Consider the following 144179-nt stretch of genomic DNA (forward strand, 5'->3'; position numbering starts at 1 on the left):
ACAAAATAACGTGTCCCTCTGACCCAGGCGTCCCAACCGCGCCAGCCCGCGCGACACACGGGGCAGGCGAAGACTTCACCCCCTTCAAAACGAGGTGCGGGCAAGACCAAAATGCGTTTCACAGGTGCCCACCGTTCGCTCTTCGCCCGAGCGAGATTCACACGACAGGAAGCCCCTTCCCCCCCACCCGCCCCCCCCCCCCCCGAGATCCTGACCCAAAAACCCTGACCCTGAACCAGACCCGAACCCAGCCGCAGACCTCCCTGGCCCCGGTCAGGGTTGGGGTATTCCCGGATTCACAAACTCCGAGGGAAAACATCGTGGCCGCGTGGAGGTGTGTGCACGGCAGCACGTCGGAGCGTGTTCAGTTTACACTGGGGGCGAACTGACGGATGTTTTCAGGCTCTCCTGAGAATTGACGGTGGCAGCGCCGCGATGTGTGCTGAACTTCTTTCGCACTGTACGTAGCCAGCCGTGCTGATCGGAGGTGCGATTATTTGAGACGGCCCGGTGCAGTAGTGCTGCGAATCGGGCTTGGAGCCGGGAATTGTTCATGAATAGCTCGGTGCTTAACGAAGATGGCCTCTGTGCCTAAGGAGTTGGCTGCTGTGGCAAGAAGCTTGGCATCTACGCATAAAAAAAATTGGTGTTCATGCACAATAGTTGGCCTCTGTGTGTAACTCGGTACTTTGATGCACGACGCGTAAAAGGCCTGCCTTCCGCGTATTTCCATTTTGCACACCGTTTGAAACCCAGTCGTGTCGCAACATTAAAGTCACGTGAATGAAAAATTATTCCAAAAAATGTCTTGGCTGGAGGATAGAATGAAACATTTATTTAAATACTGCGCAAGTTTATGCGATATATAAACACGCATAAACACAAAACTATAAATAACGAAAACAAAACTTGGCCAGAGAATGATCTCCAAGAGGTTCAAATGCGTTTAGAGTATTTGGCTGCGATAAATTTCCACGCGATAAGCCACTTTCGTTGAGTTATCATTTGTGGCCAGGTCGCTTCTGAAAAAGAGCTATGGAGCTCAGTGAGCCCTACCTGGTAAAATGAAAAAAAACAGTTTAGTTTTATAGCTTGGCATTCAATCACCGTGTGCGCGAGGCTTCCGACGGACTTCCACTTGCGTTGAGCACAAAGAGGACCGGCGGACGTGCGAATGAGGAGTGCTGCGGGGGGTGAGAGGCCTGGAGTGCAGGGAGCCCCCTGCGTTAAGGTGGCTGAAGTTGAGAGGGAGTGTGCGTGCGAAGGCGACGGCTGTGCCGTCACAGAGCAGCCGTTCCCCAAACTCCAGCCACACTCCGCCTCTCATTCTTCCCCATCGCCGAGAGCGTCCACCAATCATTGTGCACTTGTGCGACCGTGTGCCATTGCGACTGGATTCGATTGGGAAACGCAAAGCGATGGGGGAGGGGGCGGTGGGGGGGGGGCGGGGGGAGGTTGTTGGCACCGTGGTTTGTGAAGCCCTGCTGTAGGGGATAGATAGCGACGGAGGAGCTGAGTGGGAGGAGATGGCTGGATGCGAATGACTTCGAAGTAGACGCCACCACCGTCACCGCCAATAACACCACCACCACCACCAATAAACCACATTCGTCGAGGCCTGCATGTAAGAAAACGAGATCGGATTCCACGCACGAGGCTCAATACAAAATCTGATTTCACGTGGCCAGAAGTAACTTCCTCTTGGGCTCCGTGGCGTCGCCAAGCTTCACGGTCAAACGCTGCGCTCCACCGCGACACACTGGCCTCATCATCTCGCGGATCGCTGGCGCTCAGCGGCGCACACAGGAGTCAGGATGACAGCGGTGACGGGGGCTGCCCGGGGTCCGGACTGGCGGGGTGGTGGCAGGGGTCTCCCCGCGTGTTCTTCTGTCGGCTCCGACCACCACCCCAGCCCCGACCGCGACCGCGACTCATCCCCTCCGATAGCTGCCGAAACCGAACACCGCCGTCTCCTAGGTCTCTCCGCCGCGTCAGGGCCGCACGTACAGCTGCTGCGACCACGCGGCCTCGGCCGAGTCCCCACGCCCGCCCTTCACCATGATGTCCGCTCCCTCCGTCTCGTAGTAGCTGGATTCCCGCGAGCGGTGGAGTCGCGCCTGCTGACCCGAACCGCCACCGCTAACGGCGCCGCCGCCGCCGCCGCCTCCCGTCCCTCCCGCACCGCCGCTCCTCTGGCGGTTGCGCTCGTTGTGATCCAGCTCTCGCGCGCGCTCCCGCTCCCAGGATCCTCGCGCTCCGGGGCCTCCGCCCTGATCCTGCTCGTGGTGCTGCTGCTGCTGCTGGTGCTGGTGGTGGTGTTGGTGCATCCGGATATCGTTGCCCACCGTGCCGGGTGAAGCGCAGCCATCCTGCGGCGGAGACGCGTCACCGGGGTAACCACGTTCCCTGCTCCTCCGTCGCTGCTGCTGCTGCTCAGGGTATTCGTCATCCGCCTGCTCCTCCGTGTAGGCCGAGTCTCGGCTCTCCTGCGTCTCCGAGTCGAAGGTGTCTTGCCGGGCGAGTCCTCCCGAGCGACCGCCGCTCCACCGGCGGACGAGCGGCTGGCGCGACGAGGACGACGACGGCGTCGTCGGGGAGTGCCTCTGCTGCTGCTGCTGTTGCTGCAGGTGCTGCTGCTGCTGTTGCTGCTGTTGCTGCTGCTGCTGTTGATGCTGCTGCTGTTGGTTGTTGTATGAGCGGCGGGATGGGTCCATGCCGGGCGGGGGGGTTCCTAGTTCGCTGTGGTGTTGGAGGTGAGTGGTGCTCCCTCCCTGGTGTTGTGTGCGCGCGTTTGTGTGTGTTTGAACGTGTGTGCATTTTTTGGTTTACCACGTGGGTGTATATACGTTGGACACACGCGTGTGTTATACGTGCGACGTACGTGTGCGTGGGTATATGTCCGTACGTGTGTACATACGTGTGTTTGCGTGCGTGCAAGTGTATGTGCGCGTGTTACATGTGCGTATCCGTGTGTACAGTCGTGCGCGCGTGTGTGCGTATTAGCATGCATATGTGTGTGCGTGCGTGGGATGGAAGGGAAGGCAGCCATGCACAGCAACAAGACCACGTGACAGCACGCACGAAACCCACACACCAAAGCGGGAGGGAACGATCAAGAAGCAGCCAAAGCAAAACGACGAAGACAAATGACGTCGAGAAAATCACACGAACGGACACTTACACACACACACGTGAGTTAGCAGGAGTGTGAGATTGAGCAGGGAGGAAGCGGGGTGTGAGACACAGCGTGCGCGCACACACACACACACAGTGCAACGCACGCACACGCACACACGGTTAGTACGGAGCAATTGGAGGCGCCCTCACGCTTGTCGTTAAAACAAAACACACGCCGCGATCGTCGTTAGGAACCGCATCACAACCGAGAGGTATGTAACATGCTGACGTTTCGGGCAGTGGTCCTTCTTCAGGATAAGAGACAGACCAGACAGATTTGACTGGATTATAGTTCTCTCTGCTGAATTTATGTGAAAGGCAATGCCAATTATTTAGTTTGTGAAGCCTCAGGGCTCTCCTGCCTCAGGATGCTAGGCCAATTGTACGAGTTTGGCTTCACGCACGAGGATACTGCAGCGCCCGGAGAAAACCACACCACACACGCACGGAGGGAGGCACCACTCAGAACTCGTATCTCCTGTTCAACCCTCGCAGCCCCACGCCAACAACACCTGGCAAGCCCTGGTGGCAGCCACCCACCCCAGCACTTAACTAGGCTCAAGCCCACTTGGCTTCAGAGATTGGGTGCATCTGGCATGAATTGGCCAAAGGCATCTTGCTGCGGTGGCAAGATGTTAACTACCTCACCTGGTATGCAGGAGGTCGTGGGTTCAATCCCGACACTGATGCCAGTTGTTATTTGGAGTTTGCGTGTTCTCCCCGTGGTCACGTGAATTTTTCTCCGTATCCTCTGGTTTTTCCCTCCACATTTTGAAACATGCTTTTTAATTATTTGGCTGCTGTAAGACATTTCCACGTGATAAGCCACTTCGTTGAACTAACATTTGTGGCCAGATCGGTAAAAAAAGAGCTATACAGCTCAATGGGCCTTACCTGGTAAAAATACAAATTGTTTAAAATAGTTTATAGTCTCTACTCTGAAGTTGGGCCACTACCCACAACGTTAACCTGTTGCGTATTTTTTTACGAGGCACACGCAGTCGGAGTTAATGACAAATGCAGTTGGTTAAAACACACGATGTTAGGTGGCCCACGGGACGAGAGTGATAGTCGACCTGAGAACACGGCACCACAACATCTGGGAATCTTTAGATAAGTTGGGTTGTTTTGTTGGTCGCTAAACTATAGTGTTTAATCAGTGTTGTATTTCTTTTATGGCCAGCCGGAATCCTAAGACTAAAGATAACCATAGCACCAAGCATAATGACAACGCTACCATTAGTCCGTACCCTAACCACAACCACAAACCTAATCCTTACCATAACTATTGACGTATATTTGTATGTCATTGTTTGTCTATCGTGCGTATCCGATGCTCTGTATGAAAGTCACGTGTAAAAGCATTCACTAGATAAAATCATCACCACAACCAGATGCCTAACCCTAACCCTAGCCACAACTCTGCAACTAATGCTAACCCGGTTGATAATTCACAACCATGTCAATCAACACCACCCTGAACACAGCCCTAACCACTTCGCCAATGCTAACCACTAATCCTCAACACAACTCTTTAATGAATCCCTAATTCGAATCACGATTCTATCCCTAAACCCTAACCAACGATGATTAGCCTCAAACCTAACACGGTGTTGGTCACTTACATACATTAAAACAATTCCTCTTTTCGGTTATCGTTCAGTTATGGTCAGCGGTAGGACTAAGGTTCAGACAGGGTGAGATCTTTGGCTTTTGTGATAGTTAAGGGTTGGGTTAGGGCTCAGATTGCAGTAAAGGAACCACACATGATTCGACAATAAATGCCCGCTTAAAAAACAACTAAGAGTCGTAATTCACTCGGGGGTGCTGTGAGGAATTCTCAGGTTTGACATTTGTCTGTTCGTGAGCGCGAGCACAGAGATCGAGGCCACGTCTCCGGCTCTCAGGTGACGTCGCTTACACCGCCAATCAGAAGCTACACTGCGGCACGTGGCACTTCACACGCACAGAATTGGTGCCCAGTTACAGCACTTGCCCCAAAAGTCTGTTACAGGCTATACCGGGGATCTTTGTCTTTTTTCCGTTGTGCTGCTATGAAAATGCTACGGGTTACATTAAAAGTAAAAAAAAAATTATTCTGTCGCCAACAAGAAAACATGTGTCTAGGATATAGGTGAGCCCTCTGGGTGACAGAATAGAAATGGAATTTAATGTCCTTCACTTCGCCAGTGCATTTATTGTGGGAAACGACTGAAGCGCGAACAACGTCATTCACTAACACGCCGATGCGTGACACCTGTAACTGCAGCTGCCGTAAGAGACGTGAGAAAGCCCAACGTAGAACGCTTCGCAATGCTGTCGTGAGAACACATTCGTCTCCGTGGAGGGGGCACGGGCAATAGGCATCAGTGAAAAAGAGCTTCATAGCTCATCGGATTTCTGCGACGAAATATCAGGAATGCTGTATGATTAGCATTAGCATGCTAATCATACAGCATATAACTACAAAACAAAATAGATTTAGCCTGAACAGACTGTTGGGGCAAGTGCTGTAAGCGAACAGCTATGAAGGCCATCACGACACACCAGGAGGTGGGTGGCCAACACCATGTCCGGCTGCCTTTGTCTCCCTCGTGGTAAAGTTTACATATTGCACCAGGTACTAATTTGAAAATGTTGAGTCGACCTAGAGAAGGAGGCCCTGGACTATTTCAGATATATACGTCACTATTGGCTGTGAGTGGGAATCGAACTTGGGTCGCCAGGTTTGTAGTGCGGTGCACGAGCCACTACACTACTGCACTCAAAGACAAATGATTCCCCTATAGCCTTTAACAGACTATAATGGCAAGCGCTGTTTGCGAGTAACACCTATGAAGGCCGGCACAGCACACAAGGGGGTGGGTGGCCAACACCACGCCCAGCCACCTTTGTCTCCCAAGTGGCGATGTTGACTACACACTGCACCAGGTACTCATTTGAGGCTAAGTCGACCTGCACGTGGGTCACAACACCTTAATCGCCTCACTCACACAACACTTCCCTCACCTCCTTGCGAGCCTGCTCACACTTGCCTCATTGCCACAAAGTTTTTTGGAGTGGACCACCACGGGGTTATTTCCACATGCCACAGCGGGTTCGCAGAGCCAGAGCAAAGCAAACCTCTCCGAGACCCAGGCCGGGCTGCGATTTTACGTTTTGAGGAGTAGTCTCGGCCATAGTTTATATCTAGACTGGCATTAAACTTAGCACAAAAACATGAGGCATGTTTGTAGCGCCGTACAACGCACGGGTTACGGAGCAGACCGGGACATCCGGGGTCTCGTGTCTAAATGCTGACGTCACAGGGCACATCATAGCTGGGCCTGTTTCAGGATCTAGAACGTGGCAAGACGACGACAAAAATACAACTCTGAGAAGAGAATTGTGGGAAGGAGGCCAACGGAGGCTGTTAGCGAACACTGCGGGTTACACGTCGGTGACCGTGATTTGTGCGTCGGTGTTTGGTCGATCTGGCTCGGGGGGGGGGGGGGGGTGTTGTGGTCACACGTGCAGCAGCCGGTCGCTCGAGTGAGGCGGCCACAGAGGGCGGTTCACGGAGAGTACGGGCGGGCTTGCACCGAAACAAAAGTCACCACCGTCGGTGGCTGAGGGACTCGCCGTCACCGCAGTGTCAATGTAGCGCACAGCCAGATGACGCATTCACCAATTCCTGACTCAGGTCCTTATGGGCACTGCGGTGGCATCAGCAGTAGCTTCACGATCATCATCATAATTCCCAATTTGTAAAAAAATCATTAATTGCCATCATTAACAGCAGCAGCAGCAGGCTGTGATTGTGGCAGCCGGAGGCCGGAGGAACCACCGCTCCGCCCCCTCATCTCACAAGCAGTGGCTCGCCAACTCCCCGTGACCGCCCCACGGGAGGTCGGCGCGTGTCGGGTTTGACGTGACGGTGGGTGCCGTGGGGTGCCACGTGTACTGTCTGCGAGCCCTATACCCCCCCTGGGCCACCGCCCCCCACCCAACTCCGGACCCTCCGGCAGGCGCGGACGCACGAGTCGCTTGGTTTGGCAGTCGACGGCAGTCAGCGGAAAAAAAAGAAACGGCCCAACCGCTCAGCGAGGGGACGGTGAGAGAGAGAGAGGGGGGGCCACGGACGGCCGCTCTCAGTAAACGACCTCCTGCAGCTCCTGCTGCTCCATCTCGGCCTCATTGGCGAGGCAGGCCCTCTCGCGGTCGTCCTGCCGCCTGTAGGCCCAGGTGGAGCCCCTGCGATCCACGGCGCCGGCGCCGGACGACGAGGGCCCCGAGCCGCCGCCTCCTCCGGCGCGCATGCTCAGGTTCCGCTTGAGCGAGGTGAGCACCTGTACCTGCAGGTTGGAGATGGGCGACGGGTTGGGCAGCGCCGTGTTGCCGATGGTCCTCTCGAGCAGCGGGTTGGGTGGGTTGGCGCTGGGCGGGTGCGTGGCGCGCCAGTACGCCTCCAGGTACTCGGAGAGGTGCTCGCACGCGTCCTCCAGCTGGTTCTCGTCCAGGATCACGTCGAACAGCTCCTGCGGGCGGTGAGCGGAGAGCCGTGAGCGGGGAGCGAAGTTCCGCCGTTATTCCCGATTCAGGGCGCCTTTCCGCGTGGAGTCTAGACTGTACGTTGTCCCCCTGTTCTACGTGTTTTTCCTCGGGTTCTAGAAATTAACTACAAATTATTCACACAGCGACCATTGCACACCCCTTATGACAGACTAATGCGCAGGTGCCGAGTCACCATCTGTCACACAGGGGCAGCTGCGAATAGAGGGCTCAGCGAATGCGAGACGAACTCGGTTCACTGCCATCGGCGACGCATTTACCGTGACCGACTATGGCAACTTGGTGCGCCAATGGCCCCGACGAGGGGTCGGCAACCTGTCCTTTCAGCACTGCTTCGTCACATCATTCACATTGCATTGCAGCTCTTGAAATATTGAGGACTTTTATGTTTTTACCGAATTCGAAACAACGTGCATTTAGAGTGTTTGGTTGCTATACGTTTTCACTCAATAAGCCACTTTATTGAGCTATCATTTGTGATAGCCAGCTCGCTTCTGAAAAAGAGCGTGAAAACTGACCGGGCCTTACCTGGTAACGTAACGTAAAAAGTTTAGTTTAAATAGGTTAGTTTTAAACGACATTCAAGTGCTCCAACTGAGCTGGGTGGGAGGGGCAGGGGGAGGGGCAGGGGGAGGGGGGGCAGGGGGAGGAGGGTTAGGGGGGGGCTCATAATGGCCGTGACGAAGAACTCCGTGGGTGAGCAGAGGTGTCCGTACAGGAGGACACTGCAGGAGCTTGTCGGCTGCCACCATCTGCACGTTGAGGTGTTTGCTCTGAGACTTCCCGCGAGACTTGATGAGCCGTTGCAGCACCTGGAGTCACACACACACCCAAAACACAAGGTACCCCCGTAAAGCCTTTAATAGTCTGTTGGGGCAAGTGTTGTTATAGAGCACCACCTGCCGAGGCCAGCACGGCCAGAACCACGTACGGCCCCCTTTGTCTCTCCAGTGCCGATGTTCACACACCACACCAGGTACGCATTTAAGGCTGAATCGACCTAGGGGAGGCCCACGAGCGGTTCGTAGCGCAGTGTGTAAACCACCATAAGACCGCTCCCCACTACTCTATGAACACACACACACGCATTCTGTCTCTCTTTCTCACAACAGTGACGGAATGGGACAGTGGCTCAAAATTTCCGTGCGATCTGATTGGTCCATTCGGGCTGGTCCAAAAAACAAATGGGCCAGTGAGGAAGAATCTTTGGGGCTGCTGAATATGGGGCTTAATGCCAACTGAGAGCTTAAATAAGCAATCAAGTGAACACATTAGAGGTAATAATTTTTTTTTAAATGTATCCCACACAGACAGGCCCACCGGCCCTCAGAATGGACCGGCCTATCGGGCATTTACCTGGGGGCCGCTGCCCTATGGCCAGTCCGGGCCTGCCCTATGGACACGCGCACACTCACGGTGTCTCTCTGTGCACGTCCACCATGTGCGATTCCCCTGGCTGTGTGTCCCATCTGACACTAGAGGTCATGACCTGGGATTTATTTCTCGCTGGATATTTTCCGGGTCGCTGGTGGACTGGAGTAGATGGCACGTGACCAGTGGTAGCCAAAGGCATACCGAGAAGTATACTAGTTGTGGTGCGGTACAAACATATTTTCCGGGTCACTGACCCAGAGAGACGCGGCTGACATTAAGCCCTGGGGGCCTGAGTACAGAAATGGCGTAAGCTAAAACTTGTCGTAACTTGGATTCCATACTGGAGTAAAGACAATAAAGCATCGTAAAGTTAGGAGAGAAAGTATGGGTGGTTGGGACCACTTAGTTACTCATGTCGATGCGTCAAAGTAAAACTAAAGCAACCGCTAAGAATAAAACACAATAATGTGAATAACATTAATGGTATTACTAAAAGTAATGTCTAATACAAACATTTACCTCAGCCACAGGCCGGCCGAAGCACAAGGAACGATGGGCATCACGGCGGCCATGTTGCGGGTGTGACCTCATGGCAGCCATTTTGCACGGAGTCGTCAGCTGATTGGCAGAAGCAGTGGGCGTGGCTGTGTCACACCTGGCAACCACCGCCACGTTCACTGCACCCGAATTGCCTCAGAATTGTTCTACTTTTTCTTCCTCTTAATGTGCATCGGGCATCTTATTACGATCGCAGCCTGCCAGGATTTTACGAGTATTTTCTTTACTCGGGGTCCTGCTAGCGATCCTCCATGTGGTGCCGGCATGATGGACGAACTGCCGAGCTCACCTTGGGCGAGGCAACCTTCACGTAGACGATGATGGGGGCGAGCGAGGTTTTGCCGAGCTGCGTCGGGTGGTTGATGGTGTCGGCATCGAGCACCACGAGCTGCAGCGTCCGTGCCAGCTCAAAGATTCGCTCGATCTCGCTCTGCACCTCCGCTGGAACCGCCGGTGCGCCGGGGGGCACGCGAGCAGAGGCACGGGCGGGCAGGCGGGCGGGCGGGCGGACGGCCGCACACGCACGCGGGGCACAGATACGTACGGACGCAGGGGGGGCACGCGTCCGGGCACAGGGACACGCGCGCACACAAGCACGGGCACACACGTACAGACGTAGGCACACGTACAAAGGCGCACGCATACATAGGACAGCACACGCGTAAACACAGACACCAAGATGTGGGCACACACGTACAGACGCAAATTTACATGGGTACAGACACGGGCACAGATAAAGGCACGCACATATGGACACAGGCACACAGATGCAGACACAAGTAGACATAGACGCAGACACAGGCACACACAGACGCAGACACGCACACACATACAGACACAAGCCCACACAGATACACACACAGGAATGTTGGCACACGCATACATGCACAAGGACACACGTAGAGACACAGCCATACAGACATACACACACAGGTACACACAAGCGAACAGGCAGATTCTCAAACACACACAGAGGAACACACACGGACACACACAGACGGCAGTGTACACATGCAGCTGCGGTTAGAACTGAGGACTGAGGAGACCCCAGATGCGTGCACGTGATCGCGGTGAGACATGCAGGTATGGCGGGGGCGGGGGGGGGGCGATGGTCAGACTGTGTCAGAAGTGAGACACCAAACGTGAGAAACCCTCACACGCATGTGACACGCATGTAACACGCACACTGCAAATTCCCATAAACACGACACAGCGTGGGTCCGTTGTATTGCTGGGCCTCTGTTATTGAGAAGTAGGAGACATAACTTAATTGAAAAAGATGTTTCTTTACAATATTATTTTTAATTTAAGTACCTTACGATTTTCTAAAATGGATTTATTTGCTCCTTTAACGGGCACTACCGGCACCGTGAGCTGTGACTTACCGGCCGATTTCACAGCAACGTCCCGATTGTGCCCGACTGTAAGGGTCTACAATAGCATGGCATCCCACTGCATGGAGGGCTTAAAGCTGCCACCCTAAATGCACTTGACAGTCAAGTCACTGCCAATTGGTTCCGAATGCTGTGTGTGTCGGTAATGGCGGTTGACCATACATCACCGTGATAGTCAGTGCTGCTTCGTGAAGGGGGGGGGGGGTGTCCATAACCGGTTTAGATATCACTCTTCACTGGTCTTAGCCACAGCCACGAATAAAACTCACTACTACTGGGTTCGTAGTGCAATGAGGAACCGACCACTATGCCACTCCCCCCACCCCATTGAAATTTGTATTCTGTTTGCAAGTGGGCTACATTTATTTTCAACGGGTATATATATACATGCATATATATTTAAACCTATTGATTTTTCCCAACAGCATCTAATCGAATTGCGTGAAAGATGATTCAAACAAAAAGGGTGAACTTCAAACCCAGTATTTTATTGTTATTGTATCTGTGTGAACAATGGGAAGGCATCTCTGACGCTTGGCAGACGAGGCCCTGGCGCAGAGCGTTCCAGCTTCATCGTTGTCTAATTTAGCCAGCAGAGAGCCCATTGAGATTTACTGTGTATTGATTGGCATGCCTTATTTAGCCGCGTGAGAACCCATCGCGATTCATTGTCTATTGCTATCGACGCACTTTATTTGACCAGGTAAGAGGCTCAGTGGGATTCATCAACATGTTCGTTAGCATAATTTACTTAATCAGGTGTGAGCCCATTGACATTTGTGAACTCTCGATTAACATACTATATTTAACAACGCGATCGCTCATGGAAATGCATTGGCCTGTAAGTGGCGTCCTTTATTTAATCATGTAAGACCTCGTTAACATTAATTGTCATTATGATTGATAATCCTTTATTTAACCAGAGGAAAGCCATATTCGATTCATGGTCTGTTGATAGGCACTGTTTATCTAACCGGTTGAAAGAAACCTGCTGAGATCCACGCGAGGTTTCACATGCAAATCAGTTCCATTCCGGGAGTTGGACCAAGGCCGCAGTCTTAAGAATGATTCGTCATATTATTCCACAGGGTCTTTAAGCCCCCACTTTAGAGCAGACGGTGTTGGGCTGTGGTGATTCCTCCGCAGTAATCACCAGAAGGCTGCGATTTGGGAATTGAAGCGTGGACTCTGTGGAAGCTGCACGTGCGTGCAAGCGCAGCGGGCCGAGATTAAGGGTACTTTAACAAACAGATCAATTTAACATCACCGATTGAAATGGAGACGAGAGTGAGACACAGCGAGAGATACAGAGTGAGAGATAGTGGGAGTGCAGGACATGGTTGGGAAGGCTCCTTGCAGAGACAGCAGGGGGTGCTGAAAGGACAGCTCCCACAGAGACACCAGACACATACACACAGACACAAACTGACCAGTGGCGATTCTATCGGTAGGTCTGGGGATCCTCTGTGTCCACCCCCATGCCCCCCCCCCCCATGAACAAGAATGCCTCTCTGCCTCCTCGTGTGGCCTATGGTGTACATCCCATCGTTTCTGTACGGTATCTACAAATACCGTTGCATTTAGACGCTGCTATCATCATGGTCAACGGCCACGGGCATTCTTCTGCTGGATAAAGGGCCCCTCCGGCCCCCTCACCAAATGTGTCGCCATCTCTAACGTTCTCTCGCGATGCAACATTACATCCAGGTCCTGTACACGAACTAATTTAATTGCTCCATCTCCGTGGTCGATATACTCTCTATCAAGCGTGCTCCCTGCTTTGGCTGCCAAACTCCGCTATGAATCAGCAACTGCTTCCAGAACATGCCCACTGGAGAGATGGCGAGGAAGGGAGATTCACGCTCATACTAAAGCAGTGTCCAGGGTCTACCAATGCCGTTGATACCACTATACACTGAGTCATCACTTCCTTCCTCGTGTCCACTGTAGTAGTTGTGCAGCCGACACCTTGTGACCTCACGGTTCTGCTCCTACAGTCCCAACGCACTCGCGGAGTTTTGCAATAATGATAAAACAATAATAATATTTGATCATTATTATTATTCCCTCGTGAAAAATGTTCAGGTGGGTCCTGCCATGTGTTCTCAGTAGGGTGCCCCACCTCCTCGGGTGCCCCACCTCCCATTGTTCCCCAGCTTTTCTGCACCCTTAGAATCGCTACTGACACGCACGAAGGTCGGAGACGACGCACGTACGCACGCACTCGGACACGAGGTTGGGGAAACGCACATCCACGCGTACATGCAAGAACAAATGTCCCCCGTGTAGCCCACGCAGGCTGTGGGGGGAAGTGCTGTTAGCGCAGCACTCGTTAAGGTCGGCACGGCGCGCAAGAGGGTGGGTGATATGGCCAGCGCCAAGCCCAAAGGCGTCACCGGCGCTGATGTTTACACAGAATCAGGTACTCATTTAAGGCTGAGTCGACTCAAGGGAGGCCTAAGTATCGAGTCGGATATATGACCTTTCGTTAATCCACTGCTGGATGAAAGGCTTCCAGGTTTCTTGAAGGGAGAAAGGGTTCAGATGATCCCTCGTCACTGATGTAAACCATGGCCGGGAATCGAACTCGGTTCGTTGTGTTTTGTAGCTCATTGCGTTAACCAATGCACCACTTCCCCAGTAAACATGTAACGTTGGGCCAACGTCGGCCTTACGGTTCCGACCAGATTGGCTCAAGGTTGGAGTGCTTACTAGGGTCCATCACCACACCAGGGATGGGCAGACCGTGAGTGCACAGACAGCACAAGTCAAAAAGAGTTAGACGCGAGACGATAAATTAGTCACCACAACTGAAATTGCTGACGTGCAATGTAGCCACACGGGTTATTGAACACGTGACTAGACTGTGACGGTTACACTCGGCTTTGTGACGTACTACTCGGCACGTGACCGTGCCACCGATTCCCAAAATCGATTCTTATGCATCGAATCGTGCGCGCATAAGAAAAGATTCGCCTGCAATTGGTGCGTTATTCGCTCACGTCGCATGCGATTAGTTCACGTAAAACACCCTGCAACCACTAGAGGCGCTATCCTCTTCTTGCGAATGGCAGCAATACGGCTGGGAGCTGAATGCCAATGTCGTGGTCTGCCAGCGACGACGAAGAGGGCATAAGGAGAGAGTTTGTGTGGCTTTGCTGTTCCTCCTCCTTCGTCGAAGAAGCGCGGACTACAGTGCTTTACTGCAGGTGCTAAAAAGAAAACTCAATTCTTGAGAACTGATTTTTGTGTTTAGTTTGTTGTCCTTCCCCAGCACCTCCGATTCGCACGGTTGGCTACGTACGGTGTGAAAGAAGTTCAGCGACAGCAGTTACTCGAATTTGGGGGTGGAACACAGTAAACACGCAACGTTGGGCAGACACTGGGCCAACGATGACTTCAACGTTTCATGTTTACTGGGGGGGTGTGGGGGTGTCGGCAGAATCAAACTACGGCGGCTGTCTGTTCGGTTCATCCATGAGTGTTTCGCTGGTGACGTGAGCAATATACGAGTTTGGTGAATCTGGGGCTTGGAGCGTGCGGTCGTTCAGGAGTTCCGAGCGAGGTGTTTGGTGACGCGGTGGGTGGTGGTGGTGGTGGTGGTGGGGATGCATCGCGTGGTCCCCCCGCGGCGCGCACTCACGGACGCTCACGCGCGCGCCGTGAAAGCAGCACGGAGAAACCCGTGAAGTCCACCCCGAAGGAGAATGTTTGAATGAAAGCGACGTACGGAACTCCCAGGACACAACACGGCCTCTGTCTCATCGTCATCGGGCTGGCTTCAACCTCCACCTCTGGAAAGTGATCGCTTTGTCGAGCGACCGATCTCGTCAAGGACGGAGCGTGTGGGGAAAGTGCTCCCCCCTCCTGTGTACAATTTATGAAGTGGGCCACAATTAGTTTTAGTTTTTGGGTTAGATCGTGAGCCTATCAACCAAAATGGAGGAATGTTGAAAGGCGAGCAACATTTTGTTGAAAACTTTTATGCAACGTTTGGCTGGAGATTACGACCAGGCTGTCAACAATTGGCATAATCCAAACCTAAGAATAAACTAAGTACGAGTTGTGACATGGGTCGCGACGACAACGCGGCCACCCGAAGGATGTTTTTGGGCGACGTCTTTCAGCGGCCGTTCTCTTGACGCACGGTTTCCCAACGGGTTCAGGGCTCGTAGGGAGCAAAGCCAAAACTCTGGCGAATTACTTGGACATTCGACGAAGAAGCTCCGTGCGGCTTTCATTTGCGTCCTAAGTGTTCCACTAGCCCCCCCGGTTCTCACGCCCCCCCCCCCCCCCCATCGAGCCGCCTTCCTGCCCGCCGCACCTCCCCTCTCTCTGTCTCCAAGCTTTACCGATCGTTTTACATTCCGTGCAGCACCATGGTTTAAGGGATTTAGCGTGAGTGGGGGGGGAGGTCAAAGGGAACATTTTTCCACGGCTGAAAACTCCCGAATAGGGGGCCCACGAAATTAGTTTAACTTGTTTTGTCATTAGGAAATGCAGGAGTGTTAATGCATGCTATCGTTTTAATTTGAACAAGTTTTAAACAATGCTTTTTTGTTTCCAGTTTTCCTGCACCCGACTTATTTTCCCTCCCGTATCGCGCGAATTTGTGTGCGCGCGTGTGCATGTGTCTGTATCACAGTGGCGAATATTTGAACTGGTCCTGAGGCCTCCCCTGGCTGTACTCAGCCTTGAGTACCTGGTGCGGTGTGTTAAACATCAGCATTGGGAGTGGGGGGCAGTCAAAGGCGGCCGGGCGCGGTGCTAATAGCCACACCATCCCATCTTGCGCAGTACTGGCCTTCATTGGTGCTCGCTAACAGCATTTGCCCCAATACTCTGTTACAGGCTGTGGGTGGCTCCTTTGTCTGAGCGCGCGGATGCGGAGGAGAGTGGCGGTGGGGGGAGAGAGGGGCTCTACATGTACTCTGGTATTCTGCCCAGGGGGGGCACACACTGCACAAATGCGAGCGTGACGATGGTCGTCGGTGGGGGAGACGCGAGAACTTGAATTTCAGAAGCCTCGCAATGCGAGCACGCTCACCCCAATCACAAAGACGCGCCCGTGCGTGTGCGCGTCTCTGCGGGGACTCTTTAAAAGGGTTATGTGCAGAAGGTCGGTAATGACCGATTAAACGCAAACTCGCGATTACATGCTTCGGCTTCAAATATCAGCCGCGTGCGCACGCGCGGGCATTTCAAAAGAACGCCACTCGGATACGATGCCAGAGAGGGTTAGTATGAGGGTGATGTCTACACTCCAGAGGGTTGCAGTCAAGTTCAATGCGGTGAAGTCAGCCTGCGGCGAGCGGTGGACCTTGGGCCGACGAAGTCAACAAATGAACAAAACTCCCTCCCAAACGCAAAAGCGAAAGAAATAAACCCACCTCATTAACACGCAATAGGTCGACAATGGCAGTAAGGCCCTCATGTGGTGTAGGCCATCCCTTTTAGGCCCTCCATTTCCATGTTGAAGTTAACAGCTAAGCGGCGGTAGCACTGCCAGAGTAAATTTACCTCGAGTTGAATAAATGTGAAAATTTGATACGGGCAAAATAAATAATTATCCTTGATTTTTTTTTATCTGTAATACATACTTAGGCCCTTCACTCCGATTAGACTTAGGCCCCTCATAGCCTTGATCCGGACACGTCGATGACCACTGCAGCCATTGGTGCGAAGGCGCCTTCGTGGAGCAAAATGGAGAATCAAAGTGGGGAATTCCAACTGCGCAGCGGTGGCTCGTGGCTCCGGTTCGGTGAGGCGACAAACTCCGCACCGGGTTTTTAATTTTTTTATTCTTTCCAAGCCTCACGTGATGAGCTGTGCTCAGACAGCTTCACTTGTAACTGGGATACGCGCTGGCAGTAGCTTCGTCGCCAGCGCCGTCGTCACCAAACGGGGCGCGCATGATCACAGGCGGCTTCCCGGCAGCGTGCATCTGGCGCGGCACAAACCGCTTCTGCATTTTCGATCGTCACGAGCATCCTCAAGCCCCCGAAGCCACGAGCTGCCATCAACACCCGCAGAATTTGACTCACCAGGCTCACTTTTTTTCTGGCTGACCCAGCCCAGCTGATGGCTCTGCGAGGACACCTGCCTGGGGTTCATGGCGACGGGTGCATCCCTACTCGGCGGTTAACCCTGCCTGCCAGAAGCTCTGCGCTAGCGCATCCGGTGGGTGGAAGACGCTAAGGGCAAGGCCGTAGGCCTCCTGGCTCCTGCAGATTGATTCACAGTGACTGTTGAGAGCGAGTAATGGATGGGGTGGGGTGGGGGCAGGGGAAGAGTCCTTAGAGTTGCCATCAGAAGGCAGACTTTGAAAGGAAGACTGAGCTACCAGATTAGGGTTATAGCTAGCAGATTATGGGTGGCTGGCTCATTGTCAGATGGGAGATCATTCTCGAGAGTAGGCGTGCATTTTAAATCATAGTCCTGACTTTAACCCAATTGCAACAGCCGATACATGGAATTATTGAACAATGCCAAGGTGCCGCCCTTGTGCAGCAGTACCTTCGAATAGAGGCAGCTCAAGGATAAACGGAGCTGCAGTACCGGCGTGGCTGTACGTGCCTGAGTACCACTGGTCCTGAATTGGGAGGCTGGTATAGATAGGGACGCTCGAATGTGCTTCCAGTCCTGGTAACGTGGTACTGGATACGATACCTGCAGGTACCCACTGACTCTACCAGGCTGGGCGGGTCGATGTGAACTCTGCCCCCCACCGCCCACCGCCGACGTTGGCAAGGCTGTCGTGGGCACTGCGCCGCCACCAGCAACGGTTGCTCAGAGGCTGCACGCAGCGAGGTGACGGTCCGCCGAGTCAACAAAAAAATGGTATCCGGCGCCGCACAATACCAAATTAAATTGTAATGTATTATTGTATATATCCAGTTTCTGAGCTTTCGGCGTTAAACACTCGCGTGCTGTACGTGAAAAAAAAAGATCCAGTTCTTGTTTGTGAAATCATAAACGACGAACAACGAATAAATAAATGCGAGCCGAGGTCCACAGCCGCTGGTTGGTAAAGCACTGACGCACGCGGTGAAATCGTTGTGTGCCATGCGGGGAAGGGGCTCAGCTGGCATGGGGTCAGAGGGCAGCACACGGCGAGAGGTGGGGTTGAGGGGTCAGGGGTCATGAGCAAGGTCCAGGGGCAAATACATACCCAGAACGTCTGCAGGGAGGCACGGACAGTGAGAGACAGCGGACAGAGATGGCGAAACACAATCGGTTAGCGGGTAAAAGAAACGAATGCAGGAAGAAGAAAAAAAAACGGAGCTTTTTTTTTTTAAACGTACGCACACAGCCGGGCCTTGAACCAAGGGGACAGGGGGCAGCGAATCCAAGGTAGGTGGGGGGAGGCGGTGGGGGAGGGGGGAGAAAGCGCTCGCCCATTCACGATGCACGCTCAAGGGGGAACAGCGGAGTCCGAGAAACAGCGGTGTCACTCAGCTCTGAGAAATTATGGGGGGGGGGGGGGGGGGCTGGTGAGTAGCGACCGGTCGTCGTTCCTTCGTGAAGCGTGACCACAGGCACAGAAGTGCCAGGGGGGGTCGTCGTACGCCACGGTATAATTGAATCAATCGAGCGCCTTAATTTAGCGCCGACCGCTAACTTGTACATAGTTGAGGGCCCACGGACGTGGACTGAGAAGGCTTAATGATAATTCGAAGCCTTCTTGATCAATCGAAGCCTTCAGTACTCAATGAAGAGACTGAAGTGTTAACGGATACGCTTTCAGCAGGGGCTAGAATCATTAGCACAGAATGGGCCCTCAAGTATCAAAGAGAGGCCTTGAAAATGTAATGGAGGTCTTGAAGATTTGGAGACCTTCATTGTTGAGTATGGCCTTGAGTTTTGGCTAGAGGCCTCAATCACAGACTGAAAGCCTTAAATGTGAGGCCTTTTCACTGTATGGCCTTCCTGCAAAGCCAAGGGCCTTCATTATAGCATGTGGCCTTCGTTATGACCCGGGCTGGGGAGCAGCCTCTGAGAGGGAGTGCTTTTTGACTCCCGAATGTCGCGAGTGACACCGCTGTGTGCAGACAGCAGTGGGCAGTGTTGAGGGTTCTATAGGCTGCTGGGGGGCCATGATGGGTCTCTCATCTCTCATGGCCCCGTTTGCATGAACCCTGCGGACACGGGGTCACTGGGGTCAAAGGGTCAGGGGATCAGGGGGCACGGGCACCAGAAATGGATCTCACTGCCAAGGTTGGTTTACTATCACTTATTATAATACCGTACTGGAATAATAACAATACAATACACTTAATGTATCGATGATTCCATGGGGGAGGGAATAGAAAATTCATAATAGGAGTGTTGCAGCAAATTATTACGAACGTACTTCAATGATGAGGATCATACAATACGAAATAATATTGCAATTTGTATATAAGGTACAATAGTAATATTCCAACCATGAAATGCATTATATAATCTGGATGTACCATTGTCATTTGTCCGGTTTTGATATGTGCAGTTGGGAAATTTACATCTGTGTTTGGGTGGAAGGAATTTGATTTGTGGTATCAAGTTATTGCACTGAACTTTATTGTTGGGCACTGACACAGATTTGATAATAAACCTACGCAGACTTTTGAAATATGTCCGGGTTTGGTCCGGAAAAAAGGTCGCCACCCTCTCTGTATGGCAATAATACCAAACCAAAATCAATATTGACGATGCGCTGGCTCTTTCACGGCCAAGTCTCACCGAGTCTCAAAACTGGCTTTCAGGATGCTCCTATGTTGAAAGGTTGGGCCCAATACCATAATTGAGTGCTTTTTTATATTAACCTCATCGCTCTAAACCATTCATATACTCTCGATAAGCTATTTTTGCTTAGACTTTAACAAAGAAAATAATAACTTGCAAATGCGAGCAATTGGCCACTGTAAGTACAGATACGTTGGAACCAGTGATGGTTCGCGACTCCAGCTTGAGGAGTGTACCAAAGTCCTCCCCGGGTTTTCTAGTTGTCAGCCGATCACGTGTGCAGGCGGATTCATTAAGTGGAACGCGATGGCACCGATTTCATCATGAGCGCAAGAGACCCGTGGCCTTGCACGGAGACCCATATATTTGCAGAGAGAACCATAGACTCACACAGAGACCTCACGTGGAGAACCATGAACTGGAACGCACTGACAGTGGCTTCGTCATCAATGCAATCTCCACCAGAGGGCACGCATGCAGCCCATGCAACTTCTGGTCTGGTGACAGCACTAAACTGCTATTCCGTTCATAAATTATCAATGGCTTTTCATACGAGGTGGCTGGGTGGTTCATGGGCTGGAGGACTGAGCCGACAAAACTGAGATCTTGGGTTCAAATCCAGGTTTTCCACCACCCGTAATTAAATTGAGTTCTCAAGTGCGGTGAACCTCCTGGGTAGCAATGGGTTTCTGTTTGTCATGTCATTTGGCCAAATCACGAGAATGAGAAATACCAGATATTTCTCACAGCAGGACATGCACAAATGTGGTGCCTCCTAAGTGTTGTGGATAAGAGGAGAGTGATGTCACCCTTCGTGGGCTGTTCTCTAGCACGGGGCACTGCTCGGAGAGCATTCCGAATGGATTCTTTATCTCACCACACGACGCCGATAATATCACAAATCGGAATAACAATTTTTATTTTTACTCTGATCGTCCAACCATTCACCCGTGTACTTTACCCGACCACGGAAAACCCAAGGCATGAGACTTTGTATCCTTCTGAACCTGGAGCCACGATCCATCACCATTACTGGCCACTCATTCCTACGTTTTCTCCGCAAGATCTGCAAATCAGTGGAAAATAAACAAACGCTTTGTAGATCTGTCCATTTCTGTGAGTGCCGGGAGCGGGCGTTGGTGTTAATGCAGTCAGAATTAATGAGTTCTGATCTTGGGCCTTGTTGGTGATTACCCGTCGAGCGTCGATCGAGGCTTAGGCTCTGTCGTTCTCCAAGTCTCGTCAACTGAATTGAGTCGCACGTCGAATCCACTCCCCCTCACACCTCTCACCCACCCAATAAACTCAGACAATTAGTAAACCGAGTAAAACGGACCCTGTACACACACACACACACGTAATCAACTACAATGTTTGTTCTTCCTCGGCGCACTGCCGCCTCCCGTTACGTCACTAAACCGTCGCGGTTCTGCGTCTTCACCCGGGCTCGGCGTTCGCTCCTTGGGTGGGCAAGCAGCCACGGTCATTGTCGCCATGTTTCGATTTAAAGCTTTCGTGACTGCAGGGATTCATCTTCTTGGTTCTTTCGGTAAAGTCACGTAGAAGGGAAATAATAAAATAAAAAATAATAATAATAATTTATTTTATTATTTTCCTTCTACGTGACTTTACCGAAAGAACCAAGAAGATTGTCGCCACGCTCGATGATTCTCGTCCACTTCGCCGTTCGACCAAAAGTCAATCGTCGAAACCAAACGCCAGGGGTGGGGGGAGGCGCGGCGCAAGCCACTGCGGGGAACCTGGCGGAGAGCGGCAGCGGTAGCAGCGGTGGCTCACGGCTTGGCGGAGCCCCGCGTCCATGCCGACCGCCGCGGGCGTTATCGCAAAGCTCAGGGGGACGATTGGTAAGCTTATAAACGACAAGAATAATTAGAATCGTTCAACTGATTACAGTTGGGTAAATGCTTCGCGATCGTTTAAAATTGTCCCGCTCGTCGAAAATAGGCGATCGCATGAGTGACCCTGCATTCAGACGAGCATTGGACGAAGCTCATCTTCTGTTAGCGGCCCTAAGCCAATGGTTGAATTCCAGATTCCTATGGCAGGAGCCAGTGTCTCCATAGGAAAGTTGTTGATGTAATAATAACAACACTGTAATAATAATGATCCATACGCAGCTACGGTGAATGTAAAGGTGCCCAATACATGTGTATCCAATTCACTTTGTGGGTGACTTGGCTTTAGAAAGGCCCGTCCGCCGAGAATGTGAACTTTTTATTTCTTTCTCCGGAAAATAATTTTTTGCTATTATTATCATCAACATCATCATGTCGCGCATATTTTCATTTGTTCCAAACCACGAATGAGCACAGTAGCTGCAGACGTTGCTGTTATTTTTCCACGCAAGTACTGCGATGCACCGCACCTTTTCGCTCGCCGAATTTTCCACGAATCCCTGCAAATTCCTCCGATCAAAAAAAACGGCGGAGCAGATGAAAATAAATAAATAAACAACCACCCTGCCGCCACTCTGCAACGTCCAAACGCGTCGGTGGGGGCGGATGTCATCCTGCATTTTTAGTTTTCCCTTTCCCCCCCCAAGCGCTGCTAAACATCACCGCGACGAACAGAGACAGACATCTCAAACATTCCAAATGTGCAAGAGGCGTTTTCGAACGACACGAAGAATCGTTGCCTCCCGCTGGACAGTCGGCCGCTGGTTGCACCGTGAGTCAGGAGGAGGCTCTTGCCTAGCGGATGCGTCCATCGGCTGTGTGTCCCGCGACTCTAAGCGGAGTTGATTTATATGTATACAATAAAAAGACTTGGAAGTGAGTTTTTGGAGTGCGGTCACACTCCACTCGAGCGAGTCAATGGGGCATGGCTGTGCCACGTTGAAGGGCACCACGGTGGCTAGGAGATGTGAACTACCTCGCCTGGTAGGCAGGAGGTCGTGGGTTAGATTCCGAGCCTGGACGCCTGCTGTGTGTTTGGAGTTTGAGGTCTCTCTCTCTCTCTCCTTGTGGTCGAGTGGATTTTTCTCCGGGTCCTCCGGTTTCCTCCCTCCACATTTAGAGTGTTTGGCTGCTGTAAATGTCCACGAGCTGTCATTTGTGGCCAGGTTGCTTCTATCTCAGTGGGCTTCACCTGGTAAAATAAAAAAGAATTGTTTACTTTTATAGTTTAGTGGCGCTGGGACTCTGGGTGCCGTCTGTCGCCCGATTACACAGGCACCGGTCGCTGAGTCTGCGTGTTCTACCCATGGTCGCGTGGATATTTCTCCGGGTCCTCCGGTTTTTCCCTCCACATTTAGAAATGTGCGTTTAGAGTATTTGGCTGCTATACATTTCCACGTGACAAGCCACGTCGTTGAGCTATCATTTTCGATAGCCAGATCTCTTCTGAAAAAGAGCTCTATAATAGCTCAGTGGGCCTTACCTGGTAAAACAAAAAATAGTTTAATCCGATGTGGTGACACGGACGGTAGCGTATGGTGGTCGTCCGATACGATCGATCCTCACGCTCATGACACATGCATCGAACCGTGCTCGTGCGAATCGGTTGTTTGCGATCGGTCTCAAAGGAATGGAGAGTGTCCCGCGGTGAACGCTCCCACCACGGATGACGGAGCGACGAAATCGGCTCGTGCGCGCGACTGATCCCGCTCGTGCGAGCGAGACGACACATCTCAAGTTGTAGAAAGCGGTGAAGGCGCGGCGTTGCCATTGCTGTGCTGACGCCACTACTGGCGGAAGGGCCTCTGCTAGCGCGAGCTCCAGTGTTGAACCTCTTTCGCACCGTACGTAGCCAACCGTGCGAATCACTCCAAGTCAGCACATTTACAAACGCTCAACTCTTCTAGCCTTGGGGTAATCGCGACCGCGCGTACAATGTTTCACGCATCGGTTTTTGCCCTCCTCTTTCACGCTGGCCGGACGTCCTGGAGGAGCCACACTTTTAGCCCACCCCGGCGCGCGACTTGCCAGTCAACTTGCGGCGGTTCGGCCGTTTACTCTGCCGGGTGGACGACAGAGAACGAGGAGGAGCGACGGAGGCCGGGGTGGATTCAAGAACCTCGCCCGATCGTTTCGGCCGCGCTGGGAAACCGAAGCAAACGGGCGACCCGCGGATCGCAAGCGCCGTGCACTCTCGCCCTTTACACCAAGGCAGCATCCCCTACCCCTCTCGCGGATCTCATCAGGGGGTTTGGCGGGGGTGCGGGACAGGACGGAGACCATCGCCTCGGGCAGTGGGCGGCTGCTCCCTCGCTGTGGCCGACGTTCTGACCCTGTACCCCGACCGGACATCTGTGAAAAAGAGCTCTGTAGCTCGGTGGATTCCTCCGGTCTAAATAAACATTCCGATTCTTAACTGGGCACGGGAGGTCGAGGGCACGGGAGATGTTACGGAGGGAGAGGGGTGAAGAAGTAAGCGACACCTGCAAGCTGGGCCGTCGTGCCTGACGGAGCGGCGTGTTTACATCACGCCGGCCGTAGCCCCCCACTCCAGTGCACGGTGTAAACATGACAAACGAGCCGGGCCCGATTACTCCCTAGTCAATTATGCAACGCGCCCCATCGCGTCGGACCGCACCGCCGCTGTGCGCGCACGCGCGCGTGTCCACGGTCGTGCACGCCGCTGTGCGCAGTGCGGTCAAGTATACCGTCATGTATCCACTGCTGGATGGTGGTCGCCCAATGCCGTGGGAGCCGCAAGGGTTGTTTGACCCCATACTTGAACCATTCTGGTCAGGGCGGGCTGGTGAAGGCGAGCGAGCGTCGCGGTTAACGTGCATTATTATCACCGGCGCGGTTCCATCAACGCTGCCTCCACGTCGCTGGATTACAGGAACGGATCGTCGTCGTCACCATCATCATCATCATCACGGTGCCGGGAAAGTTGAAGCCAAAGTTGAAGTGGTTTATGGACGATCCAAGTCCCGCATTCCTATAGCAGGCAACGAGTGTATCTGGCCGTTCGGACGACAGCTGCTCATTTCAGGGATGAAAACACAAGTCGCTCTTTTAGCAGGGGGGTGGGAGGGGGTGGGGAGGGATGGGGAGGGGAGGGGGTGTCAGGGGAAGGGGTCAGGGGAAAGTAAAGACGTCGGGGTGGGCGGGGGGAGAGAAAGAAGGGGTGACAGGGAGACGAGTATGGGGAGGAGAAAGGAATGGTGAGGGGGTGGGGGTCTCCAGGGGACCCACCGATGCTGGAGCGAGTGTTGGAGCGCTCGATGATCGGTCTCCGGTTGGGGTTGTTGAGGACGGAGCGCTTGGCCAAGGAGATGTCGGCCGTCACGCGCGTGATGGAGATGCTGCAAACGCGCACGCACGCTCATTTCAACATTACTTACTTACAATGCTGTTCCAAAACTGCAAACGAAATATCGTTTGTTCGGTAGCTCAAACTAATTTGGTGATTCACGCGATCAGCGTCGTTGCAAGAGACGAAGCATCCACTGGGGAGTCTCGCACTGCGGTGCACATTCCCCACCGTGTGCGTGTGGAGAATGGTCCGCTGAGCCAGACACCACAGAACTACCTCTGAGATCCGTTGGAGCGACGTTTTTATTAAATCCACTTTCACTCGCGCCTAGCTCCAGACAGAAATGTTCATGACCGTCAATACAATATAAATGTTTTAATGATCAGAGTTGTAGTTTAGCCAATTCAGTGCAAACAATATCACGGAGTTTTTGGGGTGCAGTCTTTGGTGATCGCCAGGCCGCTTCTGAAAAGGAGCTATATAGATCAGTGGGCCTTCACTGGTAACATATAAATAATTAACGAGTTAATAGTTACACCAGGGGCAGCTGGAACCCAGAATCTCAGCACTGCAGCCTCAGTGTCTCCGAATCTCTGATGCAGCCGGTCACCCCTCTCACACACACACACACACCTTCTAAAGAGACCCTGGATCACGTGGTGGTGGTGGTGGTGGTGCACGCGATTCGGCGGTTTAAAAATGTTTAACACAATGAGCACTGCCCACACATTTGCACGGGATACGCGGCCGACTCGACGCTGTTGGGATGCGGGTTAAAGTCATCGTCCTGATGTTGGCGCGGTGACGTTACCATTGCTCGCCGCGTGCCTGCTCCGGTCCACCAGCGATGTATGTGGATTAGCGAGTGAGAAATGAAGCCCCCAGAAAGGCCCCATTTTGTAGCTGCTCACCTCGAGCTCTAAATGCCCTGACAGTGGCATTGTCTTTGTGCTGTTCCCCTTCTTCCATTGTTCACTGGTCTGGTGAGACGAGGCCCTAAAGATGGCCGCCTCTGGTGTAGGCCAATCAGTTTCAAAGACAATGCATCAAACATGAATGATCAGGGCACGTTTGTTTGCATGTTCACCACAAGTACGTGTGGTTCATGCAGACTTTGATTCCTGGCAAAAGGTTTCTCTTTGGTGTTGGAACATCTTAACACCTCCTGGTTTATTGCCAGAAAGGGTTAACACCCTATTATTATTTTTTTTAAAACAATGAAGGCCTCTGCTTACCGCCCCTCGAATCTGTGCTTCAGGAAGTCAAAGAGGGCCTTCTGCATCATGTCAGTGACCTGGGGGGGGGGGGGGGGGGGCGAGATTCACACACGCACGCACGCATCTTCATGTTTGTTACAGCCCCTTAGCGGTATGTCGGTGTATACCTTGTACATTTTGTATGGGTTTGTTTAGTGGGTATGGCTGAACTAATGTTTCTGGGTACACTTTGTAAATCCACTCGTAGCTGTGGCTTTGTTAAAGACAGGCGATGGTTAAAAGTCAGAGGTCATGACGTCGGGCGCTGTCGATGCCACCACACCTTGCCATCTCTTCCTTCCTCGTGCCATATCCCGCTGCTGCTGCTGTTGGTGGTGTTGGTGGTGTTGGTGTAGTTGGTGTTGGTGTAGTTGGTGGTGTTGTTGGTGTAGTTGTTGGTGTAGTTGTTGTTGTAGTTGGTGTTGGTGTAGTTGGTAGTGTTGTTGTTGGTGGTGTTGTTGGTGTAGTTGTTGTTGTTTGTGTAGTTGGTGGCGTTAATTGTTGTTGTTGGTGTAGTTAGTATAGTTGTTGTAGTTGTTGTTGGTGTAGTTGGTGTAGTTTGTATAGTTGTTGTATTTGTTGGTGTAGTTGATGGTGTAGTTGTTGGTGTTGTTGGTGTTGTTGTTGGTGTAGTTGGTGTTGGTGTAGTTGATGTTGGTCTAGTTGGTGGTATTGTTGTTGGTGTAGTTGGTGTGTTTGTTGTTGGTGTAGTTGGTGGTGTTGTTGTTGGTGTAGTTGGTGTTGGTGTAGTTGGTGGTGTTGTTGGTTTAGTTGGTGTTGTTGTAGTTGGTGTTGGTGTAGTTGGTGGTGTTGTTGGTTTAGTTGGTGTTGTTGTTGTTGTAGTTGGTGTTGGTGTAGTTGGTGGTGTTGTTGGTATAGTTGGTGTTGTAGTTGGTGTAGTTGTTGGTGTAGTTGGTGTTGGTGTAGTTGGTGGTGTAGTTGTTGTTGGTGTTGGTGTAGTTGTTGGTGTAGTTGTTGTAGTTGGTGGTGTTGTTGCGCCGCACCTCGTATCCCTTGAGCGAAGGTCCCACCAGCACCACGGGCCTCATGGACGGCACCACGTCGTACGGAGGAACATTCTCCGTCTGGCGGTGACGGAAGGAGACGGGGAGGGCGAGGATGGAGGGGAGGTGTGGAGAGGGTACACGGTGGCGAGATGTTAACTACCTCGCCTGGTATACAGGAGGTCGTGGGTTTCATCCTCACCCTGATACCTGCTGTATATTTGGAGTTTGCGGTGTCTCTCTCCCCGTGGTCGCGTGGATTTTTCTCCAGGTCCTCCGGTTTTCCCTCCACATTTAGAATCAACATCACGCGTTTAGAGTATTTGCCTGCTATACATTTCTACACGATGATAAGCCACATCGTTGGCCTAACATTTGTGATAGCCAGGTCGATTCTGAAAAATAGTTGTATAGCTCAGTGGGCCTTACCTGGTCAAATAAAACAAAACATAGTTTAGTTTTAGTTTAGTTTACATGGTGACCGCTCTCAGAGTAGCATCTGTGGCCAGGTTCAGTAAATTTGACGACGCGGCCCAAACGCTGCCGTCATCCCGCCGGAGACAACGGCGACACGGCGTTTATTTGCGAAACTCCGGACGGCGAGGGACATCATCGCATACCACCACGTGAATCGGGGCCTTTTAGTGTTTTGTTTTTTTACTTTTCTGCGACGTTAATCAACGTCATACCGCGTTGCTTCCACTGCTCATTTGCTTGTTGTCCTTCCCCCGCACCTCCCGATTAGTTGCTAATTCGGTGAGGAATCACTGCTCTTGATTGCTCACCGAATATTTTCCATTTCAATGGTAAATCGGAGTGGGCCTAGTCGTGTCAGTCTTGCAAATGAGACTTGTCCTTGCCTCTCGACTTCTCACCTGGGTAAACAAAGTAAGCCCGCCACCTCTGAGGTGTAAAATAAATAAAAAAAAACCGGGACAGATCAAGGGAGTAAGATTGTCTCACAAAGAGCGAGAGGGGAGGAGAATCGCTTGCTGCTGACAAAAACTGGGACTTCTAACGTTCAATATTTCGGGAAACACTACGCAGATTTCCCATCACGAGAGATCGGTGCGTCGAGACCCTTGGATGACACGCGCCTTGCAAATGTAAATTTTTATATTATTATTATCAAGGCTACCTCAAAAAGAGGACGACGATGCACAAACCCAGGACAAGTGGCAACTCTCGCCGAGAGAAAGGGCCCTAGAGGGAGGGCAAGGGTCAAGGTCCCGCGGTGCGCGCTGGGCACAGAAACATTTATGACACGGACGACCGAAATTATTCCCCGACGGGTGTTTGCCATACGTCGTTAAGTCCGGCAGGTGAACGCCGAAACCGAGGCTCTCCGAGAGAAGCGGACGAGGGAGGAGGAGGGAGGAGGAGGAGTGTCGTGCGAGCCATGGGTTTACCGGCACGCGACGTTTCTGTTACATATTTCTAATCGCTGACGAGCACTTAGAGCACGAGACCGGACCACAGCCGTCTCACGCCGAACACCGCCAGGGGAACTTATCGATCACCAAGTTCGGTCGACTGAGAGGGCTTAAATTACAGCGGCGCATTACAGCCTCGTCGTACATCACGGACAGACGCCGTCATCATCATCAAAGTCATCGTACAAAGCCATCATCAGCCCTATCAGCTGCGAATACTCGATGACGATGATGATGATGGTGACAACGACAGTGATGACGACGACGATGATGAAGACGACAACGATGATGAAGACGACGATGACGGCGATGACGATGATGATAATGATGATGACGCACAAATGGAAAACTAACAAGTCGTCGGCAGAGTGCGGCAACTGTGGTCACCACCCGGAACAGAACCGCGGAGCGTACGACGCCTCGGCGCCCGATTGACAAACACGGAGGGAGCGTCGCATTCGCAGCGATGATGCACACCGCTCCGCTGCTGCCGACACAATGATCCAGCTCGGCCACCTCAACTTTAAATCGTAGCTGTTTGCTCTACGATGGCAACATTGGCAGCAGTAGAGAGATGAATCAACCCTCCGCCTGATGAAAGCGTCTTCCTGCTGTGACTGGTGGCGAGCGATGCAATCCAATTCTGTCGTACCAACTCCATCTCCACATTGGTTGAGACTTATAGTCTTGCGGTGCAGTGATTCCGAGTGAGCAGAATGAGGTTGAAGAGGGTCACGTGATTCTCGCCTGAATTTTTTGCAATATATATTTTTTTGCAATGTATTTCGCATTCGTGAATGTAAATGATTGAAATGCTTTGAATAGCAGACACCGACTGCAGATTACGACTGCCATGTGAGGACTTCATGTGCATAGATATCTTACAATCAGCGGACGTTAGCAAAGTTTGCTGGGAGAGTAGCAGTGTAGTGGTTATACCACTCTGTGCTGTTGAAGCCCCGTGACCAGAGTTGAGTTCCTGCTCACGGCTAACATCAGTGGTTCGTGAATGTCAAGTCCTATCCTGTTGCCCTTCTTCTGGACCAATGTTACAAAAGATTTTCGTTTTTATGCAGGCAAACCGTTCACCGGGTCTCATCGGCAGAGTCGAGGCTTTGTCAACCAACTATGTTACGCACCGGAGTGATTTGTTTCTGCTACGGGACGCCATCAACACAAAACATATATTATTTATATATATAAAAATCTATTTATAATTATGCCAATTTTTAATTCTATCGACCTTACTTCTGCACATATTTACACGGCGTTAATATAGGTTCTGTTCCCGAATTTGTATACCGTGATCTCCCTTGGAAGAGAGACGGGGGCTCTCGCCCAGTTATGGATAAATAAAACCCACCCAACCGCCCCAATATCACCCGGGCCTAGAGAAAGAAGAAGCTCGTGCCAGCAAGGGCCGTGAAACTTAAGGTCAAGAATCCGGGTCATTTAAAAATCACAAACCAAGGTCATTTCAAGCGATGGACCCGGGGTCACTCAAGGTCACGGCCCCAGCAGGTTGGGGCGTACGTTCTCGCGCGGGGGGGGGGGCGGGGGTGCGGACGGTTATGAGATGATTCTCTTACCGACTTCTGCTTCTGCTTGGCTGCTGCCAGGCGTGTTAGCAATGGGTGATAGAGGAGGGGGCGGTTGAGGGAGGGGGGGATAAGGGAGGTGATAATAGAAGGGGACGATGTTGGGAAGGGGGGGGGAGAGGGGCCAGGGGTGGGAGAGGGGGCAAGGCAAGTGGTGGAGGTGGGGCAGGGAGGAGCGTTAGTAGGCACACAGACGCGGCACGGCACGTTGCTCTCTGAGCGAGTGCTCCTGCGTGGCTCAAGACGGAGAGCGTGAAGCACACACGCACACAAGCACACACGCACACAAGCACACACGCACACAAGCACACACGCACACAAGCACACAAGCACACACGCACACAAGCACACACGCACACAAGCACACACGCACACAAGCACACGCACAAGCACGCATACACACGCACGCATACAACAACAACGACCGCCATTCGCCACTAAGGTGGCGTTGACATCACCAGGGCGCTTGTGCCAGGCTAAGTGCATCTTAAGGCCTTAATGTGCACGCACACACGCACACACGCACGCATCCACGTCCCGTGGGGTTATTTCGACCGGGGAGTAGTTTTGATGACATCAGCACATGCGTGGGGCGTGTCACGTGAACCGCGTTCACGCGAGCATGAGCACACAGACACGCACACGTGTGTGCGCGCATGAGCACACACACACGCACACGTGTGTGCGCGCAAACACCACCCACCCCGTGTAGCCCCTTCGAGGCGCTGTCAGCGAGCACCGATTAAGGCCAGCACTTCCAGCAATTCCAGCAGCACAAAATCAGGGTGGGTGGGGGGGAACAACTTTTGTCGACCGCGAGTGCCGATTGTTGGGGAAGAGCAGCATCAGCAGCAAGTCCCGTGTCTAGGCTTGCGTCAGCCTAGAGGAGGCAGCAGTCACGCCACGATCCCAATGCTCGCTGCTGCTGCTGACGTTAATGGCTACGGAATGAACCTGGACCTCCCCCCCCCCCCGAGCGCTGAGTCAGGCAGTCAAGACTCATGGGGGGGGGGGGGGGGTGTTGGGGGGGGGGGCTACAGGGGGGGAGCTACCCCCGTTAACCGACACCACCACCACCATCGGTTCGAACGAGACCGACTGCTGACGAGACGCTGCATGTCAAAGCCGGTCCAGAGTTTGCTTGTGTTGGAACCGAACGCTGCTGGGGTTTCAGGCTGACGCAAGCCTCAACTCATGACTTGCTGCTCATGATGCTGCTCTTTTCCCCAACAATAAGCACTCTCGTTAAGGCCACGTGGTTGACGGGAGGAGTACAACTTGCATTCAGGTTTTTTTTATGTGTGGATGGGACAGATTGAGACGCATTATCTGATTGGTTATCTTGTAACTTACGAGATCGGCGTGATCAAAAGTCGACATACGGGCCTTTCGAAATTTAATGTGATTCCTCTTTATCCACGCCGATGTTAGCGGGGAATGGGAGCGATGTTGGTCGATCAGTACATTTGCGTATGTGAAGAAATCTCAGTTATTTCCCAAAACGTGTAAAAAAGATATATGAAATCCTCTTATCCGTGAAAAATTAGCTTCAGATAAAAAGCAGAGATTAGGATGGCTTTCCCACACCACGTGGATAACAGACACCGTTTCTGTTGATCGTATATCATGACCACGGATTATGGGATTTGTGATGAATAGGGTAGCGGATAACTGGATTCTCAATTTATGTTCAACTGTTATTCGCAAATATTGCTATATATAACTATATATAACTGCCTCACACCAACAACAGAGTGAATCATCTACACACACAACAAATCTCGTTGTGACCTCACTCCGGCTCTATGGGCTTACATATTCGCTCTCCTACTCCCTCTGCTCCAGAAAGCAACTGCCTCTCCCTTCTCCTCACCTCTCTCTCTCCCTCTCTCCCTCCCTCCCTCTCTTCTCTCTCTGCACCTTCATCGCCCAATGCTCCATTCATCAATCCCCGCTGGACTGGACGTCCTTCCCTCCCTCTCCTCTGCTACCTCCGCCACAGTCCGCCCGGGCACGGGCCGAGCAGTGTGTTCACTGCGGGTGGAGCGACCGTGCCGATTCCACAGCGGACGTTAAAGATCCCGTGACGTACTTCGCAAGAGCAGGCCACTGCGTTGTTGGCGTGGGAGTCAAACATTTGCCAAATTCGAAAACGTACAAAACTTGGGATTTTACACACGGCAGTAATCATTGCGACGAGACTCATCCTGCCTTTTTGAGTTCCCGGCTGGTTAAACAAAATCAACTTGACATGACGTGCTTCTCTCTCTCTTCGGCAGCACTTAAAAGATTGATTAAAGGCCCGTTCGCGACATGAACGATCCGTTCACTCCACCTGCCCAACTGATTTAAAATACACAAATGTGAACGTGCACACACTGCGCACACACGTGTGTGCACGTTCACATGCACGAGCATGAAGTTGATGTTGACACAGGAGGTGCTGTGCATGTGGCACCATACGCGACACTGCGAAATCTCACCAGGCGTGGCTCACGACACTACACCGTGCATGACTCACTAGTGGCTCACTAGTGGCTCACTACACCGCGTGTGACTCACTACAGCGACGCACGAGGTGGTAGCACCGTACTTGGCACACCCCACACCCTCTCCCTACCCCCCCCACCCCACTACATGCGCCACAGTGGTGAGATGTTAGCTACCTCGCCTGTTGTACAGGAGACCGTGGGTTGATGTTTGGAGTTTGCGTGTCTCTCCCTGTGGTCGCTTGTATTTTTCTCTGGGTCCTCCGCTTTTTTCCCCTCCACATTTAAAGTGAACATCACTCGTTTGAGAGTATTTGGCTGCTGTAAATTTCCACACGACGATAAGCCTCTTCGTCGAGCTTCCATTCGCGATAGCCAGGTGGTCGCTTCTGACAAAATAGCTGCTGTGTAGCTCAGTGGGCCTTACCTGGTTCACAGTCAAAATTGTTGGAATAGTTAAGAGTAGTATCGGAACAGTACCTTCCTAAAGAAGGGCTTGCGCTTGGCATTGGCCTGTGCGGAGCCAGCGCTTCCTGCGCTGCCCTTAGGGTAGCGAGAGTTTCCTTGCAGGTCAGTCTCCTCCGCTTCCAGACCCATTGCGTCTAAGTCGTACGCTGCCCGGATGGGCCGGGGTCGGGCGTCAGGTCAAGAGGTCGCAAAGGTCAGCAGAGGGGGGGGGGGGGCAACGCGAGTCCGTCGAGGGTCGGAGGTCGTGGGTAAACGGGAGTTGGAAGTCGGACGGTCGTGGGTTGGAGGGTTGCGAATCGCAGGGACGGAGTTGGAGAGGGTCATAGGTCGGAAGGTTTCATGGGTTCGGAAGTCAGAGGTGCAAGGGTCACAGTGTTGGAGGGGGGGCATTGGTGGCATTCGTTGAGGCATTTGTTTCACAATCCGGTTGTTGAGTTTTGTTGTTAGATTGTTAGTTCGATGGTTGGGTTGGTGAGATGTGTTGTTAGAATGTTAGTTCGATGATTGGGTTGGAAGTTATTGAGTTTTGTTGTTAGATTGTTAGGTCGATGGGTGGGTCGGAGGTTCAGTTAAATATTGGGCGATGGATGGCAACGGGGTTTTACGACGTTTGGTTTGGTGTTTTACGGGGTGATTGCAATTAGCGGTGAGGTGGAGGGTTTGAAGGCCGGGTTGTAGAAGGTTTGTTCGTTTTGATACAAAACATTTTTAGGAAATGTTTGTTTGGATGATTCGAGCAGAGAGAAGCAAAAATCAGTTGTGACATTTCCAGGAGGTTGAATCAAAAGGATGAAGATGAATGAATACCAAGAAGCATGCGTGCGTGTGTGCGTGAGTGTGCGCATGTGCGTGAGTGCGTGCGTATGAGTGCGTGCGTGCGCGTGAGTGCGTGTGCATGAGTGCGTGTGTGCGAGAGTGCGTGTGTATATGTGTGCGTGTACATGAGTGCATGCGTGCGAGTGCGTGCACATGCGTGCGAGTGAGTGCATACGTGAGCGCGTGCGTATGAGTGCGTGTGCATGAGTGCGTGTGTATGAGTGCGTGTGTATGAGTGCGTGTGCATGAGTGCGTGTGCATGAGTGCGTGTGCATGAGTGCGTGTGCATGAGTGCGTGTGTATGAGTGCGTGTGTATGAGTGCGTGTGTATGAGTGCGTGTGCATGAGTGCGTGTGCATGAGTGCGTGTGCATGAGTGCGTGTGCATGAGTGCGTGTGTATGAGTGCGTGTGTATGAGTGCGTGTGCATGAGTGCGTGTGCATGAGTGCGTGTGTATGAGTGCGTGTGTATGAGTGCGTGTGTATGATTGCGTGTGTGCGAGAGTGCGTGTGTATATGTGTGCGTGTACATGAGTGCATGCGTGCGAGTGCGTGCACATGCGTGCGAGTGAGTGCATACGTGAGCGCGTGCGTATGAGTGTGTGCATGCGTGCAAGTGCGTGCGTGCGTGCGCGTGCGTGCGGGATGTGCAGAGTCGATCGCACGGCAGACGGGGACAGAAACACAAAACAAAGAAACAAAAATATTGACAACAACACCAACACGAAAAAACGACCAATGAAGCAAAGGAAATACAGCGAAGAAGCAAAAAACGCGAGCACACATCGAGTCCACAACCGCGCGTGTATTCAAAGCAAACGAGAGAGAAATGAGGCCACGAGCGAGAGAGCGAGCGAGCGTGTCGAATCTAGGTTAGCGAAATAAAACGGCGAGCGGCTGAGGAGGCGTTGGGTGCCAAGGGACGGGAAGAGGAGTGGGGTGGGGGTGGAGGGGAGTGGGGGGGAGTGATGCAGGAAAAGGGGTCAGCGTGACTGGTGGGTGGTGAGAGAACAGCAAGCGCAGACTGACAATGGGCAACACCAAGGCAGACATAATCGCATATGACGGTACATCACACTCGGCCAAGAGGGAGAGCGCAAAGGAGAACAGAGAGAGAGAGTAGCGGCGAGCGAGTGGTAGAGAGGGTCGGGGCGAGGGGGAGGGAGAGCGGGAGAGAGATGAGGGAGAGAGATAAGAGAGAGAGCGAGAGAAGGGAGAGGCTGTGCGTGCCAGGCGTGGGTTCGTGCGATGCGGGCGATGGATGATGATTGTTGTTGCCGCTGCTGCTGCAGCCGCTGCAGCGCGCACTCGGCTCTCGTTAACGTCCCCGGAACAGCGGGCGGTGGAGTGCGGAGGAACGTGGTGGTGGTGTGGTGGGTAGATGTGTGTGGTGTGGTGGGTAGATGTGTGTGGTGTGGTGGGTAGATGTGTGTGGTGTGGTGGGTACATGTGTGTGGTGTGGTGGGTAGATGTGTGTGGTGTGGTGGGTAGATGTGTGTGGTGTGGTGGGTACATGTGTGTGGTGTGGTGGGTACATGTGTATGGTGTGGTGGGGAGGAGTGTGTGGTGTGGTGGGTAGTTGTGTGTGGTGTGGTGGTTAGATGTGTGTGGGGTGGTGGGGAGGAAGTGTGGGGTGTGGTGGGGGGGAGTGTGGGGTGTGGTGAGTACATGTTTGTGCTGTGGTGGGAGGAGTGTGTGGTGTGGTGGGTAGATGTGTGTGGGGTGGTGAGTACATGTTTGTGCTGTGGTGGGGGGGGAGTGTGTGGTGTGGTGGGGGGGGAGTGTGTGGTGTGGTGGGGAGGAGTGTGTGGTGTGGTGGGTACATGTGTGTGGTGTGGTGGGGAGGAGTGTGTGGTGTGGTGGGGGGGAGTGTGTGATGTGGTGGGGGGGAGTGTGTGGTGTGGTGGGGGGGAGTGTGTGGTGTGGTGGGTGGGAGTGTGTGGTGTGGTGGGGGGGAGTGTGTGGTGTGGTGGGGGGGAGTGTGTGGTGTGGTGGGGAGGAGTGTGTGGTGTGGTGGGGTGGAGTGTGTGGTGTGGTGGGGGGAGGGTGTGGTGTGGTGGGAGGGAGTGTGTGGTGTGGTGGGGGGGAGTGTGTGGTGTGGTGGGGAGGAGTGTGTGGTGTGGTGGGGGGAGTGTGTGGTGTGGTGGGTAGATGTGTGTGGTGTGGTGGGGAGGAGTGTGTGGTGTGGTGGGGGGAGTGTGTGGTGTGGTGGGGGGGAGTGTGTGGTGTGGTGGGGGGGGAGTGTGTGGTGTGGTGGGGAGGAGTGTGTGGTGTGGTGGGGGGAGTGTGTGGGGTGGTGGGGAGGAGTGTGTGGTGTGGTGGGGGGAGTGTGTGGGGTGGTGGGGAGGAGTGTGTGGTGTGGTGGGGAGAAGCGTGGGGAGGGTGGGGAGGAGCGTGGGGTAACTGCAGTGGCTTGGAGCTCATCGATGCCCCTGCGTGTGGAGCGCATCTAGGTTTAGGGCGTGCGTGCTTGCGCGTGCGTGTTCATGTACGAGCGTGCGTCCGCGTTGTACCGGATGAAGGGGGTGTCGACCGCCGTGACCCCGGCACGAGGTCGCCCAGGCTGGATGACGAGTTCGTTCCCTGCCTCCTGCGGGGCGAGCAGCCGGGGGGGGGGCGGTCAGCTCAAGATCACGGCGTGACGGAGTACGGAGATGCGGTGGAGAAAGGATGGCACGAGCAGTTGCAGAGGAGTTGGGGAACGCACGGAGATTATACAAAGTGGAGATGAGCTCAAGATGAGACAGACATCAAACTCACACGGGATGGATCGATGACTGATGGAGAAGAGGAGCGGATAAGGATTTGCACCTATTCATCACTTAAATGCCACGGCATCTCAAAGAGACTTCCAAATGCACAAGAAACTCAAAACACGGGAATGCGACGAAGAGGACGACAGAGAACAAAGAGAGAGGGAGAAGCAGCGACCGGTGTCTGTGTAATCGGGCGACAGGCGGCACCCAGAGTCCCAGCGCCACTAAACTATAAAAGTAAACAATTCTTTTTTATTTTACCAGGTGAAGCCCACTGAGATAGAAGCAACCTGGCCACAAATGACAGCTCGTGGACATTTACAGCAGCCAAACACTCTAAATGTGGAGGGAGGAAACCGGAGGACCCGGAGAAAAATCCACTCGACCCCAAGGAGAGAGAGAGAGACACCTCAAACTTCAAACACACAGCAGGCGTCAGGGTCGGGATCGAACCCACGACCTCCTGCATACCAGGCGAGGGAGTTAACATCTCCTAGCCACCGCGGCACCAGTAGAGGCCCAGGGAGGCCCGCCACTCCCGCGTGGTTTTTCGTGGTGAAAGCGGTCGGCAACCAAAACAACACGAAGAGCCATTCTTTGTTCGAATTCCGTAGTAAAAAATAGAAAACCGACTCAATATTTCAAGAGCCGCAACAACGCGACGTGAATACGAGACGGCGGTCCGTGAATTATCAAGCGGCATCACCGAGGAAGTCCTGAAAAGGGCGGCCGCGTGCACCTCCAGAGCCGCAGGTTGCTGACCCCCTCGGTGTGGAGGCTGTGATCGAGGACTGGTGGAGCGGGTGTGGTGGGGTGTGGTGTTGTGTGGGGTACAGTGGTGGAGCGTAATGGGGTGTGGTGTTGTGTGGGGTGCGGTGGTGGGGTGTTGTGTGGGGTGCGGTGGTGGGGTGCGGATAGTGGGGTGCAGTGGTGGGGTTCGGTGGTGGGGCATTGTCTGGGGTGCGGTGGTGCGGTGGTGGGGTGTAGAGTTGGGGTGTTGTGTGGGGTGTGGTGGTGCGGTGGTGGGGTGTGGAGTTGGGGCGTTGTGTGGGGTGTGGTGGCGGGTTGCGGCACCCACCCTGCATGGAAGCGCCCCTGCCGCGCCTTCTGCTCCAGCAGCTGGCGAATGTGCTCCAGCTTCACGGGGCTCGGGATGAAGCCGATCTCGCAGCCCTCCTTGACGAGCCGCCCGATCCACCAGTCGTTGTTGTATTTCTGCGACGCGCGCGCGGCAGAGCGAGCGAGCGCTCGGAGAGATTCCCCAATCCGGCAGAGCCAGGGGCCCCCTCACCAGAATCGAGCGTATTCACAACAACGACAGAACAATCCACCACCACCACCACCACCACACCACCACCACCACTACCACCACCACCACCACCCCGCGTCCGCATGCGCACTAGGAGAAGACGTCGGTGGCCCGTTGAGCGGTTGCGAGGCGACGGTGGGATCGAACCCACGACCACCTGTATACCAGGCGAAGTAGTTAACATCTCGCAACCCCGGCGAGGTGTTAAATGATATGCAAGTGACGTGTGAACGTTACATTCGGGCTAATAGTGAACCAAACTGGAAAAACGGGACAAAAAAAGCCAAAAAAAAGCAAAAAAAAACACACAAACAAAATAGCAAAACTAAAGGGCAAAGGAACGGGATTTTTCCAATTTAAGTATGGGATGTGAGAGTACGCTGGGGGGAGATACGGGTTTGAGGGGGGTGTGGGCTATATGCGTCTATGTCGAACTTCTTTCCCACCGTACGTAGCCACCCATGCTAATCGGAGGTGCGTGGCAAGGAAAAGTCACGTAGATAGGTGATGACGGACACTTGTGTTGCGACCGAAACGTCGTGTGCTTTTATTATCTACGTGACTTTACCGAAAGAACCAGAGAGGATGGATTCATGCAGTCACGAAAGCTTCAAATCAAGAACAACAAACTAAAACAAACGAGAAGCAGTCCCGAAGAAACGAGTGTTCTCAATCCAGATGTAGTTGTTGGGGGTGAGGGCTCACCTCCTTGATGTGCAGGAAGTCCTTGGCCTCGAACGAGATGGCGGCACCGTGGATGGGGGCGCTCTCCTCGTGGAAGCCGTTGTAGCCCACGTTGGTGCGCACCGTGAACGCCACAGGCTTCGTCTGCACCGCCAGGCCGCACGAGGTGTCAGCCACGTGGCACGAAGTGTCAGCCACGCGACACAAGGTGCCGCACGAGGTGTCAGCCACGCGCAAACCGCAGAGTCTCGCACATCGCGGCGTCCTCACGCCGCACACCGCACACCGTCCCATTCACTTGGGCAACAAAGAAGCAAACCCAACGCCGAAACGTCGTGTACGGTGCCACACAGCCCCACGCGCTGCACCGCGTGGCACCGCACCACGTGGCACCACAACGCACCGCGTGACACGGCACTACACCGCGTGACATGGCACAGCACCGCGTGGCACCGCACCACGTGGCACCACAACGCACCACGTGACACGGCACTGCACCGCATGACATGGCACAGCACCAGTAAGGAAACCATGGTGATGGTTGAATTGAAAAGGATCGTGAAAGAGCGAGCCAAAATATGCATTTTATACATTTGTTTAAAATTAATATGCATTTTTTTTATCAGTCCAGAAAAAAAACACTCAAGAATGGTTTTCTGGAGGCTACTGCTCGACCAATCACATTCATTACAGTTTGGCTTGCGGCCTCCCGGACCATTCCCACAATGCCCCTTGGTTACCCAGGGAAGTGTCCTTCACCGAGTCTCAAGGCCCATTTTAAGGATGGTGCCGCTGCATCGTGCGATGAGTGTTTGGCGCGCGTGGTAATGAGTGCTGCGAGTTTTTGGGGTGTCGTACACGGAAACCAAAGTTACCCGCGCACCTCCGATTACCACGGTTGGCTACTCACGGTGTGAAAGAAGTTCCACACACAGTGCATACATACAACATACATAAAACAAACATATATACGTGCATACAAACTGCCCAGAGAAAAGGCACGAAGCATACAAGGGGATAGCGACGCTTCAAGGACACTCAGAGATCCACTGCTGTGCCTCCATCTCCCGGCAACCGTGTGGCACAGGCCTACAACACGTGGCATCATCACAACACCTGGTATCAACTGAGTCCGTGGTGCGGTGTGTAAACATCGCCACTGGGGGGACAAAGGCAGTCGGGCGTGGTGCTGGCCACCCACCCCCTCGTGTGCCGTGTCGGCCCTCATAGGCGCTGCTCGCTAACGGCGCTGACACCAATGGTCTGTTAAGGCTACGTGGGGGACCTTTGTCAGTGTGTCCGCTACAAGCGCCGGTAGCGCAGTGGCTCCTGCACTGCGCGACACACCGAGCGACTCGATTTGAATTCCCGGCCGCAGCCGCGATGAGCGGCGGCTGAGAGAGACCTGCACTCATCCCTCGTCTCCCCGATGTGAACTCGGTCTCGAGTGAGTCGCTGGCGCTGCCGCGTGCGGTGTACAAACAGGAGCCAAGCGGGAGACAAAGGGCGGCCCGGCGTAGTTTGCGAGCACACCACATCCACCCGTGTACCGTGCCGGCCCTCGCTTGGCGCTCACTAACAACACTTGCCCCCGAGAGCCGGCGGAGGCGACACGGGGCGGTGGCGCAGGTCTCTTCGTGTTTCCCCGTGCGCGTGTCTCGTCGGTAGAGGCGCGTTTGTCAGCGAAGCGGTTCATTCGCCCGTGATTAATAATGCAACGTTTCCGCGGTACGGGCGGATGCTGCTGAATAAGACGGCGGTGCATTAGACGGGCTGCTGCAGGCTGCTGCTGCGTGTGCACTTCCATGGTCGCACGCACGCTAGCTCGCTCGCAAGCACACCTGCTCTCACGCACGCTCGCTCGCTCTCAAGCACGCTCGCTCGCTCTCACGCACTCTTTCACACATGCTCGCTCTCACGCACGCTAGCTCGCTCTCAAGCACTCTTTCACGCTCGCTCGCTCTCACGCATGCTCGCTCGCTCTCACGCACGCTCTCACGCTCGCTCGCCACGCACGCTCGCTCTCACACACGCTCGCTCTCACGCTCGCTCGCTCGCTCTCACGCACTCTTTCACGCTCGCTCGCTCTCACGCACGCTCTCATGCTCGCTCGCTCTCACGTATGCACGCACGCTCTCACGCACGCTCGCTCTCACGCTCACTCGCTCTCACGCACACTCTCACGCACGCTCTCATGCACGCTCGCTCGCTCTCACGCACGCTCGCTCTCACGCACGCTCTCACGCACGCTCGCTCTCACGCTCACTCGCTCTCACGCACACTCTCACGCACGCTCTCATGCACGCTCGCTCGCTCTCACGCACGCTCGCTCTCACGCACGCTCTCACGCACGCACGCTCGCTCTCGCTTTCACTCGCTCTCACACACGCACGCTCGCTCTCGCTCTCACTCGCTCGCTCTCACGCTCGCTCACTTGCTCTCACGCACACTCTCACGCACGCTCTCACGCACGCTCGCTCGCTCTCACGCACTCTTTCACGCATGCACGCTCTCACGTACGCTCGCTCGCTCTCACGCTCGCTCACTCACTCTCACGCATGCACGCTCTCACGCACGCTCGCTCTCATGCACGCACACTCTCACGCACGCTCTCACGCACACTCGCTCGCTCTCACGCACTCTTTCACGCATGCACGCTCTCACGTACGCTCGCTCGCTCTCACGCACGCTCGCTCTCACGCTCGCTCACTCACTCTCACGCACGCACGCTCTCACGCACGCTCGCTCTCATGCACGCACGCTCTCACGCACGCTCGCTCTCACGCACGCTCGCTATCACGGACGCTCGCTCTCACGCTCGCTCACTCACTCTCACGCACGCACGCTCTCACGCACGCTCGCTCTCATGCACGCACGCTCTCACGCACGCTCGCTCTCATGCACGCACGCTCTCACGCACGCTCGCTCTCATGCACGCACGCTCTCACGCACGCTCTCACATATGTACACTCGCTCTCACGCACGCTCGTTATCACGGACGCTCGCTCTCACGCACGCTCTCACGCACGCTCGCTCGCTCTCACGGATGCACGCACGGCCTCCATAGGGCACGCTTACACGGACAGTGGCGTGGCCGCTCCACCTTCCCTCTGTCTTCCCTCTCGTGTCTTTATCCTCTCTTCCATATGCTCTCTTTCCCATCTCTCCTTTATCTCTCTCTCTGTCCCCTTTGTCCTACGTATCTTCCCACTTGCTGCCTTCTCTCATTCAAACAACCTCTCCTCCGTCTATCTAGTTGATCTCCCTCACTTCCTCTCCTGTCTCACCTCTGCCTTCTCTCTCCCACATCTACTTCCTCTCCTCAATTGCTCCTCTTCCCTTCCATCTCTCCACCCTCTCTTCCATCTCCCTCCTCTTCTACCCCCCCCTCTCCTCCTCCCCCCGCACGTCCCCATTCTGCGCTCTTATTTCGCTCTCCCATCACTTCTATTTATCTCATCTTTAACTCTCCCATCTCTCTCCCTTGCCCTGAGCATTGCTCTTCTGCCTTGGGGGGCGCACTTCCTGCCCCGCGAGCCCCCCCTCCACCGCCCCCCCGGGGCAACGTTAACGTGAGCATCTCGTGGGCGGCGCTCGCTCTCAATAATTAACGAACTCGGCAGGCCACGGAGGCACGGCGACCCGGCGCCTACAGCGAGAGTCGCCCATCACCACTACCACCATCAATTACACCAACAACAACAATGGCCGCCATTCGCCACTAAGTGGCGGTGACGTCACCACGACACCTGTGCTAGGCCAGGTGACACTTTGAGTGCCACGTGAAGTGTTGAGGCTCGCTGCTGACAGGAGGAGGTCACGGGACAGACCCAGGTGCCGTGGGTTGACCGACTGCGATGACCGGCAGATGCGTTTTAGCCGCCTGGCGCTCCGATCGTTGTTGTGAGCGTCGTTCCTCTGCCCTACGATGTTGCTGGAAGGGGACTGCCTTCAACTGACCAGTAGCGTACTTTACGAGCCTCCTCCACTCGCACCAACATGACCATCACCATCACCACCACGATCACTACCATTATAGTAATTGCCATCATCACCACAATCGTTACTACTGATGGTCACTGCATCGCGTGGTTTCAGATGCACTATGAAATTTTAAATCATCTAGATTGAAAACTAATTCCTTTATAACTGCGTTTTGTGTTTAGCATGTTGTGCTTCCCTCCGATTATCACGGTTGGCTACGTACGGTGCAAAAGAAGTTTAACATACTACATAACAAGTATTTACGTTTCTCCGAATGTCCTTCTGTCCAAATTGTGCACGTATTTTCTAAAATGAATGAATGATTAATAGTTATTATTTGCATATTGTAACAAAGACGACTGCAATGGCTCCCTTGCCAGCTGGTGGCAACTCGTGAACAAACATTCACGGAATACTCCTGGGTCAACGCGCAACGGACTTTATCGATCCATCTACCGGATGAGAGTAGTAAGACCATGCTCGAAGGTGGGGAGCATTGGCGCGGGAGCGTAGAAGTACAGTACAACGGTGGAGCTGCACTGTACTGTGACGTAGCCCTGCTGGTCGCCCATCCAGGCCACATCCGGGTTCAACGCTGCTTAGCGCCCGCAATCCGCGTGGCTCCACTCGGCAGCAAAATGAACATTGCGACGAATCCAGACATTTGCGTACCTGCCAACCCATACGGTTTACCCCATATTCTTGTACAGGGAAATTGAGTTCTCAGGTCCATACGGCGTACAACCGTTTCAATACGGGCAAATTTTATTTTTGTCTATTTGTTTGTGTTTGTCCCACGTGATGGGACTTTGTAGGACAAACGTTGAGATTTATAAGGGGCACGGGGTGACCAATAAGGTGTGGATCAGTCTGTAATAAGGTAGGGCACTGATAAGGGGTTGACAGCGATGCGTTTGTGACTCAAAGAAAGGGCGACACCGGCCTGCATCCAGGGCCTACCTTGGCCTTCTCGAGCTGGGCCAAGGCCTGCTTCTCGGCCTCATGTTTGAGGGCCTCCCGGTCCTCCTCCAGGGACACGTCCGAGTCCGTGGGCCGGCTGTTGTACGACTCCGCTGAGCCCTGGAGGGTGAAGTATGGTCGGGGGACGGTGTGGGAGGGGGGGGGTGGATGGACAGGAAGTGTAAAGGTAGCAGGGGAGAGAGGAAATGAGAAAACGGTGGTTAGCGCACTGCACTCCCAACCCGGCGACCGGAGTTCAATCCCCGTCCATGGCTGTCCCCCGCCAGTTCGACAACCTCCACTGACACCATCATTTACGAAACGGACACGGTCAGTGCACTGCCGGACGAAGAACTCCCCAAAAACACGGCCACCTCTCGCGACTCTTGCGACGCAACAATCCATCCGGCATTGTCGTCGTCGTCGTCAGCATTTGGCTCATTGATGTTATGCGAGACCAGGGGAGAGTCCTAAGCCAAGTTGGGGTTGGGTGATTCATCACTGTACAACGTTTAATACCAATACCACAGAGGAGAGGGATGACACGAGAGAGATAGAAAATAGGAATGATAGGGGAGTGAATTAGGCGTGGGTTAGCCCCTGCCATGGGAGTATGGAATTTCCACCAACATCTTGGAGACCCGCCAGTGGAGCCGAGTGCCCGTGCCGTCGTTCGACTCGAGTGAGAGCCGCGGCAAATCGCAGGGAAATTCACAGCCTCGTTGCGATCAACCTCCGCCCGACAAACAACGAACCCCGTGTCCCGACAAGGTGTGGATTCACAAGCGGACAAGGCAGGCAGAGAGACAGGCAGAGAGACAGGCGGAGGACAGGACACAACGGGTAGGCCGACAGACAGATGTGCACATACATAGATCGACCGGTAGCTCAGGAACTGTTTTGGGGGGGGAGGGGGGGGAACTCCAGTAAATCAGCCAAATTGGCAGAGGAAATTGCCCGGGAAACACAAGCTCCCCCTCGCAACGACAATAACAACAACAAACAGTGCACCACTCGTAATACACTCCTGCAGTGACGGAGCAGCCAGGGGGACGAGACGTTTCCAAGGGAGGAACGGCCGCCAAAGACTCTCCCATTGCTCAGATCGCCATAGACACAGCGAGCGAGCGAGCGAGAGATGCGGTGGCTAGGACCACGGGGAGGTTGGTGATGAGGAACAGCGATGGACACAGTGAGCGAGCGAGAGATAGGGAGGCTAGGACCAGGGGGAGCTTGTTGACGAGGGCCACTGTGGTGGTGGGGTTGTTTCTAACTTGTTTGCAATGGCCGAGGGAATCCCACAACGATTTTGTGGACAACGCCTCTCCGGCGAAGTTTCCCTGCCTCGTTTCGGAAGTTGGTGACTGTGCTCTGGGAGTTACACCTCACGGACTCGTTGCTCTTTTGTGGTGATCACTCTATTGAACGTTTGTGCTTTTTGTTTTGGGTGCCATTTCTTAATTTGTGTATTCATATTTGATTTTGCTTGCTGGGAGTAGGGGTTTCCATTTGCTTGGTTAGTGGCCACATACGGGATTTGCTCCTTCTATATATATGATCCTTATGGCGGTACCCCGGGGTACCAAATAATACAAACTGGCCGAGGCAATTACATTTGTTATTTCTGGGACACTATTTTTTCCCGGGGGTGTACTTCACTCCGCGACTGGGGTAACCAATCAATCCGAAATCAGTGCCACACTCCGCGATACCGAAACGCAGCGAGGACGATTGCACTGAAACCCTGAACGCTCGCGGTACGCACCGTAGTGGTGCATCGTGTACAGCTCGTCGCGATGAGTCAATTGCCACATCGCCGACCATCAACAGACTAAAAATGACTGCATCGTGGACATTATGTGAGAGCTGGGCTACTATGGTACCCCGGGGTACCGCCATAAGGTTCATATAATTAATATACAGCGTTGTGGGATGCCATTAGCGTGGATGATGCAACATAAAATTAAAGTGCTATTTTTTAAAGCTACCGGTGTTTCTGAGTCGACGCGTTGTTTGTTTTGTGCCGCCGGTGGAGTCATCTTCACGGACACGCCGTGGGGATTGGGGGGAGGCACACGCGGTCCACTCGGTAACCCAGTCGCGAGCCGCTGGCGGCGTGGATTTAGGATGGCAATCGCAGTCCGCCCATCAAGTTCAGTTAAAACGGAAGTCACATCGGCGGGTGGGGGCAGCACGTGAATGACGGGAAATCCTGTCGCAATGGAGGGATGACCGCACGTAGCGTGGCCACAACGGTCACCGTCGGTGAGAGCTTGAGGCACAACCAGCGGATCACTGCGCCTCTGTAGCCCACCTCCGATGAGCACGGTTGGCTACGTACGGTGCGGAAGAAGTTCAACGTACGTACACACATCGCTCTCGTCGAGAGAGGACGACTCGGACACGGCCCGGAGGAGGAGCCACAGGCGAGCGGGGAGGGCAGCAGCAGCCGCGGCGGTGACTCGGCACGGCCAACAATCGGCCAAGCTCTGCGGGCCCCTCTGTATATTAAGGTGTTATCGACCAATTAATGAGTGTCCATGCACGTGGGAGGAAACCTTAGTTCCAGGCGATAGCCCGCTGGTGTCATGGGGTAACACTCTATGCACCTCCGATTAGCATGGTGGACCATATAAGGTGCGAAAGAAGTTCAACACATACACATACGTCACGTCACCGTGGGGGAACCACTCCCAGCAGGACACACCCACAACCTCTGCATTGGGGCTCCACCCCCACATAGAGACCTGTTGGCTAACGTGAGCTCATTCACTCTCACAGATCTCCATGAGCATTCGGACGCAGTAGGGGATTGTTGTGCATCAATATAACCTAACCAAAAGCCACGGGGGAATGCAGGCGGGAGACAGAAGCGAGAGTCTGGACTGCGGCCGACGTCACAAATGAAACGTCTCGTACAGCGAGCCGACCGCCGAACCTCCCGGTCTCAACCTTCCACGCCGCCGATGGTCGACCATGGGCCGGATGGGGACCGGGCCACGTGGCCGACGCGGCCACGCGATGCACAAATGGCGCCATCGGAGATTCGGCGGCCTGCGAGTGGTGCAGCCGCGAATCACAAAACATCGACCCACATCGCAAACACTCCGCCGCCGCCGCCGCTGCTGCTGCTGCCTTCACTCCTTCAAAGGAAGAATGGACGATCTTGATTTGAAGCTTTCATGACTGCAGGAATCCAAACTCTTTGGTTCTTTCGGTAAAGTCACGTAGGTATAAAATAAAATAAATCATGACGTTTCGGGCGCAACACAAGCGCTTGTCCTCAGGCGGAAAAAATATAATCCAGCAGTTCCACTGATTTATTTTATTTTATACCTCCGTGACTTTACCGAAAGAACCAAAGAGTAAGGAATGGACGAGATCCACTCTGCTTCTGAACAGACAATTGAGCTGATTACAGATCTAAAAATGACATCTTTAATCTGCCGTTGTTATTCCTCCATACGAACGAAGAAGCACCACGGGGGGGGGGGGGGAGCCATTCGCCTGTCGCGCGCCCCCAGCTTCCGCAGCGAGTCCCGCATCGCTGCCAAGGCCAAATGGGGGAAGCCGTGAGGTCTCCGCGCCGCAGGAAGCCGGATCAGGGCCTGGCATGCGAGGCAGGATTCCTGGGATTCCGAGTCGTTCGGCGGAAATAGCCACGGATCAAACGAGCCATGCCGAGACGTCCGAACCCAACAAAGTTAAACAAAGTGCCGATGCTTCGCTGGCAGTGGTGTACAATTAACAACGACGGCAAAACATCGACGCCTTCGTCAATAACGCTGTGGCCTTAAGAGAAACGAAAACGACGCGACAGGCGACATTAACGAGACGTCAGTCATTTGAATTGCGAGAGGGTGCGAGTGATCACGGTGCGTGTCGAGGCTCAAACGGCGGCAGCACAAATGGATTCCAGACCCCGACCAGTCCCAGTCGCATCGAATTCTCGAACGCACCCAATGCCGTCGATTATTCTGCGTCGTGCATTTTATAATGTAGCGCCGAGCTCGGCCGGGACGCCTATCGAACAGAGAGCGTCTCCCTTTGCTTCTAACGTCTGGCAGTTCACGAGTATCGATGCAAGCAGAGACGGGCTCCTAAAGTGGAGGGGGACATCAGGAGATGCGCGTAGGGTCTTTCACAGCATGGAAAAAACCAAGATCCGTCACGTTCGTCGATTACACCGCGGCCATAATAGTAAAAACAATACGCGTGTAGAATAGGCGACGTTTCGGCCAGTGGCCCTCATGCGCTACGAAGTTTGGGCCATCACCTCGCCGGACGGGTCTCAGCACAGACGACCGTTGCAACAAGACACTCCGTTTATCCCATCATGTACGCTCCCCGCCATCACCAACCCACATCGACCAGAGGGGTGAAGTATGGTCGAAAAGACCCCGAGAACCCGCATCGCTTGTGTAGGCCCCCCATTAAGGCAGTGGATGGACGTTCCACGCTTTGCATCGTAGCGCACACGTGCGGAAAGCCAGAGAAAAGGCTAATTTATTGAGTCTTGATGAGATTTTATTTATGTTTTATCAGGAGGGCCCTGCTTTAGGATGTTTGGCAAATTCCTTTCAGGTAAGAGGAAACCGTAGACCCACGCATACCATGGACCCACGCGTACCGTAGACTCACGCGTACGATAGCACTGCATGAGCTCCACACCGATGGATTTCAAGAGCCCACTTTTTCTGTCTCGGCATCTCCGGTCCACCGGCAAGCCGGCCGAGTTTAGGATCTTCCCCAGCCCTCAGCTCGACCCCACCAACGCTCTCCATGAGACCAAAAGCTCGGGTTGCCCCCTCCCCCCCATCAAACAACCGCGGTGGTCACCATGGCACGGGGGAAGCCTTCATCCTAGATTAAAAACTAATTTCTTTAGGACTGCTTTTTGTTGCGTTTAGTTGTCCTTCCCCCGCACCTCCAATTAGCAGGGTTGGCTCTGTACGGCACGACAGAAGTTCAACATACACACACACATTAAGCAGTGGATTTAAAAGAAGCTTTAAATTATTTCCTTTAAATGAATAATGCCAGCACAGTAACAAGCTTACATCTCAAACAAATTCCTCCTTCACAACAGCAGCAGCAGAGAGAGGATGGCAATGAAAATGAAGACTCCTAGAGACGCTGATCGTGTGTCGACCAAACTCCCAGCGTCCGAATTGTAAAACTCAGGGCTGGGCTCCGCACAATCCACAATCCGGCCGTTCCCCTCGTCTCACTGTCCGAGTGGTGGGGTTGGGGGGGGCAGGAGGTCAGAGATGGCAGATTGGAGGGGGGGGTTGAGGGGGAGGGGGTTCCAGAAAATATCCCATGAAAAATTAAGCTCCTTTTAAAATGAGGTTTCTAATTATAAGTTAGTGACAGGGTTCTGGATGCCCGCCATCCTGTCTCTCTCCCTCTCTCTGGTGTTCTGCAATAGGGGCCATGCCTGGGCAACGATTATTGGCTATTATTCTGACGCATTTGTTGGTACGTGGCATTTAGCCGTATGTCCGAATGCCGGCTTCAGATCAGCCAGTGTCACAAGATGCCTCGCGTCCACTTGCCAGCTAGAAAGAGGGCTTCATCGGACGTATTTTAGAGGTTACAGGAAATGTAGCCAATATTGGAATCCAGGACCCGTTCAGATACTATTCTCCAACTAACGTTAGCCGTGGCCGGGAATCCAACCCAGGTCGGCAGGTTCATAGTGCATTGCGCCAACCACTACAAAATGTTGATCTACCTCCTCCATTCACTTTTGTGCTCGTACGTTAGAGCCAGCATCATCTAGGACTCGTACTGAGTTGTACACATCATATTACGTATGCCGTCCGTAATGCGGCTTTGTCTGTTTTTGGGAATGGGAAACTTGCCAGTGCTAATTGAATTATCCGTGCAAAAGAAATGTCCCATCGCAACGGAGTATCCAGGTGAAGTATTTTAACTAGTGGACATCTGTGAAAAAGAGCTTGATAGCTCATTGGATTCCTCCAGCGTGAATGAATATTCTGATTGTGAAAAAAATATTCTGATAATGATTTAATAAAATGAAACTTGTGCATCGGAACAAATTGTGAAGATGTTAACGATGATGATGGTGATGATGAATTCCACTCGCAGCAGGGAGCCCTGGGGGTGGTGACGAGGTGGGCCAGCGGCAGGTCACGGTTAGAATCCAGCGGCCGCCCTGGTTAATACTGCACTGCGGCGTGCTATTAACCGTAAAAAACACAAACGCACCTCTTCCCTTCCCAAAACCCAGCAGCACCGAGTTTAAAACTTTGGTCTGCGGAATTTCTGTACCCCTGCCACCCCTCGCTTCCTACGCTCTTGTAGTAAAAACAACAACAACACAAAACAACCTGCCACCTGCTTGCATGTATACGCATGTACGAATGTGGAACTTTGTTCACACCGTACGAAGCCAACCGTGCTAATCGGAGGTGCAGGGGAAAGACAACAAACTAAACACAAAAAGCAGTTCTAAAGAAGTGACTTTTCACAGCGGACTTTAAAGATCCCGTGACGCCATTGGCAAGAGCGGGCCACCGTGTGCCGGCGTCACGGTGAAATATCTCCACAAAAAGTTTAAAAACATCACGCAGCTAAATTCCTCGATTGCGATTGTACACGCGGCGGAAATCCCCCCTCCACCCCCTGCCTCCACCCCCTCCCCTCACTCAGTCGTGTTTGCATTCATATTGCGCGCCCACAGGTTTCGAACGACACGAGAGAATGCGTCACAAACACGCGGTTTCCATGCACGACGCAAACGCCATCAGCATTTGCTGACGGCGTTTGAAGAAGTGCATTGTGCTCCTCTTGTCGCAGGCCACCGTCAAAATGACAGCAGCAGCAATGCAGTGCTTGTCAACTGTACCAGTTTCGTCCTCAACAGGACTCATCAGCACGGAACGGTCACCAATGGCTCACGGCTGCCAAGTCTGCCCGTGGAAAGCGTTTATTGTGGAGTCCCGGCTTCCACACTCCCCGGCCTCATCAGCTTGGCCGATGCCAGCACTCACCGGCAGCCCAAACCAGCGGTCGTGAACCTGCGGCTGTCAGGACCGCATCGCGACGTTACATATCAAGGACCGCCATCTCCTATTCACCGCACACTCCATTGCGGATCTTGAAATATTCACTTTTTTCCCCAACAAAATTCGAAACTAATGGCCCCTCTCGTCATCTTGGATGCCGACCCACGTGGTCTATCCTCTGCTACACTGACAAGGGGTGGGGGGGGGGGTGGCAGCCGCCACAGCCGAGTCAGCGGCTACCACGCTGGACGGCGCCGGTTCGACTCTCGATCTCCCGACGGGGGCGAGTTTCTAAACCCGGCGCGTTCACTCGGCTGGGACGGCAACGCAGCACCCGAGCGGTGCGTGGAATTTGCCCACGCCACGGTGAGTCGATGGGTCGAGTGCGTGGGGGGGGGGTACCGCCACGCGTATCTCGGCGAAAACGCCTGCGCCGACGTGGGATAGCAGCGCGAGCCAAAGATGCCGCCCTCTTGAGGGAGGCTCTCGAGAGAGATAAAGAGACCAGCCCCCCCTCCCTTCTCTAGTGGGGCCCCCCGCATCTGCCAGCGAGCACTTGCAGTGCTGCGCCTTTGCCGTCGCTCCGCCCGCAAGCCGGCGGTAGCGGCAAGCGTGGCGGTGGCGTTCTCCGGTAAGCGGTCGCCAAAGTGAAAATCGTCCCCCCCCACCCAACCCCAACGCACCTCCGGGAGGAGGAAGAGGAGGAGGAGGGGCCGAGGGACAAACGCGGTCCCTGCGGGTCGGTGGGGGCGGGGGTCTCTGAGCGGCCGGGGGGAGGGGCCGGGGGGAGGCCACGGGGGTGGGGGCCCCCGGGGACGAAGACGGCGCTGACCTCAGCACTTTCCGCGGCAGAAGAGGGAGGGCTTAGTGGGGAGATGATGATGATAATAATAAGGCTTTGTGTCCGTAGGATTTATGAGAGCGGAGGGTAACTCCTGGCGACGTGCGGCTTCCGTGCGGGCGAGCGAAGCTCGCCGCCTACAAAGAGAGGAGAGAGAGGGAGGGAGAGACGGATCGAGGCCGAGACAGCAGAGGCAGGGAAACACCCTGAAGGAGGTAAATGCAAAGAACGGGAGATGCGGAAAAGATGGGGGGGGGGGATGAGTGGAAAATGAGTGATGTGGAGAGAGAGAAGAGCGCTGTGAGATGCACGCACATGGGCGAGAGAAAGAATCCGCAATCGGGAGAGGTCAAGTTCAGCAGAGATGGACACGTGGGTGTAAGATGGGCAGGCATAGAGCCAGACAGACAAAGACAAGCTCTCCGTACACGCAGACTGGCAGAGAGAGGCTGCCAAACAGAGAGGTTGGCAGATGGACAGGCAGGCGCGTGTGCAGAGCGCAAGCACATCAGTCGGCCAGACAGACGCAGAGAGACGCGCGGACGAAGACTGACCGCGAAAATAACCACAGGGACACATTTCACATCGAGGTGACGGAGGTGACGCTTGTGAGCCCCCCTGCGACCACTCCTCATCGCCGCCCCCCCCACCTCCACCCAGAAGACTCACGGGCAGCGGTTTAAGAGGCAGCGGCAATGGCACCACTCACACCACCACCACCGTGAATACGGGTGGCGTCACCACTCACATCGCTACCACCACCACCACCGCCGCCGTGAGTACGGGAGGGAAAACAAAAAAAACAAGAGACGGTGTCACAGAACGACTTCGGAAGGTGACCGTGATGTGACCGCCGCGTCCGCACGAGGAACACGGCGCCGTGGCAAAGACGGCGCGGCGATGAATTTCACCGCAACTAATAACATCGCCACGAATAAAATCGCCCCGGGGGATCTCGGCCCAGCGGGCGTATTTACCGGGAGAGTTTAGTCCAAACCAGAAACCGAACAGAGGAGTTCAACAACAACAAAAAAGGCCAAACATCCCAAGCAATTTACGATCTTACAAAATATTCGCCAGTTAAAAAATAATGCACAAATTACTCGCAGCAACTCGAGGAATGATTGCACCGAGACGAAGGTTTCACCCTCCCAGGCCACCGTGAACCACAGCCAACTTGGGTATCTGCAGCGTGGACGGAAAGTCCACACACCCCTTCACCTGTACGTGTGCATACCTATTTTGAAGACGGGGGGGGGGGGGGTACAGGGACTTCCTGACCACCGCGCCCTGTCGAATTCAGTTAACACGCTTCAGGTTCTGGATTAATCGAGTTCTAGACTTTGCGGGCACTTAACGATCTAAACACGGGCACGAGTTTTTCACCTGGCGAAATCTGAGGCTCCGTGGCCTGAACTCGACGTTACAAGGGTCCTTGTAGAGGGGGTGGGATTGATTCTATATTTGAAGCTTTCGTGACTGCAAGGATTCATATTCTTAGGTTTTTTTCGGTAAAGTCACGTAGGTAAAATTTTTTAATGAAATTAATAAAAGTAAAATAAAATAACAAATAAAATAAAAATCACGACGTTTCGGAGGCCCAGTCACAGCGAATCGACTGTATTATTTGATGGGGGGGGGGCTCAGACTCTAGCCCCCCCTGACTACTGCCACCAAAAGCGTCCTACGCGATGTCACGAACAGTGCACGAACGGGCGCGGCCCTTTGTGAACGGGGGCCGCCCCCCGCCTTAGCCGACGCACTTCACCCAGGTCGGTCGGCGCGGACGACGTGACGCCCGTCCTTCGTGAACGGCGGGTCACCCGTCCAGATCGCTGGCCTCCGCGACCTGACGGGATCGGGCGCATTGGGCCGGCGATTTGGTGCCTGCGCAATGAGCAAGTGAAGTGCCCTCGTCCTGAATGGGGGTGCGTTTAACAACAGGAAGCGTGGGCAGCACTTGACCATCACCATACATTCTGTACAGAGGGAAGACAACCCCTGTATAGATATACTGTATATATAATCGTGCATTACCGGCTCAATGAATCACCTTCATGACTCCCCCACCCCCCCATGGATCAGCCACCGTGGGACCACTCATGGCTTCTTGCCATCACGACTGCAACGCGATTCCCACGCGCGCATTTCATGTCATGAGCGTCGCTTTCCCAAGCACAGCCCAACCCACTCGGGGAGGCTCCCTCGCGGAGCTCGTTCCGAGCAGCCCCGAGAACAACAAAACCCCACAACCAAACGAACAAACCAAAAACAATCGGATCTCAAATCAACAAAAAATGACAACAGTCACACAAAGAAAACCGCGACAATAGCAGAGGTGGCGCGGACTCGACACCCTCCACCCCCCCATCCCTCCTCCCCCCATCCCTCCTCCCCCCACCCCTCCCCCCATCCCTCCCCTGGACGCGCGCGCGCGTTCCAGGGTCTCGCTGAGTGAATGACGCAAAGTTGAAAGTTTAATTGAAACTGGGCAGAGAATGTTTTCCGCCGAGTGAGAGGGGCTTTGTGTGGACGGGTTTCTCCGAGGTCACGCTGGTCAGTTAGCCAGCCAGGCAGCCAGTTAACACTGTTAGTCGGTCAGTCAGTCACTCAGCTAACCAGCTGGTCAGCCACTCCCATTAGCATGGTGGGCTACGTACGGTGCAAAAGTAGTTCAACATTTCATCATTCATAGTTAGCCAGTATGCAGGGTCTCCTGCCAGTCAGTCAGAGGCATGGCTAGCTGACATGCTGGTCAGCCAACCAGGCGGTCCTTTAACGAGACAGCTAGCCAGTCAGCCAACCACCAGTCAGCCAGTCACAGAGCCAAGCAGTCGGCGAGCTGGTTAGTCAACCAGACATCCACAAAGCAATCCGTGTGCCAGTCCGCAAGCTCGTCGGTTAGTGAGCCAGTTAGTGAGCAAGCCAACAGGCGGTGGGCCAGTCAGTGAGTGAGCCAGTCAGTGAGTGAGCCAGTCAGTGAGCCAGTCAGCAGTCGGTGGGACAGCCGGTGGGGCAGTCAGTGAGCCAGTCAGTGAGACAGTCAGTGAGTGAGTCAGTTAGTGAGTGAGCCAGTCAATGAGCCAGTCAACAGTCGGTGGGCCAGTCAGTGAGAAAGTCAGTGAGCGCACCAGTCAGTGAGCCAGTCAGCAGTCGGTGGGCCAGCCAGTGAGTGAGCCAGTTAGTGAGTGAGCCAGTCAATGAGCCAGTCAATGAGCCAGTCCAGTGAGCCAGCCAGCAGTCGGTGGTCTAGTCAGTGAGCCAGTCAGAGAGCCAGCCAGCAGTCGGTGAGCCAGCCGGCGATTGAGCCAGTCAACGAGTGAGCCAGCGAGTCGGTCGGCGAGTCCGTGGGCGAGTCAGTGAGGCAGCAGACATGGAGCCGTCCTCAGGTGAGCCGTCCTCAGGTGAGCCGCGCGGCGCGGTTACGTAACGCGGCACTGGCGGCGCCGGTTTGGCGGTGAGCGCGAGGGGCCACGGCCCAGCGCTCTGCCACAAACCATGGCAGGTGGATCGCAGGAGCCGGAGCGTGGAGCGCGGAGCGCGCTGTGGCGAGAGAGACAGGAGGAGGAGGTGGACGGTGGGAGGAGAGAAAATAAGAGAGAGAGAGAGAGTGGAGGGAGAGAAAGGAAGAGAGAGTGGGGGAGATTGCTGACAGGGACCAACAAGCAGAAAGGCAGAGACGAGGTAAGGCGGAGGCAGAATTGCACACAAAGACAGAGGGCAACAGAGAGAGAGAGAGAACACGGAGACAGAAACAACCAGAGAGACGGAACGGCAATAACATGGGGACGGACAGCCGGGCAGATTTAAAACCACACAGATCACGTGGTGGAGAGACAGACGTACCGGCAGGCACAGGGACACGAGAGAGGCAGCAGCACGAGGAGGAGGAGACGCGCGAGAGAGACAGGGAGAGAGACAGGGAGAGAGCGCGCATGGCCAGGCACCATTCACGTCACCGCGAGCGCTGACAGACCTTTCAAATATATATATAATTATCATCATCATCACAACCAGTGTTTGTCCGTCGCATATTCTCCAGCTGTCTCCCAATCTTCAGCTCTCCTTGCCCGAGCCCCAGGAATATCCCCCCCCCCATATCCCCCGGACCCCCCCCACCGCCGCCACCACCGCCACCACCACCACATTCCACGCCTCCAACACAAATGTGAAACCGAGCCCTTTTGCGCCACCACCACTCACCGCCTCCGAGTCATCAAATCCATGCAGGTACATTATCCTGGAGCTCGCCAAGGGGACTCACCGCCGTCCAGCCAGTCCGGCCAGCCGGTCAGCCAACCAGCCAGCCAGCCGGCCAGCCAGTCAGCTGGCGAGCTAGCCAGCCAGCCAGCTGGTCAGACAAGGCAGCCGGCCAGTGAACAGGTCGAGCAGATGGTCAGCCAGTTGTTAGCCTGCCAGCCAGCAAGACGGTCAGTTGGGCTATCCAGCCAGCGAGTCAGCCAGACAATCAGCCAGTAAGCCGAGCAACCAGCCAGCCAGCGAGTGAGTCAGCGAGCCCGTGAGGTGGAGGCAGCAGTTGTTGGGTGGTCTCCATCAACACGGCCGCTCCATCCGCGCCTCGGGGCTAACGGGCAGTCCCGACGAGGCCACGAACACCGCAGCCGCCGCTGCCGCCGTCGGCAGCTCCCCACAGAATCCCCACGGCTCTCCCCCTTGTCCAATTTCAACGGTGGCGACGGCAGCTCCACTAGCAGCAGCAATAGCGATGGTTGTGCTGGCAGCGTCAGGGATGATGGCAGCAGTGAAAATAATAATAATAAGAGCTCTCTCCGACCGCGACCCAAAAATCCGCCCCCGTGCTGCCCCTGGATCGAATCTGTCGCGACGGCCCCACGGAGCCAGGAGGAGGAAGAGGCGGATGAGGTTTCTTTTTTATTCCCCAACGACGATCAGCGACGATGGGGAGCAACGAGGTAGAGGGAGGCGATGGAGGCACCCAGAGGCCAGGATTCGCAAAAGCCAGCACCAGGAAATGGAACCCAACGTTCTCTCTCTCCCTCTCTCTCTCCCTCCCCACCACCTCCTCCTCCCTCCCTCCCCACCACCCCCTCCCTCCGTTTCTTTACTCTCCCTACCTCTCCCCCTCTCTCGCTTCCTCTCTCCACCTCTTCCCCCCCCATCCCTCCCACCACCCTTTCTCCCTCCAGCAAATCCACTGAGCCTCTGAAGGCAGCGGAGGAGGCACGTTAAGGCAGCCTGGCCGCTTCATTGGCTGTGTGCGCCTCACATTGATGTGACCACAGCCAATGTTCTCTCCTCGCCCCCCCCCCCCCAGTGAGGGGGGCAGCCTCTAGGAGGGGTGGGGGAGAGGGGTCTGGGAGGTGGGAGGGAGATGGGGAGAGTGAGTGACGGTGCTCGGAGACCGCGGAATCGAGGGCTGTGAACGGAGTAACAGCAGACGCACAGACGGGCGGAGAGACAGAGAGAGAGAGAGAGACAGGCGAGTGGTAGGTGGGTAAGTAGGTGAGCGGGTGGGTAGGGAGTTGGGTGGGTGGGTGGGTGGTTAGGTGGATGAATGGGTGAGTGTTTGGGTAGGTGGGCGAGTAGGTGAGCGGGTGGGTAGGGAGTTGGGTGGGTGGGTGGTTAGGTGGATGGATGGGTGAGTGTTTGGGTAGGTGGGCGAGTAGGTGAGCGGGTGGGTAGGGAGTTGGGTGGGTGGTTGGTTTGGTGGATGAATGGGTGACTGCTTGGGTAGGTGGGCGAGTAGGTGATAGGGTGGGTAGGGAGTTGGGTGGGTAGGGAGTTGGGTGGGTGGGTGGTTAGGTGGATTCATGGGTGAGTGTTTGGATAGGTGGGCGAGTAGGTGAGCGGGTGGGTAGGGAGTTGGGTGGGTGGTTGGTTTGGTGGATGAATGGGTGATTGCTTGGGTAGGTGGGCGAGTAGGTGATAGGGTGGATAGGGAGTTGGGTGGGTAGGGAGTTGGGTTGGTGGGTGGTTAGGTGGATGAATGGGTGAGTGTTTGGGTAGGTGGGCGAGTAGGTGATAGGGTGGGTAGAGAGTTGGGTGGGTGGTTAGGTGGATGAATGGGTGATTGTTTGGTTAGGTGGGTAGATGGGTAAGTGGCACGCTTGCCACCAACCCAACCGATGTAAGCGGTAGGCTGCCGATGCCCAAAACCTCTTACGCCACGAAGCGTTGAGAACCCTGTATCCGGTAGAAGGGTGAAACACGTGGCAAGCCCACCGCTGCGATGGGTATGGTTGGCGAGTGAACGGGGGTGGTCGGGTGGGTGGGTGAGGGAGTCGGTGGTTGAGTATGCGGATACATTGGATAGTCGAGTGGTGTTTTTGGGTAAATGAGTGGATGGATTGATGGGTAGTTGGATTGGTGGGTCGGCGGGTGAATGGCCGCCACGGTGGTTGGGTGCAAGGTTGGTTCGGCTAGCGGATGAGTGGGTGGGTGGTTAAATAGTTGGGGGTATGTCTGTGAGTGTGCGTGTGAAGATACGTTGTCTTTTGGTGGGTGAGTGGGCAGGTCATTGTGTAGGTCGATGGGATCGTGGGATTGGATATTTTTTTACGACTGCGGGGGGGGGGGGGTATTGTGTGGGGCTATGGGGGGGGGGCTATGGTGGGGGCTATGAGGGTAGGGAATGCACTGATCCTTTCGTTTCTTGGTAAGATAGAGACATCTCAGTGCCGCCGGGTCAGGAAGAAGACCCGTGCCACGGGGAGGGGGGACGTGGTGGGGGAGTGGAGGGCTGGGGAGGGGGCAGGGGGGGGGAGCGAATCTACTGCGCAGGCCTCGCCGATGGAACTGCCCCCACGCTCTCCCCATCGCACTGCGGGCTGTTGGGGGGGGGGGGGGGGCTCCCGTCCCGCATTTCCCCCGGATCGCACCTCCGATTGGCGGGGTTGTGCTACGTACGGTGTGAAAGAAGTGTCAACGTACATCAGCACACGAAGCATTGGGGAAGGAGGCAGCAATTGCTGCCACCCCGGGAGATCCGTCGGCCTTGCCGGGGACATTAAAAGGCCCGGTTTTTGTCAGTTGCACAACAATTATAATAATTATAATCATAATTATGATAAGTATAATAACTCCACACCACTCAAGGTGGTGCACTCATAATGCAAATAATAAACCAACCAGTTCTGCCGTCTCTTGCTGCTGTGAGATATTATTTCTCTTCTTCCCAAGATATCTCCCCGGTTTTTTTTTATATATAAATCTCCGAGGTGGAAATTCGACCGCGAGCTCAGAGCGGCGTTTTACCGACACGGGAGGGGGCGGGGTTTGGGGGGGGGGCAGAGGCAGCCCCCACCCCCCGGCCCCCCCAATCAGTGGGATCTCAACACTGACACCTGCGCCCCCCCCCGCCTAGTCACGACACGTCAGGTCGCCCAGCGAGGTCGGACCTGCAGCAGTGGATTTGTCGCTGTGCTTGCGCTGCTAGGAGCCGCATTTGCAGCAGCCCCCTAGCATCAGCAGCAGCAGCAGCATCAGCAGCAGCATCAGCAGCTTCAAGAGCAGCAGAAGCATCAGCAGCATCAGCAGCAGCATCAAGTGCAGCAGCATCAAGAGCAGCAGCAGCAGCAGCATCAAGAGCAGCAGCAGCATCAGCAGCAGCAGCATCAAGTGCAGCAGCATCAAGAGCAGCAGCAGCATCAGCAGCAGCAGCATCAAGAGCACCAGCAGCATCAGCAGCAGCATCAAGAGCAGCAGCAGCATCAGCAGCAGTAGCACTATTGCGTGTATGTGCATCTGTGTACAGCTACGTGTACGCGTGTGTCGATAGCCATGCACGTATGTGGTGGTGTATGCGTGTGCCCGTGTTTTTCCAGGATTTGTACGAGGCGTCTGTGTGGTTGTTCCGTATTGCAGAGGCCGCGTGCTTGTGAATCGGTGTGCGTCGCTTTGTGCGCGTGGTTTTGATGGGTGGCGCAATGATGTGTATTTTTACGCGTCCCTTTGTCTTGTGGTTTGAGCGTAACTCGTTCGTGTATTGTATGTTCGTGTGTGTCTGTCTGATTGTGTGTGCATTACCGTAAATTGTACCTCTGTGTGTGTGTGTAATGGTGCAGTGTGTGTGGAGTTGGTAGTGCAGCGGCTAGCGCTACGCTGCGCTAAGAACCCGGCGACCCGAGTTCGATTCCTGCTCACGGCCAACACCCGTGACGATTATCTGAACCGGTCCTGGGTTTCCCCGAGGTCGACTCAGCCTCAAATGAGTACCTGATGAGGTGTGTAAACATCGCCACTAGGCAGACAAAGGCGGTCGGGCGTGGTGTTGACCACCCACCCAATTGTGAACAGTGCCGGCCTTCATAGGTGTTCGCAAACGGCACTTGCCCCAAAAGTCTGTTAAGGCTACACGGGCGATCTTTGGCTTTGTGCTACCTACCTGGCTACCCGAGTTCGATTCCTGATCACGGCCAACATCAGTGACCAATATCTGAATCGGTCTTGGACCTCCCCGAGGTCGACTTAGCCTCAAATTAGTACCTGGTGAGGTGTGTAAACATCGCCACTGGGGAGACAAAGGCGGCTGGGGTACAAGGGGGGTGGGGGTTGCGAGCCACCTCGTGCGCTGCCCCTCCCTGCGGCATCGCGGCTTTCGTTCACACAGACATCGAACTCGTGATCCGCGAGCCGCCACCACCACCACACCTGCCCGGCTTCCACAACACACAGCTCATCAGCGAGCCCACCACCAACACCACACTGCCCGGCTTCCACAACATACAGCTCATCAGCGAGCCCAACACCACACTGCCCGGCTTCCACAACACACAGCTCATCAGCGAGCCCACCACCAACACCACACTGCCCGGCTTCCACAACATACAGCTCATCAGCGAGCCCAACACCACACTGCCCGGCTTCCACAACATACAGCTCATCAGCGAGCCCACCACCACACTGCCCGGCTTCCACAACACACAGCTCATCAACGAGCCCACCACCAACACCACACTGCCCGGCTTCCACAACATACAGCTCATCAGCGAGCCCACCACCACCACCACACTGCCCGGCTTCCACAACACACAGCTCATCAGCGAGCACACCACCAAAACCACACTGCCCGGCTTCCACAACATACAGCTCATCAGCGAGCCCACCACCACCACCACACTGCCCGGCTTCCACAACACACAGCTCATCAGCGAGCCCATCACCAACACCACACTGCCTGGCTTCCACAACACACAGCTCATCCGCGAGCCCACCACCACACTGCCCGGCTTCCACAACACACAGCTCATCAGCGAGCCCACCACCAACACCACACTGCCCGGCTTCCACAACACACAGCTCATCAGCGAGCCCATCACCAACACCACACTGCCTGGCTTCCACAACACACAGTTCATCAGCGAGCCCACCACCAACACCACACTGCCCGGCTTCCACAACACACAGCTCATCAGCGAGCCCACCACCACCACACTGCCTGGCTTCCACAACACACAGCTCATCCGCGAGCCCACCACCACACTGCCCGGCTTCCACAACACACAGCTCATCCGCGAGCCTGTCACCACACTGCCCGGCTTCCACAACACACAGCTCATCCGCGAGCCTGTCACCACACTGCCAACCTTCCATCTTCAATGGAAAGCAATGGGCAGCGCCCAACCGGATCGGCGCAAACCACGGAGACCAAAGGCACAAGTGGGAAATCAGAGACTCTCTTGTCCAGAGTGCAGCGGCTAACACCAAGCCATGGAACATAGGACATTGCACTGCACCACATATACACGTGAAGGCGGTGGGAGGGTGGGTAAGTGGGTAGCTGGGTGGGTGATTGCGTGTGTCTGCAATTGACCGACTCTCAGACAAAGCAAGTGAATGGCTACATCACTTAGAACTCAATCTCTAACCCTTGCTCTACGTCAGGGGTGGGGAACGTCCGGCCCGCGGGCCGTGTGAGGCCCGCGAAATCATTTGGTCTGGCCCTGCCAAGGCAACCGCAGGCGGGACTCGAAATTCAATAAATCTAGGAGCAAACCTGGAAAAGCAGTTGCGAGTAGCAACGTCATCATCAAAACCAGCTAACATCACACGCCTCGCCAAAGAGAGAGAAGCAGTTCCAGCCATCACATTAGGGGTGAGTTAATTAAATGTTTGACCAAATATAAGACTCATTTTTAAGTTGATAATTGTGTATGGCCCGCAAATGATGTTATAAATATCCAAATGGCCCTTGGCAGAAAAAAGGTTCCCCACCCCTGCTCTACGTGGATGGGTTAATGAGTGAGTGGATAGGTGGGTCGGTGGGCGGGTGGTTGGGTGGTTAGGTGGGTTAGTTGGTCGGTGAGTGAGTCAGTGTCTGGGTGAGTGAATGGGTGGCTGAGTGGGTGATTGCGTGTGTCGTGCAATTCACACACTCTCAAACAAAGCCCCAGAACGGCTACATCTTTTAGAACTGAATCTCTAACCGTTGCTCTTCATTGCCCATAGAAAATGATCACATAGGCAAGTGTGCGTGTGTGCACGCGTAATGCTGGAGGGCTGTGTGACGTCCGTGCGAGGTTCTTCCCACGCATAATTCCGCTGCATCGCTGGGAGCACCGTCACATCACTTGGTCGCTTCCCCTAATAAAGTCTCAATAATGAGAGCGACTGAGTCACCACATTGGACCATCGCGCCATAATCCGCTTTTGAGAAGTGTAAGTGAATTGCTCCGCACGCCGCGACAGATCTTTATGACTTTGGATCTGATTAAGCAGGGGTGGGGGTGGGGGGCAGCTAATGTCGATTTGAAGATTTAGTGTGCGCGAGTGTTGGTGTAGTTACATGTGTTCTGTGTGGGGAGCGGTAGTGTAGCGGTGAGCGCGCTGCACTACGAACCCGGTCACCCGGGTTCGATTCCCGTTCACGTCCAACAGCAGTGACGATTATCTGAACCGGTTCTGGGCCTCCCCTAGGTCGACTCAGCCTCAAATGAGTACCTGGTGCGTAAAAACATCTCCACTAGGCAGACAAGGTCGGCCGGGCGTGGTGCTGGCCACCCACCGCCTCGTGTGCCGTTCTGGCCTTCATAGGTGCTCGCTAACAGCACTTGCCCCTACAGTCTGTTAAGGCTATACGGGGGATTTTGATCTTGTCTTTTGCGTGTGATTGTGTAAGCACGTGCTTGTGGATCTATGTGAGTGTGTGTGTGTGTTCTACCGACGTATGTGTGTGATTGTGCCAATGTCTGAAGAGTGCATTTGCCATTGCATCCTTGATATAATATGCCACAATACAGCGCGGAACATGTCGAGGCTGTGCGTGTATCATTTAATTTTTCTGTACTTTTACTGTAATTTAATCCAAGCCAAGCTTTCCATCAGAACGGTGGTGAGATGTTAACTACCTCGCCTGGTATACAGGAGGTCGTGGGTTCGATCCCGACCCTGACACCTGCCGTATATTTGGAGTTGGCAGTATCTGCCACTCCGTAATTGCGTGGATTTTTCTCTCGGCCCTCCGGATTGTCCCTCCACATTTAGAAACATCACGCGTTTAGAGTATTTGGCTGTTATAAATGTCCACATACGCCACTTCGTTGAGCGATCAGTCATGGGGCACAGGTCACTTCTGAAAAAGAGCTACATAGCTCAGTGGGCCTTACCTGGTTAAATAAAAATAAAAAAAATTATAGTTTTAAATCAAGCCGAGAAGCCACAAGGCAAGGATGGTTTTCATAGGTGTGCACGGCTCCTTCGCGGCCTATATTAAATTGATTATACTTATTTTAAATAAGCACGGTTAGAGATACCAATAACAGACGGAGGCTTTGTTGACTTGCAACAAGGCTCAAGCGGACTGCACAAAGCTCGGACTCTCGTGCCGGCAGTGACGCCGTCACGCGTTTATTTTTGGGTCGGGCAGAAAATGGAAATGGGGACTCATCCATCCTCTCGCCTACGCCGTGGATAAAATGTCCCACTCACGCGGAGTGTAAGGCAGCAAATCAAAGTCAAAACGAGAAAAAAGAGGAACCCTCTCTGTAAACACGTAAAAATCACAGTCACTTATTTTGTGTGTGTGTCTCTCTCTCTCTCCTGTTTGTACGCAGAGCTAAAAATAAATCGTTGTTTTATTGCTGACGTCAAGGCCGCCGCCACTATAATCACCGCCGTCGCTACCACTGCACCACCACCGCTATCAGCATCAACAACACCACTACCATCACCACCATCACTAACTACCTCCGCGCCAAAACCACTATTCCCACCAATTCCACCGCCACCCCCACTACCACCGCCATCGCTACCACCATGACCACCATGGCCACACTCATCGCCACCACCGCCATCACGACTATCACCACTAATACCACCGCCACCACCACGACCATCGTCATCACCACCACCAACATCACGACCATCACGATCACCATACCAACAACAATATCACCACCACCACCACCACCACAATGATCACCACCCAATCTCTATTTGGCACGGTGGTGTTCATGTCAGAGACCAGTAGACAAAGCCGGCTGAGTCAGGGGGAGTCTGCGTTCAGAACTCCGTCAACGCAGCGGGCCTGAGTTTAATCCAGAGCAGCGCACAGGGGGGCAACAGATCGCCCATGAACCTGGAGCATGAATGCCCCGACAACTATCGAGCAGCACTCAGGGCGCTAAGCGCGCTGATGATGACCGCTGAGTCAATTCAGCCGGGGCCCAACTGGGTCAGCGACCCAGAAGATATTTCCACACCCGGCACACCACGTCCAGGATGCCGCCTGCCTTTGGGGGGGCTGCGGCTACTGGTCGCGTGCCTCCCCCAGTCCACCAGCGACCCGAAACTTATTCGGTAAAATCATTAATCCCTGAAAATGACCGTGACAGTGCATTGACCAAATCACTGGCCCTCAATGGCTACTGACAGGACACTGACACGCAGTGTCCTCGTGTTGGCTAAAACACGAGCGCAGAGTGTGCCAATACTGCGCGGGAAATGATACGCGGTGGCAGTGTCTGCGTGTCTGTGAGTGTGTGTGAGACAGTGTCAAAAGCGTTTTCCGGTACACAAGTGTGTCTATTTGCATGCGTGCGTGTGCGCATGTATGGGGAGTGGTGGCGCGGTGGTTAGCGCACTGTGCTCCGACCCAAGTTCGATTCCCGCTCACAGCCAATTTGCAGTGACGAATGATCTGAACTGGTCCTGGGCCTCTCCTGGCGACTTAGCTAGAGAAAGTGCGGCCGTACGTGGTGCTGGCCACCCACACCCTCGTGTGCCGTGCCGGCTTTCATTCGGTGCTACTCGCGAACCCAGCAGTCTGTTACAGGCTACACGGGGGGGGGGGGGGGTTCTTTGTCTTTGTGGGTGCACAGACGTGCGAGTGATAGAGCGGGGCTTGCTAACTAACTAACTAGCTAACTAGTTGACTAGCGAGTTAGCGGGGATTGCTAACTAACTAACTAGCTGGCTAGCGAGTGAGCGAGCGAGCGAGGAGCGAGCGCAGCGTGGCGGGGGGAATGTGAGAATGCCCTGCCATATTCGGGCTGTTTGTTTCCCAAATTAGGCGGCGCCCCGTGTCTGTGGGGAGATTAAAGGGTGGGGGGGGGAGTGCTCGACAGAGTGAGGGGTGAAGCAGCCACCAGCCCAGTGGAGCACAAAGACAAAGACCCCCTCCCCCCCCCCCGTGTAGCCTCGACAGACTGTTGGGGCAAGTGCAGTTAGCGAGCAGCACATAATGACGGTCGACACGGCACACGAAGGGGGGGGGGATGGTGGTCCGGTCATTACCACACCCGGCCGCCTTTGTCTCCCTAGCGGCGAAGTTTATTTAAAAAAAATCACACGTAGCATTAGGTATAATTTGAGGCTGAGTCGACCTAAGGGAGGCCCACGACCTGTTCACACATTGCATCGCCGATGTCGGCCGTTAAGCAGGTGAATCGAATTCGGGGCCCGCCTGGTTTTGTCGCGCCAGCGCGCTAACCGCTGCGCCACCACTCCCCCCGGCACTCGCCCCACGTGCACGGGCGCGTACACGACGGGCACGCGCGCGTGTTTACATTCGTCTCTCTCTTCACCCCCCCCCCCCCTCTATTTTATTTCCGCCTCTATTTTTAAATCGCCGCGTTATCAAGCCGCCGTGTCCCGACGTGCACCGCCTTTCGTTCCAAGGCGCCTCCTTCCCAATTCGCAGACACCACAGCGGGCAAACAGAACTCGCACGGCAGTCGGGGGGGTGGGGGCCGAGATTTGAACTACCTCGCCTGGTATGCAGGAGGTCGTGGGTTCGATCCCGAGCCTGACGCCGCCTGCTGCTGTGTATTTGGAGTTTGCGGGTCGCGTGGATTTTGCTCCAGGTCCTCTGGGTTTTTTTGACCCCTCCACATTTAAAAGTAATAAAACGAACGTCTAGATTATAGATTTGAAGCTTTCGTGACTGCAAGGATGTATTTTTTCGGTAAAGTCACGTAGGTAAAAAAAAAATGAAATAAATGAAAACGACTAAATTAAATCACGACGTTTCGGGCGCAACACAAGCGTCCTTTTTCAGGTGAGAACAACGTAGCGAAAGCACAACCGCTTAAGTGTGTCCACACGTCGTGATTTAATTGAGTTGTTTTCATTTATTTGATTAGATTTTTGTTTACCTACGTGACTTTACCGAAAAAAACAAAGAGTATGAGCGTCTAGATTCTTTGGCTGCTTTAAATCTCCACGTGGTGATACGCCACTTCGTTGAGCTATCATCTGTGATCGCCAGGTCGCTTCTGAAAAAAAAAACATCTAAGAGCTCAGCGGGCTGTAGCTGGTAAAATAAAATAAAACAGTTTAATTGTTTATATGTTGTAGCGATTTGCTTGCACTTTGCACTCATGTCGTGTTTGTGTACTGTCTGTTGTCGTAACGTCCTGATCCGCCCCTACTGGACATCTGTGAAAAAGAGCTTTAGAGCTCATCGGATTCCTCCTCCACTATAAATACAGATTCCGATAACCCTCAACCAGAGGGGGGGGGGGACCACGCGGTTTGAATTCGCTCACGTGCGGCGGCTATGCGATCGCACGTGGGACAACATTGCGTGTATATTGTGTGTGTACTGTGTGTGTACTGTGTGTGTTCAGTGTGTGTACTGTGTGTGTTCAGTGTGTGTACTGTGTGTGTACTGTGTGTGTACATTGTGTGTACATTGGGTGTACTGTGTGTACTGTGTGTGTACATTGTGTGTACATTGGGTGTACTGTGTGTACTGTGTGTGTACATTGTGTGTACATTGGGTGTACTGTGTGTACTGTGTGTGTACATTGTGTGTACATTGGGTGTACTGTGTGTACTGTGTGTGTACATTGTGTGTACATTGGGTGTACTGTGTGTACTGTGTGTGTACATTGGGTGTACTGTGTGTGTGCTGTATGTACTGCGAGCGCTACTCGGAAGGCAGCTGTCTCGTGTCGTTTCGCTTTCTTCAGCCCCTTCTTTGGAACGCATCTACTACTGCAAACGCACACAGCGAGGGGAAGCTGTCGTGAAACCATCCTGCACACACCTCACAGCCACGAAGCCTGCGACGCGTGGCAAGCACTGGGGGCCACCTATCCAAGTACTGAACCAGGCTCAAACCTGCTGGGCCCTCAACGTCTGTGACAAAGAGGTTCATAGCTCATCGGATTCACGATTCTGATTCTGATATCCGACAGATCGCCCCCCACCTCCCAAATAACAAGATAAACAGAAAGTAAATAACGAATCAATATGATTTAATAATAATAATGTTCACAATAACCAGCTGCGTTTTGAAATAACGTCAGTCATGCAAACTCCACGGCACGGCACAATCCACGGCAGCACACGGAGGTGAGCTTCATGCAGATGCCGTCGGCCTCGAGGCGTGAGTGTTTATTCTAGATTTGAAGCTTTCGTGACTGCAATGATTCATATTCTCAGGTTTTTTCGGTAAAGTCACGTAGGTAAAACATTAAAAGTAATGAAAGTAAAATAAAACAAAACAAAAATAAAAATAAAATTCACGACGTTTCGGAGGCAACACAAGTCTCCGTCATCAGGTGGGACCGTCACAGCCAGATTAGCTGCATCAAGTGTGAGTGTGAGTGTTTGTCTATTCGTGTGCTTTGCGGGGGGGCCAGAAACCAAAGCGCGCGCAGTGCGTGCAACACACTCGCCCGTACAGCAGGGGCACGTGGAGATTCGTCCACGTGGTTTCGCTGTGCAGCCTTCTCCTGCAAGAGCCAGGCTCCTCCTCCTCCTCGACGGCCACGGAATGAGAATTTCGTAACATCTCTGTGTGTGGTCCACCAACCCCCCACAGTCTCCACTGCTGCTTAGAGACTTGCGTCACCGTGCCACCGACTGGGCATGAGCCCCACTTCCCCCCCCCATCTCAACACGAGCAGCGTTTGCCTTTGCATGGAAGGGTCGTGCATCGGTGAAGTGATTTCACTTCCGATCAATGGTCGGCTCCGCTTCGGGTTTTCCAGTCGAGAAATGTTAGGTACGTATGTATGCTAGACTTCTTTCGCACCGTACATAGCCAACCGTGCTAAATCGGAGATGCGGCGAAAGGACAACAAACTAAACACAACAATCGGCTCTACGTGGATATAAGCTTTCAATATAGACGATGTTAGGGTGCATAGCTAGGCGGCTTTCTAACATCGGAAGAGCAGGTTCTGGTGACAAGCCCAGCATCACCCGCTCATGCGATCACCCTGCACTCCCTTGCTGATCGCTTGTGCATGAGTCGCCCAACTCGTGTCACCCGCAATTACAAAACGTGGGATGGAGCTCATCACTTATCGGAGCTGGAGCCTCTGGATCATCCTCCCCCCAGCCCCACCACCACCTCACCCGACTCTCTATCTCTGTCTAAATCTCGATGCCTTCCCACGCAGCACCGGCGATGAGAACCCCCAGCAGATGGCAACCCTCACCGAGCCGGCGGACGGACAGGCGGGCGGACACGAAGGGGTGGTACGCGCGGCTCGGAAAAGTCAGAAAAGCATTCTCTCACCCGGCACACTCTGTCCAGTATACCTATCGCCACGGCTGTCACTGCAGGTCACGTGTGCGGACTACAACCGCTGCGATCTACCGGCGACTCGGGAAATGTCTCCGCACCCGGAATCCCATGGTAAACTAGACTCCCATGGTGAGCTGGACTCCCATGGTAAACTAGACTCCCATGGTGAGCTGGACTCCCATGGTAAACTAGACTCCCGCGGTAAACTGGGCTCCCATGGTAAACGGGACTCCCATGGTGAACTGGACTTCCATGGTGAACGGGACTCCCATGGTAAACTGGACTTCCATGGTGAACGGGATTCCCACGATTTGCTGTGAGAGAATATTCACGTTACTCAAGTCGTCAGCTAATTCCGTTGTCTCGCTGATGATGAAGACGATGTTCATGCTGCTGCTGGTTTGCATGGTGATGGCAACTTCTATTTATGGATATAGTGCTGATGCTGACGATTATAAATATTAAGACGTCATTATTGTCGTTTTGGATGACGATGTTGATGACGACGACGACGATGAAGATATTGCGATGATGATGATGATGCTTGTGCTACTGCTGCAGCTGCTTGTGACGCTAAAAGCTGATTAAGATGTTGATATTGCTTTTGATGACAATGATGGCGATGGCGATAATGATAACATTGATGATGATGATGATAACGATGTCAATCCTGCTGATCATGATGATGATGCCAATGCTGCTGATCATGATGATGATGACGACGACGACAATGCTGATGATCACGATGATGTCAATGCTGTTGATCATGATGATGACGATGTCAATGCTGCAGCTGATGATGATGATGAGAATGATGATGATGATGACTCCGACGCGGTTATACCGTTACAAAAACTAAAATGGCATCAAGGCCGCGTGCCTCTGTCGGCAGTCGGCGTTCTAATAATAGAGGCGACCCCCCCCCCTCCGCGAGGCAGCGTCAGGAGCACTTTGGCAACAGAGAAAAAAATGCAAGGAGCTAAAAAAAGACTCGGAACGAGAGGAACGAGGCATGCCCGTCCATTGAGTGAGCCTCGGCTTGGGAAGGCCACAGACGCGTCCGACTCCGGCCTGAGCCTCCACTAAAACCAAACACATCGGGCAAGCTGCACTATGGAACTCACAAGCGCCGTGGTGACGTCACTGTTACTTAACTATCGGTGGACGGCGGTTGTTGCTGTGTTTGCATTCTGGGAGAGGGAGCGGTAGTGTCGTGGTTAGCGCACTGGGTTACCAATAACAGTGGCGAATGTGTGAACCAGTCATGTGCCTCCCCTAGGTCGACTCAGCCTTAAACGAGTACCTGCTGTGGTGTGTAAACGTCAGCACTGGGGAGACAAAGGCGGCCGACCGTGGTGCTGGCCACCCACCCCCTTGTGTGCTCGGTAACAGCACTTTCCCCGACAGTTTGTTAAAGCTATACTGGGGGGAGGGGGGTCTTTGTATTTGTCTTTGTATGCACTGGTACACGTGTTCATGTATCAGTGTGTGTATGCGTGTGCCCGGGGGTTGTGTTGTCCATTAGTGGGGGCCAGTCAAAGCGAGGCTCTAAGCTCACACAATGCCACATCGCCCCCCCCACACCGCTACCGCCCCCCCATTCATCGCGAGCTTCCACGCCCCCGCACGCAGCCTCAGGTGCTGAAAATACCAAAACAATGGAATAGAGAAATGAAAAGGCGTTGGGGAACGAGAAGGCCTTGGTCCCATTGTCAGCGGTGGCACGAGGCGTGAACTGCCAGCGACCCCAGCGCTCAACCTGCCGGCTCGTGCGCAGGCGGTGCAACTGCACCGGGACGCCACGCGCGCGGAGGGGCCCATGCGCCGGCCTTCCAGTAGCGATAGGGGGGGGGGAGGTCCCCCTCATCGATATTGAAAACTAATTTTCTTGAGAACTGCTTTGTGTGTGTGTGTGTCTAAGTGCTCCCTACCGACACTTGCCCTAAAAGTCCGTTAAGGATATACAGGTGATCTTTGTCTTTGTATGTTTGTGAGTCTTGTGATTAGCATGTACGGCGCGAAAGAAGTTCTACACACAAACACGCATTTAACTTCTTACACCCAGGACCCACGCAAACCAGGCTACGCCACTGGTCCACGTGATATCTCAAACTTCAGTTGAATTGCGTCTATTAATGCAGACTTCGTTAATTGCTTAGCCGCATCACTTCGATGGGACAAGAGCTGCTGACTTGGAGGAATCCTCAACTTCTGATGGTTTAACTCCAATGAAGAGGCCAACATTTCCATCGCAGTGGCCCAACCCAGCCCTGACACGATGTACAAATACAAGAGGTCAAGAGGTCAACATGGCCAACGCTGATGACGCATTGGCCATGATGCTATGCACGGTGCAAAACGAAGTTTATATATAAACAGCTGCAACCGCCGTTCACTACGAAGTGGCGGCGAAATCGCTACGACGCTCGTGCCGCGATAGGTGCACTTTGAGGCAATCACGTGAAGTGTCGGAGGCCCGCTGGCAGGAGGAGGTCACGGAACAGAGCCAGGTGCCGTGTGTTGACCGATAAAGATGGCTGGCCGATGCACCAGCCGTGATCCCCACTTTTGCCAAACTTTACGCGTTTTAGTCGCCCGGCGCTCCGCTCGTTGTTGCGAGCGGGGGGCAGTGAGGCAGTGAGGTGTTGGCAGTGTTTCGGGATGCGGGAGCGAGGAGAGGGGGGTGGCAAGCGATTGGGGGAGGGGGAGCGAGGCTGGCTGGGGGGGGAGGTGATGGACTCGGGTCTCTTTTCAGCTGCTGGTACCAAAAATATCCCTCACTGCCCCTGACTCGGCCCTCCCTGCTCCTGCCGGGACCTGAGCCGGCTCTCTTACACGCGGCAGCTCTCCCGCGGAAACATCGCTGGCACTCATGATAATCTCTAACGTGAGCATCTATCGGTGTATCTCTCTGATAATAACCCTGAGCTCTGTATCTCCTTCAACCGTCTATACGAACGCGTGTGTGTGTGTGTCTCAACCAAAGGCGGCCGGCGGTGGTTCTGGCCACCCACCCCCTCGTGCACCAGAGGTGCTCGCTAACAGCGCTTGCGCCAACAGTTTGTTTCGGCGATCCTGGGGGATCTTTGTCCTTGTCTTTTTGTTGTTGTGGCTCTCAATATGAATATCTGTATGTGCCTCTTGCTATCTCCCTGTGGTACCGATACAAACACGTGTCACTCTCGGAGTAAATACCCGCGTGCGCGTGTCTCTCATGCTCATCTATCTCAAGACGCGGTCGGGCAGTGAGCGCCAGTCCCAGTGAGCGCCGGGAGAAGTGAGGACACGGCACGACCGGGTTCAAATCACGTGGCCACGAAGCTTTGAACTCACAACTCAGCTGTGCTGGCTCAAGTGCGCTGACACGGCCATCGTGAACCCCCCCCCTCCCCCCGAGCCACTTCTGCGCACTCCAACAATGTGCCGCGTGTCACTGATGAGAGCCGTGATGGTTGAAACGAACGCAGGCTCGCCCAGTTAAAATAAACCGAGGCCACCGGGTGAGGCCCCTCGTGTCGGGGCTTACCCCACGCATTTCTGCCTTCTCTGCTCATCGTCGTCCGATCGCCGTGATCTCGTCGACGCGACAACAGCACGAAGTGAACAGAAGCATCACGGCAGCCCTCGCCATTGGACTAATCGCGAGTAGAAGAGAGAAGCCGTGCGGCGACCCATCTCTCTGTCGCCGCCTGCGATAGACGCGCAGATGCCTAATCCGACCGTGTCCAGGAGAAGAATGAAAACCACGCCATCACCCACATTGAATGCTTTTTTGGGCCTAAACTAAACTAAAAACTAAACTATTTTGAAATGCATTTCACCTGGCTATCACAAATGATGGCTCGAACGAGGTGAATTATCGTCACGTGGAGATGTATCGCAGCCAATTACTGTCAAAGCGTGATGTTGTTGATCCTAAACGTGGAGGGGAAAACCGGAAGACCCGGGTACAATTCCACGCGACCACGGGGAGAGAGACATGCAGACTCCAAATATGAGAATCAGAAAATGTACTTCTCCTGGAGGAATCCGATAAGCTATAAAGCTCTTTGTCACACATGTCCAGTAGTTTTCACAGATGTCCAGTAATTGCAATATACAGCAGGCGTCAGGGTCTGGATCAAACCCACGACCTCCTGTGCACCAGGCGAGGATGATAACATCTGCTCGCCACGGGGGCGCCCTGACTCACCCCGACTCTACAGCAACTCGTGGCTTTATTCAAGTCCCCGTTTGATGGCTCTGAATCGTAGCGTCTCCGTCCAGGTGGATTCACTCGCTGCATCCGCTCTGACGGTCACGTTTCACTTGGGATTAAACCCCTGGTGAGAGGGCCCGTCGAGACGAAACTTACCCTCTTCGTCGGAGTCGCAAAACGCATGAACTTAAACACTGATTGAAGGAAATAGTAATTAGTTAAAGAACATCCTCGTGCACGATTAGAATATTAACATATTACAGCAACAAAAACAAATCCCTTAAAACTACTGTGAAGCATTAAGCAACAGTTTTGCGAGGTTACCCCAGTAGCACGATGGGATTTTTGTTGTTGTTGTTTGAGATGCGTTGTAGAGTGAGCTGTTAAGTGCAATTTAGAAGCAATGTCATCTCCACTGTGACGACTCCAATTGGCCGATTAATAGCTGACCGGGAAGACACAGGAAGAGAGAGAGATTTCTCAAAAAGCCAGAGAGACCCAATGCAGTTTCCACGTGCGTGTCGGCCACGTGCCAAGTCATCCACCGACTCTCAACGCAAAACCTGCTTTCTGCACGACGTGGACGGCCTCCTTTGTGGTTGAGCCGTTGTGAGCTACCAGCCCTGAGTTCAGCACCGGTGCAGGGTGCTCCGGTGGGACCCGCGTGGTGAGCGAGTGGGTGCCGAGCTCGCATCCACCGCGGTAGCCGGAGTCGCGCCTACCCCCGCCGCACATCAGCGGTGAATTTTCCACGAACACCGTGGAAACACAAGACGAGCTGGAGCCACGCCCCCCCCACTCCTCCCCCCGCAAACCTCCCGCTCCACCCCATCTCCCTCTCGTTTCCCCGTCTCCCTCTCAAACCTCTCACGTGTCACTTCGCTGTCTCCCCCGTTTATCTCCCGTCTTGATATATATGCCAACCTCGTCGACCCGCAGCCGCTCACCCGCGCAGCTCACCCTTAACAGCGCTCCCTGACTATAGCTCACCTTGTACAGCTCACTCCACCACTCACCACCTCTCCCCGCACGCACCCACTCTCCCCCCCCCAACCCACTCACGTCCCAATGCCTGGACCGCATTCCCCACGCCACTTACACCCCAGCGCTCACCACCCTAACCCACGCCGCAGGTCCATCTCGTAATGATTTTCATGGCTCCTGTCTCCTCCCAACGCCGCACGTCTCCCCGTCACTGCTCCCCACTCGTGCTCTGTTTCAGCGTTTCATGTGGCTCCAGTTACACCCGCGCGCACCACGCACGAAAACCGACGTGGCACTACTGGGGCAAGCGCTGTTGGCGAGCGACTGTTGAGGATGGCCTGGCACAAGAGGCGGTGGTGTTGGTGGTCGTGGTGGACCAGGCGACCCGGGTTCGATTCCCGCTCACGGTCAACACCAGTGACGATTATCTGAACCGATCCTGGGACTCCCCTACGTCGACTCAGCCTCAAACGAGTAACTGGTGCGGTGTGTGAACATCGCCACTAGGGAGACAAAGTCGGCCTTTATAGATGCTCGCCAACAGCACTTGCCCCAACAGTATGTCAGGGCTATACGGGGCATCTTTGTCTTTGTGGCCAGCACCACGCCCGGCCGCCTTTGAGCCTCCAGTGCTGGTGTTTTGCACACCGCACCAGTTGTTCATTTAAGGCCGAGTCGACCCAGGGGTGGGGGGCCCAGAACCGGTTCAAATATTTCGTCACCAAACATTGACTGTAAGCGGGAGACGAACTCAGGTCGCCAGGCTCACAGCGCGGCGCAGCAACAACAACGACCGCCGCCGTTCACCGCAAAGTGGCGGTGACGTCTCCACAGCGCTTGTGCCAGGCTAGGTGCACCTTGAGGCCGCGTGAAGTGTCGAAGGCTATCTGCTGATAGGAAGTCACGGGACAGACCCAGGTGCCATGGGTCGGCCAGCTCAGATGACTGGCAGATGCGCACCACTGTGCAACCTGAGTGATCTTTCTGTGGATTGCCCTTTGTTTAATCACCGCACGAGACTCCGCCGAGGTTCGCGGTGTAGCGCTGGAACTAATCGTCAATGAATTCGATTAATTGATCGACGCATTTTTTGTTGTTGCGACCAATATGATTCATAATTAAGGTTTTTGGGTTAGATCGCGTAAATATAAACGTCTCGTAACCCTCCACCAGCCGACAAAGCCAATTAGTAAGGGGTTTGTCATGTAAACAGCCCACCGGTGTGTTGGAGAGTAAATCCACAACAAATTACAACTACTAAAATTGTTACTCTTAGGTTTTATCGGTAAAGTCACGTAGGTAAAAATAAATAATAATAAAATAAAAATTATAGAAATAATAATAGAAATAAAATAATAAATCACGACGAAGCTTCAAATCTAGAATTACTAAAACTGTTACTCAAATTGTAAAAGTTGTGGATTTACTCTTCAACACACCCGTGGGCTGAAGTGGTAACTAATTGGCGTTCTCTTTACGTGACAAATCCCTTACTAATTGGCTGCGTCGGCTGGTGGAGGGTTAGGACACATTTATACTTACGCGTTCTAACCCAAACACCTTTATTATGGGTGTCACGGGATCTCCATCATCCACTTCCCAGCAAGACGGAGGACTTCGTCGGATTCATTTGGGAGGCCCACGGGAAACGTGTCTGGGTTTGGAACCCAGGAACAGTTCAATGTGACAATGATGAGTAACGTTATGGAGACAAGGGCTGGTTGCATCATGCATGGCTCATTACGCGCTCCGAGACGCACGCACGTACAGGTCGGTGGATCGCCCAGAGATTAGAAACTCACAACCCCTCTGGGCAGTGAGGTGGTCAGGTGAGGGCACGACAGCAAAAGTGAGTTTGTGAACCTCTCAGTCTGCTGCGTGACCTATTTGTTTGACACCCCCCCCCCCCTTCCCATGTATGCGTGGATGGAGCTTTCTCTTCTCCGAGTCCTCCAATTCCCTCACTCACTCTTCCGTTTTTTTGCTCCATTTTTTTTAAATTGCTCAAACGTCCATTTGTGGCAGGACCCTCCTGAACACGAAGCCTTGAGACTCGGCCTTTCGCGGGCATATACAATAAGTGCAACGCAGGCGGAGCCGGCGTAACAAACTTCGTGCGAGAGCCACTCGCAGCTTTCACCCGGCGCCCTGCCTCGACTCCTCGCGACATGCATGGGCTCGTGTAAACGAGCCCCCGCGCAGAATCACGTGAGCGATTGTCGATAAGACACGCGGGGAACGCGTGTGGACAAAGCAGCGTCCAGCAGCCACCTGCGTGCCGCTCTCTCAGCCCCACCACCACCAGCACCACCACTCATCCAACCTCAACCATTGCAAATGACAACACCGCAAGCACAAGACCTGAGGCCGGCCCGGGATTGTAACTAACCTCGCCTGCTGTACAAGGAGGTCGTGGGTTCCATGCTGACGCTGACGCCTGCTGCTGCTGTATATTTGGAGTTTGCTGTGTCTCTCTCCCCGTGTTCGCGTGGATTTTTTTTTTCTCCGGGTCCTCCGGTTTTTCACTCCACATTTAGAATGAATGTCACGCATTTAGAGCATTGGCTGCTGTACATTTCCACGCGATCATAAGCCACTTCAAACTTGATTTGAAGCTTTCGTGACTGCAGGAATTACCACTTGGTTGAGCTATCGCTGGTGATCGCTTCTGAAAAAAAGAGCTGCATAGCTCGGTCGGGCCTTACCCGGTAAAATAATCAGTGGAGAGCAGCAGTAGTAATATACAGATGCAGAACGCCACGTGTAAGTGATGTGATGTGCGACTACGGAACCTGGTCCTCTCTCCTGATCTCCACATCATTGCTCAACATTGGCTTGTGTCGTGTGTGCGTGAGTTGTATTTAGTTAGCATCGAGCTATAGGACCCATAGCTTAAAGAGAGGACCCTTGCCGATAACATCCGGGCAGTTCACCAGCACTGACTCGAGCGAAGCCTGCCTCTGTTGCTGATGAGACACCGCGTGTCGAAAACGGTGCAGAGTTTTGCTTGTGCTGAATCCATGCGGCTGGAATTATTTATATCCAGAAGGCGCCGTGTGGGCCATGGGATCTGTAAAAAAAATTACATTTTTACGTGGAGGGACATTTTCATAAAATCAGGAAGGCGAAATTGCCTGCCTATCTATTCGAGAGAAAAAAAGAACGGGTTGCTTGTACTGAATCAATAACTGCTAAAATTCAACATGTTCTTGTTTGTTTTTAACGTGGCGACATTGTCTGCTTGTTTACTTGGTTCCCGGGGCTCTGCAGTGCGGCACGGCCACGAGCTGCCCTGGTGGAGCACTCAGCGCCACTGGAATTTCAATATTGAGCGCAGTTGAGGCAGTTGAAGCGATGCTGAAAGTTCATCAAATCTCTCTCCCATCACTCCCCACCGCCGCTTCTGTTCACCCAGCTGTAGAAACTGGTTCACCACAGTGAGGCAAAGTGTGCCTACGCCCACCGCTTCCAACGCATCCGGTCAACGTGGAAGAGTAGACCAAACACCCGCCAGAGTTCGCTCTGGTGCAGGCTCTTCCGCCAGCAGTGGCGTGGGTCAACAATTGCAGGGCTGCCCCTTTACCGTTTTACGAACAGCACGACAGCATCACGACACACACCTGCAGGACATACACACCTGCAGGACATACACACCTGCAGTATGACGAAGATAAAGATCCCCCGTATCGCCTTAATTATGCTGTTCGCGCGCACTGGTACAGCACACGAGGGCGTGGGTGGCCAGCACCACAACCGGCCGTCTTTGTCTCCCCAGTGGCGATGTGTTTATGCACCGCACCAGGTACTCATTTGATGCAGAGTCGACCTAGGGGAGGCCCAGGACCGGTTCATATAATCGTCACTGGTGTTGGCCGTGAGCGGGAATCGAATTCGGGTCGTCAGGTTCGTAGCACAGAGCGCTAACCACTACACTACCGCTCCCCACACTACACACCTACAATACACACACACAGACACACCTACAATACACACACACAGACACACCTACAATACACACACACAGACACACCTACAATACATCCACACACACCTACAATGCACACACTGATCCAGTCATCCTCGCAGCAGCGGCTTTCGGCTCAGCCATCGAACAAAGACGGCGGCCCTCGCATCGTCGCGCGGCGCTTTCAGATGCCCTGCTTCTGTGGCCGTCTGGAACGCTCTTCCTCCCGACATGACGAAGCCACTGGAGCTGTACACTTTTAAATAATCTCGATTGACAAACTCATTTCGTGACAACTGCTTTTTGTCTTTAGTTTGTTGTCCTTCCCCCACAACCTCCCGACGAGCGCGGTTGGCTCCGCACGGTGTGAAAGAAGCTCAACGTGCATCCATCGCATCAGCACGTCATCGAATCGAGTGACTCGCCGAGATCTTCCGCGCACGTTCCCGGCGAATGAACGAGTCGCCCTCTCCAGAAACCGGCACGAGAACGCCGCGCGCGGATGGTGCCAACGCGGCGCGCAGCGCCTTGCCCTGCACTTGTGATCGCATTTCGGAAGACGAGTGACATTGAATGTCTGACAAGTTCACTCGCTCACTCGCTCACCGACTCGCTCATCCGTTCATGGACTCACTCGCTCACTCACCCGTGTGTACAATCACGCACACTTACACTCACAGACTCACTCGCTCACTCGCTCACCGACTCGCTCACCGACTCGCTCATGGACTCACTCGCTCACTCACCCGTGTGTACAATCACGCACACTTACACTCACAGACTCATTCGCTCACTCGTAAATTCACACACACACACTGGTCACCCACCACTCACCCATTCACACACACACACACTGATCGCCCACCACTCACCCATTCACACACACACACTGATCACCCACCACTCACCCATTCATGCACTCAATTGCGCGCCTGCTGATTTCACCCCGTCTGTCACTCACGCAGACTCGCACTCACTCACCCACTCATTCACTCACGCAGTTCATCCGACACTCACCCCTCTGCGTCGCACCTCCGATTAGCACGGTTGGCTACGTACGGTGCGAAAGAAGTTCAAGATACAGTCTATACGTTCCCCTTCATTCACAAATTCACCCACTCACTCACTCACTCATCCCGTCACTCACTGACTCACTCACCCACTCACACACTCACTCGTCCACCCACCCACCCCTGTCACTCACTCGTCCACTCACCCACCCACTCACCAACCCACCCACCCACTCACCCACTCACTCACTCACCCACCCACCCACTCGTCCACCGACCCACTCACTCACTCACCCACCCACTCACCCACTCACTCACCCGGCAAACTCACCGGGAAGTGTAACTGGATGGCGTTGGTTGGATGCGCAGTCAACCCGGAGTTGTCCATCCTGAACTCGCTCACGAAAAACCTTGCACCACCGCGGCCCCGCAACTTACCGCGAAGTCAAGCGGGGAGAGCACGCGTCTGCAACCCTGTCTACGCGCTGCAATACACACCCCGCTAATTAAACAACAACGACGACGCAACTCGCTACTCCATCACGACTCGGGATGTGGACAAACGCGCGGCCCGATCGAGACTCTTGAGCCGCTCAGCGTGGCGCCGTTACGGTTCGAGCCCCGTTTGAGTCTGACGCGTGGTGGGTGGTGGGTGGTGAGTGAGTGGGGTGGTGGGTGGTGGGGTGGTGGGGGGGGGGTTACGTTGACCGTAGTAGGGGGGGGGGGTGTGGGGGGGCTCTACGCGGAACCGCTGCCGTGTCCCGTGGTGAGAGCGCGCTTCGGAGTGAGCGCGCGGCGTGTCCGCATGCACCGAGGTGGAAGAGATGGCGGGAGGGAGAGGGGTGGGTGTGGGGGTAACGATGGGGGGGGGGGGTGTAGATAAGAGCACACGCACACAGCCCGCTCCCCTGCCTCGCAGACGCCGACACACGCACGAGTGTACAGACACATACTCAGATGCCTTGCAGACTCTTTGGGGCAAGTGCTGTTAGCGAGCACCTATGAAGACCGGCACGACACATGAAGGGGCGGGTGGCCAACGCCACGGCCGTCCGCATTTGTCTCCCCAAGTGGCGATGTTGACACCCCGCACCGGATACTCATTTGAGGATGAGTCGACCTAGGCGAAGCCCATGACCGGGGATCAGTTAATCGTCACTGGTAGTGGTCGTGAGCGGGAATCGATTTCGGCTCGCCGGTTTCGTGGCGCAGCACGAATCACTGCACCGCCGCTCCCCACACTGTCAGTGCAACCACCAGCACCACCAACAACCCTCTAATGAGCACCAACCACCAGCACCACCAACAACCGTCTAATGAGCACCAACCACCGGCACCACCTCCACAGGCCGCCACGTGCCTGTACAGGCGGCGTGCACGCCAGGCTCTGGTGACGCGCGCGACACCTGCTGCTCATGTCAGCCGTGCGCGCGTGGCGGGGGTGGTGGTGGTGGTGGTGATGATGTTGGTGGTGGTGGTGGTGATGTTGGTGGTTTTTTCTGTAAAGTCACGTAGGTAAAAAATAACGGTTCCACCTGAAGACGGAAGCTTGTGTTGCCTCCGAAACGTCGTGATTTTTATTTTACTTTTATTAATTTTATTTTTTACCTACGTGATTACCGAAAAAACCTAAGAGGATGTTGGTGGTGGTGGTGATGATGGTGATGGGGTTGTTGGAGCGCTGTTGCCCGTAGTGCTGGTGAGATGATGTTGGGATGGTGGTGGTGGTGGAGGAGCGATATTGGGATGACGTTGGGGGCGATGTGGCGGCGACGTGGTTGACGATGTTGAGATTATATTTAGAATGATTCTGTGGTGATGTTCAGATCATGGTGTTGGTGACGGCTTGGGGTATTGTTGGAGTGATGTTAGAATGACGAGTCGTGTTGCGGTGATGTGGTGGTGGTGGTGGTGATAGTGCATTGAAATCATGGTGGTGATGGTTGGGCGGTCGTGCTGGAGTGATGTTCGAATGATGTTGCGGTGGTTGTGGTGGTGCTGCGTGCAGGCTGGAGACAGCAGGGCGTGTGGGGGGGGACAGACAGTACCCACAGCCAGATACCCCACCAAGCACGCCAGAAATAGCCTCCCTCAAGCCCCTTCAATAAACCCAACACCGCACAGCACGCCGGCTCTCAGCCCAGCGGGACCGTGCGGGAGAGAGAGAAAGAGCGCCCGGTGGCGCGAGCTCCAATCACAACGCGCTCCACGTGGCCGATAAAGGACCCGCAAGGGGGTTGGTGCCGGACAGCCGCCATCTCCCGCGACGACGCGGGACATGCGGACAAAGGACAACCTGGGGAGAGAGTAGAGACACACGCGGAGAGACAACGAGCGAGAGACGAGGTCGGGGAGACGAGACGGTGGGGGGGGAGAGGCGGCAGAGGGATGCCCGGAGAGTAGAGACCAGGCGGAGAACGCCGGTGGCGACAGGGACACTCGTGGTGAGGTTGCGAGAAACGGGGGTATAGGGGGGGGGGTCAACACAACAGGGGCAACCGTAGAGACATCCGCAGCGGCAGCAACACGGCGGCGACACGGAGAGACGCAGGGCCACGCCGCACATCCATCCGTTGCAAGGCCCGCGGGCCGCTGGTGGCCTTCCAGTGCGGCCCCACGACAGCACACGCCACGTGACAACACCTCCCCCCCCATCATCGTCGTCGTCGTGCTGCTGTTGAACCCAACAATTGGTTCAAATGGTGTGGCGGCCCTCACACACTGATGATGTCTCATCGGTGAAAGTGTCCAACCCCCCCCACCGCCCGCGCCTTGAAAACGAGTGAAGACCATCGCGCCAGGGACTCTGCCCCCAGGCCGCCTTGCCCACAGACAAAGGCGTAAATTCAGGAAGGAAAAAACCCCAAACAAAGCCGTGAACATCGACCGATATACTCCCCGTGCTCCGTGCGGCGTGTTCAGTGTCACCTTACAGGCTTCTGTGTGTGCGCGCATGGGAGTACGCGTGCGTGCTTTCTACGTATGTGTGTACGTGTGGGGAGCGGTGGCGCAGTGGTTAGCTCACTGCGCTACGAACCGATCCGAGTTTGATTCCCGGGCGACGGCTGCCATCAGTGGCGAATGATAGACACCAGCGCCGTGCGTGACGCAGGTGAGAGTCGGTGATGGCCACATCAATTCTCTCGTAGCGGCCTCAACAGGTGCTCGCTAACGAACACTTGCCTCAACAGCCTACAAGCCTACAAGGGGGACCTTTGTCTCTCTGTGGTGCGTGAGTGTCCGCGTAGCAAGCGTACTGCATGGCGATGCAATCTCGTTGGTGCCGATTCCAATCACGAGTGCTCGCTTTGCTTGTGTGAGGAATCTTGGAGTGTCCGGAGAGAACACGTGCACACGAGGGGATGCGTCACATCAACATTGCCCTGCAGGGTCCAGCATGTGCCCCCCCCCCCCCCCCCGTTAGACTAACGTATAGAGCTTACTCGCACATGCACCTAACATTTTATTCTCTGGCGCCTCCAGCGTTTCGTTCACGGCCGTTAAATACTCCGTTTGTTAGTGGTGCAGTAATTTATACCCACGTGACTTTACCGAAAGAACCAAAGAGTATGGATTTCTGCAGTCACGAAAGCTTCTAATCAAGATTATTCCTGCAAGGGCCCCGTAATATCGTAATATCGTCATATCGTCCAATGCAATATCGCCGTTTTTTTTCAATCTTTGTCGTTGTTGCGGGCTGCACTCAAGCACCACGGATCTCCCGTGTGAAATAGCCGTCTAGCTGCCAAAACGGGGACTGTCCGTGGAACAAACAAAACAAAACACTCTAACAACTCGAAACTCAAACCCGCTCGGCGCATTGCCATCTTCAGAGCTCCAGGCTAAACCTCCCAGGCGCCGTTGTGGATTTACGAGAATCTCATGGAGCCTCGACTCTGCTGGCAGAGAGAAGATGCTGGGTCTCCCTAAATCTCGGGGTAAGAAGGGGGCCTGGGGTGAGAGGGGGGGGGGGTGAGAGGGGGGGTTGAGAGGGGGGTAAGTGGGGTAACAGATAAGAGAGAGGGGGGGGGTCTCACATTCCTTTGCGTAATCGCGCTATCATCTCTCTTCTCGTCTGAGCCAGCGACTCCGACTTCGCTGCCGATCGCCGCTGTAATTATTATTATTTTTGCTCTCAATGAGGGCAGAACGGCCCGTACAAAGATCCCCCGCGTAGCCTTAATAGACTGTTGGGGCAAGTGCCGTTTGCGCGTCGCACCTATGAGGTCCAGAATGGCCCCCACCACGCCCGGCCGCCTTTGTCTCCCTAGTGGCCGGTATACACAAACGTGAACGCACGCGCAACAACAGCCACTATTCACAATGCGACAGCGCTAAGTGTCGGTGACGTCACCACAGCCCTTGTGCCAAGCTCGGTGCACTTTGAGGTGAAGTGCGTAAGGCTCGCTCCTGGCAGGTCGTGGGACAGACCCGGGTGCCGTGGGATAAACGACAGAGATGCCTGGCACGATGCACTCACTGGCAAAACAACACAGATCCCCCGTGTGGGCTGAATGGTTTGTCGGGGCAAGTGCTGTTCAGCGAGCACCTATTACGACCGGCACGGCACACCGATTTTTACACACCGCGCCAGGCAGCCATTTCAGTCTGAGTTGACCTAGATGAGGTCCCCTGGTCCGGTTCAGATATTCGTCACCGATGTTCGGCCGTGAGTGGGACTCAAACTCGGGCCACCGGATCAGTAGCTCAGCGGCTAACCACTACGCTACCGCTCCCCCCCCCCCACACACCACGTGTGTGAAAACTTTCATTTGTAATGTCGCCTATTTTTGTTATTATTATACATTAACAATCAGAGAAGACTCCGACAACAGTGTACGTTTGAACCCAGACGGGTAAAAGGATTTAATCAAATGATAAAATATACAGTTCCACACTCTGTAACATTTACAGTATGTATGTTGAATTATTTTCGCGAGGAAGGACAACAAACTAAAGACACCCCGCGTGTCTGCCGTCACTGTGACTCTATTATTATTAATATTGTCGTTCTACAACTTGTCGAGCTCTCACAAGCCAGCCGCTCTCTCTCTCTCCAAGCTTCACTGCCCTTCCACCGCTTTGCATCTCCCCTTCAATTCCCCGAACTGACAGCCTTCGTGGCTGCATAATGCAGGGTTGTTTTTTTGGGTTAGATCACGTAAATATGTGTCGTTAAACCCGCCACCACCCGACACAGCCAATTAGTAAGGTTTGTCACGTATACAGAACGTGCCAATTCGTTACTAGTGTGGTGCCGTTGTTCGGCGGTCTGGTTATCACCATTGATTCTTACCTGCAGTAGCGAACATGTGCCAACAGCGGGTGGTAGACAGGATAGGTGGGATGAGTCGGGCCGTTGGGCCACCAGGGACCCCAAGAGGGGGGCTGGGGAGGGGGATTCCGTTACATTCCAGGGCCCCCTAGAGAGTTCGAGAAGGAAGGTTTGGCTCGGGGGGGAGAGACTCTGGAACGGGTATAAAAGCCGGACCTCTGAACGGGTCCGGCAGTCATCGTCCACCTGAAGACCTGGATATCTGGAGATCTGAAGAACCACTCTGAAGAGCTGAAGCGAAGAGCCCAAAAGGGCCCCGCACCCCTGGCTAGGGTCGGGTTCAGAGTTCACCAGTCTAGCGTAGAGCTCTAACCAGAGTGAGGGCACATTAGTCCGGAGGGTCTACATCCTTCGGGTATAGGGTGTAAGGGGCCATTACCCCTTTGTGTTGTGTACGTGTTGCCTCCAGCAAGTCTCGCTCTCCCTGCCTACCCACTACACGAGCACAGCACTAACCGGTTGTGTGTTGGAGAGCAAGTCCACAACATTTACAATCCGACGTTTCGCCGGTAATTACAGCCGGCATCGCCATGCGGCGGCCGTGGCTGTCCGCCGAGGACACTCGGCACGTCACGGCCACGAGCTGTTGGGGCTGGAGGAGGCTCTGCGCGGTGCTGTTGGTATTCACATTCAGCAACCACGAGTCAGGGGGCTCTCATCACTGTCAGTTGACCGGCGTGGTGCCACATCCTTCACAGTACACCCCTTCGATTCCCTCATTCACGAGGCAATAGATTCAAAGGGATTTGTGTTTTACTACAAAAGACAAAGATCCCCCCGTGTAGCCTTAACATACTGTAGGGGCAAGTGCTGTTAGCGAGCACCTATAAAGGCCGGCACGGCACACGAGCGGGTGGGTGGCCAACACCACTCCCGGCCGCCTTTGTCTCCCTAGTGGCGATGTTTACACACCGCACCAGGTACTCGTTTGAGGCTGAGTCGACCTAGGGGAGGCCCAGAACCGGTTCAAATAATCGTCAGAAGTGTTGGCCAAACATGCACACACGTGCATATATGAGCACGTACATTGACACACACCAACACGCACAGACATTGTGTGTGCAGCCACACACACACTGCAGGCTACACCAGGCCGCCGTGTTCATATATCCAGCACCACGCACGTCCGCCTTTGTCTCACTGACCACTGTGTGAAAAGGGCGTGCGATTTCTCCCCGGTGTCTGCCCTCGTACGCATTAAGAATGAACATCCGTTTAGATGATTTGGCTGCGACTGTGACTTCCCACGTGTGATGATGATGATAAAGCCACTTTGATGAGCGATCGTGCGTTGCCAGCTCGCCTCGAGAAAAGAGCTCATCGCTCAGGGGGCTTTAACTGCTCCGCTCGCTCGGAACGGAGAGGCTGTGTCAATGCTGCCCCCTACAGTCACTCGGCCAGGACGTCACAGTCCTTCTCCGCCTGTTCAACAACAACAACCGCCATTCGCCACTAAGCGGCGGTGACGGCACCACGACGATTGTGCCAGGCCAAGTGCACCTTGAGGCCACGTGAAGTGTCGCACGCCCGCTGGCAGAAAGTCACGGAGCAGACTTAGCGGGTGCCACGGGTCGACTGACTGAGATGACCGAGATGGCTGGCTGATGCACCACCTGTGCCCCCTACTGTGCCAACTTGCTGTGCTTTAGTCACCCGGCACTCCGCTCGTTGTTGTGAGCGTAGTTCCTCTGCCGTCCGTTGTTGCTGGAGGGCGACTGCCTCCAACTGCCCAGTAGCGTCCTTCACGAGCTTCCTCCACAGAGGCCGATCTTGACACCGCTGGTACCAGTCATCGGCAATTCCACTCCACGTCCTCCTGTACCACATCACTCCATCTCTTCTCCCCCCTCTGTCCGCCTATACACCACCACGTGCACGCGCTACCCTTGTACCCAACAGCGCCCAGACACGTGGAGGGGGAGTCGAGTCAACAACAAAGACGGCGGTCACCGCAGCGCGCGCTTTCAGACGCGCTTCTGCGACCGTCTGGAACGCTCCTCCCTCCGGTATTAGGAAGCCACTGGGAAATACGCACTTTTAAGTCATCTAGTTTGAAAACTCACTTCTTCGGGACAGCCTTTAGCGTTTAGATTGTTGTCCTTCCCACGCACCTCCGATTAGCACGATTTTTCTACGTGCGGTGCGAAAAAAGTTCAACACGAGCATTGCGTAAATAAGGAACGACACAGGAGCAAGAGAGGAGAGAGAGAGAGAGAATGGAGACTAAGAGGGAAAGGATGGGAAAGGAACTGAGAAACGGGAGCACAGGATCAGAAGTGCGAGGGAGATGAGGAGTGGGAAGGAGGGAGATGCTGCATGAGGGTATCGACGCTACTGCACAGAGCGGCGTCTGTTGTTAAAGGGGGCGGAGGGGAAAGAGGAGGGTTTTGGGAATGGGGTGGCCACCCAGAGGTCACGTGATTGACAGGGGGCTTCAGCTGATTTAAATACAGAGGTGTGTTCATGTTCTCTGACAGCTGTCAACGTGTACCTCCGTTTAAATGAGCAATCACTGAGCGAGTGGTGGTAATTTCACTCTCTTATGGCGGGAACCTGTACATCCATAGAGCGATCACTGTTGACTTCCAACTATGTGGTACCTATTGTATTGATCTTTTTGGATGATGGGCTGAGTCGACCTCCGACAAAGCGATGTGAAATTGTTCCATTAGAAAACGATGATACTGAAATCATGCCACTGCTGTTGCTACTGCCGCTGCTGATGATGATGAGCATCGGTAAAGATGCTGCTGGTGATGATCATTAACATTAGGACGGTGCTACTTTTGCTGCTGCTGATGAAGACGACGATGAATATTCTCATTCTGACCGTACGTGTACTGCCCTTCCGGGCACTGATGATGACGAATACTAAGCTGCTGCTGATGATTATGAAGAAGCTGCTGCTGCCGCTGCAGCTGATGATGATGATGCTGTGGTCCTATTTAAGTGCCGGCACGCGCACAAACGCCGCCGTGAACTCCCCGCGGCCCGCCCAGACGCGGCGCCCCCACTCCGAATGCGGACAACTTGAGGGCGCATTTCCAAACCCTCCGTGCACCTCGGTGACGTCACCGCCCCCTTGACCTCGGGGGAGCTGATTGCGCTTTGAGCGGTAAATGTGGAGCGGGGAGGCGGGGAGTTTAGAGGGGGGGGGGTAGGGATGGGAGGGTCGAGGGGGGCGATTCGAGGGTGTAGGGAGGAGGAGTGGGAGAATGGGGCGGGGTATTGGAGGAGGAGTGGGAGGCTGGGGCGGGGTATTTGAGGATGGAGGGGAGAGATGGCGGGGGGTGGATGGAGAGCAGAGATGGGAGTATGGGGTTAGGGACGGGAGGAAGGAGGGGACGATGGGAGAATGTGGAGGAGGTTGGAAGGAGGTGGGAGGATGGGGTGGGGGGAGAAATGGAAGGATGGAGCGGAGAGGGGTGGGATGATCGCGAGGAGTTATTGGAGGATGGCCTAAGTTTAACCCTAACCTAACCCAGACCAGGACCATACTCTAACCGTGACCTTAATCCTGTCCGAACAGTGACGTAACCTATACTGAACTATACTTAACGTAACTATACTAACCGCTACCCCGAAATCTGACCGTGACCCGAGCCATGACCTAACCCGAATTCGAACCCTGACTTAACGCTAAATATAATCTCCTCTCCCACATTTAACCACAACCCTGACCGCGATCGGTCCTCGCCATATACCCACGACATCGTAAACACCGGCACCTCCGATGAGCATGGTTGGCTACGTACGGTGCGAAAGAAGCGCAACGTACCGTATATAACAGGCACGCAAATCTCACGCGATCTCTTACAATCATACTGTAAACACTCCTGATGTCCTGTAATATTTTTTTTTGTCATTGACCAGAAGTTGGGAATAGGTGGGACATGAATACACACCACGCAATACATACCCAAAAAACATAAATCTGCAAACAATTACCCTTTAACAGAAAGTCAAAGTTTTGTTTTTAATCGGCGTAACCTCAATTGGAGAGGCTCAAAACGCGTTTAAGGGACCTATCGTTTGTGAAGTCTCGCTAGGGACGCCGAGTGACTGATGGTAGTATCACAAATTGACGCCGGTTAACACGGAACCTTTCACGACCAATGCCATTAATAAAAACAGGGGTTGGGGGGGGGGTTTGGGGTTAGATCGCGTAAATATATAAATGTGTCGTTAAACCCGCCACCACCCGATACAGCCAATGAGTAAGGTTTGTCACGTGAACAGAACGTGGCCAATTAGTCACTAGTACAGCACACCGGTTGTGTGCTGAAGAGCAAAGCCTCAACATTTACAATCAAAGTACGACGTTTCGCCAGTAATTACTACCGGCATCATCAGGCGGCAGCCAAATCTGGCTGCGATATAACACAAAATAAGTAATATTTTAAAATACTTTTTTTAAAACACGCTTTAATGAAATGTACCGTACTCATAATGGCAGAACTCCATGACTCTAGGACGTGGCCGCAAAGCTTGCCATAACGTAAGGGACCGTGGTGATTTACAGCTAGCGTGAGTTGAGCGTGGACAATTAGACCCCAGCCGAAACATAACATATAAAAATGATGGTTTAAACATTTTTAAAATAGAATATAGTATTGTCATCAGTATGACATAAGTATACCAAGTTTGCAGGCGATACCACATTGGGAAATGGGTTAAAATCGAGTTACAAGATTTGAGGATACGACAAGAACAACAACAGACAGCGTGAGTTCAATAAAAGCGTGTAATAAAAAAAAACCTGTATTATGGATGATATAGTAGATAAAGATTTTTTAATATCGTTCCGATATTTCTTCAAATTATCAAATCATCACCAACCCACTCTTGATGCATCGCAAATTGACAGGGCGAGCGCAAGGAGGCCGACCCTGCGTGCTTGGTAATCTTCGACAAAGGTCCGACTAAAACACACGACACATTTATATATTTACGCGATGTAACCCAAAAAACCTCCATTACGGATAAAACGCACGAGTCGGAATCATTGGGCAGTGTTTCCAAGTCGCGACATCGTCTCTCACCGACGCCCGCATGGGTTAACGATTAGCATTGTTGAGCACTGATGATGATGGCGCCTCCTCTTCTCGCTCCGTGAACACCCACGGTGACTGGCAGACCCGAGACGAGAGAGAGACACGGAGAAGAGATAGGCGCTGCCCAGAGAGCGGATTCGGTCTTTAATTTGAATTCAATGCTGGAGAGCGGCTTAATGACGCGGTTGCCACTGAGCGGGCCTCTCGGCTGGGATTGATTCTCAGCGGTAGAGACGCGAGGAGTGAAATTGAGTAGGTGGAGACTCTACAAGGATTCACAAACACACACACAAACAAAGATCCCCCGTTTCGCCTTTAACAGATTGTTGACGCAAATGCTGTGAAGGCCGGCACGGCGCACGAAGGGGTTTGTGGCAAGCACCCCAGCGGTGTTGTTTACACATCGCACCAGGTACTCGGGAGGCCCAGGATCGGTTCGGATATTTGCCACTGTTTATTCGTCGTGAGTGGGAATCAAACTGGGAGCGCCGGATTTGTCGCGCAGCGTGCTAATCACTGCGCCACCACTCCCCCCCCCCCACTAACTCATACACAACGCTTGTTACCAGGCGAGGTGAAATTTGAGGGTATGCCGTGTGAAGTGTCGAAGGTTCGCTGCTGGCAGGCCACGGAACGGACACAGGTGGTATGGGTTAACTTAGATGACTGGCAGCTCAACATCTGTGGGAGGGAACCGAAGTTTTCCTTCCACGTGATCGACTATTTTGCTAAGCGATTCATTATAATCTAATAAACCTGCCATCATAGAGACGCGGAGATCAGAGTAGAGACTGCGGCACAGGCGCGGTCCCCAGCAGAGCCACAGGTGTCCCATGCAGAGTCGCCACCCCAACACGTGCTCCTTTAAGAGCCGTCATCCTCAACACGTGTCCCCTTAAGAGCCGTCACACCAACGCGTGTCCCTTTAAGAGCCGTTACCCCAACGCGATTCCCATGAAGACCCGTCACCCTAATACGTTTCCCTTTAAGATCCGTAACCCCAACACGTGTCCCTTTAAGAGCCGTCAACCCAACACATGTCCCTTCAAGAGCGGTCACCCAAACACGTGCCCTTTTAAGAGCCGTCACCACAACACGTTTCCCTTTAACAGCCGTCATCCCAAAACGCGTCCCTTTAAGAGCCGTCACACCAGTACATGTCCCTTTAACAACCGTCACCCCAACACGTGTCCCATGAAGAGCCGTCACCCCAACACGTGCTCCTTTAAGAGACGTCACCCCCAACACGTGTCCCTTTAAGAGCCGTCACACCAATACGTGTCCCTTTAAGAGCCTTCATCCCAACACGTGCCCCTTTAACAGCCGTCACCCCAACACGTGTCCCTTTAAGAGCCGTCACACCAGTGCGTGTCCCTTTAAAAGCCGTCACCCCAACACGTGCTCCTTTAAGAGCCGTCACCTCAACACGTGTCCCTTTAAGAGCCTTCACTCCAACACGTGTCCCTTTAAGAGCCGTCACACCAATACGTGTCCCTTTAAGAGCCGTCACCACAACACGTGTCCCTTTAAGAGCCGTCACCCCCATAAGTACTGTTCTCCTTTATGAGTGGAACCCACACGGTGTGCTCCTTTAAGATACCGTCACCTCTACACCTGCGACCTTGAGGTTTATCTCCGCAACAAGTGTCCCTTTTAAGAGCCGAAACTTCAACACGTGTCCCTTTAAGAGCCAACACCTCAACACGTGTTCCTTTAAGAGCAGACACTTCAACACGTGTCCCTTTTAAGAGCAGACACTTCAACACGTGTCCCTTTAAGAGCCAACACCTCAACACGTGTCCCTTTAAGAGCCAAAACCTCAACACGTGCCCCTTTAAGAGCCGTCACCGTGACCGTGCCGCGTGCTCACCTCTTTAAAAGTCGGCAACGACACGTGCGCTGCTTTCGGAGCCATCACTTCGGAACGCGTTCTTCTATGAGCCGTCACCTCCTCCTTGCGTGACCCTTTAAGAGCCGCCACGTCCGCAGGTGCCCCATTGGCACCGACCATCTCCGCACGTGTCCCTTTAAGAGCCGTCACCGGCTCGCGCGCTCCTCTGAGAGCCGCTACATCCGCACGTGCCCCTTTAAGAGCCATCCCCTATTCAGAAGCGAATCGACCCGCCGCCCCCCTTCCACCGCCTTCATTAAACACCCATCGGTGCATTAAACACACGGGCGAGACGTCTGTTTCCCAGTGTCCGATTCACAACACTGGACCGTCCCAACCCACGTTGGGACGGCGGGCTCACGGAGAGAGGAAGTTTTTGTGTGTGTGTGTGTTTTAAAGGAGCCGTGTGCACCAACTGAACTAAGAGTGACAGTGCAGAGCGAGCCGTCAAAGTCATCCAATCACCGACGGTGGAACTCGCGGCTCCCCCAGTATGTGCGTCCGTGTGCGTGTGTATCTGTGAATGTGTGTGTGTGCGTGTGTGTCTGTGAATGTGTGCGTGTGTGTCTAGGGAGCTGTAGTGTAACGGTTAGCGCACTGCGCTATGAACCTGACGAACCGGGTTCAATTCTCTCTCGCGGCCAACACCAGTGAATATTATTTGAACCGGTCCTGGGCCCTCCCCTAGATCGACTCAGCCTCAAATGAGTACCTGGTGCGGTGTGTAAACATCGCCATTGGGGAGACAAAGGCGGCCGGGCTTGGTGTTGGCCATCCACCCCTCGTGTGCCGTGCCGGCCTTCATAGGTGCACACTAACAGCACTTGCCCCAAAAGTCTGTTAGGATTATATGGGGGATCTTTGTCTGTTCATGAGTATTTCTGTTTTTAAGTTTGTTGGCCTACCGCCGAACCTCAGATTAGCTCTGTATGGTGCGAAAGAAGTTCAACATTCTGTACATACATATCGCTAACAGCACTTGCCGCAAAACGTCCATTAAGCCTATTCGGGGGATCTTTGTCTTTGTCTGTTTGTGAAGCTATGTGTTCGTTAACGGCACCTTCCCTAAAAGTCCATTAAGGCTATTCGGGGGATCTGTGTCTGTTTTTGAGTCTATGTATATGTGTCTTAGTGTTTGCTAATGGCACTTGTCCTAAAAATTCCGCTTTAGGCTATTCGGGGATCTTTGTCTTTGCCTGTTTGTGAGTCTATGCATGTGTGTCTGTCTAAGTGCTCGCGAACAACGCTTGCCCCAAAATTCCGCCGAGGCTATTCGGGGCCTCTTTGTCGTTGCGCGGTGCGCGCGTTAATGGCAAACGCATTAGGGGGCTCGCGGTGACGTCGTGTACGTGTCGGGGAGGGGGGCGGGGGGGGTGTTTGTTCGCGCCCCCTTTGCTCGCTTGCTGCCGCCGTTTTAGAGGTCGTTTGCTAAACTCGGTGCAGCACCCCAAACAAAAAAGAACACCCAACACAGACACAAACACACACACACAGACACACACACACAGACGCACACACACACAGACGCACAGACACGCAAGAGGGACCCTGGCAGCGCGCGTCAAAGTCACCGACCCCACGCCACCGCTAGCCCGCAGATGAGCGCGGTTTTCCCAAGAGCCCCCCCCCTCTCCTTGTGCTTTGGCTTTCTTATTTGGGCAAGCAACTCGCCCAGTTTGTCAATCCACGCCGTGGTGACGGGGGGGGGGGTCGAGCGGGCTGCCCCCGTGACAGACACATTTTTGGAGAGGGCCTCTTCATTCCCCCAGCAGTGAATTGGCAGAGGGCCGAAAATTATGACTATTTATTATAACGATGCTTCATTGATATATATAGCGTCGTCGTTGGCGCTAATTTCATCTCAGACTCGCTGAAAGGCAGCAGCCAAGCATTGAGCCGGCGCTACTAGAAATTGCCCAAGCTCTGCAGTCCCCTATATGTTGAACTTCTTTCGCACCGTACGTGGCCTACCGTGCTAATCGGAAGGACAACAAACTAAACACAAAAATCAGTTCTAAAGAGATGAGTTTTCAACCGAGATGATTTAAAAGCGCATCTGAAAGCGCCGGGCGGTGATGCGGTGACCACCGTGTCTGTTCGATGGGCAGCTAAAGGCCGCTGCAAGGATGAGCGGAGTTCGCGTGATGGTTTATGCTTCTTGACGAGATCAGCAAGGTATTGTGGTTCGTTTGTGTTGTTGCTGCTGTTGTTGTTGATGATGTTTGGGTTTTTGTTGTGGGTGTTTTGGTTGTTGGTGTCTTTGTTGTTGTGATGGTTGTTTTGGCGGCTGGTGTGTGTGTTGTCGTGGTGGTTGTTGTTGTAGTTGTTGTGGTGGTGGTGGTTGCTCCACGTGTCGCACCTGGCGCGCCCAGCTGTGGCTCGTGGTGTCCGAGGACGTGCTGCAGTCCGAGTTCTTAAACGCGCCGATGGGGCCGGGTCTCTTACAGGGAACCTGGGGGCACATGGACACAGACTTGTACACAAACAAAGACAAAGATCCCCCGTATAACCTTAACGGACTAAATCTTGACTCAAAGCTTTCGTGACTGCAGGAATACATATTCTATGGGCATTTCGGTAAAGCCACGTAGATAGAAAAATAAAAAAAATATCACGACGTTTCGATCGCAACACAACACAAGCAATTGGCTTCAGGTGAAAGACCCATAAAATACCTTAACGGACTGTTGGGGCAAGTGCTGTTAGCGAGCACCTATGAAGGCTGGAACGACACGGGAGGGGGTGGGTGGCCAACACCACGCCTCGCCGCCTTTGTCTCCCCAGCGGCAATGTTTACACAGCGCACCAGGTTACTAATTTGAGGCCGAGTCGACCTAGATGAGCCCCAGGTCAGGTTCAGATAATCGCCACTGGTATTGGCCGTGAGCGGGAGTCGAACTCGGGTCGCCAGGTTCGTAGCGCAGCGCGCGAACCACTACACAACTGGTCCCCACCAAGATACAGACACGGAGTAAGACACATGAACAAAAATCAACACTACCAATCACCACCAAACTCCCTGCCGTCACTACCACCACCACTGCAAGTCATCCCGTCGAGGCATCTCTGCTCCATCGCTCAATGCCCTTGTGCCTAACACGTTTCCTCACAGAGGATAGTATCGCTACTATTATCTTCCTAGAGGATGGTGATTTGGATTTGTAGAGAAAGCACAGAGAGCCACGCGGGGTGGCAATGCCCAAGTTCGTGACTCACCCCTAGTCACGCGACTCTTTCTTTGGTCGGCCAGTGAGTGAGTGAGTCGTTCACTCACGCGTCATACTCACCTACTCAAATTCTATCACTCACGCATTTACTCACATTCAATGAGTCAGTCAGCCACTCACTCACTCAGCAGTCATTAACGAATTCAGTCAGTCGGTCATTCGTCACATCACTCCCTCATTCATTCACTCACTCACCCATTCAATCACTCAATCATGAATATATTCGTGCACTCATTCATTCACTCACCGACTCATTTAATCACCCAGTCATTCACTCACTCACCCCATCACTCAGTCATGAAATCGCTAATTAATTCACTCACCCACTAATTCAATCACCCAGTCATTCACTCACTCACCCCATCACTCAGTCATGAAATCGCTAATTCATTCACTCACCCACTCATTCAATCACCCAGTCATTCATTCACTCACACCATCACTCAGTCCTTCAATCGCTCATTCATTCACTCACCCATCGGATGATGACAAAGATGATTACTCCACACGAATTTACGAAACCTATTCAGGAACATGTGCACACGTACACACACGTCCACAGACACAAGACTTGCCGCAACTGCTGTTTGTGAGCGCCTGTTAAGGCCGGCACAGCGCACAATCAGCTTGTGTGGCCAGGAGCAAACCAAACCGCGTCTGTCTCCCCAGGTGTTCATACACAGCGTACCAGGTACGCACTTTAAGCTAAATCTACCTAGGCGAGGCCCGGAATACGTGTTCATGTCACTCGTCAATGACGTTCAGAGTCGTGGCCGCGGGTCGCCGTGTTTCTAGCACAGTGTGCTCACCACTGCGCCACCGCTCCCTCCCCTTAGACTTGACCCTCGCACGGACACACACCATCGTCGAGTCAAAAATACACGTGTGTGCGCGCACAGCAGCACGCATATCACAACGCCGTGGGTGAGTGGCTGTGGAACAGCTGGTAGCTGCTACGTGTTATATCAGAGCACTGAATCTGTCTGCAATTTTACGCACTTTATTGGGATGGAATTTGTATGCAAAACGCATAACTGTAAGGTTTTAAAACACCGGATTTTAGTCGGGGTTTTTGTTATTGCGCAAGTTATTTATTTTATGTAAAAAAAAACATCTTCCACTTTTGCCAGATCGTATTATTGTGTCAGTATTCGTTTAAGGCTCTTTGCTTATCTTCTCTAATAATAATACATATTCTATTCACACACTCACAACTCAAGTGAGTCGTAAGCAGCCGCCACGCCTTGGTTTCGTACATCACTTCAAAAATACAATTATAAAAAAACATATATATGGAGGAAAGGTGGTAAGGGCCACAACGCATTGCCAAAATGAGGTAAATGGAAAGTGGTCAGGGTCAGATGGTGCTGTTCTATACAATAAAATGCAACCATCAATGGGTGTAACGGTGAACTATTTCAGCAGAGCCCATCCTAATGCCCGCTTGTTGACGCAGGAGCCGCATGGATCTGTGGTGGCCACGTGGGCGAAGGTCCACTCGCATCATCACATCGACACACACACACACGCACGTGTGTATTCATTCAATGATTTACTTTTCTCGTGTATCTATCTATCTGTTGCTCTGACTGAGTGAAAGTCACGTGTAAAAAAAAAGGTCGCTCAAATGAAATTTAAGCGGGGAAAGCTTCAGTCAGTCTCAAGACTCGAGTTATCGGGGAGGGTACTGCCCGCTGTATTGGGATGTTTGGCCCCACTTCAATTAACGAGCGGTTTTGGCCTCTCGTGGAAAGGCAACTTTAATTTGTGTGTGTGTTTAGTTTGTTGTCCTTCCCCTCACCTGCGGTTAGCACGGTTGGTTGTCTACGTACGGTGCGAAAGAAATTCGACATACATACAATGACAGTGGAGAACGCAGGAGAAACCATAGCAAGCAATACGACACGGACAGCCCTTTGTATTTGGGCAGCAGACCCCCATGTATTAGACGTGCACACAAGACAGAGATCCCCCGTATAACCTTAACAGACGTACCACGCATAAACGCCCAAAAACACGTGTGTACAGTGCTGTTAGCGAGCAGCACCTATGAAGGCCGGCACGGCACACGAGGGGGTGGGTGGCCAGCACCACGCCCGGCCGCCTTTGTCTCCCAAGTGGCAATAACTACACATAGCACCGGGTAGTGATTTGCGGCTGAGTCGACCTAGGGGAGGCCCAGGACCGGTATGGACGATAATCATCACTGGAATTTGCCATGAGCGAGAATCGAACTCGAGTCGCTGGGTTCGAAGTGCAGTGCCGCTGCATCCTCGACTGAAGGGTGACACACACAGACACACCACGTGGTGGCGTTGACATCACCGCACGCTCGCTGCACTTTGAGGCCACGTGGTGGTGGCACTGCAGGTGACGCACGCACACCACCCAACACACACACACCACCCAACACACACACACACACCACCCAACACACACACACACACCACCCAACACACACACACACCACCCAACACACACACACCACCCAACACACACACCACCCAACACACACAAACCACCCAACACACACACACCACCCAACACACACACACCACCCAACACACACACACCACCCAACACACACACACACCACCCAACACACACACACCACCCAACACACACACACCACCCAACACACACACACACACACACACCACCAACACACACACACCACCAAACACATACCACCCAACACACACACACCACCCAACACACACATACACACCACCCAACACACACACACCACCCAACACACACACACACACATCACCCAACACACACACACACCACCCAACACACACACACCACCCAACACACACACCACCCAACACACACACACACCACCCAACACAAACACCACCCAACACACACACACACTCCACCCAACACACACACACACACCACCCAACACACACACACACCACCCAACACACACACACACCACCCAACACACACACACCACCCAACACACACACACACACCACCCAACACACACATACCACCCAACACACACACACTACCCAACACACACACACACCACCCAACACACACCACCCAACACACACACACCACCCAACACACACACACACCACCCAACACACACACACCACCCAACACACACACACACCACCCAACACCCACACACACACCACCCAACACACACACACACCACCAACACACACACCACCCAACACACACACACACACTACCCAACACACACACACCATCCAACACACACACACACACCACCCAACACACACACACACCACCCAACACACACAGACACACCACCCAACACACACACACACACACCACCCAACACACACACACACCACCCAACACACACACACACCACCCAACACACACACACACCACCCAACACACAACAACAACAACCGCCATTCGCCACTAAGTGGCGGTGACGTCACCACGACGCTTGTGCCAGGCCATGTGCACCTTGAGGCCACGTGAAGTGTCGAACGCCCGCTGGCAGGAGGTCACGGGGCAGACCCAGGTGCCACGGGTCGACTGACCGAGATGACCGAGATGACTGGCTGATGCACCACCTGTGCCCCCTACTGTACCAACTTGCTGTGCTTTAGCTACCCGGCGCTCCGCTCGTTGTTGTGAGCGTTGCTCCTCCGCCCTCCGTTGTTGCTGGAGGGCGACTGCCTCCAACTGCCCAGTAGCGTCCTTCACGAGCCTCCTCCACTGAGGCCGATCTTGACACCGCTGGTACCAGTCATCGGCAAGTCCACTCAGCTCCACATCCTCCTGTACCACATCACTCCATCTCTTCTCCAGCCCGTGCCGCGCCCGTTTAGCCCCCTCGATCCGGACGAACAAAAGCTGTTTAGGCATGCGGTGGCTGGGCATGCGGGCTACATGACCCAGCCAACGCAGCCTTGCCTGCCGGAGGAGCTCACTGATGGGACTTTGCCCAGATCTTTCAAGGACTTGTGAGCTCCTCACACAATCCAGCCTGGTTAAACCCAGGATGGATCGTAGGCAGGCCAGCCTAAATGTTTCCAACCGGCGAAGATGCTCCACTAGGGGGGTCCACGTTTCGCAAGCGTAGAGAAGGGAGGGAATGACCGTGGCCGAGAAGACCTGAAGCTTCGTGCGGAGCGACAGACCAGGTAGCTTCCACACAGCGTTACGCAACCGATGAAAAGATATTGCCGCTCGACTGATTCGGAGTGAGACCTCTGCTGATAAACTGGAGCCGGTCATAAGCACACTGCCCAGGTATGGGAAACTCTCCACTCTCTCCACAACTGCCCCATCACCAATTGGGAGTTGTGGGGGTGGAGTGTCCGATGGTACAAAATACCCAGGCAGGTGCTTAGTTTTGGTGGGGCTGATGGTAACACACACACACACCACCCAACACACACACACCACCCAACACACACACAAACACACTTCACCACCATGCAACTCAGCCACAGTACATTCTACACACACACACTAACACACTGAACCACCATGCAACTCAGTACACACACAGTACACACACAGTACACACACACACAGTACACACACACAGTACACCCACACAGCACACACAGTACACACACACAGTACACACACACACAGTACACACACAGCACACACAGTACACACACACAGTACACACAGTACATACACAGTACACACACACAGTACACACACACAGTACACACAGTACACACACACAGTACACACACACAATACACACAGTACACACACGCAGTACACACACGCAGTACACACACGCAGTACACACACAGTACATTCACGCAGTACACACACACAGTACACACACAGTACACACACACAGTACACACACACAGTACATACACACAGTACACACACTACACAGTACACACACGCACTATCACCTTCACGCTCGGCGTCTCCATGCCCGGCTGCGGCTGCTGTTGCTGCAGCATCAGCAGCCGCGTGTCGCTCTCCGCTGTTATGGGCGCTGCTCCTCCTCCTCCCCCACGCTGCACCATCGGGTCCGCCGCTCCTCGGGCAGCCGAGGAGGAGGAGGAGAAGAGGGGCGGAGAGCGGGGAGCGTGCAGCCCCAACAGGGAGGGAGGACGACGTGAGATGATGAGTGACTCCGACGACAGCCTCTTCCTGCACCGTCTACGACAGCTGCTGCTGCTACTACAGCATAACCAAGACGACTCCACCTCCCTCCGCTTGCCTCGCAATGACCGCTGCGCTGTTTTACGACGTGTGCTTCGGACTGCACGGGGTGCTTCTGGTAGCGCAAATGTGGATGGAGCGTCTTCATCTGCGACGATTAACCCGGCCTCGTACGCCGCTGGCTACGAGCTCGGAGAGATGATGATGATGGGGCGTTTCTCATTCTCACTCTCTCGGCGTTGCCTTTCTCTCTCTTCTCTTTCCCTCCTCTCGCGCACACAAAGGCGCGCGCGTGTTTGTGTGCGCGCGCGCGCGTGCGTCACACGTGCACGCGCTCGATCGAGGTGTCGCGATCAGCACTGGGAGAGGTAACGCGCGGAAGAACATCGGCGGGGAGGGAGGGAGGGATTTAAAATTTTAAATCTGCTTCGCGAGAAGAGGTCGTTGTGATCATCGTCATCATCATGATGATCATTGTCGTTACAGAGTGTTTCTGTGCCCATCACACTGATCGTGGCTAAACAAAGCCATACTCGTTTATGAAATATATATATACGGTACGTATTTCAGACTGCACGTGGCTCTGGTGAACATCATAATCACCATCACCCACGATGTGCCTTTCACATTGACCTTGAATGTCATCTTCATATTTTGTATTTAATCTCCATCGTGGCTATACATCATTATCATCGCTATTCTGTCTTTGACATCAATTGTGGATAAATGATTATTCATCGCCATTCTGTCGCCTGATGAAGCTAGTGGTAATAACTGGCGAAACGTCGTACTCAGATTGTAAATGTCGTGGCTTGGCTCTCCAACACACCGGTTAGTGCTGTACTAGTGACGAATTGGTACGTTCTGTTTACGTGACAACCCTTACTAGTTGGCTGTGTCGTGTGGTGGCGGGTTGTAACGACACATTTATATATTTACGAGATCTCACCCAAAAAAACCCCCTTTATTATGGATATTGGTCGCGAAAGCCTGATACGTGTTAATGTGTCTCCTTCGTGGATGTGTTTGTCCACGTAAAAAAGAGATGTCTTACACAACCCATCAACCGCACGTCCTCCTGGGAGACAATACTTTCAGCAGCATTGATTCAATACAAGCAAAACCCTGGACCGGTGTCATCACAGTGTCTCAATCGGCAGCAGAGTCAGGCTTTGCTGAATCAATGGTGAACTGCCAGATGTTACTATTTTATTTATTCACCGGGTAAAGCCCACTGAGCTATGTGGGCATTTTTCAGAAGCGACCTGGCCACAAATGATAGCTCAACGAAGTGGCTTATCATGTGGAAATGTATAGCAGCCAAATACTCTAATCGCATGTTTCTAAATCTGCAGGGAAAACCCGGAGGACCTGGACAAAAATTTTCGCGACCACGGGGAGGACATGCAAACTCCAAATATAAAGGCGTCAGGGTTGGGATCGAACTCACGACCTCATGCATATCAGGCGAGGCAGTCAACATCTCACAATTGCGGCGCCCATGTAACAGCCTTGGCAAGGGCCGTCTCTTTAAGGCGTGGGTCCCAGTTCGTTACATAACAGACGGGGCAGACCCTAAAGCGTAAAAAACACACAAGAAACAGTAAACACACCCATCAATTGATGATGTTCGTTTCGCCATCACCAGGAGCTGGAGAAGACACGGGTGGGTAGGGGGGGGGCTCAGTCCGTGTGCCCCCTCCTGTACTCCGCAGCACAATACATTATTGCTTCTCTCCCCCCGCACCTCCGATTAGTACGATTGGCTACGTACGGTGCGAAAGAAGTCCAACATACGTACACGCAATGCGCAGTAATTCCCGACACCGAGCGGGCTCGTGCCCCCCACGTTCAGTGTCCTGTTCAGGCTGTGGAAGAATGAAAGCGCTGGCTTGCATTGTCCGCCTCTGGTTGACGTTTAATCACCATCCCAATATGCAGAACGCAGAGGCACGGAGGAGTCGTTTGGAGGGCGCGAGGTTTAATTACGAAGTCGCAAATCACGGATTCTGTTCACTCGGCCTCGTGCACGGGCGAGAAGAGGGGGGGTTAACTCTTACGCCTCTATTCCAAGCGCAACCATATATAGCACAGCTTTCATGGTTGGCTGTGTTGGGTAGAGGAGGGTATACGAAACACATTTTACTTTATGCGATATAACCCAGGAAATCAACTCCGAATCCCAAATATTAGCTTCACCACCACCACCGTTAATACATGAAGGGCGCATCCCTGCAATTAGTTGTTCACGCCTCTGCTGGCGAAACAGCACCTCCGATTATCACAGCTGGCAACGTACTGTGTGAAAGAAGTTCAGCATGCACACGGGGCCATTCTGGAGGGTGTTTGGCTTACTTTACACTGCAGCCTTCGAGTCATTATCTCTCTCGTCGAGACCACTGCGCCGGTTACAAGTTAACATTGTTGTACTTCACCCAGTTCTCACTTGGTTTTTGAGCAAAAATCGACACGAAACAATACGGGTTGCAATACACTTTACAGGCCTTTGTATGCATTCTGTAGATTTTAATTGTAACAAAGCTCCACTTTCACCCATCTCCTTTGCGTTGCGGGGGACAGAAGGGTTGTTGTGTGTGTGGGGGTCACCGCATGAGCGACTCGCCACTGAGGAACTAACCATCGAACAAAGACGGCCACTGCATCGCGCGCTTTCAGATGCGCTTCTGTGGCCGTCTGGAACGCTCTTCCTTCCGATATTAGGAAGCCGCTGGAGTTGTGCACTTTTAAACATAGGTTGAAAACTAATTTCGTTAGAACTGCATTTAGTTGCTTTTCCTTCCCGCGCAACTCTGATTAGCACGTTTGGCTACGTACGGTGCGAAAGAAGTTCAACATACATACATAGTCGGCAACCTCCTCCCCCTTCGGCGCCCCTAACACCGGCCCCGATGGCGAACGACGAGACTCAGAATGTATTGCCAGCTTGCAGATTGTATCGTTGGAATATTTCACTTTGAATTCATTTTGAGATTACCGGCTCGCTTTATTGCAGTAATACGTGGCACCAGTGATTCAATATGATCTCCTTCAGTATTGACGGTGCTGCTGTACAATGATTGTGAAAATAAAACATGAAATAAAAAAAAGTGCTCGCTTCATCACCCGAAATCATTGCAGGTCCATAAGTCATCATAATTTCTGGCGCAACGTATTTTTACGTAGCAGTTTGCTTAACCACGCAAACAGTTGACAAGTTTCAACTTTACGAGTGTTTATCAGCCAAGTGTTAAATTATTGTTGCTGGGTGGTCTGGTGGTTTGACACAAGAAAAATCAATAAATACTGGACAATCACGGTGACGCGCCTCTGAACAATCATTTTGAATTGAGCCCCAGATTTCTCGTGACCTATTTATTTACGTCTGCGCTACCCGAAACGGTACCGCCGAGAATTCAATCCCAGCTGATATATCAAAAGCAACATTTAAGGCGCCTTCACGCTCTGGTATACAACACTGTATTACGAAGAGAAAAAACACAGCCGATAACGTGGGAATGCAGCCCTATGATTGAACACCCATGCATGTTTATTGCTTTTCAATTTGAACGCGCCCCATTGTGCTCATCACAGAGCGACTATTTAACATATTTTACTCGCCAATGGGCCAAAGCGGAAATTGGTACCACCGCAATGTAGTAAAACATTACGACAGATTTATTTCCGTGGCAAAATACCAGGGATTTAATTTATTACCCCACTTATATCACATGGTGACCACATAATTCAGTTGTTGGCCGCATGAATAAATTGGAACCACGGAAGTTACGCCACATCGGGTGGTACCGACAAATGGGATATCTGCTCTGAGCTCATGGACTATATGTAACAGATGTCAATGAATAGCATGCAAGTAATAATGATGCACCAACGCACCATCGATTCTTAAGCTATGAAACTAATACTTGTATTTTACTAGCTATGTAGATATTTTTCAGAAGCGACCTGGCCACAAATGATAGCTCAACGAAGTGGCTTATCACGTTGAATTTTAAAACAGCCAAATACTCTAAACGCATGTTTCTAAATGTGGAGGGAAAAACCGGAGGACCCGGAAAAAATCCACACGGCGACGGGGAGAACATGCAAACTAAAAATATATAGGCGTCGGGGTCGGGATCGAACCCACAACCTCCTGCATATGCTTAAAGCAACTTAAACCTACGGCTTGTTAATTCACTCTTGGATGAAGGCCTCCCCCACATCATGTCAGTCACCATACTTCACCATAGCGCAGTGCTAACCACTGCCACAACCGCTGCACCCACACTTGATATGCACTGATTGAACTGCGGGAGTAATAATCAACGGCTTGTTGTTCGTACACGTGGTATTTAATTGGGTCGAGTAATACCTGCAGCCACGAGGGGTTCTCATTTCACGATGACAGGAAGAGAAATTTAACCCCCGTATGTTGACAATTCATCATATTGCGTGGTGGGAGGGGGTCAGAGGGGGGAATGATTACCTGCCAATATGGACAGAGACCACCTCTTATTTTTACATCCCATACATTCATCTTTTTTTCAGATACACAAAGTGGCCTTGGTTGGGGGTTTTGATACAAAAGCGAAATTTGAAGAGGTCTTTACAATCAGATTGTGGCGAAAATGTGGTGCAGAGGCATATGATGAGGTTCATCAAGGTCCCGAGAAGCCTTCTTCTAGACATGATGGGGTCTAGAAGTCTTGACAATCGAGACAGTGAGAGGACAACATCAACATATTAAGGGATCCTGAGAGGTCTTCATCAAGACTTGACGATAACGGCCACAAAGGACCTCATTAAGACGTGGTGGTGACTGCGTGTTGAGGTCTCCATCTAGGGACGTGGTGATGGGACCCAGAGAGGCCTTCACCAGGTCAAGGTTGGGTTCATCTTGTACTTGTTGTAGTCCGCCAGCAGAAAGAATGCCAGCACCGTCTCATGACCTGTCAATGCAAACCTTCCATTATGGAAATGCACGTGAATTGTTGAACATATAGAGTATGCACATTAATTGTTGAGCATATGTTTTAGTGGAAAGGCCATGGTCACTAATATCTGGCAGAAAAGCTGTTTCAGGCACAAACATGAATCTTGCTTCAAATACACATATATGTAAAAGCAGGAAATGTATTATACGACAAGACTATACAACTAATGAATGCAGCTACTGTTACAATATGGATTTAAATAACGTGAATTTATCTCAAATTGTGTTTGACCAGGGCTCCATTTATTAAGGTTCCTAATTTAATTAATCCTCCCAGCAGTGGCCAGCTCATGTGCAGGGAGGCCTGAGTGAATGCACTTGGAAGCTCATGAACAATTAATGAAACAGTTCTGGGGAACGCGAGGGCTTTGATTGTCATGGTGGTGACGATGATAACGGACCAATGTGGTCAAGGCTCTGGTAACGATTACGGTAATGACTGTGGTGATACTAATGGCAGTGCTGAAAATTATGATGGTGAGATACCCATAGTTATGATTGTGGTGGTGGTGATGATGATGGTTATGATTATGGAAAATCATGGTGGTGACGATAACAGCAATGACTACGGTGACAATCTTGATTATGATGGTAGTGGCAGTGGTTATAAATTGTAGCTGGTATTGATAATGATCATGGTGATGATGTTGATGGTGATCATAGTGATAACGACAGTCACAATGATGACAACGATGATGGCACCAACGCAATGCGAGCGATGATGATCTCAGCGGTGTTCCCTGTGGGTGTGCAGCCAGTGTATGTGCATGTATGTCGAACTTCTTTCTGAACGTACGTAGCCAATTGTGCTAATCTGAGGTGCGGGGTAAGGATAACAAACTAAACACAAAAATAGGTTCCAAAGAAATGTGTTTTTTTATCTAGATGATTTAAAAGTGCATAGCTCCAGTGGCTTCCTTATATCAGAAGAGTGTTCCAGACGGCCGCAGAAGCGCATTTGAAAGCACGCGACGTGATGACCGTTTTTGTCTGATGGCCAACCAAAAGCCGCTGCTGCTGCGAGGACCGTAGCGCGGGTGATGGTTTATGCTCCTTGACGAAATCAGCAAGGTATTGTGGTCAATTTGTGACACTTTTTGTGTGTAGTGAGTGCAAGCGGTGGGCATCGTACGGACGCCGGAGTCGTGCAGCGTCTGCTCATCGTGCAGCAGCAGATGCTCGTCGTCCTCCAGGCTCACCACCAGCTCATTCGTCTGCCACCGCAGACGAGAGCAACGGCGACAGTGAGAGAAGTAGACGACAGGATGGGCAGCAGTCGTGAGCTCCGTTTGCTTTGTATGAATTGCAAGACCATGCAGCGGTTACGATCCGTGGTACGTATGGCTCGCGCAGCAAAGACTATGCGCCTTACCTTTGCGCCGTGTGCCTGATGAATAATCTTGAGAGTATCTGCCGAATCACAGTTAAAATTAAGGATTGTTAAAGTTACGCATGTTTTCACATCGAGTAAGTACATGTTAAAATTGTACGGATTATTTTGCGTGTGTCGCAGGAATAACACATTACCGTAAGTGTGTTTCTTAAATGGAGGAGGCAACTGTGCTCTTGTCGGAATTTCTGCATCAGATCATTCAAAAATTCTGGTATAAGTGCATATAGAAGGAACCAACTGGCCTCAAAGTCTTTATATGCCCAATGTTCCCTTGTACAGATGTAACGATTCACTCGCTGGGCCATTGGAGGGACTCGAGTAAAGGACGTGAAAACCACGGGGGCGGAGGACGAGCTCGCCGCACCTCGCAGAAGCAAGCTCATGAAGTCCCGCACGCTCTGCGAGACGGCGACGTCGTGGAAGACGAGCTCGCGGAAGTTGCGGTGCTCGAAGGAGCGCACGAGGCGCACGCACAGCGTCACCGTCTCCAGCCCCGGACGCTCCGGGGCCCGGCACGCAGCCTCACTCATACACGGAGCTTTACACAAAGACACGGATCCCTCATACAGCGTTAACAGACTGTTGGCGCAAGTGTTAGCGAGCACCCGGTACATATTTGAGGCTGAACCGACCTAGGGTAGGACCAGGACCGATTCAGATAATCGTCACTGGTGTTGGCCGTCACGGCGGGGAGAGTATAGCACTGTAACATTTGATTGTGTTGCACTGCCCTCTGCTGCCCACAACGTATATTAATTAACCCAGTATCTCTCGCAGCAGTATGCCGCAACTAATTCTTGTGTACCCCAAAACGGTCAGCCTTTTCGAGATCGCCAATCTTTTATATATTCTTATGCAAATTACATCACTGCACACTGCATGTACCTGAAGGTTGGCGAGCACAGACAGCTGTACCCATAGGATTTTCACAAGAACTGGCACCGAGGAACAGCTCTAAATCTTGTAACTACCCACAGGTTACTTTATATCTTGTCAGGCGTCCCATCACGTAACTCTCGTGACATCACCGTTATTATTTTATCGCGGCAAGGCGATGCCTCGGTGATGTTTCCAAAGTGCCGCAATGATGCACTTTATCGTTACTCTAAAGTATGTTTTTTTCCCTCCAAGGCAAGTATCTTGTAGGATTCTTAAATGATAGCTGGTAAACCGGTAATCAATTCTGATGATTGGCACATGTTAAGGTACAGAGGGCGCAGTGGTCTAAGTAACCGCGCGATAAATGTGTCCTTATTTCTCAATTAAAAGGTAGAATTGCAACCCTGCAATGGAAAAAAAGCCAGGATACTAACGCAGCGTTTTCTCAAACTTGTTTTGGCCCGCGGACTACAAAATTTCCGCGGACCACCCAGCCCCCCCTGGTGACAAACCGCATTCACTTCTCTTTCAATACCAGGAGTACAAAATTATGAATATCACTGGAACATTGTTTTTAATGCAGCGATAAGGTTTTTTTGACGGGGGGCACTTAAAGATCATCGGCTTTCGGTAGTTCAATCAGTTTAGTTTCCCTCACTTAATTTATTAAACATAACAAAAATGTAAATACATTTCATGAAAAGGTATGAACATTGTTGTCATTTGCGGATCAACCTGCATTTGAATCAGAGCCCCGCGCACCACGTGGAGGGCCGTCACGGGTCACCTGGTGGGGCGGGACCCGCGCCTTGAGAACCACCGCTTCAACGCCCCGAGTATCTCGGTGTATGCGGCACTGTACTGCAGCTACAAGTCCAGTACTTTGCTTGGCACATTCCTTCCATACCAAGTCACATCAATCGTCACGTGACGTTGCGTGACCGTCTCTTTTTGTCAACGAAGCAGTTTGAAACACAACCCTGGTAGTATTTACAAAACAATAACGGTTTGTAGGTTCGGTCAATAGTTACTCAAATTAGAGCCCAATTACACTTATTACCTCGATTCTCGAATCACTACAATTGGGGATCTGTATAAACTGTGATATTCCAAAATTAAAATTCTATTTTCTGTTCAGGTACCCATCTCCACTGGTGGTCCTGAGCCAGTGGCTGAAATTCCACATTCCTATGACGAGAACCGAGAGCCCTAACCTATTGATCTTAGTCCTGGTTAACTAAAGCAGATGTATGTGCTGTCCTCGCTATCATAGGTGTTGACCAGGTCAACAACGCAGAGATGTAGGCGCTGTTGACATTCCCTGCACCTCTGCCGTAGCGAACGGACAGAGAGCTCCGTGGAGACCCTCTCCCGGTCTGAACCCAGCAGCGCGATGTTATAGCAGCGTTAGGCCCGCACACGCGTGGTCATATCGCAACGATGTAACACAACAACAACAACATCAACATCCACCCGATCGAGCAGACGGCAGCGGCGGCTCCACTCACGGCAGGGACGTCGCAGGCGAGAGACACTCACGCCGACCTTTGACCCCGACCCAGCGTCGACCACGTGCCGCCTGCGTCCCGGGACACGTGACCTCGGCACACCGCCGCGGCTGCTCGTTTGGGCTGTGGGGAGGGGGGGGTCGCAAAGAGCTTGGCGCTGATAGGTGGGTCGCATGTACCCACGTGGGCTTGCAATCGGCGTCTTTAAGCCAATGGCGTGAAGGGGGCGGGGAGTGGGCGGGCTGGGAGTGGGAGGCGGAGAGTGGGGGGCGGGGAGTGGGGGGCGGGGAGTGGGGGGGGGGTGCTGAGAGTGGGGCGTGGGGGGCTGGGAGTGGGGGGCGGGAAGTGGGGGGCTGCTAGTGGGGGGCTGGGAGTGGGGGGCTGGGAGAAGAGGCGGGGAGTGGGGGGCGGGGAGTGGGGGGCTGGGTGTGGGGGGCTGGGAGTGGGGGACGAGAAGTGGGGGGCTGCTAGTGGGGGGCTGGGAGTGGGGGGCTGGGAGAGGAGGTGGGGAGTGGGGGGCTGGGAGTGGGGGGCTGGGAGTGGGGGGCTGGGAGTGGGGGGCTAGGAGTGGGGGGCTAGGAGAGGAGGTGGGGAGTGGGGGGCTGGGCGTGGGGGGCTGAGAGTGGGGGGCTGGGAGAGGGGGGCGGGGAGTGGGGGTGGCTGAGAGTGGGTCTCCAATCAGGTGTTGATTCTGGACGCCCGCGTTGCTCCACTTTGTTCGCACAGCAGCGGCCTTCTTCTGGACCTGGGTGGGCTTCTAGGAGAGTCACAGCGCAATCACAGAAGGGCAATCGCGACTTTAAAACGGTTTCACTATTTTACTTATTTTATCAGGTAAGGCTCACTTGAGCAGTACAGCTCTTTCTTCAGAAGCGACCTCGCAATCGAAGTAGCTCATCACGTGGAAATGCATTGCAGCCAATTACTATAAACGCAGGTTTCTCATTGTGAGGACCCGAAGTGAGAGAGACAGCAGCAGGCGTCAGGGTCGGGATCGAACCCACGACCTCCTGTGTACCAGGCGAGAGAGTTCAACATCTCGCCACCGCGACTTGAAATGCAAACCCCCTTAGGGGCCGTCCATAAATTACGTCACGCACCCCTGGGGGGAGGTCAAACATTTGTGACGATGTGTGACGAGGGGGGGGGGTGAGAAATGTGACGTCACATCAAAATGAGCAAATGTAAATAAATATAGACAACACGTTCTACTTAATTAAATAGACGTTTTAATAAATGTTTTCTCCTACAACATCAGAGTGCAGCGCCACATTAAATACGCACTACAATGACAATAGTTTAAAGCGATTTGAAGCATGTTTTTTTTTGGGGGGGGGGGGCAGAGCTTTGTGACGTCATATTTGAGGGGGGGGCTGACTTTTTGTGACGCCATGTGACGAAAGGGGGGGGGGTCAAAAATCCTCCAAACTCGCGTGACGTCATTTATGGACGGCCCCTTATGCTCAACTAGTTTTAATACATATTCTTGGTTCTTTCGGTAAAAGTCACGTAGAAGAGAAAATAATAAAATAAAACAATAAAATCCTCACGACGTTTCGATTGCAACAAGAATATTAATCCTTGCAGTCACGAAAGCTTTAAAACGAAATTTCGTTTTAATACGTCTCGAATGCCTATTCTTATGCGTACTACGGAATATATAACGCTGCCTATCGGTGTTATAAAATCAAAGTCAAGATATGTTAATCACGTGGTGGAGGAGGAGGAGGACCACGGCGGCGTTAGCGGCGAGGCGAAGCGCGCGATTCCTCCAGCTTCCTCCAGGTATCTCGCCCGGTCGTTCTCGATCACACCACGGCTCGGTCGGGGTCCCCTCGGGGTCTCCGATGGGATCTCCATTGGGGTCCCCTTGAAGTCCCCGAGGCCGGGAACGGACGCGGGACACAAAGGTTCCCTCGCGGGCCGAGGCTCCGTACCGCGACCCCCCACTCCCGAGGACGTCGCTTCGTGTCGACAATAATTAATTGGGTCATTAATTAACCTGACGCCGTTTTAAATGACGCGCCGCCTCCCCAGTGATTGTTTTGTACGCGTCGAGACATTTCTCGGCAATCCACTGCTGGATGAGTGCCCCCCCCCACTCCGTGCAAGTGGTGGAAGGGCTTATTTGATCATATTGGTGAGAGATTTGGCGAAGACGGGGAGCATCGGCCGTTTTCTAAAACAATATATAGTTGGTTCATAATCGTTCTTTGCGTCATTGTTGGTGGATAATCTGCGCTTAGACGCGGGAAGTTGGTGGTTGAGGAAAAGGCCTGGTCGGATCCCGGGCGCCCTGTTGTTGCCTGGTCGCTTCTACCGGGGAAGGCGCGTGAAACCCGGTAGGGAGCATAGGGACGAGTGGGGGTCGGGTTACGGTACGAGCGGAGAGTGTTGAGACTCAAGTCTGGGTTCTCAGCCCTATAAAGCCAAAACATATTTGTTTTTGCTGCAGGTTTTAAGTAAAGTTACTTGTCGAAATGTTATATTACCAGAAATTTTTGTTGTATTTCGCAAATCGGGCTCGGCGGTAGAGCGATAAGGTTGCCAGCTAAAATATTGGTAGGGGGGTGACTTTGCCCATCATCCCTTCCTCGGGGTCGATAAAAAAGTACCACTTAGCGGGGTTGTCCTTGGAGACTCGCCCTGCGATAGGAGTTGATTTATGCACCTCTGACTTTGTGAGGTAAATATTGCGTCAATGGTCTTGATCAGGACACCATTTCGACTTCACATCGCAGGATGGGTAGAGCTATCGGTCGTGGTTTGACCAACTTACGAGAGTTGGTGGATCAAGCATACACATCACCGTATAATGCTAGACTCCCAAGGTAGCCAGGACGATACTGTACAAAAATTGTGTTTGTGAGTGAACCCGTAATTCCCTCATGCATGGTGGGGTGTCCCAAGCTGCTCCGTTTTATTCCTCTTGTATAACGCTTATTGATAATAAATTGGTCAAACGTCCTAGGACCTACCCTAACAAACTCTGGAGACTTCCATGAGGCTGTGCAGGATAAATATATGACATTACAGTATTACAAAGTACAACAATTCGGATTTGTAAAGTAACTAGCAAAGAAAGTATATTATCAGAAACGAGTGTTGGGTTGAATTCTATAGGACATGGAAGGAAAGGACGCATTGGTATCAAAAAGTGAGAATGTAATATTTGTCGATTTGAGGTTCCCCTTGTCAATAATGTAGATAGCAGACAAAGGAAAATTATTTATATAAGTTATCAGCAGTAATTATCCACGTTTGTTATTCGTGAGAAATTTACCATGATGTGATGGTGCCAATCTGCAGAAAGTGACAATTTTTTAAAGACTAGACAAAGATTTTTTACTTGAAATTGTAAAAGTGTATTTCACCTGAAATAGTGATAATTTCATTGACTTCAACATGAGACTGGATATCAAGTTTCTTTGAATTTAACTTTAGGTTTGAGGTGAATCTTGGGCTTGAATACCAAAAGCTGTCAAATAGTTTATTATAGGGTGAAGGAGACAATGCTTTTGCACTGTTCTGCAAGTTGGTGAATGCTCACATTTGTGCCATTGTGCCGTGTGGTTGCTTTGTGCGCGACAGAGGCGGACGGAAGGGAGAGTTCCTGTTGTGTGATGAGCGCTGTAAAGCGTTGGCGCTGACAAAACGCGCTTACCCTGCGCATTGCCCGCGCTTGCGACTCACAGCTGCGCATCCACCTCCCTCCTCCACCATCACATATCTCCACCACCCTCCACCACCACCTCCTCCATCTCCCTCCACTACCATCTCCCTTTATCACAACTTCCCTCCACCACCACTACCACCTACAACCACCACCCTCCACAACCACCTCCCATCATCACCAACTCGATCATCGCCAACACCACAATCGCCACAAACACCATCGCCACATCACAATCACCACCAATGTTTAGATTACCATCACCATAAACACCCATCAACAACAGAATCTCAACCACCACCACGATCACCACCACATCCCCGAGCTCCGCGCGCCCCTCCCAGCAGCAGCGCGGCGCGGTAAAGCGCGGCGGCGCAGCGAGGCGAGCGCTCTCCCGCTAACATGTCCGAAAATGACAGCAATCTGAACGGCGTGAGCGATGGCACGGGCGAGTGCACCGAGGGGGGCATGTGCCGGGACTTCCTGCGCAACGTGTGCAAGCGGGGCAAGCACTGCCGCTACCACCACCCTGAGTTCAGCGAGGTCATCAACATGGGCGTGCGCCGCAACGAGCTGAGCTTCTGCCACGACTTCCAGAACGGCAGCTGCACACGGCCCAACTGCAAGTTCGTGCACTCGCCCAAGCAGGACGAGGAGTTCTACCGGCAGCACGGGGAGCTGCCGGCGCACCTCAAGCAGACGGTGGCCGCCGGCCTTGGCCTCTCGCTGCGGGACCTGCAACTGCGGCAGGGCGAGGTGCCCGTGTGCCACGACAACCTCAACAGCGGCTGCCTCAGAGGCAAGCGCTGCAAGTTCCGGCACGTGACGCGCGAGGAGTTCACGCTGGAAATGGGGTTGTGTGGCCGCGCCGGCGCACCGGACGCCACCGCTGTGACCATCCTGCCACCCCCCCCAGCGATGCCCGCCACCATGATGCCACGCTACCGCTTCGATGGGTTCGGCGAGGCCTTCGAGGAGGAGCGCTTCGTTGAGTTTGAGCTGGCACGCGCCAAGCGGCGCCGCCTGGAGGAGCCGTGGGCCGAGCGCTTCGAGCACCCGCTGCCCACGCTGCGCCTCGCCGACACGCAGCTGCTGCTGCTGCAGGAGGAGAACCTAATGCTGCGGCGGCGCATGGAGGAGCTGCGCAAGCAGGCGGTCGACCTGACGGCCGTCAACGAGGCGCTGCTGGAGCAAAACGCGCGGCTGCGCGTGCAGGCTGGCAAGGTAGTGACGCTCACCTCGGCCGAACAGACGCTGGTGCCGCGTGCCCCCACCGTCGTGGTGGCCGCCGCTGCCATGCCCAGCTACAGCCATGCGCTGGGTCAGCCGCTCACCACGCTGAGTGGGCAGACGCTGCAGGGCCGGCCCGTGTCGCAGCAGGAGCTGGTAGCGCCGAGCGGGGCGCCCACTGCGCAGGCCTCTAACCCGGGGGCGCCACCACCCCAGCCCGTGGCACCGCCACATCTGAACCCTGAGGCATTGGCGCCCCTACCAGCCACTCTGGGGTTGGCGCCCGCCGTGTCACTCGCCACGGTGGCCGTTTCGGTGGCGCCGGTTGTGTCCATGGCGCAGTCGCTGTCGGGGATCACCATGAGCCACGCCACCACGCCCATCATGACGTTCCCCATCGCAACTCAGAGCATACATATGACGTCCCTGCCACACTAGCCACCACCACCACGATGCTGGCAGCGAATCTCTGATGCTTACAGAACTCAACCTTTGAATGCCGGATCCTCTTTGTTTTTTTAAGGAGAAATGTGTCTGAAAGTGAAAAATCTCTCCAACTCAAACTGGTATTGGGCAGTGCTCACCTCAGTTGGCTGTGAAGTGTGGATATTCCACATTCTTTAGGGCTAAACCAACTGGTCCCAACATCTTGCAACATTGTTTTTTTTATGTAACCTTTTAGGGGATGATGGGCTGAATCAATTTCCGATCAGGATTACAATTTTCCACTTGGCAATTATGAGTTGATTTTTACACCCGGCCAATTGAGTTTCGGTAATATCGAGTAAAAAAAATCAAGATTGGAGTTTTGAAGATGGCAAGGACACACGGTGGCCTGCTGAAGAGTCACATGATCGTTTAATTGATGATTTTCATAGTGGATATCATTCTTGGAATTGAAGCGGCACTCCTAAGTAATGTGACATGGCGGTGTGTACACTACTGGACTGCCTCGCCCTGTGAGCAGGGGAAATAATGTCGCGAGGGCGCACTTGATAATGTGTCTCTGCTTTAGGTCTGTTCCAAAGAGATGGTTCCACACTTGCTTTATTACGAGTTGTAGTTTTCATAAATATTGCATGAAGAGATCAATTGATCAGGCTTTTGTGTAATACAAACATGTAAATCGCTATTCATAATAAAGGTTTTTGGGTTAGGTTGCCTAAGTATAAATGTGTCGAAACCCTCCACAACCCGCAAGCCAATTAGTAAAGGAATTGTCACGTTAACAACACACAAAATAGTAACTACTTCAGCCCACGGGTGTATTGGAGAGTAAATCCACAACATTTACAATTTTAGTACTAAGTTTCGCTGGTAATTACAACCGGCATCATCGGGCGATTTGCCAGAATAGTGACGCAATCCACCTGCTCATTCATAAGAAATTCAGAGCATCTTGTGAATGTGATTAAAGATATTAAACTAAACCCAAATGATATTCTACTGAGTTTTGATGTAATTTCTCTATTCACTAAGGTTCCAGTTAACGTGTCCCTTAAATTACTTATGTGGCAGATACTATATTGGACAGACGGGACGTAACATTAGCGTAAGATTAAAGGACCACCAAAAAAAATTATTTAATACTCTCAAACACAACTGTCGGCAGTTGCACAATATGCTTGCCAACAAGGACACTCAATTCATTTTGATAACGTTGAAGTGTTGTGTAAAACTAATTGACCAAGACTAATTCGAGAATCCATTGAAATTGACAGAAATTCAAATAATTTTAACCGCTCTGACAGCTACAAGCTTAGTGCGGCATTACAATTATAATTCCTTATAGAGAAACATACTAATTAACTAATTACCAATCTATTATAATTACAATAGCCCCCCCTCCGCCTCTGATCTCTGCACCTGATTGGGTGCGGTGATGACGTCGTCCTGCTACTCTAAGACCGGAAGCAGGTGGATTGCTTCACTATTCTGGCAAATCGCCTGATGATGCTGGATGTAATTACCAGCGAAACGTTGTACTCAAATTGTAAATGTGGATTTACTCTCCAACACACCGGTGGGCTGAAGTAGTAACTAATTGGCGTTTTGATTACGTGACAAATCCCTAACTAATTGGCTGTGTCGGGTGGTGGAGGGTTACGACACATACGCGATCTAACCCAAAAACCTTTATGAATATTGATAGCGAAAGCCTACGTGTAAAAATGTCAGTCCCTAAATATTTTTTTGTTACACGGCATTTTGCTCCATGCATTATTTTTCATTCCAATGAAACTGCACATTTTTTTATTGTGTTCTTTAGGAAATCTCAGTTTGTATACAAATATTGGCAGACTTATTTGTTGCGATCTCAATTCCTCACACCTTTGTGGTATGAACAGTGTTTTCATTTGTATCTGTAATGGTAAATTAATATGGCCCTGACATATATCCTAATGTTAATGATTGAACATTGTACTGTTTTTTTTTACTGTTTTAAGTTAATGTGGACAGTGGCAATTTGGTAAGTTGAATAAAATTGGAGCTTAAATCCTGAGGTGTATTTTTGAATGTTTGTTGCGTGTTCTGTTTATGTTGTCCTTCCCCTGCATCTCCGTTTAGTACGTTTGGCTACGTGTGAAAGCTCTAAAAACATACATTACACATCAGCTTACATCACATGGGGCAACATTTGTATCTGGGGTTTTCACTTCGCATACCTCCAATGGGTCTTCACAGGGAGGTTACCTCTTTTGCTTTACTGCAGTCTGGTACAACCTCCCCAAACACTCCACTAATATCTCACGAGTCATTGATAAAATAGATTCTTACCACTCAAGATAATATGCATCAATCTGCATTAAAGAATCAACATGACATTGGGATCAAGACCTCATAGTGCCATAATCCCTTGACTCGCGACTTCGAATTGCGAGCGTTGGAATCTTATTTTAATCTTGAACCAGTAAATGCCTTAACCCTCGACATTTAATGACATGGGCCAAAGATGGCAATTTTGGCATGAACATTCGTTGACTTCTACAAGAACGGGATTGTTAACATCGCCCACATTCCAATTAGTATGAGTCTTAAGATTAAGCTGTCGTCAAGGGAATACATAAAATCGAGAAATTAACATTGCTGAGAAAACTACATCATTCGCCGTCAAATAATGTAGCACAAACAGCAGAGAAGGGGTAGCGGGGGAGCTGGGGTTTGAAGAGAATCGGGGGCAGCGCAATGCGACCAAACACCCCCGCGGTTCAAAGGCAGAAGACAAGGCACCACGCGACATCTCATTGGGAGGTTTATTTAATGGAAGACGTCAAAAATCTGCGAAGCTACTGCTTCCGGCAGCCTCTACGGCGAGACAACTGTGGCTCCTACACGGGCTGGGAAGACGTGTCTACTTCTAATCTAGAGACACAGCGCTGGATGCGTCATGGCCAGACGACGGCGGCGGCGAGAGCGGTGGACGAGTTTGCTCTCGAATCTAAACACAAGAGGACGTGGCGACCGGACGGGCCTCGACTTATCGGCGGCCCGCGCCGCTGCTGGCGTACGCAGCCAGGTCGCCGGGAAGGCAATGGAATCGCGTGAGCTGGACAACGGCTTACGACAACGCGAACAACACCCACGAATAAAACGGCCCCCACGGACTTGAGAAGTGTTCAAGTAACAATTTTGTTGGAAACTGGACGGCTCGACCGCGTGCAGCAACACGGACGGACGCGCGCTTGCTGCAGGCTACTGATTTGAAAATCATTGTTACGATGCTATTGCGTTTGAAACCGTTCAGCGGGTACACTTAAAAGCTTACATATTTACGCAATATGCAGCTGAAGGATTAAAAAAAGATCAGCTGCCAGAAGAGTAGAAAGTCCTCGGACACAGCTGCATATGTAAGCAAATGGTGACGATTTCTGAGGACGAGAAATTTAAAATGTGCGCTTAAAATGCATTTTTACTTTCTCTAGTCACCGTTGTTATTACTGAGTGATGGCATCGTGCGGTTCGCACAGTGTATAGCAGCGGGGCTTCAAAACAAGCCTCACGTTCAATCCGTGTGACTTGGAATCGAACTCTTAAAACGATCTAGAAAGCTGCCCCTAATGTGCGTCTTAAAATGTCAACTTTTTTGCTGGTGGGAAAAAAATTTAACGTCACCCACGGGACGAAAGTGAAGAGTGACGTCCAGAAAGCTTCCCGAATTTCGCGAGGGAGCGCAAGCCACACACAATTATCCGTAATTATTGCTTATTGGATTTTTGTCCATTTGCACGTGGATGACCTATAAAACAGCAAACACAGCGATAACACTGACAGCAGCAACAGGTGTGTGACACGCTGGGGAAACGACAGACGCCGGGTGCGTAAACAACGATCCGTACGAAGCGTTTGAGCCACCTTGCTCTGGGACTTGAATTAACTACTACTACCACTATGTTTATTTCACCAGGCAAAGCCCACCAAGCAATATAGCTCTTTTTCAGAAGCGACCTGGCCACAAATGATAGCTCAACATAGTGGCTTGTCACAATGCTGATGACCGTTGCTCACCCAGGAAAGCTTGAGTCTCAAGACTCGATTTCACGAGGGTCCTGCTTCCATTGGGATGTTTTGTCAATGAAACCCGTGGTTGACATGTCAGAAGGAGGAATCTCACACATGAGGGGGGGGGGGGATAACACTCAAACGAGCTCTGCATATACAGATTCAAGAATCCACTGTTGTAATACTTTCTCCTGGACACTTCACAGCCCAAGCCGACACCACCTGGTATTCCCAGTCTCCCATCCACGTAATAATCAGGCTCAACCCTGCTTATCTTCGGAGAGTTGACAAGGGGAGGCACAACCCATAACTCCTCACCCAACTGGGTTTACACAAAGCAATCATGGCCACCTACTAGTAGAACGAACGCCTTTATTGCAGGTTAAGCTATGAAATCACCTCGTGTCCACAAGGACAGCTGCCACTCGGGGTGCCCCTTCAAGTGTTCAACATGAGATGGGGTTGCAAAGCGCTTATCGTGTGTTCAGCGCTCTGAGACGCCCTGGCGTATAGGAGGGCGCTATATCAAAAACACATCGTTTTCATTGCCCAGTTGTAGCAGATGTGCTCTTCTTGGACGTTACATTCCATCACGAGTGGCGAGCTGTACCACCATCGGACAGACGGTGGGCTTGTGCCGGTACATTGAGGAGTCTCGTTAACGATCACTCGCAGACTGGACGAATCCTCGATGGTACTCGTTTCAGCAGGGTTTGTGTCTTAGAGAAACTTGATTGGGCAAGAGTTTGTGTGTTTTTTCTACGAAGGCGATGCCAAGTGTGCTCTCGGTGCGATGAGCAAATGATCAAATGTCTCTTCGCGGGAAGGACGAGACGTGTTCGTGAGATCGTGACATCATTGGCAACAAGTGAGAACTGCGGGAGTTGGCTAAACGTCGGTGGAATGGATCAAACCGCCTGCACTTCAAAGTCCCTCCGGAGGATGGCGCTCTTAAGGTGGCGATGACACGTGGTAATTTGTAGAATTCGTTGCTGGCAACAGTGGCCGCACCATTTTGTATCGTCGCCTCAATTGGCGGACAACAGGGATGATGACACAATCAAATCAAACACAGCGGTCAGATGACAACCTCGAGGTCACGTGATCACTCATTGTTCGTCGAAGAAACTAAAAAAAAAATGTCCTTCGGAAGGCAGAACTCCATCACCCCATGCCATTGCCGTAGCGAGTTGCTAAAACCGCTCAGTGCAAATCCTTTGCCGGTGGCAATTGACAGCAACAATTTACCCTAATATTGCCTGAGCACATCATGAACATTTGGCAATAATGCTTTACACCGTGTCAAACGTTTAAAAACACACGCAGCAGGTTTATCCTCCCCTTTGGTGCAATGAAACGCAATTACACAATCAATACATTATTGCAGCGAAGTGATTTTGATAAAAAAAAAAAGATTTATAATTTAATAAAAAATACATTTGAAAGCAAAAAAATAAGTGGCGGCTTCTTTTGCCACTGAAAAATACCTCCAAATCTCTTTTTTCGTATTTGCACCCGATGTGAAAAGCTTAATGCTGACCTTCACGCAGCAAGATGCTGTCAAGCATCACGAGATCCGTGACCTCACCTAAGGGTGACCTCCCCGTGAGTTTGGGGAGAGACCTTCGCTGTCGGTGAGGAGAGGAAAAAGCCTTGGCCACAGTCTCACGCCTCTCTAACCCTTACCTTGCAGACTGAACGTCTGACTGTAATCCCACATTGTAAGCCCTAATGTTAAACATTCTACCTAGGTGAATACCAAGTCATTATCCTCTCACCTTAACCTGTGACCTGTAACCCTCCATCTTTACACTAACCCCGAACCCAAAATCCAACCCTATTCAACAGCTAATCTTATCGGTTCGTCCAATCCAACTATGAGTCCTTAAATCCAAAATCTGCCCACTACCCCATTCTTAACACGAAGCTGACTTGCAGTTGTCTGAAACCTACCGATGCCCCTAATCCTATCCCTAATCATTGCCCTACCAGTACCCCAACCTCTTTTGCTATCCCCACCATTAACCTTAATCATACCTCTGACATATATGACCCTTCACCCCACAGCCTAAACCTGTCGCCATCTCTAACCTTACCCCTATCTTCCAACTGGAATGCAACCCCTAACTGTACACATTCATTTTTACAAGCCCTTACCCTGTCCCCAAATCCAGACGTTTTCCAAACTCCAGTCTTCACAACCCACCAAGGTGCACAGGTCCAAACTGACATCTCCATTCAAATGTAAATTGTCCTTGCACACTGCACGCCCCTGATGACTGATAAACGCCTCCATCGTGATGTACAAAGCAACAAATCAAATTATAATGTCTCCAAAGGCAAATGTTCCCCCCATGTAGTGAGTGGCCAGCACCACGCCGCCTTTGTCTCCCTAGTGACAATGTTTTTACACATTGCACTAGGTTCTCAATTGAGGCTGAGTAAACCTAGGGGAGGAGGCCCAGGACCAGTTCAGATAAGCATCACTAGTGTTGGCCGTGAGTGATTCAGTGCCCTCTAAGTCACGTATTTAGCAATAATCAGGCATGTACAGCGTGCCACAACTGAATTGGCATTTGAATGGAGGGAGGTTTGGCGAGTAAGAAAAATTACCGCGGTGGCTCTGAAGAGTGGATTGTGGGAAACTCTTCGTGAACCTCTTCACCCCTCCCTACTTTGCCCGCACACTATCCCCGCTGGTCCCCCTCCGTCCCTTACCCCAATCGGTGGTGGATGCTGCCTGTGGTACCGCTGTAGTTCTTAAGTCGCTACGCAAATATGCGTGTGTGAGTGTGTGCGCGCGCGTGTGCGTGCGGGTCACACGATGCTGGTGATGTCGCCGATGGGCCTGCGTGCCGCCGCACCGCACGTGCCGCGGAAGGGGCTGCCCTCGTGGCCGCGGCGCACGCGCTCCAGCGGGCGCGAGCAGCAGGGCAGCGCCAGCAGCAGGCGGGCGAGCAGCGTGGCGCAGGGCAGGGGCAGCGCCAGCACGAACACGGGCGGCAGGTGGAAGTGGTAGTGCTCGGCTTCGAAGGCGCGGCGCCAGCCGAACGTGAGCGCGTGCAGCGTGCTCACCGCCAGCGCCACCACGCCCAGCTTGGACTGGTGGAGGGAGGGGGCGGGGAGGGCCAGCGGAGCGCGCGGCGTCGAGTGCCGTTAATGGTGATTACCGTGCGTGCGCGTGGAACCGCGGCGCCACGCCCACACCCACACTCACGCTGCTCGGTTGAGTTGGCTCGTCGGCGAAAATTTGGTAATTGTGATTCGATTACTTGGGTCCCTTCTAAAAGCAGTGGCCAGCTTCATATCCTGCCTCCTGCAGGCAGGAAAACACCGAAGAAGCCATGCAGAGTGTGGCATGGTTGGTGATGTGGCCTATGACGTCATGAAGCCCCGCTCTTCACCAGCAGCACGTGAGACTTTCCCCCCAGCTACTTCTGTGATATCCGATTAATCGCGTAACAGAAACGATAATTGGCAGAGCAAATTATTACGTAAATAATCGGTTACACCCGACTGTCGTGCGCGCACGCACACACACACTCCACCTGCACGTGTAATAGACGCATCCCGCCCGTACGTGTTTGTACGCACGCACACACGCACGCACGCACACACGCCGTACCTGTATGAAGCTGAACTCGCGCCAGTTGAGCGCGTCGCTGACGGACGGCAGGGAGGTGATGGCGAGCAGCACCATGAGGCCGAGCGCCATGATGCCGAGCGAGATGTACGTCTCCATGCGCCACACTTGCTCTTCATCCCACGACGACGTCAAGCCGCTCTGCACCTGAAAACGCCGGGCGACGAGAATGAGAGGCACGTGTGCTTTCCTGAGGGTCGCGTCGTCTCCGTCAAGGTGGCGCTGTCACGCAATGACATCGGACACCCGACGAAAGCGCCGAGATCAGCGATCAAACCATAATTTGTAAGAAAGTAGGCGTGGAGTTGTCAGTAGAGTCGTGTCTTGCGAATTGAGGCGCCTGTGGTATTGATTCCGCTTCATAGTCGATTCGACTGCCACATTACAGTATCGGTTCATCAAGGGTTAATCCCTGCGTCGATTCATTGGCAAGCGACCCACGGATTGAGTAATCCCATGGGCTAGTATGGCATCGCGTGAAACGCTCCCCCCCCTTTTTCTGATTGGCTAATATCTGAACGATCAGCGATTCGCTCCCAGTCCATTGTCATCGCCCTGCGGCGTCGCGTGGCACCGCGTGAACTCACCTGCCGGTAGGCGTCGTCGAGCAGGCGGTAGCGGTACGAGCGGCGCAGGGGCAGGGCGAGGCTGTAGATGGCGTGCAGGCCGGCGTAGAAGAACGCCAGCAGGCCCAGCTGCTTGCGGCATCGCAGCCAGCGGTCGAGCCACGGCGGGAAATGCCGCCACTTGGTGGCGTGCCACAGCTGCAGCGCCGCTGCCAGCGCGCCCGGCACGTACACCAGAGCAAGCAGCGACAGCGCCACCACGGGCAGCGTGGCATTCACCACCTCCACGGGGATCCTGCGAGGACACGAGGAGACATCAAAGGGGGACGCGGGTACGTGGGGAATCGGGGACAGAAAGATGCGGATATAGGAACGTGGGGACATGGGGACACGCGCTTACTTGTAGAACTCGCTGCGGCCGTGCACCGCGAAGGGGTGGACGACCTCGTGCACGAACGCGTAGAGGAAGAAGAAGAGGGAGAGCGCGAGGCAGAGCAGCACGGGGAAGCGCCACAGCGGGAAGAGGCGCAGGGGCAGTTCCTCGACGCTGGCGGCGGAGGAGAGGGCGCCCATGTCGAGCGGCGCGAAGCCGAGGTCGCGCGCCAGCTGCATGACGGCGGCGCGCGCCTCCACGCTGTCCCCGCACACGGGCACCTGTAGGCGCGCGGCAGGATGCACGATACGAAGTGAAGCACACGACACACAACATAAACACACGACACGGAATGCGGTAGCACGAGGGACGAAGCAACAATATGCACGACGTCGCACGAAACGCACGACGCGAAACATGAAACAAGAGAATCGCACGATCACTTCTTCCCCTACTCAGTGGCAGTGTGTGCGGCTCATTTCCCTCCTTCCTGTCTGATCTTGAGCTTTCTTCTTCACATCACTGTACGGCCTCCCTCTTGCTTGCTTCAAGTCGTCAAGCAGCGTCCTTCTCTTTCTGAATCTTGGCCTCTTTCCCAGAATCCCTAACACCTACAGAACTTCCTTAATCGAGCTCTCACCTTTGAGATTGTGCCCAATACACATCCCTTGCCTGGTCTGCATTGTTCTAAAGAGACTTCTCTCCTCCCGAAACCTGCTCCAGAACTTCCACATTTCTCTTTCACTCCACTCATACTCACATCTCAAGACTTATCCAGTCGCCTTACATCTCCCTTCCAGGTTTCGGCTGCGTAAAAACACGACCCCTCTAGACTCGGCTCTTCAAAAGTCACTTCTTCAACTCTGCTCATTCGTCTCGTCAGGAGCAAATGTTCTCCTCCTGCTCGAAGATGCCTTGCCCACACGGCGATCCCCGCTCGGATGAGCGCACGATTCAAAGCACAACGCGAAACGACGATGACGCTGCGATGCGCACACACGCGCACGCACGCACCGGACGTGACACTCACGCGCTTGCTGGAGTCCCTGGGCCCGCCCTGCAGCGCCCAGGCCGACACCACGTTAAAGGCCTTCACCACGTGCGAGTGGGGAAACATCTCCGCCAGGAATTCCGCATTGCTCCTCTGCGTCCTCCCGTCGCCGCCGCCGCTGCCTCCTCCGCGCTTCCGCCGCCGCTGCTCCCTCCTCTGCGCCGGGCTGCGGTTGCTGACGTCGACGAGGACCCTGCCGGCGAGCGCGCCGCCCAGCTCGGCGAGCGTCGCGTAGTGCTCGTGGTGCAGCGCCACGACCACGAGCGCAGCGCTCGCCGCCGCCTCGGCGCGGCCCAGCAGCTCGGCCTGCGGCGGCATGCGCTCGGCGGCCGCCTTGGGGTCGCGGCTGCCCACGGCGACGGCGTAGCCGGCCGAGAGGAGGCGGGCCGCGAGGGCCCGCGCGAAGTCGCCGCTGCCCAGGATGGCCACGCTGCGGCGGTTCCCGTTGGGCCGGAAAGCGCCGCCGGTGCCGCCGCCGCCGCCGCCAGGCACGGGGCCGCCGTTGCGCAGGGAGATGAGCGGAGAGTTGGAGACGCTCAGGGTGCCCTCCACGGCCATGGTGGACGCGACGATGGGGGGGAGGGGAAAGGGGGGTGTGGGGGCAGACCCTCGGCTGGGGAGAGCCTCTGCGAGTAAAGAGGGTGCCACGGTGGCGAAATGTTAACTATCTCGCCTGGTGTACAGCAGGTCGTGGGTTCCATGTATATTTGGAGTGTGCGTGTTTTCCCCGTGTTCGCGCGGATTTTTCCCTCCACATTTAGAAACGTTAGTTTAGACTATTTGACTGCGATACATTTCCATGTGATAAGCTATCATTTGTGACCAGGTCGTTTCTGAAAAAGAGCTACAGTATACAGCTCAGTGGGCCTTGCTTGGTAAGATAAAAAGTCTCCGGGTTGCACAAGACCCGACCTACAGAAATCCTACTTTACGGAAATGCTCCCATGAATCGTGTAAAAAAATAATAATTTGCGGGCAGTTTTGCTTTAGTTACGTAAACGCAAACAGTGCAGTGCGGTGAGGTTGTGGATGAACACCGCGGAGCGAGACGTAAAGCGGTGAGATGTAAGACGGGCAGCCGCTAGTTTACTCGGTTAAACTAAAAGTGTATAATTGACAGACACACGCGCGCGCTGACACGTACAAAGATCCCCCTGAACAGACTTGGGGGCAAGTGCCGTTAGCGAGCTCCTATTAAGGCTGGGACGGCACACGAGGGGGTGGGTGGCCAGGAACACGCCCGACCGCCTTTGTCTCCCCAAAGGCGATTATTTTTACACACCGCACCAGGTATTCATTTGAGGCCCAGGACCGGTTCAGATAATCGTCACCGGTGTTGTTGGCCGCGAGCCGGGAATCGAACTCGGGTCGCCGGGTTCGTAGCGCAGGGCGCTAACCGCTCCCAGGACACACACAAAGACAAGCCACACACACACGCGCGCTGAGCTGGCGTTGCCTCTTGAATCCACAAAGATTTTGCAATTTTTATGGAATTTCCCAAAGACGTCACTGATCAGTTGCGACTCACAGCACATGACTTGCCAAAGCCAAAGGTCACCTGTACGGCCCCGAACGAACTCCTGGGGCAAGTGCTGTGTGCGAGCACCAATGACATCGGCATGGCACACACTAAGGGATGAGTGACCAGCAACCACGCCCGGTCGCCTTTGTCTCCCCAAGTGGCGATGTTTTTACACATCGCACCAGGAACTCATTTGAGGCTGAGTCGACCTAGGGGAGGCCAAGCGACCGGTTCAGATATTCGTCAATGTTTGTTGGCCGTGAGCGGGAATTGAACTCAGGTCTCTACAGCGTAGCGCGCTAACCACTGCGCCACCGCTCCTCACGCTCCACTTGACACCCCAAAGACAAAGATCCCCCGTATAGCCTTGAACAGACTGTTGGCGCAAGTGCTGTTCGCGAGTAGCAGCAGAAGGCCGGCACCCCACGTACACACAAACACGCGGCCTCATTAGTCCACTGCTGGATGAGTTTCGCCCTCACACCGTGCGGGCAGTCGGGAATCATTTGACCATACTTCACCACGCTGGCTGGCCAGTGCACGTTTTGTCTAAAGGCTCAAGCCAGCTTGCCTGAGCAGCATCTGACGAGGCCTCGCATTCTGGGTGATGTGGATATCCACCACGGGGAAGCAACGTCGCACGAACGGCCTCTCCCAAAACACCCCACGCCTATGCACGTGTCACTTTAAATCAAAGTCCCAGACTCCCTCACTCCCCTTCAACAAAGACAGCAGGACAGGCAGGCTACCACCCCCCCAGCCCCCACGTGCCACGTGCAGCGACTGTCTGGCTGTCATCACAGCTACCTTCACAAACCCGCACTGACCAGCGTGGTGAAGTATGGTCAATTCAACCCCCACCCCTCAACAGCGTGGGAAGACCCTCACCCAGTAGTGGACTGACACAAGTTAATGTGTATCATCATGTGAGGCATGTGAACACCGCCTGTGAATCTGGTGCTGTGGAATTCTCGAGCCCCAATCCATAGGGCACACTGCTGCTGCCACTCACAAGGATATCTTCACAAACTCTGATTTTTTCTAAACTGTGGGGGTCTCCATAAGCCCGCCGCCAAACCACCTAAGAAAACAAATATATATACGTAACTGGTGTTGTTCAAATATCACAATAATGGTAAAGATTCTCGATTTGAAGTTTTCGTGACGGAAGCTTGTGTTGCCTCCGAAACGTCGTGATTTAATTTGTTTTAATTGTATTTTTTACCTACATGACTTTACCGAAAAATCAAAGAGTAATGTTCAAGATGACGTGCACATTACTCAAATTGGTCTTTTCCACGGAGCATCATCATTGCGGCATGACCCTCCTGGAAAGGAGTCGCGAGACTGGTTCAGGCTCCCTCCCCTGGGTAAGCCCGCCTGATTATATAACAAGAGACTCATCAAGTTGTGACCTCCCTAAACCCGACTCAATAAATCGAGGTCTTCCAAAACCTTAATTTTTCCGCATCACAGTTTTCTTTAACCATGGTACAGTATGCTATTTAATGATTGTTACATGAAACATGACTGTCATTACATCGTGGTTTTTGATCAAATCTTTCTAATCCTAAGCCCTCGTTTTATTCACCACATTCCACCCAAAACCGGTCTTCCGAACCCAGTTCAATTCTAAAAACATTTTGCCAACGTCCAACGATTGACCACTTTCAATCCCTGTTTTGTGGTCACTCATCGTTGGTCTCGAGTCCCCCTCATGGCACCCCACTCGCCACTGTCACCGGCTGTCTGGCCATGCCCGCCTATGGGATGGCGGTGGGGGGGGGGGCGTTAGGGGTACTCAAGCAGGGCCCGGTTCGCAGTGACCCCTACACAACCCAGACGCTCCATAGTTTCGGCGTGAACGCGCTTACCCGGTCACAGGCTGGGATGTCCGTCCGCGGAGAGACACGGGGAGACGAGCAGAGAGACAGGCAGACTCGGGGAGACACAGAAGGAGACACGGGGACACGCGTGGAGACACGGGGACACGCGGGGAAAGTGTCAACACGTCCAGACGACACCACCGCGGCGACCACGCATGAGCCAAACGGGAATCGATCCAACACGAATGTATAATGATTCGATCCTAATTGTATTGCGTTGCAGAAGAATCGAATCGAATTGGAGGCGGAGTTAAGATTCCGTAGGCGCTTTGTAATCGAATGGAATGGATCGAGTTGAATGCTACAGGGCTGTGTAATGTGAATGCCAATTGTTGGTTGTAAACACAATAAGTTATTTAAAAAAAGACTAAGCAATGCATTCGCAGGGATTACGTAATACTTTACAACACGCGTGTATCTTTGGAAGCATTTAAACTTAACTATAACATTTTTTATATTTGACTAAGTAAGCTCCAATGCGCTATAGAGATAGTTTATTAATATTACACGCTTTTATTTAACTCACTCTGTCTGTTGTACTGTATCCTCAAATCTTGTAACTCAATTTTTAGCCATTTCCCAATGTGGTATCGACAAACTTGGTATACTTATGTCATACTGATGACAACACTATATTCTATCATTAAAATAAAATATATATTTTTAAATATTATTTTTTGTATGTTATGTTTCGCCTTGGGTCTAATTGTCCATGCTCAACTTACGTTGGTTGTAAATCACCACGGTCCCTTACGTTATGGCAAGCATCGGGGCCACTTCCTGGAGTCATGGAGTTCTTACATTGCTAGTAGGGTACATTTCATTAAAGCGTGTTTAAAAAAAAGTTTTTTTAAATATTACTTATTTCAGAAGAGACCTGACCACAAATCATAGCTCAACGAAGTGGCTTTTTACGTGGAAATTTATAGCAAACAAATACTCTAAATGTCATTGGAACCTCATTTGCCAGTAAAAAATATGATAATTGTTTTTTTCTTCTTGGTTTTTTCGGTAAAGTCACGTGACTTTACCGAAAAAACCAAGAAGATGAATCCCTGCAGTCACGAAAGCTGTAAATCGAAAATTGTTTTTTTACCCTTTTATCTGGCAACAAAACTGACACCTTTTTTTACAAGGAGTCATGTTTGCATAGACCACAATACCTGCAGTCATAATGCAAACAAAAAACACAACTCTAATAATGTATGCACTGTCGTTGAAGTTGATTGGTCCACACCCGAGACAGCTTTCCTTAGAGCCTAGTCTCACATGGTGTTGGACCAGATGACGCCAAAAGGCGCTCTAAACGCGTTGTTAGCTTCTAAAGGCAACTGCTTATAAAGGTTTGAAAATGGCGTCGCCCAAATGTTATCAGCCAATGTTAATGTGAGTGGTGGGCAGCGACTGCGGCGGTGGAGAGTTTTCCACCAATCAAAGGGCTGCCAGGTGAAAATTAGCATGTCACACCGCGTGTGTTGCGATCGAAACGTCGTAGTTTTTTGTTATTTTATTTGAACCTATCTACATGACTTTACCGAAAGACCCAAAGAATATCAAGGAAAGTTAAACAACTAATCACTTAATGTAGCCGGCTTTCTGCAGGTTAAGTCCCCAAAGATCAACTCAGCGTTACACTACGGGCTCGGTCGTAGACCTATCCAAACGTAAAGGTGTTGCAGCGTTGCACGTACTAAAGCGCCCCAGCCTTAACTAGACCACCAGCTCAAAGAACTGCTCGCGTGGCCATTGTGCCGGTTAGAAACCACAGAATAAAAATTATTGGTGAAAATGTGGTCGTCGTTCCACCGACGGGCATCAGTGTAACACGGGCTTTGTTGGTGTTGAACCGTTTATTTGGTGGTGCTGCTGCTTGGGCAGTGGTGTGCAACCAAAACACAATCATTAAATAAAACTGACTTACAAGGAAGAAAACATTTCGCGACTTTTCGGGCAATAACCATTCTTGATGGTCGATCAAGACGGAGGGGCGTTGCCCGACACCTCGCCTACATTTAATTTCTTTAATTTTTTATTCTACTCGAGCGGACAGAGGTAACGCACGAACGTGTTCACCCCTTGAACGCAACCCAAAAGTAAAACAAAACAACAACTGCTGCTTTAAAGTCGTAGGTCCGGAGGACATTCGGTCGGTTTCGATCCGTTCCAATGGTTTTTTGCGAAATCTATCCAGGAATCGATTCCGCTTCGTGAGAATCTCCCCTCTGAATGTCGCCCGCCTCCTGCTGGCTGGAGCGTGCACGTGCTGGTCAATATGGACAAAAACAAACCCCTACACACATTTTTGTCATAAGCAGAGTGCAGGGACTCTTCTACTTATGAACGAGTTAGTTTCCAGATGTCTGTTCGTAAGTCGATTTGAGTCGTAATTTCAACTTAACTCCTGTCGATTCCAAACAAGTTGTACGGCGTGTACACTAAACACGGGGAGTGGCTTTAAAAGTTGAATAATGTCCTGCAGATGTTTATGCCACTGGTTCTGCATGTTCCGCAGATGTAGATGCAACCACCAACACCTATTGCACGGTGGTTGAACTTACGACTCTCAGTCCGAACGGGCATGCACGGACTCATGCAGCCAGCTATGGCTTGCAGGGTTTTGGTAGTACATGTTGTTTATGTCGTTTATTGTGAAAATTCCGTCACAGTTCCTATGATCACTGTTTCATTGCTTTCATGGCTTTATTTTGGTGATTTCGAAACGTTTTTTGTTTTGGCCATGTTTGTTTGTTGTAGTACGGAGTAAGACTGATGGCCTTAATCTAAGTTGTCTTGTGGTTGTGGTTGTTGTTGTTGTTTGACTTGCATCCCACTGGATTTTTGCACACAGTGTTGGTGTTTTTTTTGCAATATTTTGCTGTCTTTTCCTGGATTTTCTGTTTGCACTTAGTCACATATGCACTTTAAGATTTTTTCTTGTTCATGTTTTTGTTTTATGTTTGTTGCGGTTGCACCCGATTCAAGAGCCGAATGGCTCACAGGGCTATACCTAATAAATGAACTTGAACTTGAACTGGACATACGGACAGGTTTGTTCGCATCTCTGAAAGTTCTTAAGTAGAGGAGTACCTGTACGTATGTCAATCACACTGCCTTCGGTGGTGTAGACTACTTCTCAATGTGCTATGAAAAAGGGCCATTACCTGAAACGTTGCTTTTTTATGAAGACAGTGTTATTCTATAAACTCTCATCATTAATTGTCTGAAAACTTTTGAACATAAAACCAAATTATGAAAAAAACCAATAGGTTTTACCCTTTTTGGCAATAAAACATGTGCTAAGATATTCTTGGTTCTTTCAGTAAAGTCACGTAGAAGGGAAATAAGAAAGTTATAAAAATATTATTTTATTATTTCCCTTCTACGTGACTTTATCGAAAGAACCAATAATATGAATCCCTGCAGTCACGAAAGCTTTAAAACATGTGTTAATATGTTCAAACACCAAATACATCCCCATTTCAAGGCATCAAGTCGACGTTAACCACACGTACTTGTGGCAAACATGCAAACAAACATGCTCTTATTATAATATATAGAGCATTGTCTTTGAAACTAATTGGCCTACACCAGAGACAGGCTTCTTCACGGCCTTGTCTCACCAGAGTAAGACCAGATAAGCCAACAGGCGAACGATACAAAGGGGCCGTCCATAAATGACGTCACGCACCTAGGGGGGGGGGGTCAGACATTTGTGACGATGTGTAACGAGGGGGGGGGGTGTTTGAGAAATGTGACGTCACGTGAAAATGCGCAACTTTGAATAAATATAGAATTGTTATAACACACTAATTGTTATAACAGCACTCCTACAACATCAGAGTGCAGCGCCACATTAAATCCGCACTACAATGACAATAGTTTAAAGCGATTTGAAGCATGTTTTATGGTTTTGGGGGGGGGGGGGCAGAGCTTTGTGACGTCATATTTGAGGGGGGGTCTGACCTTTTGTGACGACGTGTGCCGAAGGGGGGGGGGTCAAAAATCGTCTAACATCACCTACGATAGGGGTTTGCAATCTCACTCTTTACAATTCAGCGTCCTTTATATAACGAGGCGAGCAGAATTCACCGAGATGAAATTGGGTAATGGATGAATTTGCGTCTGCAACACATGGCTGAGAGTTGTTTGGCAGGGGATCTGTCATCACTTTAATTAGACGCATTTTTTTTTACAAGTGGCTCTGCAAACGGAAAATAAGTGAGAGCTGTCATTGTCACGCTTTTCTCACCATCCACCCAATAAATGTATTTTGAGCGTTATTTTTTTTCCAATACATATTCTCGAGGATTCAAAGAATATTCTGGCGACAGAATTACATTAACAGGAGCACAAATTAAAAAGTTAGAGCGATGTCAAATGAACCGTGGTCAGTCTTTTGTATTCGGTACTCCCAGCTCTTGGATGTCGCTATCTCTTGTTGCAATTATATCTTCAGAATTTCTTCTTCCGCCGGTGCAATTCAATAATTATTGATTACACCCAGTTAGTTTCGAAAGCAACGGCCCACAGTAGCCACTAACAACAACAACAGAGTTATTGTTGGGGTAAAGATGAGCCCAGCCAGCAGCCAGCCAGGAAACTAAAAGCATTTTTTTTTGTTGTACAGTACAATAGTAGCTGCGGGTAATCGTACAATTTCAAATTTATTTGGGCGTTTTACTCGATGCCAATGTTGTTATTATTTGAAATATTCGGGTGACGATTTTTATTGTTGGTCTCTGAACAGTTACGAGGAATACCCCAAAGTCATCGCTTACTATTCCCTTACCCCGCCCCCCCCCCCCGATCTAAATGTGTTTAATGAACATGGGGTCACAAACGAAACACCACGTGAACGACCCGACGCAGAATATCCCTTGCCTTCGATCTTCCCCGAAGCTTCTGGGCCACAACTCCTGACCCGAATTACCGCACAATCCAAAGCAGCAGCCGATGCGCATAGCTGACGACGATGATGACGCACCGATGGAAATTTTATTTTAAAAATCTCCAGCAGTGCGCTGCGACTGTGTTCACCGCCCAGAACAGAACCGTGGAACGCATCGCGACTCAATGGCCGAGTCACAAATGCGAAGGAGGCATCGTGACAGCGATGCACATCTACACTATTCCATGACGCAGCCATCTGGCTCATCAGCCACCACAGCCCACCAGAACTCGGATCTTCTCACGCTCGTGCGTGTCGTCTGGCTGGCATTGTCGTAATTGGTGGACAATGACGACTTTTCTGACATTTGCCAAACGTCCGTGGCATTCAAAACGTCCCCCATGCATTCGTACATAACACGGATCCCCCGTGTAGCCTTAACAGACTGGAGAGGCAAGTGCTGTTAGCGAGCGATTATGAAGGCCGGCACGGCACACGAGGGGTGGTTGGCCAACACCACGCCCGGCCGCCTTTGTCTCCCTAGTGGCGATGTTGACACACTGCACCAGGTACTCATTTGAGGCTGAGTCGACCTAGGGGAGGCCCAGAACCGGTTCAAATAATAGTCACATTAAGCAGACACACACACATCGTATAAGTTCAAATAAAGAAATGTAATGTAAAAATACATTTAGTGCACGCCTCGTATTTGTGTCTTTATATGTTTTATTCACGAATACCGACGGGTGATACATTCCAACAACAACAACAACGACACTTCCCGGCGTTACAGGTCGTACGCGTCCTTGTTTACAGAGCTCATTGCTGGAATTGTACGTTTTACAGGGTTGGCCGTTCTTTTATTTCAATAAATAAACACGCGAGCGTGGACAAAAATGGAAGGGGTGGGGGGGGGGCGAACATATGGGAGGTCAAAGAGCTCCCATATGTTGGTTGTGAGGGGGAGAGGGGGGGTGTCTAACGCAGCTAACGAGGTGCATGTCCCGGTGCTGGGGGATGTGTCGGCGCATCACATAGAGGTAACTCGTTGTTATCAGGCAGTGTTCGTAGCAAATGTGGTGAGTTTGTTGAATGAATGGTGTTCATACTCATCGTCGTACGTAATCACGATGTGTCTGCTGATCATGCAATATTATATTAACGATAGTTGGAAACGTAGCAGGTTGTTATCGTTTGTAAAAGTAATTCACGGCAATGTGTCAATCCACTGCTGGATGAAGGCCTCCCTCCGTCTCCACGCCGTGTCTGCGATGAGAGGTTGGTTGGGACTTGCTTGACCATACTTCATCACCCTGGTCATTGCGGATTGGTGAAAGGGTAGGGGTGAGTCGGGGGGGGGGGCAGGATCGGGTCAGACGACGCTCCACGAAGTTAGCAGATGGATGAGTTCACCGCGCAGTGCGCTAAGCAATGCGCCACCGCTCCTCCGCCCAATGTTAATGATCACACCAGGCAGTGTCTTCGCCGTGAGCCCTACACACAAGACATCGTAACTCCCCGTAAGATCTCGCAAGATCGGGATTTAATGTGGCGGCATTAATTAAAACGATCCCAGACACGGATTCACAAATGACATCCACGTGGGCATGCAACGGAGGAGTGGTGGGGCTGGCTCTGAGAGACGCGGTCTGTGTGGTGCGGTGGGAGGGGAGGGTGGGGGGGGGAGGGTGGGGGGGTGATGGGGGGTGGGTGTCAGTTGTGTAACAAGACTTTTTTCGTTTGAGTGAGACAAATGCTTGTCATGGACCGGCAAGTACAGCTTGCCCAATTAAGCTGAAACGAGATGCACAGCAGACTTACTGCTTCGACCAAATCGAGCGCGCGGCGGAGCGGGGATTGTGATGCCGGGTCGCCTCGGATGTTTCCTTTACCACGCAAATCCGCAGTGCTGTACTGAACCGACATCGTGGGGAGCGGTGGTGTTGTGGTTAGCGCTACGCTGCGCTACGCACCTGGCGACCCGGGTTCGATTCCCGCTCACGGCCAACACCGGTGACGATTATCTGAACCGGTCCTGGGCCTCCCCTAGGTAGACTTAGCCTCAAATGAGTACCCGGTGCAATGTGTAAACATGGTCACTAGGGAGACACAGGCGGTCGGGCGTGGTGTTGGCCACCCGATCCCCTCGTGTGCCGTGTCGGCCTTTATAGGTGATCGCTAACAGTACTTGTCTCCACAGTCTGATAAGGCTATACGGGGGGTCTTTGGCTTTGGATCTTTGACTGCGCGGACATCTTGGGAGGAGGTGTTGCGAGCGGTCCGGGGTGTCCGTCTCGCATCAGGACGCTTTGAAGCGGTACGCATCCAATACACGAAGCCAAAGATCTCCCATGTGAACTGTTGGGGCAAGTGCTGTTAGCGAGCAGCAACCATGAAGGCCGCCAAAGTACACGAGTGGGTGGGTGGACAGCACCACACCCGGATACCTTTGTCTCCCCAGTGGCGACTGTTTAGTACACACATTGCACCAGGTACTCGGTTGAGGCTTAGTCGACCTAGAGGAGGCCCAGAACCGGTTCAAATGTGACTGTCATTGTGGAACTCGGCTCCCTCGGTTAGTGGCGCAGTGCGCTAACCACCGGACCGCAGCTCCCCGTAACGTATAACCGCGCACGTACAAATAACCACATCCAAAACAGTCCCGAGTCTCAAGACTCGCTTTCAGGATGGTCTTCTTACTTTGGGATTTTGTGCCAATTCCATTGCACACGTGGCACAGAAAAACCCGAGAACATCTGGGGATGGGGGGATCACGCTCAAAGCCCCGCACAAGTAGATTTAATAATGATTAAATTAGAATTATTACAATAAAATTATAAAAAAATTACTAAATTTTAATTATTAGAATTTCATGATTAAGAATGATTAAATTATAATAATTTTAATTTAATAAAATGTATAAATAAAATGTAAAAAATAAATTTATAAAACATTATAAATATATTTAATGATTATAAAATTATAATGATTACAATTGAATATTTATTAAATTATAATTCTCATAATCCGCCGATGCGCTGCTTTCTTCTCCTGGAATAGACGCACGCAAACACAGACACGAGGGAGTCGGCAGGAAGTGGGTGCACGGACCGGTTGGAGACAGTTGTCGGCTTAACAGAATCAATCACGGACCATCGGGACGCGATGGCCCGTGATTGATTCATCATCTCTCGGGGGACGGAGATGATGAATGATTGCCAGGGCTGGACGGCTTCGCGCGCCCTCTCGAGCCGACACGGCCTCTGGGTTACAATGAACGTCAACAAGAAACTCCGCCGCCGTTCGCTCGCAAGATTTAACAATGAAGTGAATTACATGCGTCCGATGATTGAGCTTAGCGAATACGTGGTCCGGCTGAGGTGGAGGAGAGAGGGAAGGAGCGAGGGGGGATTGGGGGGGGGGCTGCTGGGGGTGAATGTAGGAGGGGAGGAGGAGGAAGTGGTGACGGAGGCAGACTAATTATGATTCTAGAAGTCGTATGTGCTATATTTTTATAAATATGCCACGTAAAGCTTGACAGGGTGTCGCGATCAATGCTGTTGGCGAGCACCTATTAAGTCCGGCACGCGGTGTGATCATCACCACGGACAGCTGCGAATAATACTTATCCAACCAGCCACGAGTGATACAGCGACTCTGACCCTAGCGAGTCATCAGAACGAGCTCTTCCACTGATCTAACTCCTAACCACACCACTCGCTGACCCAGACACTCCTCGTAATTGACCTCCCACTGACCCTACGGCTCATCGCCTCGCCAGCCCCTCCCCGTTCTCCCTGTGGCTGTGTTGCTGCTGTTGTTGTTTGTTGATGTTGCTGTTGATGTTGTTGTTGTTGTTCGGTGTTGGTGATTGCTGCGCCCTCCCGCACACGGGCGTTTGTTCGGGGATTATTTGGATCCGTTTAAGCATGGCCACTGAGAGCGAGACGGCAACGCGAGCTGGATGAGGTGGAGGAGGAGGTTGCTGGTGGCGGAGGGGGAATGTGTCGGGGGGGGGGGCTGAGCGCTTTGACAGGAGTGGAGGGGGGGCCGGGGGGGTGGTGATGGTGGTGGGTGGAGTGGGGGGGCGAGAGATGGCCAACGAGGCTCATCCCCACGTGGGTCTTCTCGAGCAGGGCAAGGGTGGGACTCGCACGCTCGCAACACCAACAACAAACACCATCACCACGAAGTGGCGGTCACGTCACCACGGCGCTTGTGCCATGCTAGGTGCACTTTGAGGCCACGGAAAGTGTCGAAGGCCCGCTGCTGCCAGAAGGTCACGGAACAGACCCAGGTGCCATGGGTTGCCTGACTGAGATGGCTGGCGGACGCACCACCTGTGCTCCCCCACTGCATTAACCACATATACTTGTGGTGAACATGGAAAAAAAAAACATGCTCTGACACTATATGCATTGTCTTTGAAACTGATTGGTCCACACCAGAGACCTACTTTAATGTATGTTGAACTTCTTTCGCACCGTACGTAGCCAACGGTGCCAATCGGAGGTGCGTGTGTGCGCGCATGTTTATGTATGTGTGTGTGCGCGCCTGGCTGTGTATGTGAGTGTGTGCATGATTGTCTGTGTGTGTGTGCATGATTGTAAGTGTGTGCATAATTGTGTATGTGCGTGTGTGCATGATTGTGTATGTGTGTGTGCATGGTTGTCTGTGTGTGTATGATTGTGTCTGTGTGTGCACGATTGTCTGCGTGTGTGCATAATTGTGTATGTGTGTATGTGCATGATTTCGTATATTCTTGCGCCCACGTGGAGAAAAGGGGTCGCATAAAACTGCAAAGAATAAAACATCGGAAATGTTTCCCAAAGCGCGGCGAAGGGGATCGCGTTTAGCGCGTGCAGCGTGTCTGGCGTGTGGGGGGCGGCTTATCGTAGCCGTGTGTGTGTGTGACGTGTGTGTGTGTGACGTGTGTGTGTGTGTGTGTGTGACGTGTGTGTGTGTGTGCGGACGTGTGTGTGTGACGTGTGTATGTGTGTGAACGTGTGTGTGTGTGACGTGTGTGTGTGGTGTGTGGACGTGTGTGTGTGGACGTGTGTGTGTGTGTGTGACGTGTGTGTGTGGACGTGTGTGGCTGCGGACGTGTGTGTCGGTTGCGTAACGCTGTGTGGAAGCTACCTGGTCTGTCGCTCCGCACGAAGCTTCAGGTCTTCTCGGCCACAGTCATTCCCTCCCTTCCCTACGCTTGCGAAACGTGGACCCCCTAATGGAGCATCTTCGCCGGTTGGAGACACCATTGGAACCTCATTTGCCAGTAAAAAATATGATAATTGTTTTTTTACCCTTCTATCTGGCAACAAAACTGACACCTTTTTTTTTACAAGGAGTCATTAACCACAATACCTGCGGTCGGAATGCAAACAAAAAACACAACTCTGATAATGTATGCACAGTCCTTGAAATTATCATATTTTGCTACTGGCAAAGGAGGTTCCAATGGAGGCATCTTAGTGTCACGGTGGCTAGGAGATGTTAACTACCTCGCCTGGTGTACAGGAAGTCGTGGGTTCGATCCCGTGGATGTTTCTCTGGGAACCTTCGGGGTTTTCCTCCACATTGAGAAACGTGCAAATAAGAGTTCTTGGCCGCTATAAATTTCCACACGATAATCCACTTAGTTGAGATATCGTTTGGTAGCCAGCTCGCTTTTAAAAAAGTGCTACATATCACAAAATATGTTTTAAATAGTTAAGTTTTAGTTTAACTATAAGAGGACGAGGGACGCTAATTGGCCAGAACGCCTCTCACATGTCCATCAAAGCCCTCCTCCCCTCCCTCTCCCTCCCGTGTCGCCCTCTTCAGCAGCGATTCGTCAAACTCGAGCGCCGCCACGAAAGTTGTCGCGCTCAGGAAGAGTTCCCCAATGCCTCGGCACAGAGTCGGGGACATCATCATGACTCCCGCCGGATAAATAAAACCTTGACAAAGAAAACACGTACACGTAAAATGAATAAATTAATCCATCCACGATCAAAGGGTGTGCGCATCAAACGTCCACGTTTTTTTATTGTCTCACGGACACAGCAATCAGCCACGGCTGAACGTAATGTGATGACGCGGTCGTAAGTCATGAATCGATGTTCTTTTGTTGTTGTTATTGTTGGTAGACATCACTGTGGGGGAGACGTAGCGGCCTGCAGTGGCTGCAGGGGATCACGTGATTTCATCCACGTGCATGAGAATAGAAAAACAGATTCCTGCAAGTGCGATTCGTTGCGTTACGGTGAGCTTCAAAATCGATTAATCGATGTATTTTTACACCCCGGGTAATAGAGGAGCGCGAACCTAAGTCGTCTTGGAAAGGAGAAGCCAACCCTGACACCGTGATGATGAATCAGTAGGAACGTAAGGAGCACAAACCACCATCACGCGACACTCCGCTCGTCATCCTCGTAGCAGCAGCAGCTGCAGCGGCGGCGGCTTCTGGCTCAGCCGTCAGATGACGCAGCTTCTGCGGCCCGTCTGGAACGCGCTCGACCCTTCCGAAATTAGGATGCCGCTGGAGCTATGCAACTTTTCAATATTCTAGATTGAAAACTCACTTCTTTAGAACTGCTGATACAGACTGCGCAACGGACATAGACAAAGACAGAGATACCCTCCATCTATCATTAACAAGCTGCTGGGGCAACTGCTGTTAGCGAACACTCACGAAGGTGGACACACGGTACACGTGGAGTGGGCGGCAAGCACCACGCCCGGCCGCCTTTGTCTCCCCAGTTGCAATATATTTACACACCGCACCAGCTACTAATTTGAGGCTGAGTCGACCTAGGGGAAGGAAGCTCAGGACCGGTTGAGTTAATCGTCACCAGTATTGGCCGTGAGCGGGAATCGAACTCGGGTCGCAGGGTTCGTAGCGCTAACCGCTACACTACCGCTCCCCCCCCAGCCCCCATTCATGCTTTCCGCGCACACACACGCAGCGTGTGTCACCCCCACGCGCCATGTCCCCAGCAGGAGCCGGCCGCACGCTTCGCTTCCCCTCCGCCTGCGTCTCCACGCGGCGCGCGGCGCGACTTCTGCCCCGCGCGTGGCGACGAGGGACGACCGCCTCGGCGTGGTGGCAGGCGCAGAGCTGCTGCTGCAGCTGCAACTGCTGCTGCAGCTGCTGCTGCAGCTACCAGCAGCTGCGACTGCTGCAGCTGCTGCTAGCAACATCGCATTATCGCGTCGGCTAAATTGACCGGCAAAGGCGATGGAGCCGATGAAATCCCCCTCCCCCCTCTTCCTGCCCCCCCCCCCCCCGAAGGCGATATTGGAACAGTAAGGCTACTTTAATTGGCCTGCCCGTTTCTCTGTCTCTCTCTGTGTGTGATCCACACGCATATATATATACTCTCTCATACATACATCTATATGTAAAGCCAAAGGACCCCCCTAACCCCCTAGCCCTATAGCCTTAACAGGGGCAAGTGCTGTTAGAGAGCAGCACCTATGAAGGCCGGCACCGCACACGAGGTGGTGGGTTACCAGCACCGCGCGGAGCCCAGGCGCCTTTGTCTCCCCAGTGGATATGTTTACGCACAGTACCGGGATACTCATTTGAGACCGAGTTGACCTAGGGGAAATCCAAAACCGGCTCAGCTAATCGTCACCGGTGTTGGCCGTGAACGGGAATTAAACTCTGGTCGCCGGTTTTGTAGCGCGGCACGCTAACCGCTACGCTACCGCTCAGCCAATGACACACACACTCACACACTCACTCACACACACGCATTCACACGCACTCACACGCACGCACTCACACACACGCACTCACACACACGCACTCACTCACACTCACTCACACACACGCACTCACACACACTCACACGCACGCATTCACACACACGCACTCGCACACACGCACTCACACACACGCATTCACACACACGCACTCATTCACACACACACACACGCACTCACACACACGCACTCACACACGCACTCACTCACTCACTCACACTCACGCATTTACACACACACACGCACTCACACACACGCACTCACACACACACATTCAACAACACGCACTCACGCACTCACACACACTCACACACTTGCGCACTCACACACGCACTCACACACACACACACGCACTCACACACGCAGACTCACGCACTCACACTCACACGCACTCACTCACACGCACTCACACACACACGCACTCACACACACGCACTCACACACACACATTCACACACACGTGCTCACACACGCGCACTCGCTCACACACACGCACTCACTCACACGCACTCATACACTCACACACACTCACACACTTACGCACTCACACACACACTCACACGCACGCACTCAGGCGTTTCATATGGAGCTGTCATTCAAAGCAGCGTCTCTCGCTCGCCGCTGCTTTACCAATTTAAGCTAAAATTAAACCACACGTGGCTTCTGCGGCTGTGATAGAAAAGTCTTACGTTCGTGAAATTCGTCTTGATGTAAAAAAATATATATCACGCATTTAGGTGACCGAGTGGCTCAGAATAAACCGGGTTTTCAATGCAGTAAGCCGATGTTTCGGCTCCGACACAAATGACTAACACAAAGCCATCATAATCATATTTGGTTATTTTGCACTGGATTTGGCTGAATTCCATGCTCTGTAGCAGGGCAAGTGGCAAGGTGTTGGGCTATGATTTGAATGAGAGCTCACGACAACTTCTGCGATATCTACTTTCCCGGACCGTTCTGTATTTAAAACGGCACGGGCTGGTGATGTTTGGATTCTTTGTGAAATTGTGGGCCGAGGACGCACGCGTAAAAAGTGTTAAGTCGCTTTCACTGTGTGTGGGGGGGGGTATATCCTGTGTCACTTGAGATACGCCAACGCCGCTTAACGAACCCACCCCCTCCCCCCCCCCCCGCTTTACAACCCACGCACCTCTGTAACCTACATCCCACATGTAACCCACACCCAGTGTGATAGGGGGCTAATGGGTTACGCACAGCCTCTGTCTGGCTAGACACATTGGCGCTCGTGCGGCAGAGAGATCCTGAGTTCAAATTCAGATTTGAGTCAACCCGTGATTAAAACTGACCATCAAGCGACGTGAATTAAATGGTTTCAGGCCGCTCGCGAACAAAATTGCGTACACCACGAAAAGATGATCGCGTAAATGTGTTTTGTCTCTTCATTTAGCACAATTCCAGCCCCGGTGATCAAACGCGTCGGGGTCGTCGATTGACACGTCACGAAGGCCGCAAATGGGCGGACGAGAGCCAATCAAACGGACTTCATGAAGCGGGTCTGTGACGTCACAAAGCAGGGTGACTTTCTCAAACTGACGGTGGCGCACCGCGAGTTTCGATTCCAAACGACCTCCTGTTTGCCAGGCGAGGTAGTCACCATCTCGCCACCATGATGCCCCAAATGGCCTAAGACGACAAGAAGACCACAATGCAGTTCTACCGGAACTGCCGATGGTTTTTGCAGAATGGACAACGGCTAAGTGCTTTGTGTGCACGTGCTGTTATTTGTTGTTGAGTGGTGTTGTTGTAGCGTCTTGTTGTTGTTGTTTGTGCACGGCGTTAATCGTGACAGACAAAGTATGCAACATCCCGGATCTGCGTCCGAATTGCGCGAGACGAGGAGGCTTCGCGCGACGGCACCACGGGAACATGCGCTCCGGACGCGGAGTGAGTCAAGTCGCTCACCTCCCGCTCGTGAATTATATTCGCCGACGTTTGATGGGAGCGAGTTGATCTCGCACCACCTTGCTGGGGTACCATCACCGGAGCTCCCTCCAAAGTCTAGAGTCGTCATCGATTAAAAATCACTTCTCACAGTCGAGACACGTGAATTGCGGCGGATGGTGTAACTGTGTACAGGATGGTCCAGATGTCTTGTGACCCACCCTCTCCCCCCATTTATAAACGATATATTTGTAAAATAAAGTTTATTTAAAACAAATGGATATGCAAAGGAAAATACAAATTAGGGGTCGATTAATTGAGGGGGGGGGGTCACAAGACATCTGGATCATCATGTACATTTCCGTATTCTCTCGAGATTGGTCGCGCACTTTCCTCCCAAATATTTCAAAGAAATATGTTAGATATTATCGGCAAAGAAAACCTCTGTCAGATGTAGTTTCCTCGTTCTCGTGCGGCGTGAGTGTGTTTGTGAGAGACACCACATTGGTAGAACTGGACAGTAAAAGTTGACATCGTCCTCAAGGTTTGGTGGTCGCGCCTTTGCTTTCCGGAACGTCTTAGAATCCGGAGATTGGGGCATCTGTGTGAACATTAGCGCAGGGGTCGGCAAACGAAAACAACCACAACAACAACCACAACAACAACCACAACAACCACAACAACAATAACCATGGGTTTTCGAATTCGGTGTAATAAACGACTGGACCACGATGTCTGGCTCAGTGTCCTTTATTCGGTTCGTGCTGTACACCCACACGGCTGTCTTTACTCTGTAGCTTCTCCACGGTGCTGACTCCAATGTCGGCCCGATCCACAACAGCAGCTCCGCTGCTGTTTCTCTCACACAGCCCCCCTTGGCTGTACTCGCTGCAACTCCTCTCCCTCCGCAGCTCTGACAGCCTCTTGCTGTCTCTCTCTCTCTCCGCAGCTCCTCCTGGCAGCCACACCGCTGCCTCTAACACGCAGCCCTCTCTCTCTCTCTCTCTGCAGCTCCTCCTGGCAGCCACACCGCTGCCTCTAACACGCAGCCCTTCTGGCTGTCTCCTCTGCAGCTGCACACCACTCCGCAGCTTCCTCTTATCTTCGGGGTTGGCTCCCGATGGCCGTCGGCGCCCCCCCCTCTCCACACTCGCCCGCGTGGCCTCACTCTTTTCCGCTCACACCCCGACTGACTTCCCCTTCCGGTTTACCCGCTTAAGGACCCGAACCTTCCACCCACGTCACATGACTCCACCCCCCCGTGACGTCACATCCGGAAGGTCGCTTACGCCCGCATTACACCACCCTCCCCCGTAGAAAAATCCCAGCCGACCTCGGCTGACCAATAGCAAATCGTAATGCGGCGAACCGAGCTTCCCCCCCTAAAGGACACTAAGCATACAATGTAACAGCAAGAACAACAACAACAACAACGCAATGAACATCAACGAACGTACAAAAAGCATGCAATAAATACAACTGTAAGAAAAAAATAACAAGACAACAACAATCAACGAAACGTAAGCGATTTGGAACGTGTGCGGGTCGCCGGCCCGTCCCGGACGGTCGGCGGCCCACTCGCAGAACGGGAACGCGATGCAAGTCGAGGAATGACAGGGGGTAATCCCCCTGTCGCAGCTGGAAGTCCACCGCCGTCCCGTGTCTCTAAAGAGTTAGTCTTGGGCTTGTCCTGTGACCGTGCCCGCAGCTGGGTCGGAAGGGCTGCAGGGCTCGAAGGTCCCGCAGACCTGGCAGGCGTCCTCCGAGCAGGGCCCCTCGTCCCCCGCAATGTCACGGCCGGCCTGTCTGGAACAGGTACGACAGGCGCTCTAGCAAGATCAATGGACGCAGGCAGGGGAGAGTCAGCAGCAACAGACCCCGGCAAGGCAACATTGGGGGATGACGCATCATGTAAGGGAGCAACATATGGTTTCAAGCGCGACGTATGCACAACCCAGCGACGAGACCCAATCTGGACGCGTGCTGACTGTGGGTTGGGAACCGCAATGAGGCGTACGGGACCATGCCAGGGTTTGTGCAATTTCGGCGAGGTCCCCGGACGTACCTGTGGACAATGAAGCCAGGCTAGGTCCCCAACCTTCCAAGGGCACTCCCCCTCAGACCGTCGCGCATATCGCTCGTTCCGGGCCTGGGCTTTGGCCGTAGCCACGCGGGCATTCTCCCGCGCCTCCGTGACTCGGCGAACCGTGTCCTGAATGTATTCAGGAAGTGGTTTACGAGGTCCCTTCACCCCAGTTCCCAATTGCACATCCACCGGCGGCACGTTTTCCCGACCATACATAAGGTAAAACGGCGAATATCCTGTAGCCGCATGAGGCGTCATCCTGTACGCCGAAAGCACCCCGGGGATGTGCAGATCCCAATCTGATTGTTGTTCACTCACGGTATGGCAAAGCATGGCAGACAATGTCCTGTTCAGCCGTTCAACCATACCATCCGTCTGCGGATGGTATGGGGATGTCCGTACTTTCTTAGTCCCAAGGCCCGCGCACACTTCCGCCAATAATTTAGAAGAGAAATTCCTGCCCTGGTCCGTGAGGAGTCTCTCAGGCGCCCCCTTATCCATAATATACCCAAACAAAAAGGCGTCGGTAATGGCCGCGGCCGACTGATCGGGCAACGGCCAGGCCATCGGCCAACGGGAGAGGTACTCAACCCCACTTCTGACACCAGTGTAATAAACGACTGGACCACGATGTCTGGCTCAGTGTCCTTTATTCGGTTCGTGCTGTACACCCACACGGCTGTCTTTACTCTGTAGCTTCTCCACGGTGCTGACTCCAATGTCGGCCCGATCCACAACAGCAGCTCCGCTGCTGTTTCTCTCACACAGCCCCCCTTGGCTGTACTCGCTGCAACTCCTCTCCCTCCGCAGCTCTGACAGCCTCTTGCTGTCTCTCTCTCTCTCCGCAGCTCCTCCTGGCAGCCACACCGCTGCCTCTAACACGCAGCCCTCTCTCTCTCTCTCTGCAGCTCCTCCTGGCAGCCACACCGCTGCC

General features: G+C 52.7%; 4 protein-coding genes across 6 annotated transcripts; 1 reads left to right on the plus strand and 3 right to left on the minus strand.

Moving 5' to 3' along the window:
• Positions 1–1991: 1991 nt before the first annotated feature.
• LOC144733276 (voltage-dependent L-type calcium channel subunit beta-1-like) lies at positions 1992–91397 on the minus strand. The gene is made up of 13 exons (XM_078615085.1): positions 91011–91397; positions 43761–43880; positions 38838–38960; positions 37902–38038; positions 36581–36657; positions 33265–33398; positions 27265–27345; positions 26240–26298; positions 24944–25053; positions 9950–10101; positions 8445–8540; positions 7512–7694; positions 1992–2771 (listed from the first exon to the last, which is right to left on the minus strand). The coding sequence occupies exons 1-13, from the start codon at positions 91236–91238 to the stop codon at positions 1992–1994; spliced, it is 2280 nt and encodes a 759-aa protein (XP_078471211.1). The 5' UTR covers positions 91239–91397.
• Positions 91398–102383: 10986 nt separating this feature from the next.
• On the minus strand, positions 102384–108363 carry C2H2orf76 (chromosome 2 C2orf76 homolog). Of its 2 annotated transcripts, XM_078604013.1 has the most exons (6): positions 108174–108363; positions 106151–106324; positions 105921–105971; positions 105766–105803; positions 105526–105607; positions 102384–104349 (listed from the first exon to the last, which is right to left on the minus strand). In XM_078604013.1, the coding sequence occupies exons 1-6, from the start codon at positions 108346–108348 to the stop codon at positions 104273–104275; spliced, it is 597 nt and encodes a 198-aa protein (XP_078460139.1). In that variant the 5' UTR covers positions 108349–108363; the 3' UTR covers positions 102384–104272. The 2 variants fall into 2 exon arrangements, with proteins under 2 accessions (XP_078460139.1, XP_078460147.1); XM_078604021.1 differs by lacking the exon at positions 105921–105971 and having other exon boundaries at positions 102925–104349.
• A 1425-nt stretch (positions 108364–109788) lies between these two features.
• Positions 109789–115573, plus strand: ZC3H10 (zinc finger CCCH-type containing 10). Of its 2 annotated transcripts, none has more exons than XM_078604043.1 (2): positions 109789–109958; positions 112266–115573. In XM_078604043.1, the coding sequence occupies exons 1-2, from the start codon at positions 109804–109806 to the stop codon at positions 113512–113514; spliced, it is 1404 nt and encodes a 467-aa protein (XP_078460169.1). In that variant the 5' UTR covers positions 109789–109803; the 3' UTR covers positions 113515–115573. The 2 variants fall into 2 exon arrangements, with proteins under 2 accessions (XP_078460169.1, XP_078460178.1); XM_078604052.1 differs by having other exon boundaries at positions 109876–109958; positions 111765–115573.
• Positions 115574–116316: 743 nt separating this feature from the next.
• Positions 116317–126792, minus strand: LOC144724700 (metalloreductase STEAP2-like). Its single transcript, XM_078604034.1, has 6 exons — positions 126606–126792; positions 123189–123835; positions 122186–122439; positions 121807–122080; positions 121202–121366; positions 116317–120678 (listed from the first exon to the last, which is right to left on the minus strand). The coding sequence occupies exons 2-6, from the start codon at positions 123765–123767 to the stop codon at positions 120394–120396; spliced, it is 1557 nt and encodes a 518-aa protein (XP_078460160.1). The 5' UTR covers positions 123768–123835; positions 126606–126792; the 3' UTR covers positions 116317–120393.
• Between the last annotated feature and the right edge of the window lie 17387 nt (positions 126793–144179).

Source organism: Lampetra planeri, chromosome 2 (genome assembly GCF_965212315.1).
Source record: "Lampetra planeri chromosome 2, kcLamPlan1.2.h2, whole genome shotgun sequence".
NCBI lineage: Eukaryota > Metazoa > Chordata > Hyperoartia > Petromyzontiformes > Petromyzontidae > Lampetra > Lampetra planeri.

Coding starts and splice junctions, on each gene's coding strand:
- LOC144733276 (XM_078615085.1), bottom strand. CDS start 91,238: ATGGCTCTTAAAGGGGCACGTGCGGATGTAGCGGCTCTCAGAGGAGCG. Junction 10,102..24,943: donor CAACACTCGCTCCAGCATCG/GTGGGTCCCCTG, acceptor CGGCGGTTCCAG/CGGAGGTGCAGAGCGAGATC. Junction 7,695..8,444: donor AGCTCCTGCAGTGTCCTCCT/GTACGGACACCT, acceptor CACCGCCCGCAG/GAGCTGTTCGACGTGATCCT.
- C2H2orf76 (XM_078604013.1), bottom strand. CDS start 108,348: ATGCGACCCACCTATCAGCGCCAAGCTCTTTGCGACCCCCCCCTCCCC. Junction 105,972..106,150: donor CATGAGCTTGCTTCTGCGAG/GTGCGGCGAGCT, acceptor GATCTGATGCAG/AAATTCCGACAAGAGCACAG. Junction 105,804..105,920: donor ATTTAAGAAACACACTTACG/GTAATGTGTTAT, acceptor GTGATTCGGCAG/ATACTCTCAAGATTATTCAT.
- ZC3H10 (XM_078604043.1), top strand. CDS start 109,804: ATGCCTATTCTTATGCGTACTACGGAATATATAACGCTGCCTATCGGT. Junction 109,959..112,265: donor ATTCCTCCAGCTTCCTCCAG/GTATCTCGCCCG, acceptor CGAAAATGACAG/CAATCTGAACGGCGTGAGCG.
- LOC144724700 (XM_078604034.1), bottom strand. CDS start 123,767: ATGGCCGTGGAGGGCACCCTGAGCGTCTCCAACTCTCCGCTCATCTCC. Junction 122,440..123,188: donor CCAGGGACTCCAGCAAGCGC/GTGAGTGTCACG, acceptor GCGCGCCTACAG/GTGCCCGTGTGCGGGGACAG. Junction 122,081..122,185: donor GGCCGCAGCGAGTTCTACAA/GTAAGCGCGTGT, acceptor GTGTCCTCGCAG/GATCCCCGTGGAGGTGGTGA.